The sequence below is a fragment of the Myodes glareolus genome, chromosome 27 (assembly GCF_982192425.1).
Source record: "Myodes glareolus chromosome 27, mMyoGla1.1, whole genome shotgun sequence".
Classification (NCBI taxonomy): domain Eukaryota; kingdom Metazoa; phylum Chordata; class Mammalia; order Rodentia; family Cricetidae; genus Myodes; species Myodes glareolus.
The window spans coordinates 17,799,375-17,943,553 of record NC_142052.1 but is presented as its reverse complement, the minus strand read 5'-3'; the positions used below and the strand labels follow the sequence as shown (position 1 = coordinate 17,943,553).

The 144,179-nt window shown below is 40.3% G+C and overlaps 2 protein-coding genes across 5 annotated transcripts; one reads left to right on the top strand and one right to left on the bottom strand.

The window, feature by feature from the left end:
* Positions 1 to 36,792: 36,792 nt before the first annotated feature.
* On the bottom strand, positions 36,793 to 80,921 carry LOC146889352 (kinetochore protein NDC80 homolog). 2 transcript variants are annotated; one of them, XM_087902374.1, is made up of 18 exons: positions 80,788 to 80,921; positions 80,071 to 80,118; positions 79,324 to 79,433; positions 78,261 to 78,338; positions 75,861 to 75,984; positions 75,594 to 75,766; positions 72,959 to 73,061; positions 68,521 to 68,610; positions 64,105 to 64,198; positions 62,670 to 62,776; positions 61,662 to 61,806; positions 57,720 to 57,925; positions 55,432 to 55,584; positions 51,853 to 51,942; positions 49,239 to 49,331; positions 47,978 to 48,108; positions 46,738 to 46,840; positions 36,793 to 37,063 (listed from the first exon to the last, which is right to left on the bottom strand). In XM_087902374.1, exons 3-18 carry the CDS (start codon positions 79,422 to 79,424, stop codon positions 36,926 to 36,928), a joined length of 1,929 nt encoding a protein of 642 aa, XP_087758500.1. In that variant the 5' UTR covers positions 79,425 to 79,433; positions 80,071 to 80,118; positions 80,788 to 80,921; the 3' UTR covers positions 36,793 to 36,925. The 2 variants fall into 2 exon arrangements, with proteins under 2 accessions (XP_087758500.1, XP_087758501.1); XM_087902375.1 differs by lacking the exon at positions 80,071 to 80,118 and having other exon boundaries at positions 80,788 to 80,915.
* Positions 80,922 to 80,942: 21 nt separating this feature from the next.
* Mettl4 (methyltransferase 4, N6-adenosine) lies at positions 80,943 to 113,565 on the top strand. Of its 3 annotated transcripts, none has more exons than XM_048433660.3 (9): positions 80,943 to 81,099; positions 82,710 to 83,087; positions 87,380 to 87,442; positions 90,029 to 90,398; positions 101,925 to 101,994; positions 107,085 to 107,259; positions 108,652 to 108,758; positions 109,128 to 109,219; positions 113,280 to 113,565. In XM_048433660.3, exons 2-9 carry the CDS (start codon positions 82,713 to 82,715, stop codon positions 113,423 to 113,425), a joined length of 1,398 nt encoding a protein of 465 aa, XP_048289617.1. In that variant the 5' UTR covers positions 80,943 to 81,099; positions 82,710 to 82,712; the 3' UTR covers positions 113,426 to 113,565. The 3 variants fall into 3 exon arrangements, with proteins under 3 accessions (XP_048289617.1, XP_048289618.1, XP_048289616.1); XM_048433661.3 differs by having other exon boundaries at positions 80,953 to 81,591; positions 109,131 to 109,219; XM_048433659.3 differs by having other exon boundaries at positions 80,953 to 81,591.
* Positions 113,566 to 144,179: the final 30,614 nt, after the last annotated feature.

Genomic DNA, 144,179 nt, shown 5'->3' with positions numbered 1-144,179 from the left:
CTTCAATTAAAGAAACACATTGCCTTGCCTGAGGTGTCAACTCACGAAAGGAAGTTGGGTCTGGCTTCCCCTGCAGAATATCAAAAAGTGGCTTTAGGACTCCAGTAGGAATTCCCAGACTGGGCCGGGCCCAATTGAGGTCTCCAAGTAATTTTTGAAAATCATTCAAAGTTTGTAATTTATCTAAGCGAAGAGTAACTTTCTGTGGTTTTACTCCTGTCTGCAATAACTGATGTCCCAAGTATTGATATGGAAACTGTTGTTGTACCTTTTCAGAAGCAATCATCAACCCAGCACGTGCTAGGCAAGTCAGCAAAAGCCTCAAGAACTATCTCTGGGTCCTGTCCTGCTAATAGAATGTCATCCATATAATGAATTATATACAGTTGAGAATATTTATACCTTATTGGGGCAAAAACCCATGCCACAAACATCTGACAAATGACAGAACTATTGGCCTGGGGCAATGTTGCCCACTGGTAGCACCAGTATGGTTCTTTGAAATTCATAGATGGTACACTGAAAGCAAATTTATCAGAGTCTTTTGGATGCAAGGGAATGATGAAAAAACAATCCTTAAGGTCAATAAATAAAAGATGGTATCCTGCAGGAATACCCACAGGTTTTGTAACCCAGGTTGAGTTGTCCCCATAATTTCCATACAATCATTTACTGCTCTAAGATTTTGCAGCAACCTCCATTTACCAGACTTTTTCTTAATAACAAAGACAGGAGTGTTCCAGGGAGAAGAGGATGGCACTATAAGTCCTGCCTCTTGTTGTTTCTCGACCAGAGTATGAGCAGTCTGTAATTTTTCCCTACTCAGGGACCATTGCTCTATCCATACAGGTTTTTCAGTTTTCCATTTAATGGGAATGCTTTCTGGCTGCTCTGCAATGGCCCCTAAGAAAAATTTCCTAACCATGCACGCTGTCCAGGTAATTGTTGGATTATTTTCTTGTCTGCTAAAATCTGCACATCTCCCTGCAGATTTTTGACCCAACCCAAACCGGGGACAAAGCCCTGGTTTGATAGCATGTGGTGCACAGTTTCAGTGGTCAGAACTGCTCCCATAGCTTGCAAAACATTTCTTTCCCACAAATTAAGAGGAAGGTGTTCCAGGACAAATGGTTTAAAAATGTCCTTATGGCCTTCTTCATCCTCCCAATCTAAATATTGAGTACTGCACTCTGGAGAACTGGCCTTTCCTACCCCCTGTAATGTAGTGGAGGCTGGCTGTAGAGGCCAGGCTGCAGGCCAGTGTTTTTTAGCAATCACAGAAGAATCAGCCCCTGTATCTGAAAGGCCTTGGAACATTTTCCCATAGATTATTAATGTAAGTGTGGGGAGGTTCTCTAAACTAGAGACCCAAAATGCTCCAGGGAATCCCGTGGAGCCAAACCCCTTGTCCCCTCGTTCTTGTTTAAAGAATGGATTAGTAGAGTGAAAACTGGGTAAAAGAACTAGTTGAGCTATTCTTGCCCCTTGAAGGATGAGAAGGACTCCCATACCAGCTTCAACCATAATTTTAATTTCTCCAGTATAATCACAGTCTATAATTCCTGGTAAAATTTTAATTCCTTTAAGCACAGAACTACTTCTACCCAAGACTATCCCTACTGAACCCTCTGGGATAGGTCCAAATACTCCCAGTCCCCAAGGCCTGCACACCCATTTGTGGGGTCAATACTGCCTGAGCGGAGGTACAGAGATCTAGTCCTGCACTTCCTGAGGTGCCTCGAACAAGGTCGTTGACAGTGAGGCGTTTCTTTGAGGAATGTATCTGATGGGAGCAGCTGGTCTGCTCATGGCCACATAGACTTGTGTTTTGGGGGCCTGGGGCAGGCCTCTCCTCCAGTTTTCTGACATGGGGATGAGATTTCCTTGACTGTCAGTCTTAGAGTGACAGTCATTAGCCCAATGTGCCCCCTTATGATATTTTGGGCAAACACCTGGATTTCTCCTGGACTGATTAACTGCATCTTTAGCAGAAGGGCAGTTCCTTTTGAAGTGTCCTAACCTTCCACAATGAAAACAATTCCTAGATCTAGCTCTGCCTTGACTTTCTCTAGGAGCAGGAGCAATTACCTGACCAACCACATGAATGTCATCAATGTCCCTGCATAATCGGATAAAGTCATTTAAGTCTCCATTTCTATGGGGGTGTAAAACCTCTTGACAAAATCTGTTAGTGTTTTTATAGGCTAATTGCCTTATGGCTGGCATAGCTGAGCTCACATCCCCAAAAATATGACTTCCCACCTGTAGCAGGTGGTCAATAAACTCAGAATAATGTTCTGAAGATCTTTAAAGGGTCTTAGAAAGCTGTTCTCCTGCTCCTTTGTTAGGTAAAGTTTTCCAAGCTTTAATGGCTGCAGCAGCTATCTGAGCCTAAATTGCAGGATCATATGCAATCTGTGCTGATAAACCAGCATACTGTCCTCCACCAGTTCACATGCCAAGGTTATGCTGAGGGAAACACATGATGGCATTATTCCATGCAGTCTTTTTGCAATTTTCCTGCATATCACCTCTCTATAACAAATAATCTCTCCCCAAGAGACAAGCCCTGCAAAACTGCATCCAGTCACTGGGTGTAAGGTTGAGCTCTGCAAAAGATTCTAATAAAGCCACAGTAAAAGGAGCATGTGCTCCATAGGCTACAACAGCTTCTTTTAACTGCTTAATATCCTTAAAGGCCAGGGGGTTATGCTGCCTGGTCCTCTGTTCTTGCAGACCAATAATTTCCCCAACAGGATAAATTTGCCTTTCCTTACTTAGATTATTTAATCTGTATTGAATCTCTTGGATTTCTGCCTCTAAGTCTATAGAGGTGGAAGCAGTAGTACAAGGATTAGAAGTGGCAAAGAACGTTTTTTTCGGTGGAGATCTCATCAAGAGATCTCTGTTTGCTTCCTCGCTTTCCTCTTTTTCTAACTTCTTTTTTAAAAGTGCAATCTCCTTTTCTAGAATTTCTTCTTCCTCATCTATATCCCCAACACTCCTAACTTTCTGCACCTCAAAATGCTTAATGGAACTCACAGATTCTGCTTTCTGAATCTCCTCAAGGGTTTTGTTCAAAATCTCTAATTGCACTTTTACTTTTATATCATTACTGAGAAGAGCATCTCTGACTAAGCACCATAGCAAAAATATTGCTATGGGGAAAACTTCTGGCCCTCGCTCTTTCAGTGCATTTTGAAGGTCAGCCTTTACTTGCTTCCAGTCAGTAACATTAAAACACCCTACATGTAGACACCAGGGACTAAACTCTAAAACCATCTTAACGATCACTTGTGTCGTATCAGCTTTAATACCGGTGCCTTGTTTCTCCAAAAGAACTAAAAATTGGCCTGTTTACCAGCCTCTTAACACTGGAACAGAAAAAGCTGCACCCATTAGCCAATACACCCTCACTACTTACCTGCTGGCCAGCCTTCTGAGGGTGACCTCTCAGGGATCCTTACTTCCGAATCTTGCAGATGGGTCTCCGCAGACAGGTCTCAGACTGTAGCTGCTGCTGATCCCAGTGGTGCCTCCAATTGTAACACTCGATTCTGTGTTACCCTCTCAGTACAGTTCATGTGCAACTGTACCTTATGCGAGTTGGGCAAAGGCCTGGAGACTGAAAGAAACACACAAGAGACCTGGGTCATTCGAAAGGAGATCAGCCGAATGCCATTTTTTTTTAAATTCAGCTTTTTGCAAAACTAATATACTTTGGCTGCTGCAAAAGGATTACCTCTGAGGCAGGGGGAATCTGGGTGCTGTAAGGATTTCCTCCTGGGCAGGTGGGAAATTACCATAGCAAAGATGAAACAATGCCCTACAGTTAATCACCAGGCTAGAGCAGAGGGAACACAGGAGTAAACAGGATGCTTAGCTGGCTGGCCAGAAGCCGTCCTAGAAATTCGCTCCAAGGAGCAAGGGTAGACCGGGCCCTACAGGTCCCCCTTTTATATAAATTATTTGACTAGGCCTGTTTTGGGTGGCATTGGACATCAAGCAATACTCCTTGCCCATCATGGGAAAGCATTCAGGTCAAAATACATTTCCTATCTTAGGTTGGGGCAGTCCCCCCAAAACCTTACCCGCCATTGGCTCACTAGTCATCCATCACCAAGTCCAGCCAGATTTGTGCTGAAAGATACTCCAGGGCAAATGGTAAGAGGACTTGCCACGTGGCAACATTGACCTGAGCTTGCCTTTGGTTCTGGCACCATGAAACCATGAAGACGATGCTCCAGCACATATAAGCACTTTTAAAGGAGGCTGTGCCTGCTCAATCCTAAATAAATCTGTCCCAATTGGAGCCCTTTAAGTAAGGTCTCAGCGCTGGTGAGAATAATAAATAATAGCCAATTTGTAAATCTTGTACTCCAGGGTCCATGAATAACAGCAAAAAGCCTTTTCTGTAACCTAGCAGAGGTCAAAACCCACAACCAATTGTAAAATTAACTGCAGTATTCAATTGCAAATTTAGCTCAATTTGAACGGCCAAGGCATTTGCAACCTGCCCTGAGAAGGTATTCATTGTACTGGCAGAGGCAACTAACTGATTAAAGGAAAATCCAGCAGCATTAGCTGTTCTGGCAGCCACAGCAATGGCTGCCAATAACATAGAAAGGGTATATAGGTAAAGGAACAATCCTTGGCACTCGGACCACCACAGCCAGGTCCTCAGGAACCCAGCAACTCTTCAGTTGGCAAGCCAATGTCTGCTGGATCTCTTGGTTCTGTCCTGTCTTCAGGCTTCTGGACAGGAAAATCCACAGCATGCACCAGACACTCAGGTACCCAAACTGGATTATCAGCATCCTACGGAAAAACACAAACAGCTTCCCTACCCCACATTAGTACAGGATCTGGACCATACCAGGTGCCATGTGCTACATTCTTCCATTTAACCTGAGGCATTCCAGAAGAATTTGGCCGCCAATGTCGCTCAGCAGCAGTCTGAGATTGAGTATCAACAGTCAAAAAATTTAAAATGTATAATATAAAAGACAAATGGTCTCTGCGGGTGGAACAATAATTCCCCTTTTTTGTTTTATGCAAATAAGATTTGAGCATACAATGAACTCATTCCACTATAGCTTGTCCTTGAGGATTATAGGGTATACCCGATTTTTGAGAAATAGAAGAAAACTCAGAGCAAAATTTAGCAAAGCCAGTGCTGGTGTAGGCTGGTCCATTATCAGTTTTCACAATTTTTGGAACTCCCATGTAGGCAAAAGCCTGGAGACAGTGACTTTTAACATCCTGTAATTTTTCTCCTGTATGATCTGAGGGAAAAATAAGATGAGAATATGTATCCACAATTATGTGAACATATTACATGCGCCCAAAAGAAGGAACATGGGTAACATCCATTTGCCACAAATGATTAGGAGCAAGCCCGTGAGGATTAACTCCCAAATGGGGAACAGTTAAAAGTTCTGTACACAAAGGGCATTTTTAACAATATCAGTGGCTTGCTCTTGAGATATCTTTAAATGAAATCTTAAAGACCCAGCATTGAGATGAAAACGATTATGAGCTTTATCTGCAGCTCCATAAGATTCTTGACTAACTGCATAAATTTGACAAATAAGCTGATCAGCCAAAGCATTCCCCTCGCTCAAGGGACCAGGCAGGTCTGTATGAGCCTGAAAATGCCCTATGTAAATGGGAACAGATTGGGCCCAAAGCAAAGTTTGAATAGCCAATAACTGCATCTGGACTCGAGATACAGAAGCAATATAAGCTGCAGTTTCCAAAGGTGCAAGAATTTTGCTTACCTACTGGCTGTCAGTAAAAAGGTTAAATGGAATATCAACTCTAATTTCTCTAAGGCCATTTGTACAGCGATCAATTCAGCCACCTGAGCAGATTTAGCATCAACAGGCTGAATATCAAAATCAGGAGGGGAGGCCACCACAGCTCTCCCGGTGGAAGAACCATCAGTAAATACATTCCTTGCCACTGCCAGAGGCTGCAAAGAAATAACTTTAGGGAAACATACCAGATGATTTTTGAAAAAGTTGACCAACTTATCGGAAGGATAATGATTATTAAACTTGCAAGGATTAGTGCATAAAAACAAGGTCTAATCCTCAGCAAAATTCTGCAGCCAAGTTATTTCTGCCTGGGTATATGGTGTAATGACCTTATCAGGTAACATTCCAAAGGTTTGTAAACTTGGGTTTATACCCTTTCTGAATAGCACGTAGCACAGCTGATGGGTACAAGATAACAATTTTTACAGGTGACACATGCTCATGTACCCATAGGATGGGTCCTTTCTGCCAAAAAACTCCAGTAAGACTATGGCTGAGAGGAAAAAACTTATCAATAACAGTGGCTGACTATAGTCAATATAATGAATATGAGCAGAGGCAAGTTTTTCTTCAATTAAAGAAACACATTGCCTTGCCTGAGGTGTCAACTCACGAAAGGAAGTTGGGTCTGGCTTCCCCTGCAGAATATCAAAAAGTGGCTTTAGGACTCCAGTAGGAATTCCCAGACTGGGCCGGGCCCAATTGAGGTCTCCAAGTAATTTTTGAAAATCATTCAAAGTTTGTAATTTATCTAAGCGAAGAGTAACTTTCTGTGGTTTTACTCCTGTCTGCAATAACTGATGTCCCAAGTATTGATATGGAAACTGTTGTTGTACCTTTTCAGAAGCAATCATCAACCCAGCACGTGCTAGGCAAGTCAGCAAAAGCCTCAAGAACTATCTCTGGGTCCTGTCCTGCTAATAGAATGTCATCCATATAATGAATTATATACAGTTGAGAATATTTATACCTTATTGGGGCAAAAACCCATGCCACAAACATCTGACAAATGACAGAACTATTGGCCTGGGGCAATGTTGCCCACTGGTAGCACCAGTATGGTTCTTTGAAATTCATAGATGGTACACTGAAAGCAAATTTATCAGAGTCTTTTGGATGCAAGGGAATGATGAAAAAACAATCCTTAAGGTCAATAAATAAAAGATGGTATCCTGCAGGAATACCCACAGGTTTTGTAACCCAGGTTGAGTTGTCCCCATAATTTCCATACAATCATTTACTGCTCTAAGATTTTGCAGCAACCTCCATTTACCAGACTTTTTCTTAATAACAAAGACAGGAGTGTTCCAGGGAGAAGAGGATGGCACTATAAGTCCTGCCTCTTGTTGTTTCTCGACCAGAGTATGAGCAGTCTGTAATTTTTCCCTACTCAGGGACCATTGCTCTATCCATACAGGTTTTTCAGTTTTCCATTTAATGGGAATGCTTTCTGGCTGCTCTGCAATGGCCCCTAAGAAAAATTTCCTAACCATGCACGCTGTCCAGGTAATTGTTGGATTATTTTCTTGTCTGCTAAAATCTGCACATCTCCCTGCAGATTTTTGACCCAACCCAAACCGGGGACAAAGCCCTGGTTTGATAGCATGTGGTGCACAGTTTCAGTGGTCAGAACTGCTCCCATAGCTTGCAAAACATTTCTTTCCCACAAATTAAGAGGAAGGTGTTCCAGGACAAATGGTTTAAAAATGTCCTTATGGCCTTCTTCATCCTCCCAATCTAAATATTGAGTACTGCACTCTGGAGAACTGGCCTTTCCTACCCCCTGTAATGTAGTGGAGGCTGGCTGTAGAGGCCAGGCTGCAGGCCAGTGTTTTTTAGCAATCACAGAAGAATCAGCCCCTGTATCTGAAAGGCCTTGGAACATTTTCCCATAGATTATTAATGTAAGTGTGGGGAGGTTCTCTAAACTAGAGACCCAAAATGCTCCAGGGAATCCCGTGGAGCCAAACCCCTTGTCCCCTCGTTCTTGTTTAAAGAATGGATTAGTAGAGTGAAAACTGGGTAAAAGAACTAGTTGAGCTATTCTTGCCCCTTGAAGGATGAGAAGGACTCCCATACCAGCTTCAACCATAATTTTAATTTCTCCAGTATAATCACAGTCTATAATTCCTGGTAAAATTTTAATTCCTTTAAGCACAGAACTACTTCTACCCAAGACTATCCCTACTGAACCCTCTGGGATAGGTCCAAATACTCCCAGTCCCCAAGGCCTGCACACCCATTTGTGGGGTCAATACTGCCTGAGCGGAGGTACAGAGATCTAGTCCTGCACTTCCTGAGGTGCCTCGAACAAGGTCGTTGACAGTGAGGCGTTTCTTTGAGGAATGTATCTGATGGGAGCAGCTGGTCTGCTCATGGCCACATAGACTTGTGTTTTGGGGGCCTGGGGCAGGCCTCTCCTCCAGTTTTCTGACATGGGGATGAGATTTCCTTGACTGTCAGTCTTAGAGTGACAGTCATTAGCCCAATGTGCCCCCTTATGATATTTTGGGCAAACACCTGGATTTCTCCTGGACTGATTAACTGCATCTTTAGCAGAAGGGCAGTTCCTTTTGAAGTGTCCTAACCTTCCACAATGAAAACAATTCCTAGATCTAGCTCTGCCTTGACTTTCTCTAGGAGCAGGAGCAATTACCTGACCAACCACATGAATGTCATCAATGTCCCTGCATAATCGGATAAAGTCATTTAAGTCTCCATTTCTATGGGGGTGTAAAACCTCTTGACAAAATCTGTTAGTGTTTTTATAGGCTAATTGCCTTATGGCTGGCATAGCTGAGCTCACATCCCCAAAAATATGACTTCCCACCTGTAGCAGGTGGTCAATAAACTCAGAATAATGTTCTGAAGATCTTTAAAGGGTCTTAGAAAGCTGTTCTCCTGCTCCTTTGTTAGGTAAAGTTTTCCAAGCTTTAATGGCTGCAGCAGCTATCTGAGCCTAAATTGCAGGATCATATGCAATCTGTGCTGATAAACCAGCATACTGTCCTCCACCAGTTCACATGCCAAGGTTATGCTGAGGGAAACACATGATGGCATTATTCCATGCAGTCTTTTTGCAATTTTCCTGCATATCACCTCTCTATAACAAATAATCTCTCCCCAAGAGACAAGCCCTGCAAAACTGCATCCAGTCACTGGGTGTAAGGTTGAGCTCTGCAAAAGATTCTAATAAAGCCACAGTAAAAGGAGCATGTGCTCCATAGGCTACAACAGCTTCTTTTAACTGCTTAATATCCTTAAAGGCCAGGGGGTTATGCTGCCTGGTCCTCTGTTCTTGCAGACCAATAATTTCCCCAACAGGATAAATTTGCCTTTCCTTACTTAGATTATTTAATCTGTATTGAATCTCTTGGATTTCTGCCTCTAAGTCTATAGAGGTGGAAGCAGTAGTACAAGGATTAGAAGTGGCAAAGAACGTTTTTTTCGGTGGAGATCTCATCAAGAGATCTCTGTTTGCTTCCTCGCTTTCCTCTTTTTCTAACTTCTTTTTTAAAAGTGCAATCTCCTTTTCTAGAATTTCTTCTTCCTCATCTATATCCCCAACACTCCTAACTTTCTGCACCTCAAAATGCTTAATGGAACTCACAGATTCTGCTTTCTGAATCTCCTCAAGGGTTTTGTTCAAAATCTCTAATTGCACTTTTACTTTTATATCATTACTGAGAAGAGCATCTCTGACTAAGCACCATAGCAAAAATATTGCTATGGGGAAAACTTCTGGCCCTCGCTCTTTCAGTGCATTTTGAAGGTCAGCCTTTACTTGCTTCCAGTCAGTAACATTAAAACACCCTACATGTAGACACCAGGGACTAAACTCTAAAACCATCTTAACGATCACTTGTGTCGTATCAGCTTTAATACCGGTGCCTTGTTTCTCCAAAAGAACTAAAAATTGGCCTGTTTACCAGCCTCTTAACACTGGAACAGAAAAAGCTGCACCCATTAGCCAATACACCCTCACTACTTACCTGCTGGCCAGCCTTCTGAGGGTGACCTCTCAGGGATCCTTACTTCCGAATCTTGCAGATGGGTCTCCGCAGACAGGTCTCAGACTGTAGCTGCTGCTGATCCCAGTGGTGCCTCCAATTGTAACACTCGATTCTGTGTTACCCTCTCAGTACAGTTCATGTGCAACTGTACCTTATGCGAGTTGGGCAAAGGCCTGGAGACTGAAAGAAACACACAAGAGACCTGGGTCATTCGAAAGGAGATCAGCCGAATGCCATTTTTTTTTAAATTCAGCTTTTTGCAAAACTAATATACTTTGGCTGCTGCAAAAGGATTACCTCTGAGGCAGGGGGAATCTGGGTGCTGTAAGGATTTCCTCCTGGGCAGGTGGGAAATTACCATAGCAAAGATGAAACAATGCCCTACAGTTAATCACCAGGCTAGAGCAGAGGGAACACAGGAGTAAACAGGATGCTTAGCTGGCTGGCCAGAAGCCGTCCTAGAAATTCGCTCCAAGGAGCAAGGGTAGACCGGGCCCTACAGGTCCCCCTTTTATATAAATTATTTGACTAGGCCTGTTTTGGGTGGCATTGGACATCAAGCAATACTCCTTGCCCATCATGGGAAAGCATTCAGGTCAAAATACATTTCCTATCTTAGGTTGGGGCAGTCCCCCCAAAACCTTACCCGCCATTGGCTCACTAGTCATCCATCACCAAGTCCAGCCAGATTTGTGCTGAAAGATACTCCAGGGCAAATGGTAAGAGGACTTGCCACGTGGCAACATTGACCTGAGCTTGCCTTTGGTTCTGGCACCATGAAACCATGAAGACGATGCTCCAGCACATATAAGCACTTTTAAAGGAGGCTGTGCCTGCTCAATCCTAAATAAATCTGTCCCAATTGGAGCCCTTTAAGTAAGGTCTCAGCGCTGGTGAGAATAATAAATAATAGCCAATTTGTAAATCTTGTACTCCAGGGTCCATGAATAACAGCAAAAAGCCTTTTCTGTAACCTAGCAGAGGTCAAAACCCACAACCAATTGTAAAATTAACTGCAGTATTCAATTGCAAATTTAGCTCAATTTGAACGGCCAAGGCATTTGCAACCTGCCCTGAGAAGGTATTCATTGTACTGGCAGAGGCAACTAACTGATTAAAGGAAAATCCAGCAGCATTAGCTGTTCTGGCAGCCACAGCAATGGCTGCCAATAACATAGAAAGGGTATATAGGTAAAGGAACAATCCTTGGCACTCGGACCACCACAGCCAGGTCCTCAGGAACCCAGCAACTCTTCAGTTGGCAAGCCAATGTCTGCTGGATCTCTTGGTTCTGTCCTGTCTTCAGGCTTCTGGACAGGAAAATCCACAGCATGCACCAGACACTCAGGTACCCAAACTGGATTATCAGCATCCTACGGAAAAACACAAACAGCTTCCCTACCCCACATTAGTACAGGATCTGGACCATACCAGGTGCCATGTGCTACATTCTTCCATTTAACCTGAGGCATTCCAGAAGAATTTGGCCGCCAATGTCGCTCAGCAGCAGTCTGAGATTGAGTATCAACAGTCAAAAAATTTAAAATGTATAATATAAAAGACAAATGGTCTCTGCGGGTGGAACAATAATTCCCCTTTTTTGTTTTATGCAAATAAGATTTGAGCATACAATGAACTCATTCCACTATAGCTTGTCCTTGAGGATTATAGGGTATACCCGATTTTTGAGAAATAGAAGAAAACTCAGAGCAAAATTTAGCAAAGCCAGTGCTGGTGTAGGCTGGTCCATTATCAGTTTTCACAATTTTTGGAACTCCCATGTAGGCAAAAGCCTGGAGACAGTGACTTTTAACATCCTGTAATTTTTCTCCTGTATGATCTGAGGGAAAAATAAGATGAGAATATGTATCCACAATTATGTGAACATATTACATGCGCCCAAAAGAAGGAACATGGGTAACATCCATTTGCCACAAATGATTAGGAGCAAGCCCGTGAGGATTAACTCCCAAATGGGGAACAGTTAAAAGTTCTGTACACAAAGGGCATTTTTAACAATATCAGTGGCTTGCTCTTGAGATATCTTTAAATGAAATCTTAAAGACCCAGCATTGAGATGAAAACGATTATGAGCTTTATCTGCAGCTCCATAAGATTCTTGACTAACTGCATAAATTTGACAAATAAGCTGATCAGCCAAAGCATTCCCCTCGCTCAAGGGACCAGGCAGGTCTGTATGAGCCTGAAAATGCCCTATGTAAATGGGAACAGATTGGGCCCAAAGCAAAGTTTGAATAGCCAATAACTGCATCTGGACTCGAGATACAGAAGCAATATAAGCTGCAGTTTCCAAAGGTGCAAGAATTTTGCTTACCTACTGGCTGTCAGTAAAAAGGTTAAATGGAATATCAACTCTAATTTCTCTAAGGCCATTTGTACAGCGATCAATTCAGCCACCTGAGCAGATTTAGCATCAACAGGCTGAATATCAAAATCAGGAGGGGAGGCCACCACAGCTCTCCCGGTGGAAGAACCATCAGTAAATACATTCCTTGCCACTGCCAGAGGCTGCAAAGAAATAACTTTAGGGAAACATACCAGATGATTTTTGAAAAAGTTGACCAACTTATCGGAAGGATAATGATTATTAAACTTGCAAGGATTAGTGCATAAAAACAAGGTCTAATCCTCAGCAAAATTCTGCAGCCAAGTTATTTCTGCCTGGGTATATGGTGTAATGACCTTATCAGGTAACATTCCAAAGGTTTGTAAACTTGGGTTTATACCCTTTCTGAATAGCACGTAGCACAGCTGATGGGTACAAGATAACAATTTTTACAGGTGACACATGCTCATGTACCCATAGGATGGGTCCTTTCTGCCAAAAAACTCCAGTAAGACTATGGCTGAGAGGAAAAAACTTATCAATAACAGTGGCTGACTATAGTCAATATAATGAATATGAGCAGAGGCAAGTTTTTCTTCAATTAAAGAAACACATTGCCTTGCCTGAGGTGTCAACTCACGAAAGGAAGTTGGGTCTGGCTTCCCCTGCAGAATATCAAAAAGTGGCTTTAGGACTCCAGTAGGAATTCCCAGACTGGGCCGGGCCCAATTGAGGTCTCCAAGTAATTTTTGAAAATCATTCAAAGTTTGTAATTTATCTAAGCGAAGAGTAACTTTCTGTGGTTTTACTCCTGTCTGCAATAACTGATGTCCCAAGTATTGATATGGAAACTGTTGTTGTACCTTTTCAGAAGCAATCATCAACCCAGCACGTGCTAGGCAAGTCAGCAAAAGCCTCAAGAACTATCTCTGGGTCCTGTCCTGCTAATAGAATGTCATCCATATAATGAATTATATACAGTTGAGAATATTTATACCTTATTGGGGCAAAAACCCATGCCACAAACATCTGACAAATGACAGAACTATTGGCCTGGGGCAATGTTGCCCACTGGTAGCACCAGTATGGTTCTTTGAAATTCATAGATGGTACACTGAAAGCAAATTTATCAGAGTCTTTTGGATGCAAGGGAATGATGAAAAAACAATCCTTAAGGTCAATAAATAAAAGATGGTATCCTGCAGGAATACCCACAGGTTTTGTAACCCAGGTTGAGTTGTCCCCATAATTTCCATACAATCATTTACTGCTCTAAGATTTTGCAGCAACCTCCATTTACCAGACTTTTTCTTAATAACAAAGACAGGAGTGTTCCAGGGAGAAGAGGATGGCACTATAAGTCCTGCCTCTTGTTGTTTCTCGACCAGAGTATGAGCAGTCTGTAATTTTTCCCTACTCAGGGACCATTGCTCTATCCATACAGGTTTTTCAGTTTTCCATTTAATGGGAATGCTTTCTGGCTGCTCTGCAATGGCCCCTAAGAAAAATTTCCTAACCATGCACGCTGTCCAGGTAATTGTTGGATTATTTTCTTGTCTGCTAAAATCTGCACATCTCCCTGCAGATTTTTGACCCAACCCAAACCGGGGACAAAGCCCTGGTTTGATAGCATGTGGTGCACAGTTTCAGTGGTCAGAACTGCTCCCATAGCTTGCAAAACATTTCTTTCCCACAAATTAAGAGGAAGGTGTTCCAGGACAAATGGTTTAAAAATGTCCTTATGGCCTTCTTCATCCTCCCAATCTAAATATTGAGTACTGCACTCTGGAGAACTGGCCTTTCCTACCCCCTGTAATGTAGTGGAGGCTGGCTGTAGAGGCCAGGCTGCAGGCCAGTGTTTTTTAGCAATCACAGAAGAATCAGCCCCTGTATCTGAAAGGCCTTGGAACATTTTCCCATAGATTATTAATGTAAGTGTGGGGAGGTTCTCTAAACTAGAGACCCAAAATGCTCCAGGGAATCCCGTGGAGCCAAACCCCTTGTCCCCTCGTTCTTGTTTAAAGAATGGATTAGTAGAGTGAAAACTGGGTAAAAGAACTAGTTGAGCTATTCTTGCCCCTTGAAGGATGAGAAGGACTCCCATACCAGCTTCAACCATAATTTTAATTTCTCCAGTATAATCACAGTCTATAATTCCTGGTAAAATTTTAATTCCTTTAAGCACAGAACTACTTCTACCCAAGACTATCCCTACTGAACCCTCTGGGATAGGTCCAAATACTCCCAGTCCCCAAGGCCTGCACACCCATTTGTGGGGTCAATACTGCCTGAGCGGAGGTACAGAGATCTAGTCCTGCACTTCCTGAGGTGCCTCGAACAAGGTCGTTGACAGTGAGGCGTTTCTTTGAGGAATGTATCTGATGGGAGCAGCTGGTCTGCTCATGGCCACATAGACTTGTGTTTTGGGGGCCTGGGGCAGGCCTCTCCTCCAGTTTTCTGACATGGGGATGAGATTTCCTTGACTGTCAGTCTTAGAGTGACAGTCATTAGCCCAATGTGCCCCCTTATGATATTTTGGGCAAACACCTGGATTTCTCCTGGACTGATTAACTGCATCTTTAGCAGAAGGGCAGTTCCTTTTGAAGTGTCCTAACCTTCCACAATGAAAACAATTCCTAGATCTAGCTCTGCCTTGACTTTCTCTAGGAGCAGGAGCAATTACCTGACCAACCACATGAATGTCATCAATGTCCCTGCATAATCGGATAAAGTCATTTAAGTCTCCATTTCTATGGGGGTGTAAAACCTCTTGACAAAATCTGTTAGTGTTTTTATAGGCTAATTGCCTTATGGCTGGCATAGCTGAGCTCACATCCCCAAAAATATGACTTCCCACCTGTAGCAGGTGGTCAATAAACTCAGAATAATGTTCTGAAGATCTTTAAAGGGTCTTAGAAAGCTGTTCTCCTGCTCCTTTGTTAGGTAAAGTTTTCCAAGCTTTAATGGCTGCAGCAGCTATCTGAGCCTAAATTGCAGGATCATATGCAATCTGTGCTGATAAACCAGCATACTGTCCTCCACCAGTTCACATGCCAAGGTTATGCTGAGGGAAACACATGATGGCATTATTCCATGCAGTCTTTTTGCAATTTTCCTGCATATCACCTCTCTATAACAAATAATCTCTCCCCAAGAGACAAGCCCTGCAAAACTGCATCCAGTCACTGGGTGTAAGGTTGAGCTCTGCAAAAGATTCTAATAAAGCCACAGTAAAAGGAGCATGTGCTCCATAGGCTACAACAGCTTCTTTTAACTGCTTAATATCCTTAAAGGCCAGGGGGTTATGCTGCCTGGTCCTCTGTTCTTGCAGACCAATAATTTCCCCAACAGGATAAATTTGCCTTTCCTTACTTAGATTATTTAATCTGTATTGAATCTCTTGGATTTCTGCCTCTAAGTCTATAGAGGTGGAAGCAGTAGTACAAGGATTAGAAGTGGCAAAGAACGTTTTTTTCGGTGGAGATCTCATCAAGAGATCTCTGTTTGCTTCCTCGCTTTCCTCTTTTTCTAACTTCTTTTTTAAAAGTGCAATCTCCTTTTCTAGAATTTCTTCTTCCTCATCTATATCCCCAACACTCCTAACTTTCTGCACCTCAAAATGCTTAATGGAACTCACAGATTCTGCTTTCTGAATCTCCTCAAGGGTTTTGTTCAAAATCTCTAATTGCACTTTTACTTTTATATCATTACTGAGAAGAGCATCTCTGACTAAGCACCATAGCAAAAATATTGCTATGGGGAAAACTTCTGGCCCTCGCTCTTTCAGTGCATTTTGAAGGTCAGCCTTTACTTGCTTCCAGTCAGTAACATTAAAACACCCTACATGTAGACACCAGGGACTAAACTCTAAAACCATCTTAACGATCACTTGTGTCGTATCAGCTTTAATACCGGTGCCTTGTTTCTCCAAAAGAACTAAAAATTGGCCTGTTTACCAGCCTCTTAACACTGGAACAGAAAAAGCTGCACCCATTAGCCAATACACCCTCACTACTTACCTGCTGGCCAGCCTTCTGAGGGTGACCTCTCAGGGATCCTTACTTCCGAATCTTGCAGATGGGTCTCCGCAGACAGGTCTCAGACTGTAGCTGCTGCTGATCCCAGTGGTGCCTCCAATTGTAACACTCGATTCTGTGTTACCCTCTCAGTACAGTTCATGTGCAACTGTACCTTATGCGAGTTGGGCAAAGGCCTGGAGACTGAAAGAAACACACAAGAGACCTGGGTCATTCGAAAGGAGATCAGCCGAATGCCATTTTTTTTTAAATTCAGCTTTTTGCAAAACTAATATACTTTGGCTGCTGCAAAAGGATTACCTCTGAGGCAGGGGGAATCTGGGTGCTGTAAGGATTTCCTCCTGGGCAGGTGGGAAATTACCATAGCAAAGATGAAACAATGCCCTACAGTTAATCACCAGGCTAGAGCAGAGGGAACACAGGAGTAAACAGGATGCTTAGCTGGCTGGCCAGAAGCCGTCCTAGAAATTCGCTCCAAGGAGCAAGGGTAGACCGGGCCCTACATGTTTCCTTCCATAGAGTTCAAAAGTAGTCTAACACTCTTACAGTCTCATTATACTCTAAAATAACTCTGAGCTTAATAAGAGTAGATTTTAATAAATGAAATAAGATATTCAAAGCACAGCACAAGTTTAATTATTTGGAAATTCATTTTAATTATAATCTAATTTTACTTTATGTGTGTGGATGTTTTGCCTGCATGCATGCCTGTGTATCTTGTGTTGCCTAGGTGCCCTCTGAGGCCAGAAGAGGGTGATAGAGCTCCTGGAACTGGATTGAGAGTTGATTGTGAGTGACTGCATGGGAGTTGGGAACTGAACCCATATTCTCTTTAAGAACAGCTAGTGCTCTTAATTGCTGAGCCATCTTTCCAGCCCCTGGAAAATAATTTTAAATCAGCATTATTTTAATGTACTTTAAACCATTGTTTTTCACAGATCAGAGAGCTGATTTTGGGTGGATCCTCGCAGTTTATCCAAGAAAATCTCAAAAGCAGTGTTCTCTACCCAGTTGTTGAAACACAGCATGGAAATAGTGGCTGCATCCCTTTACCACTTGATGCTTGCAACTTGTCAAAATTATGTGAGATGGCAAAGCACTTGCCTTCCCTCGATGACCTGCATCTTCAGACGCTCCATTGACTGAAGATGATATGTCTGTTATAGAGCTGGATTTACTGTCACCGGTCATTGAAAACAATTCTAGCTTTTCCAGAATGAGTAATTTAATGGGACAGAAATACCAACGGCAGCTTTCTCTTGTCTGACATTTCTTGTATGCAACCACTTCTGAACTGTAAGTAGTTTTATGTTTGTTTCAGAAAAAGATAATTTTTCTGTCATCTCAGAAGTCAAAAGTTTGAACTTTGAATGTAAGTTCAGTTTTAAAATGCTGACTTTGCTCTGCTGTTTATTTTTGAGATCATCTTGTTAAGTAGCCCAGACTGGCATTGAACTTGCTATGCAACCCAAGTGATGTGGGAGAATTGTCTGTATTCTGTCAATCATATTTTAATAAAACGCTGATTGGCCAGGCAGGCAGTATAGGCGGGAAAACCAGACAGGAAGTAGAGGTGATGCAATGAGAACAGGAGAATTCTGGGAAGCAGAGAGGTTCCTCCGCCACTCCTGCGCAGACCACCGAAGAGACAGCATGTAACTTGCCCAGCTGAGAAAGGTATGGAGCCAATGTGGCTAATGTAGATAAAGATAATGGGGTAACATAAGTTATAAGAGTTAACAAGAAGCCTGACCTAATGGGCCAATCAGTTTATAACCTTATGGAGTCCTGTGTGTGATTTTCTTTGTTGCTTGCTGGCTGTTGGGGTACTGGGAGGGACAGAAACCCCAACAAGCTGGCCCCTTGTGTTACATATGGCGCCAACGTGTGGACAACTGTATCCACATAAAGCCTGAGACAACTTGGGAAGTAATTCTAGAACAAAATAACAGCATTATGCATGTTTTCTTGGTAGCAGCAATTTCTCAGGTCTGCTCTGCTTGCAAGAGGCAAGCAAATGCTCTCATCTAAGAGAGGCTTCCTGACTCAGCTTTAGCTGCAAGACCTTGCAGCTCGTTTAAGAGGTCCTGCCGCGAAGCACTTAAACGGTGTTGATGAAAAGCTGAATGCATGCTTTTCGGGTTTTCAGCAGTAGCAGGAAAAAAAGCTGTGCTGTTTTAAAATGTCGGCTTTCTGAACTGTCCTGCCAGGGCAATTTCTGACTCTTTCAAGTAGGCAGTCCGACTGAGTGTGGTCTGTGAGCAGAATGCTGCAGCTTGCTGGCAAGGACCTTGAAACGCCATAGAGTTGTGGCAGTGAACACAGCTCTGGCTGGTACCTCAGCCATGAGGGTGGAAAGCTAAAGAATGGGCTAATTCCAGCCGTAAAAGCCACAGTTTTAGTCCTCTCCTTAAAGGCTCATGTGGTCAGAAAAAGAGAGATATACAGTAAAGAGAGATTCAAAGATGAAGAAAACCTCTAAATGGTTTACAGTGTGTTAAAAATATATGCAGGCTAAAAGGTTAAAGTCATTAAAAATAAAAAAGAAAGAAAGGGAGATATAGGGTATGGTGGTACACACCTTTAATCCCAGTGCTGGGGAGGCTGAGACAGTGGGATCTCTGAGTTTAAGGACAGCCTGGTCTACAGAGTTATTCCAGGACAAAGATATACAGAGAACCAGTCTCAAAAAGTAAAAGTAAAAATAAAAGAAATAGAGGTTAAAATAAAGCCACATAAAGATGGAAAATACACAGAGAATCTTGATACTATGTGTTATTATGCTCTCTTTGAATTGTTTGCATGCTGAGGAAAGAGCAACAGTTGCTAAAATACTTTTGTTTATAAATGCTGCTGAATTAATCCAATATAGATATTTTGAAAATACCTTGGCTTCAAAATTGAAGTCAAAAGGTATGCTACTTTGGAGAAGAGATTCTGCTTTTGTTTCCCCAGAAAACGAGAGGCTCTGGATTTATTCAGAGTTAAGAAAAATCACCTTTGACCAAGGGAGGCCACCTGAAAAATCTCCAACAGGAACAGATGGCCTGGATGTCTGAATTCTACATCCAGAACATATTCAAGACTGCTGCCTGAGATGATCAAGACTCACAGGATACTCCAGTCAGGACTTGATTATAACTCTAAATTTTCTTTAGGTCCCCATAAGATCATCAGTGCCCCCAACCAGCAGGAAGTAGCCTGAAATACTACGCCCACATTCCCAACAAATGGACTATGGGTATTTTTCTTTGTTTAAAAAAAAAAGAGGGAAATGATGTGGGAGAATTGTCTGTATTCTGTCAATCATATTTTAATAAAATGCTGATTGGCCAGGCAGGCAGTATAGGCGGGAAAACCAGAGAGGAAGTAGAGGTGATGCAATGAGAACAGGAGAATTCTGGGAAGCAGAGAGGTTCCTCCGCCACTCCTGTGCAGACCACCGAAGAGACAGCATGTAACTTGCCCAGCTGAGAAAGGTGGCTAGTCAATGTGGCTAATGTAGATAAAGATAATGGGGTAACATAAGTTATAAGAGTTAACAAGAAGCCTGACCTAATGGGCCAATCAGTTTATAACCTTATGGAGTCCTGTGTGTGATTTTCTTTGTTGCTTGCCGGCTGTTGGGGTACTGGGAGGGACAGAAACCCCAACAAGCTGGCCCCTTGTGTTACACCCAGGATAGCACTGATATCTCAATTGTGCTTGACTTTGCCTTAGTTTCCAGGATCCTAGGATTCTAGGTCTTCATCACCATACCTACCTTCTGGTTTTTAAAAATAAATGCATTTTTATGACAAGTAATAGGTTAAAGAACTGGTACTTGAGAAAATAAATATAATACTTAATATGCACAGGAATTCAGAACACACTTGTGTTTAACTGAGAATTTATCTATCAAAATGAAAATATTTTAGATGTTGAATATAATTCCCAGGTCCTTCCTGGCCTTTAAATTTTTTGTCACTTCTTATCTTTTATGTTACTTTTTAAGTTTTAATATCATTCTTTTATGAAAAAGAAATGTTAAGTACAAACGTTGTGCAAAAGTACATAGTTTCCTACTGGGAGATGAATGAACTCATCTGTTTTTGAGACAATTAAGTACTTTTGCAGCAGTGCCCAGTTGTTTTTCATAGAGTTTCTTATTGTTGTTTTGTTTTTTAAAATATCCTTGGGGCTGGAGAGATGGCTCAGTGGTCAAGAGCACTGCCTGCTCTTCCAAACAACTGGGTTAAATCCCCAGGACTCACAACTATAACTCTAATTCAAGAGGTCTGATGCCCTCTTCCAGCCTTGGTGTGCACCAGACATACATGTTGTACACAGATGTACATGTGGGCAAAATACTTGATACATAAAATAAAAACAATAAAGATCTTTTTTAAAAAATATAAACAAAAACTATTCCTATGCAGATTTATTATGACTAAAAGTGCTTAAAACTCTTTTCAACCACTGTGGACTTACACTCATCTTAGTTTCAAGATGCCTGAAGAAATATAAAATTTGTGGGGTGGTGGTTCTGCACTCCTCTAATCCCATTACTCAGGAGTCAGAGGCAGGGGGACCTCTGTGAGTTTGAGAATAGTCTACAGAAGAAATATAAATTCACCTTTGCTTAGAAATTTGAATTGGAAGTATTATCTCTGTTTGGCCAAGATCTCCTGTATTTTCTCACTATAAGGCCAATAGTAAGACTGTTATAATAGCTATTGCTTATACATTAACTATTCCTGGATTCTTTTTATAGAAGACTGAAATGAGAAAGGATTAATGATCTACAGGTGCTAAGAAACAAAACCCCAAAAAACCTAGTTTTCATATACTAGTCCTTCTAAAGTCATTCCTTATCAAAGAACTTCTTGAAACATTTCTTTGTAAAATGTTTAAGAAGTTGAAGTCTACAGGCACCAGGCTGGTAGTCATAGACACACAAAAACCTAAGAAGCTTGCTTTCTATGCCTACTTCTGAATGCCACTTAGGATTAAGTGAGATTATTGTATCTGGAATATTGATTAGTTGTTAATAAATTATAATTTATCCTATGGAATGTAGTAGGAAGAGGTGATAATGTAATCAAGTTGAATTTTATTTGTTGGATATTTTATAATGACATTTTAAATTATAAGCAACTGCAATATACTTTACTATTAAAAGGCTTTTAATTACTGGCAGGATACATTATGCCTATGTGGTTATCCAGTGACAGTATCTATGAAAAATTCTTCAGAGTAGGTAGAAGGGACCAGTTATATCTCTTTTTATCTTTTTTTTTCTGAGACAAGGTTCTCTATTTAATAGTCTTGGCTATGTCCCTTTTTTATCTTTTATATTAATACTTTAAAAAACTACTCTCTTATTTTATTTATTGTTTTATGTATAGTTGGAATTTTCTTTGGGCCACCAACCAACTCCCAAATAATTTATTATGAATGCTTATTATTAATTTTAAGCACTTAGTCTTAGCTAAGGCTCATCCTGCTAGCTCTTTTAACTTAATTTAACCAGTTTCTATTTATCTACATTTTTCCTTGGGGCTTTTTACCTTTCTTTCATTATGTATGTCCTGCATTCCTGCTTCCTCTGTGTGTGTCTGACTGGCCACCGGCTTCTCCCTGGTACCTCTTTTTCTTTCTTCCTTTGTAAGCCTAAATTCCTCCTCCTACTTAGTATCCCTGCCTGCAAGTCCTGACTATACCTCTTCCTCGTTATGGACTGTTTAGCTTTTTGTTAGACTAATCAGGTGCCTTAGGCAGACAAGGTAAAACAACAACACATTTTTACATATAATTAAACAAATTCAACACATCTTTACATAGTTAAACAAATATTTTGCAACAATTAAACATCATTTCTCCTTTTACTGTTTTTTTTCTTCAAATCCTCTCATATATGCCTTTTTGCTCCCTTCCCAACTTATGAGTTTTTCATTAATTTTGTTACATGCATATATGTATGTAATCTGCTCAATCTGTATGTTACTTGTCTGTTTGTTTTCAGGGTTATAATTAGGTTCATGGGAGTTAAATACACAGGGAGAAAGGAGAGCAAAATAATAGTATAGATATCTGAAAAAAGTCATAAGGGATCATACTGTTAACTACCTAAGAAACTATAACACATACACACTTTAACTTACTATAATGTTATTTGTCTGTATATTTCCAGGGCTAACCATTTGGTATTGGATAAACAATTGGTGTGCTCTTCCCTCAGTAAGACATTTACAGGGTCCCATCTTAGATCTACAGGGTCTCAATCCTTTCCATTTTGGAGAATGTTTTTGCCTTCCTGCAGGACTAAATCTTCTCAACCATGTTGCTTTATCAGAACAAAAATGTTGACATTAAATAGCATATAGTTTCAGCTTTGCAAGTCTAAAACCTAAACACTGCTTCCAACTCAAAGCCACATTCCTTCAGATTCCCTCTTCCAAAGCAACCACGCAAGGAAGAGACAATAGAGGCCTTAAATGTTTTAATTGTGCTGTTCTCTGCTCTGTTTCCCAAGCCTCTAAACCTGCTCCCAGGAGAGAACTATGATCCTATGGGAAACAGCCAGTGGAATGGGAGGAAAAATGTCCCCTAGATATTTAACAGCTTATGCTCTACCAAAATCAGAACTCCCATTGTCCTCTGTCCATCTAGGAGCCTTGGAGCTCCCTCCCTGCTAGGCTTTTCTGTAGCTCTTTAGCCAGCAAATTCACTTCTCCAATCAGCACCCTGTCCTCTAACCAGGACAGGAGTAACATTGATAATGGAGATAAATGACGTTTTTCTCTGGACGTGGAAAGATAATTCTACCCAAACATAATCAATGCTGTAATGCATTTGTAAAAACATGACTAGTAATTTCTTACTGGGCCAACCTTATGGTTAGGCCCTCTTCAGTTGATCCTATTGAGATATCCCTTGATCAGTTATCCACAAGTATGGTTTGGTATATGGAATTTCCTATTGGTACTGAGGTTTATTTAATTTCAGGTCATTTTGGTGTCTCTGTGTATGTGTGCACACATGCATGTGGGTGTCCATAGAGGCCAGAAGGGGGATCAGATGCAATGGAGCTGGAGATACAGGTGACTGTGAAGCCTCCTGATATACCCTTAACTGCTGAGAAATCTTTCCAACCAACTCTCTCTCTCTCTCTCTCTCTCTCTCTCTCTCTCTCTCCCTCTCTCGCTCTCTCTCATCTTTCTTTTGCTTGTTTGTTTGAGACAAGGGTTTTACTGTGTAGCCTTGGCTGTCCTGGAACTCACTCTGTAGACCAGGGTGGCTTTGAACTCACGGAGATTCCCCCTGCCCCTGTCTGCTGAGTGGTGGGATCAAAGTCATGGACCACCACTTCCCTGTTGTTTTTCATTAAATACAGTGGCTGCCTCTGAAACAACTGCTCTCTTAAACAGCAATTGCAACTCCAGCAGCTACCCGCAGCTGCATGGGCCACAGCCATGTGGGAATCCTGTGTCCCCAGGCACCGATTCTACCACAAACAATAAAGGAACTTTATCTAGATCTCCGTCCTTCTATAGAACTCAGGATTCAAAAACTGATGTGACATTAAGCTCACCCAGAGAGCTAAATAGCAAGTAGCTTACCTTCTCTCCTTGCTGGTGACTCCCCCAAAAGGGGGTGTTCTTCTGTGCAACCCCCACTTAAGAACCCTAGCTACACTTAGTTCCTCCCTACTACCACTTCCTGTCTGCTAGTTGCTGATTCAGTCACCTGACCCCAGGTTAATTTTATTTAATCAAACAAATGTAATAATCTATGCATTGTTAACAAAAGCAGCAAAAAAAGTAACACACATTTAAAATAATATTCCACAACAGCAATTGCTGCTTAGGACAGCAGTTGTTTAAGAGGCGGTCACTGTATTTAAAGAAAAACAATAAAACAAAAATACAGGGTGATAGTGGCCCATGCTTTTAATTCCAGCACTCAGTGAGGCAAAAGCCATCCAGGTTTACAGAGTGAGTTCCAGGAAGCTAAATGAAGTATTACTGGGTTGCTCTTACTGTTCTTCAGAATAACATTCTCTAGAATTTAAGCTCGAGATATCCTGTGCTTCCCAAGTTTGGACTACAGATGGGTTTGGCTGCAAAACTTTATTGTTTATTGGATGTCTTCTTAATTCTCTGAGACTCTCCCATAGAATTGAAGTCCCCTGACTCTTCCTCTTTTTTTCTCTTATTTGATTGAATCACCCCAGTTCCTCCTCTTCCTGCCTTTGTCTCATTTATTCCAGGTTGGCTTCAAATTCACCACGTAGCCCAGCATATCATTGAATTCATGCTCAGTGCTGAGATTATAGGTGGATACCACCATAACCAATATTTTAGTTACATTTCTATTGCTGTGAAAAGGCATTGCGGACAATGCAATTTATAGAAGAAAAATGTTTAATTTGGGGGCTTAAAGTTTCAGATGGTGAGTTCCATGACTATCACAGAAGGGAGTATGGCAGTAGGCAGGCAAGAATGGCACTGGAGAAGTAGCTGAGAACTCAGGTATTGAGACACAAGTGGAAATCATGTGGCCTTTTTAAATCTCAAAGCTCACATTCAGTAGTAATTCTCCATATTCTTCCCAAACTGTTCCACCAACTGGTGTGGGGGGGCAAACATTCAAATATATGAGTCTAGGAGGGCACATTCTCATTCATGCCAACACAGACAGTTTATGGGTTTCAAGCATGTTTTGCAAGTAATCTACCAACTGAGGGATATTCCTAGACCCCAGCTCCTTTCCTTTGCCATGGGATAGACAGACACTTTCTTATGAGCATCCCATCTGTAGCTATCAGTCTGTGTTTATCAGAAGATAACTCACCTCATGATTGCCAAGGAACAGAAGGAGTGCACTAGGTATAGCCTTCACAGCTACTTTGATGTAGGTGGGCCTTCTGTTATGTGTTATTTTCATTGGTTAATAAAGAGACTTCCTTGGCCCTCTGATAGGACAGAAAATTAGGTAGGTGGAGTAAACAGAACAGAATGCTGGAAGAGGGCAATGAGGCAGACATCTTGGAGCCAGCCACCAGGTCAGACATGCTGAATCTTTCACGGTAAGCCACCACCTTGTGGTGGTACACAAATTATTAGAAATGGGTTAATCAAGGTGTGAGAGTTAGCCAGTAACTAACTCTCTAGAGATAATGGGCCAGGCAGTATTTAAAAGAATACAGTTTCCATGTAATTATTTTGGGTAAAGCTAGCCAGGAGCCAGGTGGCGGGACACAACCTGCCGCTCCTGTTATACTACTCCCACAATAGTGACATACTTCCTCCAGCTAGGCATCACCTAAAGCTCCCACCACTTCCCTAAACAGTGCTACCAGCTAGGGACCAAGCATTCCATATATGAACCTGTAAGGGGGTATTTCACATTCAATATATATTTATTCCAAAGATGCAAACTAATCCAGGTCTGCTATGCCATGCCTGTGATCCCAGCAGTCTGGAGACTGAGGCAGGATGATGATGAGCTGAGGGACAGTAACTAATTTACTCCCTAATTTCTGAAAAGACGGCACTTTTCTTGTTATGATGTCGAAAGGTAAGCAAGGACAAGTTTTCTCATTAGTCCATCCTTCTCAGTTTGCATTTTTTATGTGTGCATGTGTGTGTTCATGCTCATATCTGTGCGTATACATGGAAGCCAGAGGTCTACTGTAGGTATCTTCCTTTATTTCCCTATACCTTATTTTTGAGACATGGCATCTACTGATTAGAAACTCACAAATTCCACTCTTCCTTTGCCCCCACCTCTATGTTCCCAATTTTGTCATGTGATCTTGTCTATTTTGACTTTTCAGGTGGATCTATATATGTGTTTCTTAGAGTGGACCTTGTTACTTAGTTTCTCCAGGATCATGAATTCAATATCCGTTTTTATGGCTAATAACCACATATGAGTAAGTACATACCATATTCCTCTTTTTGGATCTGGGTTACCTCACTCAGGATGGTGTTTTCTGGTTCCATCCCTTTGCACATAAATTTCAAGATGCCATTGTTTTATTTATTTCTGCTGAGTTGTACTCTAATGTATAAATGTGTCATGTTTTCTTGATCCATTCTTTGGTCAAGGGGCATCTAGGGTGTTTTGGTCTGGCTATATAAATAATGCTGCTATGAACATAGTTGAACAAATGTCTTTGTAGTATTATTGAGCCTTTTTTGGGTATATGCCCAAGAGTGGTGTTGTTGAGTCCTGAGGTAGATTGATTCCCAATTTTCTGATAAACCACCATACTGATTTCCAAAGTGGTTATACAAGTTTGCATTCCCACCACCAGCAATGGGTGAGTGTTCCCCTTACTCCACATCCTCTTCAGCAGAAGCTATCGTTGGTATTTTTGATATTAGCCATTCTTACAGGTGAAAGATGGTATCTTATAGATTGCTTTTATTTGCATTTTCCTGATAGCTAAGGATGTTGAAGCTTTCCTCAAATGTCTTTAGGCCATTTGCGATTCTTCTGTTGAGAATTCTCTGTCTAGTTCTGTACCCCCATTTTTAATTAGATTATTTGGAATTCTGATGCCTAATTTCTTGAGTTCTTCATGTATTTTGGAGATCAGTCTTCTGTCTGATGTGGGGTTGGTGAAAATCTTGTCTCATTTAGTAGACTACCTTTTTGTCTTATTGACTGTGTCCTTTGTTTTACAGAAGCTTCTCATTTCAGAAAGTCCCATTTAATTATTGTTGTTCTCAGTGTCTTAGTTACTTGGAGTTATATTTAGGAAGTGGTCTCATGTGCCCATGCATTGATGGCTACTTCCCACTTTCTCTTCTATCAGGTTCAGTGTGGCCGGATTTATATTGAGGTCTTCAATCCTTTTGAATTTGAATTTTGTGCATGGTGATAGATAAGAATCTGGTATTTACATTCTTCTACATGTTGACATCCAGTTATGCTAGCACTACATGTTGAAGATGCTTTCTTTTTTTCATTATATATTTTTAGCTACTTGGTATAAAATCAAGTGTTCATAGGTGTGTGGATTAATATCCAGCTCTCCAATTCAATTCCATTGCTCAACATCTCTGTTTTTATGCCAATGTCAAGTTGTTTTCATTACTGTAGCTCTGTAATAGAGCTTGATATCAGGGATGGTAGTGCCTCTCGAAGTTCCTTTATTGTACAGAATTGTTTTGGCTATTCTGGTTTTTTTTTTCTCATATGAAGTTTATTATTGTTCTTTCAAGATCTTTGAGGAATTATGTTGGGATTTTGATGGGGATTGCAATGAGTCTATAGATTGCTTTTGGTAAGATTGCCATCTTTGTTATGTTGATCTCACCTATTCAAGAACATGGGAGATCTTTCCATTTTCTGGTATCTTCTTCAATTTCTTTCTTCAGAATTAAAGTTCTTGTCAAACAGGTCTTTCACTTCTTTGGTTAGTGTTACCCTAATATATTTTATATCATTTATGGCTATTGTGATAGGTGATGTTTCTCTGACTTCTTTCTCAGCTTCTTTATCATTTGTATATAGAGGGCTTACCAACTCCAGCTGGACTGGGAAGGAACAAGCATGGGACCAAACTAGTCCCTCTGAATGTGGCTGACAGTTGCATGGCTGGAGCAGACTGCAGGGCCACTGGCAGTGGCATCAGGATTTATCCCTATTGCTTGTACTGGCTTTTTGGGAATCTATTCTCTTTGGATGGATACCTAGATATAGTATGGAGGGCTGTGAACCTTCACCAAAGCAATGCACCTTACCCTCTCTGAGGAGTGGATGGGGAGTGGTTGGGGAGTAATTGGAGGGAATGGGAGGAAAGGAGGGAGTAGGAGCTTGGATTGGTATGTATCATAAAAATAGATGTTATTTTTAATTTTTTCTTTGTTTTTTGAACCAGGGTTTCTTTGTAGCTTTGGAGCCTGTCCTGGAACTAGCTCTTGTAGACCAGGCTGGCCTTGAACTCACAGAGATATGCCCATCTCTGTCTCCCAAGTGCTGGGATTAAAGGTTTGCACCACTACCACCTGGCCTTGTTTTCTTTTAGAAAAACGGAAACCAAAACCAAAACCAAACCCAAAATAAACCAACTCACAGATTAGCTATTTGGGTTAGCCAATGAACTCCAGGATCCACTTTCCTGTCTGTCCCCACTCCTCCCTACCCTGGGGTTTCAGGGATGCACCACAAACCTTGACCATTTACAGAATGTGGGATGGGAACTCATTTTTTTCTGTTCACACAACAGGCTCCGTACTGACTGAGCCATCTCCTCAATCTTTGTATCTTTTTGATTTGCTGTTTTTCTTTTAGATTCAGGGTCTCACTATGTAGTCCAGGCAGGCCTGGAACTCATAGCTGTCCTCCTGCACCAGCCTTTGGATTGTTGGAATTACAGATATGCACAACTGGCTATATTCTTTAAAAACAGAAAGCCCCAAATTTCCCTAAGGTGGCCTCTTTTTTTAAAGATTTATTTTTGTGTGTGTGAATGTTTGGACTACATGCAGGTAAGTGCATCATGTGTGTGTGCAGTGCCCATGGAGGCCTGAAGCCAGTGTCACATGCCCTAGGACTGGAGTTACAGATGCCTGTGAGTCACCACATCTGTGCTGGGAACTAAACCTAGTCCTTTGCAAGAGAAGGCAATGCTCTAAATCACTGAGCCATCTCCATCTCCATGAGGTGGCCTGTTTTGCTCCTGAACAGCCTGAAGTCTTCTTCTTTCTCAGAAGAGCACACCTCACCCTCCTCCCCTCACTGAGATGTCACATGTTCCTTTCTCCATTTGTGTCTTAACCCTGCTAGGGTAGGTTAGATGAAGTGGCCTGCTTTAGAGCTGATCCCTCTCTTTCATCCAGAGACTGGAAAGCTTGTAAAGAATAAGCAGCTCCAGTACCATAGCCTTCCACAGAGTTGGTGTAGCCTTCTCACCAGCCACCCACTTACCCATGCACCCATTTTACCAGCCCAAGTTTAACCATATCTTCCTGACCTGCTACATCACACCCTTGGTTAGTGTACTGTTCCTTGGCAACACACAAGCCAGTTGAATAACATTTAGTTTCTTTTGCTTTGTTCATGTTACCATTTTGCTCTATTAGGTTTCTTGAACAACTGCTTGATTTCCTGGATACTTTGCAAAACTGCTTTGCTCCTTTTCCTTTTATGTGGATTCTGGGATTAAAACTCATGTGCCTTTGACCCAACTCACAGCACAAGTACCAACTTACAGACAGGCTGAGAAGCAAAAAAATTATACCAAATTATCTTGATATAAGGCAAATATCCTAAAAGAAAATGGTAGAATTCATAGTTTAATGTCTCTCAAGGCACTCTTTGCTTGATGTTTATCTATCTATCTACTATCTTTCTATCTATCTATCTATCTATCATCTATCTATCTATCTATCTATCTATCATCTATCTATCTATCTATCTATCTATCTATCTATCTATCTATCTATCTATCTATCTCGGCTGGCCTCAAACTTCAGATCTTTCTCCCTTACCCAAATGCTGAGATTACAGGCATGTAACACCACTCCAGATCCTTAATACTTTTGTATCATTCCATAGTTTAATATTTATTTTTACAATAAATTTGTAAAATTAGAACATATGGAGTATTGTGGTATATACTGTTAGTCCCAGCCACTTCAGAGACTGGAGGATTGATTTCACCAAAAGTTGAGACCATCTTGGACAGCATAAGGGTAGTAAACAAAAAGTTGGGCATGGAAGCTTAGAACCTATATCTTAGCTTAGAAGACTGAGACAGAAAGACTATCATGAGTTGCTAGACCATTCCTTAAAAATAAACAAAAAATAGGGCTAGAGAGATGACTTCAGAGAACCTGGATTTGATTACTAGCACCCACAAGCGTGGCTGGAAACCATCTGCAATTCTGGAGATCCAATATTCTCTGGCCTTTGTGGGCATAGGCATGTATTTAAGGTAGACACACACAGACAGGCAAAAACTCACACATTAAAAGTAAAACAAACAAAAAACCAAATGAAACAACCCAAATAGACAGACAAATGTTGAATCTAGTAGCACAAAACTCCCCATGACCAGGTGGGATTTATTCTAGAAATGTATAGATGTAGTTTATTTTCTGACAGCACTTTGAATTGAATTCAGAACTTCATTCATGTGCTAGGAAAGTACTTAATCATGGAGATCATGATTATGTTAGGAAAGTAATCATATGAATTATTTAGGAAAACAGTTTCAATCAAGGTCCTAGATGTCTGAAAGTCACTAGATAGATTTTTAACAATCAACAATGCAGTAAGAAAATAATGGGTTCTTTTAAAACTTGTAAAAAGTGAGTCATCACAATAGCTATTATTACTGGGAAAATGCAAAACATCTACCAGTCACCCCGCAACAAAGGCACATATAAAGGCCTGACTAGCTCCTTGCGGAGAAAGGTCATTTATCTCTGCCATGATGGTGGTTCCTCTATTCTCCTGTTGTTTCCTAAGCACAGAGTCCAAGGCATTCTAGCAGCAGTTGTAATGGGCAGGTCAAAGTACCCTTGCTCTATCTCTAGATGAGATAAGCCCACTCTGGATACAGAAACTTGAGGTTGGAGGTTTCTCTGTCCTGCTTCTAAATAATCACTTGGAGACTTCATATCAATTGTAAACTATTTGGCCTGTTGCTCAGGCTTATTACTAACAAGTTCCTACTCTCAAATTTCTTTTTATCTGTGCATTGTCATATAGTTCGTGGCTTTACCTGTGGTCTAGTACATCTTGATGCTTTGGCAGCTCGGTGGCAACTCATATACCCCATCCTTCTTCCGTGTATTTTCAGTTTGACTTTCCTGCATAAGATTATTCTTTCTTGCTATAGAACAAAGCAGCTTCTTTATTAACCAATGGGAATAAAACATACTCACAGCATACAGGAAGCTTGTCCCAAGGCACATGACCTCTAAGTAAATATGGGGGTAGAAAGCACTGTCACGCCCAACTCACCAGCAAGGAAGACACAGCACCGGACTCTTCTAACAGTGGTTTATTCAGGACCTTTGAACAATTTTCTCACCCTCTTGCCCAGGGCAGAGCCAGCCCACAGCTTAAATAACCTCTGGGTAGCCAACCCCAGCAAGTCACGTGGAAAACGCAGCTAGATTCAGAAATGCGGAATCAAGCCAGATCCTTAGCGTTAGCCATATATGGAGTTGTTCACACCTGAGAGCACTCACCGTTGGGAAGGTGGAAGGTGGAAATCAGTGCCACCTTTAAGGTGTGGCATCACACAGCTTTCTACAGTTCCCCCTTTTTGTTTTATATGTAACAGGCAAGAGTAGAGGCCTGATCTCTCAATATAGAAAGACATTGGGACCTTGTACTGATCCTCATTCAGGAGTCATCCACCCGAAGAGTGGATCAGGTATCAGACCAGTCCAATACCTTTCTTCATAGGTGGGATCTAGGGTATCAACCCACATGCAATCAGGCATGCTCTTCTCTGGGCCCAAAGTCGCTGACCCTGAGTGCAGTGCTTAGCCTTGAATCCTGAGAGTAACAATTCTATGGTTGTCAACCATGTGTGGGGGACTGTCCTGCCTCAATGGCTGTAAAGGCTTGAATAATCATGGCTGCATTGTGTTGTTGAGGACACCCGATCTTGCATATACACCACAGACAAACTAGGGAGACCAACACCAAGAGGCCTGCTAACATTCCCAAGTTCGCCCACTCTTTTACATGATTTATGGCAGCAGTAATCCATGGTGACAATCCTGTCATTAGTTCTGCAACCACTCGGGTAGAGTTCACTGTGACAAAGACCACCCTCTGCTGCTCCATCATGGTATCAAATTCTTCAGTCCCATTACCTAAAAGATAACTAGACAATTGCTTAGACAAATTTGCAGCATGGGTAACATTTTCAGATAGTATGCTAGCCATGGCAAAGTCCAGCATATTTCCATTGACAGCCTAGTTGAGCCATTTGCCAGAGGACATCGATTTCATTAGTCCTCCTTTCAATTGTGCATTGACCCCTTTCTGAACATCCAAAGTCAATGCAATGTTGGCCGAAAAGTTATTCAAAGTTTGCACAGTCTGCACAGCATGGCTCATAACAATTGTCACAATAGTCCTGTGGGCTGGTAATATGTAGGAAGAATGCACATCACAATATCCTGACCTTTTTGAAACCTCTGCAATAAGACATCTTGTAATCTTTCTTCTACCTTTTATAAAGCCTTTCTTGTCTCATTAGTCAATTGCCTCGGAGAATCTAAATCACTAGAATTTTTCCATATCTAATTCACTCATAGGATGTTGATTTTCCTGCAGTTCCCTCTGAGTAGAATTTTAAAGGTAAAATTGTAGGGAAGGGTAAGAGGGACAAATAAGTACATTCATCCATTATTGTTATCTTATCCTGACTTTCCCTATCTTATCTTAACTTATCATATCTTATTCTAACTTATTCTATCTTATCCTAACTTATCCCATCTTATCCTAACTTATTCTAACTTATCCTATCTTATCCTAACTTATCATATCTTATCTTACCTTATCTTAACTTATTCTATTTTATCTTATCCTAACTTATCTTACCTTATCTTAATTTACCTAAGATTACTTAATAATCCCTCCTAGCCTAAAATTCTTCAAGCAATTTAACTAACTCCACATAGGACTGGTCCAATATCAGTTTTCCTCGCCAGGAGTCATGCAGTATATATTCAAGGCTTTCACCTGTGCCACAGTAAAAGAAATTGTAATCCCATAAATTCTCACAGATTCAGCCAATGACCCAATCACCTTAAAATCCAGGGGCTCTTTGCATTCACCTCCCTGCGGATCCTGAAACATTGGGTAAACCAAGTGTATATTTTATTTTACCTCTAATTTCTTTGAATGCGGCAGCTCATTTAGAGCCAAGAAAATTGGGTGCAACTGAGTAGCGCCCATAATTTCTTTCAGTTCGTCAACTTGCAGCACAGCTCTTACTTCCGGTTTGACAGCTTATGGTGCTGCTTTTACTTTTGGTTTGACACTCTTGGCACTGCTGTGGTATCCGCCAGGCTAGGCACCGACTGGGCTGAGGCAATGTGCCTTTTACCACAGCCACCTAACAAAGCTCTGCTCCAGCTGCCTTCTAGCCCCAGCTGCATTCGTTTTGGGTCCAAACTGGTGCACGGAGTGGAGCGGAACTCAGGGAAGCAGGCTTGCTGCTCTGCAATCACTGAAAGGACCCCACTTAAACAATCTTTTAGGGAATTTGGGTGTTGTCAGTCTGTCTGTCTACTTCCTGCTGAGCAGGGATGCTGCATTCTTAGGGGTATTTACTACAACATTTCAGGAGGCCTCAGTGATTCAAACCACATGAATCTCGAATAAATCCTTTGGCTCTCATTTTCTGTGGAGACGAAAACAGAACCTCTTTTCTAAAACATCATATCCTTAGGTCCATATTTTAAATTCAAAATACCTTTCTCAGCAGTTCCTAAAATCAAATGTTTTTCTCCTGTCCAGAACACAAAAGACAACACATTCAACATAACATGCATCTGTACACATTTACATTAACCCCACTCTTGTTATGGTCATTAACCCCGCTTTTGTCGCGCTCTCCCACTTTACCTGGAAACTTCCCAGTGCACTACCCTGCCCGCATAAAGTTCTGAGTCCAGACGAGAGGTTGTGTCCCCGCCGCACGCCACTTGTTGTTCCCCGTACAGTACTTGTCATTCCCCATACGCCACTTGTCGTTCCCCGTACGGGCCACCAATTGGCGCATCCACTTCGCCAGCAAGGAAGACGCAACACCGGACTCTTCTAACAGCGTATTCAGGACCTTTGAACAATCTTCTCACCCTCTTGCCCAGGGCAGAGCCAGCCCACAGCTTAAATAACCTCTGGGTAGTCAACCCCAGCAAGTCACGTGGGAAACGCAGGTAGGTCCAGAAATGCGGAAGCAAGCCAGATCCTTAGCGTTAGCCATATATGAGTTGTTCGCACCTGAGAGCACTCACTGTTGGGAAGGTGGAAGGCGGAAACCAGTGCCATCTTTAAGGCGTGGCATCACGCAGCTCTCTACAAAGCACCAAATTCTTAGTTGCTGAAATCTATGCCAAACCAAGACTGGCTCTTGGTTCTACTCTTGGATTCCACTGACAGGCATCCTTTCACTCGGACACAGTGAAATAGAAAAATCTCTGATTTCACAAACGGGATGCATAGTACAGGATAGTGTTCTGTCCTTTCAGAGTTCTTGAGGCTGGCATTTTGGTTGCACCATTAGAATCTGTTTCAGCATTCCAGAAGGCTGGTACAGCCAGTAGATGTCATCGTCATGGGTTCATTTCTATTTCTTTAGCTGTGCATGTGGAACTTTGTGCTTGTATATCAAGCACTCCTTAAGTCCAGATAATTAGAGCTGACAGTTTATTGCCAAGGAAGGCTGCATCCATCTGATTGTCTCTCTGCCATGCTCCTTTACTTTTTAGTTTTGACAGGGTCTCATGATCCTCTTCTCTCAGTTCCTCAAAGGATGGATTACAGGTATGTACTACCATCCACCTTCTTTCTTTCCTAATTAAGTTTTGCTTTTCAGCAGTTGGTGATAATTTTTCTTGCCTAGCAAACAAGAGGAGTTGAGCTTCTTCTCCAAAGCGCATAATCCAGACAAGCAGACAAATTGTAATCTCATGCTTTGGAAGAAGACAGAGGGTCAGAAGTTCAAGGTCACCTTCAACTACACAGGGAGTTTGAGACCAGCCTGGGCTAGAAACTTTGCCTCAAAAATTACTTTTGTAATTAATAAATATTTTATTAATAAATTTTATTTTTTCTGGCTTTTTTTGAGACACAGTTTTAAAAGGCCAGCTTGGTCTTTACCTTGCTGTATCTGACCTCAAAATCCTGGTCTGACCACAAAATCCTTGCTCCTCAGCATTCTGAATGTGGGTGCAGGAGATTACATGTGTTGTGCATCATGCCTAGCTGAACTTGTAGTTCTGGGTTCTGGGATGAAATCCTAAGGCTATGACACGCTAGACATGCTCTCTAGCTAGCACTAGCCTACTGCACCACTACTAGCCAGTTACATTAGATCATCTAAAGAAAATGAATTCCAAAGCTATGGCTTTTCCTCTGGGATCCACTTTATTAACAACACAGTTTTAAGATTTTAACTGCCCATACTTTATGTCTAGAAATAGTTCAACAGCTCATGTTTTTCCAGACTATTTTCACTCTTTCCCTTTCTCACAGACAGGACAGCCTGTTAGTAACATGAAGGCCGACTTGATGGGTATTTGTCCCGCCCAGTACCCCATAGCCGGCAAGCCCCAAAGAAAATCACACACAGGACTCCATAAGATTAAAACTGATTGGCTCATTAGCTCTGGCTTCTTGTTAACTAATTCTTATATTTTACAGTAACCCATAATTCTTGTCAGTGTTAGCCATATGGCTTGGTACCTTTTTCAACTGTCAGCTCACATGTTGCTTCTTTGGTGGTCTGGGTAGGAATGGTGGAGGGAGCTCCCTGCTTCCCAGAATTCTCCTGTTCTCATTGCATCACCTCTACTTCCTGTCTGGTTTTCCCACCTATACTTCCTGCCTGGCCAATCCATATTTATTTAAAATATAATTGACAGATTACAGAGAATTCTCGAGCACCACCTGTGGAATATTCAAGTCCTGGCACCACAAGGCTGGAAGACATCTCATGGAGCCTGCTTGGTACCGAGTGCCCAGTTGATCTCGGTCAGTGCTGCTCTGCTGCTCAGGGAGCTCTCAGGAGCAGCAGTAACCCCACCACTCTCAGGGAGTAGTCCCCTCCACAGGGTTTGCATGGGACTTGTTTCTGACTCTAAAGGTCAGCGTGGTGCCCAATACATTGGAACTGCTTGACTTGAACAGGCAGAATTTTCCAATTCCCTGGCCTGTTATCCTGAGTGTTAAAACTACCTCTAGACTGTGTTCATTTAGTTCTATCTGAAGACAACTGTCTTTTAATTAACATTTCCTCACAGATGGAGTAGGGAGCTTAGGGACTCCTGCCCTGAGGATGAATAAGACGTACATAATTTACGTACATATAAGATGTACATAATTGACATAATAAGTGGGGGAACTTTGCGGTAGTGTAGCCTCCCTTAGACTGCCCACAGCTCTTCGGTGGTAAAGGTGTTTGTGAGTTGCCCATGCTGTCAGTGGGTGGCACTCTTCATGGTCTAAGTGCTGGTATGTTGTCCAGGAGGTTTCCTGGTGCTGTAGCTGCCTTGAGTTATTTGCCATCTTAAAAGTGACCCCAATGAACTCACTGATTCACTACCTGGATTGGGATGGAATCCTTTCTTTCGTTTGTTACCTTTTTCATGTGGGTGAAGGAAGGCTTCTTCCCACCCTCTGAGAAAAAAAGTCACAAGGACCTGAGAGTCAATATGTCTGGCTCTGCAGGCCAAGTGGTGTCTTCTTTAAATTGTTTAATGAGATCGCCATGGGCAAGTACTTGCAGAAAGGCAGTGAATGGGTCTAACTTAGTTCACACTGTAGTCTGCTAACTCCCGGTTTAGCCCATATCATGTACTTTCATCAGAAATGAGTCACAGAAATGGAGAAAAAAAACTCACACTTTATTAATGTACTTTATTAACTGTCTGTTACAGTTAAAAAGCTAATCTACTAAGTTACCACAATTTTAAGTTAATATATGCCAGATACAATAGAGCCACCATCAATTTATCTTCATTCACTCGGAGTCTTAAATAGAGCAGCACTACTCTTGTACTTCTTGGCAATCTCTTTGATATTTTCCAAAAGGTCTTCAGACATGCATCCTTCATAGTCTCCATCTGCTTTTGCAATCTGTTCTTCAAGGTGTTTCTAGAGGAAACAATTCACAACTCTTAATGCACAAACATGAATTTTGCTTCAAGTGTGACATTTACATATAAGAATGACATTTGTAAATTAAGAAAAGTATCAGGTGGATGCAATAGTAGATGACTGTAAACTCATCACAAGAGAGGCTGAGACAGGAGGATCACAGTTTAACATGTCTCAGCTGCCAAAAAAAGGCCACCTCAAAAGAAAAAAATATTCTTGTGTTCACATGCATTCTATTTTCTTTTTCTCTCAATTTTTTTTTTTTTTGGGGTTGAGACAAGGTTTCATTGTGTATGTCTAGGTGTCCTTGAACTCCCCTTATAGACCAGGCTCTCCTCAAATTCAAATGGATCCCACCTGCCTCTGGCTCCCGAATGCTGGGATTAAAGGCTTGTTCCATCACCGACCAGCACATTCTATTTTATTGAATGATATTCTCTACTTTCCCCAGAGATAACCTAAGTGATAAGTTTTTTATTATTTCTAATCCTCTCAGAGCTATGTGCATTTATGACATGCAGTCATTTGTGCAGATGTTTCTGTGAATAGACAGCACATACTAAGAACAGTCTCATGATAATACAATCTCTAACACAACCTGGTTTTGTATAAGAACATTATAATGTTTACAACCAACCCAGTTGCTGCCTTGCGACATATCTTCAAATGTAACCCCCTCATTATGCAACATATAACTATATTGGGACTTGGTTTTAAATTTTATTACATTATATGTAATGTATGAATTTTTTGCTGGCATTTTTTGTTTTTGTTATTTGAAGATAAGTCATCACTCTAACTCAAGGTGGCCTGGAATCATGGTAACCTTGCTTCCTCAGTCTCCAGTCTTCTTGCTTCCAGTTCTAGAGGGTTAGGATTACAGATATGTAAAACCATTATGCCCAGGGATTTCTTGGTATGCTACAGGTCATTCACATTGATGCATATAGCTATAGTTTTATTCATACATTGCTAGATTGTAGTCATAATCTTTTTTTCCCCCAGAGATCCACCTGCCTCTGCTTCCTGAGTGCTGGGATTTAAGGCATGCACCAACCCTGCTTGGCTGATCTTGTTGTTTTTTTTTTTTTTTTTTTTTTTTTTTTAGACAATGTCTCCCTCTGTAATTCAGGCTAGTGTCAAACCTGTGATCCTTCTGCTGGGGCCTATGTGGTACTGGGATTATAGTCATCTGCCATTCACTAGGTCTAGCCTTAAGATAAGGATCTTGACATTCCAAGTACAGGAATTACAGAATGTGTTACCATGATGGTTAAGAAGTCCTTAATTTTAAACCGGGCAGTGGTGACACACACCTTTAAACCCAGCACTAGGGAGGCAGAGGCAGGTGGATCTCTATGAGTTTGAGGCCAGCCTGGTCTATAAGAGCTAGTTCCAGGACAGGTTCCAAAGCTACAGAGAAACCCTGTCTTGAACCCTCCCACACACACACACACACAAAAAAAAAAAAAAAAGGAAAAGATTTTTTTTTTTTGTTCCGGGTAGTGGTTATGTGGTTGTGCAGGTCTCTAGTTTGAGGCCAGCCTGGTCTACAGAGAAAGTTCCAGGATAGTCAAGGCAACACTGAAAAACCCTGTCTCACAAAACTTCCTTTTTCTGTCTTATTTAATAGCACTTTATAAGCCCATGAGTTGTAAAGGTAGTCTTATAATCTAGCCCCACATTAGATTGATAGTCCATCTGGACCTGAGTTCTGTGGAAGGCAGGATCCAACACCATCAGACAGTAATTTGTTACCTTCGGTCTTCTACAGTGCTCCCTTCTCACATATCAATTTGGTTTCTGTGCTTATACATCTATTTTGGGACCTTTTTGATTTTTGAGAAAGGGGTTCTTTCTGTGTACCCTTGGGTCTGCTGGAATTCAGAAATTCCACCTGTCTTCCTCCTGAGTGCTGGGATTGAAAGCGTGTACCCTTCCTCCTGAGTGAGATTGAAGGCGCGGACCACCACTGTCCAGCTTACTTTTTGAATCTTAGACAAAGGCCAAGTATGAATAGCAATCATATTGCCTCAGCATTGCTTCGGAAATGCTGGTATTAGAGTCACGAACATTGTGCCTAACTTACTTCCACACAGCCCCTCCCAGCCGAGTGTGATGTATGTGTTTGTAGGTTATGCACATGAACAAAACACTACTTTATAAAATATAAAAATGGTTTCCAGGAGACAAGATTCTTTTAATAAATCACTAGTTTCTGTCAAAATAAAATTTGTCTCCATGACCACAAATGAACAGACTGCAACTGCACAGAGTGTACCAAGACGTGAGTGACCAGCTCCACAGCTGGATAGGTCCTTGGTATGGGGCAAACCCCAGAACCTCTCTACCTGCCTCAGCTTCACTAGCCAGCCAACAGGGAAGCCATCTGCAAGCAGGCTGCTCCAACATCCCCTGCATCGATCAGACCCTGCAACCTACAAGTTCCATTCTGCCCCTATGCCCAATCATCCCCGGAGAACTTAGCGGCTCTCTAAGAAACAGACAGCAACTGCACAGAGCAGACCAAGAGCGGCTCCCTAAGACATTGACAGTAACTGCAACAGTTGGTCTGAGAGAGGATCCCTGAGACACAGACACAGGATTGGACCAAGACGCAAAGACACTGCTGGCACCAATTGGAGAAGAAGAGATGGGTAGGCACCAATGCAAGAATTCATTCAACAATCTCAAAAGCAACATGGTAACACCAAAACTCAGTGGTCATACAACAGGAAGACCTGATCATCCTAACTCAGAAGCAGCAGAAAAAAAACCTTAAGTGTAACTTTATGAAGATTACACAGAACCTTAAAGAGGAAATGAAAAATTCCCTTAAAAAATAGAGTAAAATGTAGCAAAAGAAAGACAAACAGAAAATTGGAAGAAATTAATAAATCTCTTAAAGAAATCCAAGAAAACCAAGAAAAATTAAACAGGTGAAGCAAACAGTTCAAGACTTAAAAAATTAAATAGAGACAATAAAGAAAATACAAACCATGGGAATTCTGGAAATGGAAAATCTGGGTAAATGAACAGAAGCTATAGATGTTAGCATAGCCAACAAAATGCAAGAAATGGAAAAGAAAATCTCAGGCGTTGAAGATACAATAGAAGAAAAATAAAATGTTAAATCCAACAAATTCTTAACACAAAATATCCAGGAAATCTGGACACCATGAAAAGATCAAATCTAAGAAGAATAGGGATATCCCAAATAAGAAAATCGCACAAGTTAACATCACCAATGATGAAAACTAAATTAACAGGAGATAGCAAACAGTGGTTATTAATATTCATTAATGTAAATGAACTCAACTCACCTATAAAAAGGCACAGGCTAACAGATTGGATATGAAAAAAAAATCAATCCTTTTTACGCATACAAGAAACAAATCTCAATCTCATAGACAGACATCATCTCAGAGTAAAAGGTTGGGAGAAAATATACCAATCAAATGAACCTAAGAAACTAACGGGTGTAGCTATCCTAATATCTAACAAAATAGACTTCAAGCTAAAATCAAACAAAATAAACAAAGAAGGTTTATTAGTCACACAGTCATATTAGTCACAGGAAAAATCCATCAAGAGGAAATCTCTATACTGAACATCTATGCCCCAAATACAAGGGCACCCTCATAAGTCAAAGAAAAACTTCTAAAGCTTGAATCATACATTAAATTCTACACACTAATAGTTCGAGCTTCAACACTCCCTCTCACCACTGGACAGGTCATTTCGACAAAGAATGAACAGGGAAATAAGAGAACTAACAGATGTTATGACTCAAATGGACGTAACAGACATCTATAGAATATTCCATCCAAGAAATAAAGATTATACTTTTTTCACAGCACCTCATCGAACCTCCTCAATAATTGACCACATACTCAGTAACAAGACAAACATCCACAAATACAAGAAAATTGGAATAACCCAATGTACCTTATCAGATCACCATGGCATAAAACTAGAAAACAATAGCAACACTAATTTCAGAAAACCCAACAACACATGGAAATTAAACAATGCTCACCTGAATCATAAATGGGTCAAGGAAGAAATTAAGGGAGAAATTAAAGACTTCCTAAAATTCAATGAAAATGACCACACAACATACCCAAATTTATAAGACACAATGAAAGCAATGTTAAGAGGCAAGTTCATAGCACTAAACACCCAGCTAAAGAAGCTGGAAAAATCTGACACTATTGAATTTACAGAACATTTGAAAACTTTAGAACAAAAAGAAGCAAACCCACCTAAGAGAACTAGTCCACAAGAAATAATGAAAGTTCCAGTTGAAATCATAAAAAGAAACAAAGAAAACAATACAAAGAATCAATGAGACAATGAGCTGGTTCTTCGAGAAAAATCAACAAAATAGACAAACCTTTATCCAAACTAAACAAAAGGCAGAGAGAGAATATACAAATTAGCAAAATCAGAAATGAAAAGGGGGACATAACAACAGACACAGAGAATCATCAGGCCATATTTCAAAAACCTGTACTCCACAATATTGGAAAACTTAAAGGAAATGGACAATTTTCTGGTTAATATCACTTACCATAATTAAATCAAGACCAGATAAGCAAATTAAAAAGACCCATAACTGCTAAAGAAATAGAAACTGCCATCAAAAGTCTCCCAACTGAAAAAAGCCAAGGAAGGACCAGACGGTTTCAGCTCAGAATTCTACAAAACTTTCAAAGAACTACTGCCAATACTCCTCAAATTATTCCACACAATAGAAACAGAAGGAACATTGCCAAACTCTTTTATGAGCTTACAAATAACCTGACACCCAAACCACAGAAAGACATTACGAAGAAAGAGAATTACAGACCAATCTCACTCATGAACATTGATGCAAAAATACTAAATTACTGGCAAATCGAACCCAAGAACACATTAGAACCATCATCCACCATGATCAAATCAGCATCATACCACAGATGCAGGGATGATTCAACATTAGAAAATCTGTCAACGTAATCTACCATATAAACTAGCTGAAATAAAAACCACACGATCATTTCATTAGATGCTGAAAAAGCTTTTGAAAAAATACAACATCCCTTCATGATAAAGGTCTTGGAGAGACCAGGGATACAAGGAACATATCTAAACATAATTAAGACAATATACTGCAAGCCAACAACCAACATCAAACTAAATGCAGAGAAACTCCCAGTGATTCCACTGAAATCAGGAACAAGACAAGGTTCTCCACTCTCTCCATACCTATTCAATATAGTTCTTGAGGTCCTAGCTAGAGTAACAAGACACCAAAAGGAGATCAAGGGGATACAAAATGGAAAAGAAGAAGTCCAACCCTCCCTGTTTTCTGATGATATGATAGTTTACATAAGTGATCCCAAGAATTCTACCAAGGAACTTCTATAACTTATAAACACTTTCAGCAATGTAGCAGGATACAAGATTAACTCAAAAAAATCAGTAGCTCTCCTGTACACAGACGATAAAAGGGCAGGGGAAGAAATCAGAGAATCAACACCCTTCACAATAACCACAAATAGCAAGTAGATCCCCAGGCATGGGACACCCAGAATCCCTCTAGAGTCAAACATCACCCCTGTCATCATCCAACTATAAAGTCCAATTCAACATATCATGGGGGCCCAATATCCATTCTCTCTCCAAAGTCTCAGGGCTCTCTGATCTCTTAAGTCAAAACATCAGTGGAGCCTACCACTTGGTTCAGGACCTCTGACTTTTAACTCAGCAGTAGTTCCCCTTCATCCAGTGCTACCCAATCCTTATACTCTCCTCTCCACTATCCCTTCAAAAACCTCCCATTTTTCTGTCTCTGACCTCAAAGATGCCTTCTTTTCTATTCCTCTAGACCACCAGTCACAAAATATCATTGCCTTTCCTTGGACTGACCCAGACACCCATGTCTCTACCCAGCTCACTTGAACCATCCTGGAAACTCCAGGGATTCCAGGAGAGCCCACATTTATTTGGCTGAACTCTAGCCTCTGACTCACTCTCTTGTCACTCCCTAAATCTAAACTCATACAGTACGCAGATATCTTCTCCTTTGTAGTCCATCCCTGCACATTAGCCAAGCAGATGCCTTGGCCCTATTGAACTTTCTGTCCAGCCTCTCTAAGGTCCAGTTATCCACTTCTCTGGTTACTCATTTGGGATTAGCCATCACTCCAACTCATAAGGCCATTACCCTAGATAGAAAGCACTTAATCTAGTCACTCACAGTTCCTAACACAAAGGATGAAATCCTATCTTTCCTAAGTATGCCAGGCTTCCTTCACTCCTGGATTCCTTCTTTCTCTCTTCTTGCCCATCCCCTATATAAAGGAGCCCTTGGCCCCTCACATGAACCTCTTCTAGCCCATTACTAAGTCATTTTGTAAGCTTCAACCTGCACTTCTTCAGGCTCCAGCACTAAACCTTCCAGATTTAACTCGCCCTTTCTCTCTCTGTGTTACTGAAAAGGGGTCTTGGGTCACCATCTGAATCCATCCTTTGTACCTGTTGCATACTTGTCAAAAAAACTAGACCAGACTATGCAAGGCTGGGTACGTAGCTGCGAGCTCTGGCTGAAGCTGAACTGCTTATAAGCAAATCAAAGAAGTTAACCTTTGGGTCACCTATTACTGCTCTTTCTCCTCACCACCAGTCACATCTAATATACAAGGGACATCAAAACACTACCTCTCTCCCGAGTTCTCTCCCTTCAGATAGCATTGGTACAAGATACAATACTAACTTTTTAATCATGTCCACTTTCTAACATTTCAAATCTCCTCCAACCAATCTTGAAATACTCCCTACTGCAATCGTACAGTGAGATCCTAGAAGAGTTACGACCTTATCCCATACATATAGAGAAAGGAGCACTACTCAGGCTATCCGTGGTATACCAATGGCAGCTCCCTCCTATATGAAGGAGGATGTAAAGCAGGATATGCTGTTGTTTCAACCAGAGTGGTTGAAGAGCGGGCCCATCCAGACCACAACACAGATCAGCAGGCTGAATTAATGGCTCTAACCCGTGTCTGTCAATTTCCAATCCCTAAATCTATATATATATACAGACTCTAATAATACTTTCATATTCTCTTGTCACATGTAGCTATCTGGAGAGAACGGGGCTTTTAACAACAAATGAAGTACCATAACTCATTCAGACCAAATTATAGCCCTATTAGAGGCCTCCCATCTTCCACAGCTGTAGGAATTGCCCACTGTTGATCACATCAAACAATTCCATTATTTCCATGGGAACTAACTGAGCTGATGAGGCAGCTAGAGCTGCAGCTCTTGGAAATCTGGATCCTTCTCACACACTACAAGACACTCTCCTCTTACAATCAATCTTTTTTCCCCAGGTACTCAACAAATCTTGTCCTGTTTACACCAGATCTTTCATGCCAATAGCCAGGCTTTGCCTCACTATCAAAACTCATTTACAGCTCACCTCTGAGGATCTGTCCTAAAGACTATCACAGTTTCATGTAAAATTTGCCAAACCTCTATTCAGAGCTCTAAGCAGCAGAGTCCCCCTTTGCCCAATCAGCAGGCAGGGGATTCCTCCCTGGATCATACTGGTAGCTCAAATTTCACACACATGCCCACAGTTAGACCTTTCAGATACCTTCTAGTTCCAGTAGACACACTCTCAGGATGGGTAGAAGTCTTCCCTACCATAATAAAGGATCACACACAGTTTCTAGTCTCCGTTTCGGGAATCATTCCCCATTTTATAATCCCCACATTCCTTCATTCATATAACAACCCTGAATTCACTTCAGAAGCCTCAAAGCCAAGGCCCTTAATAGCCCATGCTGTTTTCACATCCCCTACCATCCCCAAACTTCAGAAAAAGTTGAACAATCCAATCATTTCCTCAAACACATTGTTATCAAACTCTCTCAAGAGCTAAATACTGATTGGATGAAACACCTAGCATTAGCTCTCCTGCAATTAAGAGTCTTTCCAAAGAAACCCCTTTTTATCTCCCCTTTTGAACTCATGTATGGAGGGCCGATTATGCCTCCTGGTCTTACATCCAAGCCATTACCCCTTCCCGAACACCCCTTACCCCTTTGCTCCACTATCTTCATACTCTTATTTGGAATTTCACCAATCATCATAGGCCTCAACCCCTCCCAGATCCCCTTCCCTCTCCAATTAACAATGGGGATTTAGTTCTCTCTCCGCCAGGACAAAATTTCCATCCTCTTGCTCCAAAATGGACAGGCGTCTTCAGGGTAATCCCTACTACTCCAACTGCTGCTGAATTTAAGGATTTCCCTCACTGGATTAATCTTTCCCATTTCAAACCGTTTACACCATCAGCTCAAAACAACCTTTTGACACCCAGCAAGACTTTGCCCTCTTAAGCTTCAGAAGATACCAAAACTGAACAGCCTCCCTCCGGTCTTAGAAAAATGAGACCTCACACATCCAAATGTGTCAAGACTCAAGCCCACCCCTATTGGGTTATGCCCCACCTCTTCTCATTCTATATCATACACTCCCTATCTCAACGTGTGGAATTTGAGGTTCAGCAAACATACTCAATCTGGTGTAGTGAAGGATAAGACCCAACAGTTCCAAATGGATCTTCAAAACCTAGCCAGTGGATCATTAAAAGTCAGATATGGAACTGGATGCTACCCTCCTTAACCCCTCTTTCCTTAACTCTTAGTTTTACTAATTATGCCCTGTCTCATAAACCTCTTGTCTAAATTTCTTCAACAACAAATCCAAAGGATTTCTAACCAGACTTTGAACAAGTTACTATTGCAGGATTACCAGCCTATAGCTACAGAACCAGAGGCCTGTGCATCCAGTTATATCCTGGGGATGAAGATCAAGATTGTCCCAAGAACTTCAATTCCCCAATTCAGCAGGAAGTAGTCTCATGAAAAAAAAAAATCATCCCCTTTCTAATCCCTCTGTTATTTATTAAAAAATAAAAAAGGGAATGTAGGTTAAAAGGGAAAATTGGAATAGGAAACTAACCAATCACCGAGCACCCTGACTCTGAACCCAAAGCCAGTGAGGGAAACACACCTGACTTTGGATTGGATACCTGAACCAGGGAAAGAAACATCTTTATTCCTGAACCCAAGACTAAAGTTACATGCTCTGACTCTGAAGCTAGTGTCAAAGAAACAGAAACTGCCCCTAGAATTAGAGCCAGACAAAGAAATATGCCCTGGTCCTAAGATAAGAGACACCAGTCTAACAGCATGGGGAGCTGGCCCACTGAATATGGGTGGCAATTGAATGACTGGGGCAGACTGTGGGGCAACTGGCAGTGAGAGCAAAATTCATCTCTACTGCTTTGACTGACTTTTTGGAACCCATTCTCCTTGTAGGGATACTTTGCTCAGCCTAGGTAGTGGGGAGAGCAGTGGTCCTGCCTCAAAGCAATGTGCTAGATTTTGTTGACTTCTCATGGGAAGCCTTACATTTTGTGGAGTGGATGGGGGATGGTGTGGGAGGATGTTGGAGGGAGCAGGAGGAGGGGAGGCAGTGGGAACTGGGATTGCTATGTAAAATATTAAAGGATAGTTTTTTTCAAATAAATAAAGAAAAAAAGGAAAATTTGTTATTCAGTTCCTATAGAAACAAAGCATCTGGAATTCAGCGAAAAGCTTCATACTTACTTCCAAAGACCCAACATGTGTAGCAACCATCTCTAAAAGATGCTGTAAGTTACTTCCCACTTTTCTCCTTTCTTCAGCTGTGCTTTGAAGAACCAGTTGGTATCTACAGAATTAAAATAGAAAAAAACACTTGTTTAATATCTAGTAAATAAATGAATAAATTAGTACAGTGTAGTAACCTGAGCAAAATGCAAATTTTGCATTTATATATCTTACTATTTTCCCTGAGAAATATTTGGTGAATATAGAAAACCATGCCTGGCCATAAGTGGTGGTACACGCCTTTAATCCCAGCTATCAGGAGGCAGAGATGGGCGGATATCTGTGGGTTTGACCAGCCTGGTCTACAGAGTTGAGTTCCAGGACAGGCTTCAAAGTTACAGAGAAACCCTGTCCACCCCCACTTCCAAGAAAACCATGCCTTGTAGAATCCATCCAAATGCCATTATGTAAGCACACTGCTCAGATCTCTACCAGCTGCTTCCGTTCACTAGATGTGTGGTCAGCTACCCTGATGCTATGACTCTCCATTCCATTTCAGACGAATGTTCCACCTGTTCACCCAAGCGCTAGGCTACAGTGCCTGCCTGGCCTTGAAGGTCTTAAGTTGAAGAGTTCCATGTTTATTGCATTATATACGCATTTCTGAATTATTTAAGATGTCTACAGCCAGGTGTGGTGGAGCATGCCTTTAGTCCCAGCAAAGTCAGGCAGTCTGAACTACATAATGTGTTCCAGAATAGCAGGGGCTATATATAATAAAATATTCTATCTCAAAAACAAAACAATAGCTGCTTGGTGGTGGCTCACATCTTTAATACCAGAACTTGGGAGGCAAAGACAATCATATCTCTGTGAGTCACGGCCAGCTTGGTCTACAGATCAGGACAGTCTCCAAGCTACACAAAGAAACCCTGTCTCGAAAAACCAAAAACCAAAAAGAACAAAAAACCCATAAAAACAAAAAAGCCAAAAACCAAAAACAAGCAGAAAAATAACAAAAAAACCAAACCAACCAACCAAACAAAAAAATGGATTCATTTCCAGGCATTAAAAGCTATTTAATAATCTAGCTGAGCAATTACTCTAATAGTGGCATAAAGTATCTTAATTTTTTGGCTTAAATCCTTAAAATATCATTTTTTGCACCCCAAATAGTTTCATACTAGGAATTAAAGATAAAAAACAGGAAGCAGCTTTACAAAGTATAAAGAATCAGATCTTGGCGAGGTGAACTTACTCCCGCTGGACAGCCTCTAGCTCATCCATGGCTTCACTGAGGCCCTCGTTCACAGCACTCTCCAGTAGGTGCTTGTGTTTCTCCAGGGATTCCAGCTCCCTGGCACACTTCTCATCTTGTTCCTCAGCCTCCTAAAGGAGAAAAATCATTTTTTTAATTCATATTCCATTTGCTAAAGGCAGAGCTAAGTAAAGTAGGTTAAGCATAAAAAAAACCCAGAACATTGCATTATTTATGTTTCCAAGTTGTTGACTGCCTTCTTTAACTGTTCCAGTGGGGACTCCATATGATAAGCACAATTGTGCCCCTTTCAGGAGGATTCTGTGTAGCACTCTATTTAACAATGTTTCAAGTCTAACATAAGGAAACTTGGTACTTTGATTAATATTTCACACACATATTAACTATGTTTAGCAAAATTAGTTCCAATCACTCTCAGATTCCTAGGTTTGTGATGCTGAAGTATGGACTTATAAAGTCTTTCACTTGAGTGCTTTCAAGAATAATCTTAACTTTTCATTCAAGGAATATGATAAAAGTAAAAATAATAGGTACATATTTCACATGTCATGTGCAGATCAGATTTTGATTTACAATTTCCAAAAATTCTACATTTCACAAAAAGCATCCTGTATATAATATAGAGCAATACAAACGTTTCTATTTGTGATACTTTGCTGGTATAAATAATAATGGCACTGTTGCAAAACTTAATTGTATGATGGCCCATGAATGAGGTCTCAATACCTGTCTGGGAAAATTCAGGGTTGGATAGAACACTGAAAGTCAGTTTTACACCTTAACTACCATCTGGAGCTCTTATGAATAGACTGAAATTTAGTTGGGAAAGTAAGTTTGCAATGATTTTTTTTTCAAGACTTATTTATTATGTACATAGTGTTCTGCCTGCATCACAGAAGAAGGTATGAGGTCTCATTATAGATGGTTGTGAGCCACTATGTGGATGTTTGAACCACAATGGGACTCAGGACCACTGGGAGAGCAGCCAGAGCTCTTAACCTTTGAGCCATCTCTCCAGCCTTTGAAATGATTCTTAATGGACAATTACTTATGCCCAGGTGGGTCTCAAATCTGTGCCAATCCTCCCATGGGGTCTTCTAAATGTTGGGACTACAGGTATGATGACACCACACCTGGCTCTTTTGCTGAGTTTTGAGGCCTCCTCTCAGCTTTTGTATACCGCCACATCCAGCTAAGATTTCAGACTCGAGTCAGATGAACACACGGGTCAAGCTCCTACCTTAACTTTTTGTTGATAAAGGTCGTCCAGCTTTTGCACCTCTTCCTTCAGCATCCTCACATTTCTCCTGCTCTCTGTCTTCATGGTGTTCAGCTTGACAGACATCAAAATTAACATTTAACATTATGAAACTGTTGTATTTGCTTTTATGCATATTTATTTATTGTGTATGTGAGCACTTTGCGAGCATGGGTATGCCTGGTGCCCAAGAAGGTAAGAGGGAGTCAGATTCTTTGAGACTGGTGTCAACAGATGGTTGTAAGCTGCCATGTGGATGTTGAGAATCAAACCTGGGCTCTTTTCGAGAGCAACAAGTACTGTTAACCGATGAGCAACTCCCCCGTCCTTGTTTGTCTTTAAAGAAGTACTAAATTTGTTAAGATTCGATTTTATGTATTGGAGTCTTTTGCATTTACGTATGTATGTATACTATGTGCATACCAGGTGCCTATGGAGTCCAGAAGAGGACATCAAATACCTGGAATTACAGCTACAAGGGGATGTGAGCTGCCATATGGGTGCTGGTAACTGAACCTGTGTCCTCTGCAAGAGTGGCAAGTGCTCTTAATCATGGAGTCATCTTTCCAGCCCTAGCACCTACTTCATTTTTCTTTTCATTGAACATAGATGTCAAAAACATACATTAGGAAAGAGCCTCTTTAACAGATGGTGCTGAGAAAACTGGGTATGTACCTCTAGGAAAATGAAATCAGGTCTCGAGTCTCACACTACATGAAACATTGAAAATAGATCAAAGACTTCATGTGAAGACAGGGCATGCTGAAACTGCAGGGAAGACACATCAACTATGTCCTGTGTCAACAATCATCCTACGCAGAGGCAGGAACTTCTGAATGGACTGTGACAGCAGAGAACACAATCCAAGGACTGACACATGGGATTATAGCAAATTAAAATCCTGCCTAACAATGGAAGCAACCTCACAACTGAAGAGACAGCTTAGAGGTTTGAGAAATCATTGCCAACTCTGTATCTGATAGGGTCTATTATGTAAAAACAGCCAAAATTAAACCAAGTCTAATCCACACATGAGGTAATAAAGTGAGCAGACAGTTCTCAAGGGAAGAAATAGAAATGGCCAATGATATTTGATGAAGGGTTCAACATCCTAAGCCATCAGGGAAAGGTGAATTCAAAATGATTTATAATGCCACCTTATTAGCTCAGAATGACTTTCAAAAAGAAAACAGTTGACAACAAATGCCAGAAGGAATCTGGGGAAAGAGGAACCTTTACTCACTGCTAGTGAGAATATAAATTGCAGCTACTGTGGAAATCAGTAAGTAGATTTGTGAAAATTGAGAAAGTGGTGGTTGAGATGGCTAAGTGAAGAGCACTGGCTGCTCTTACAGAGGACCTGGGTTTGGTTCACAGCATCCACTTGGTAGCTCACAACCGTCTATAACTCCAGTTCAAGGGAATCCTCTTCTGGCCTCCACAGGCACCAGGGATGTACACGTGTATGCAGGAAACATACTCACACACATAAAAATAAAGATAAACAACCTAAGCTATCACATGATCTGGCTACATGCCTCAGTGATTAAGAGCACTTCTTGTTCTTCCAGAGGACCAGCATAAGATTCCCAACACTCACACTGGACTATTCACAACCACCTATAACACCAGCCCTAGGAGGGTCTGACATCGCTCATCTCTGTGGGCACATGCACACACATGCATATATACACATATTGAAAATAATAAAAATGACATTTGCAGGAAAATGGGTCAAATTGCAATTTAGAATGTTAACTTAAATAAACTGTTTTCAGATATGTACTATGTTTTCTCTCATATGTGGAGACTTAATTTAAGTTTCTATGTGTGAGTGGGTTGGTGTACATGTGTGGATGAAACTAGAGAAACTAGAGAAAAAAACTAGAGAGAGAAAAAGAGACCTGAAGGGTTTGGGTACAGGGGCCCTGAATGTGATAATGCAACATTGTATTGGGAAAGCAGAAAGTAGGTTGTTGTAGGCAATGGAAAAACAGCAAGAAAGGGACACAGGGGAGGGGAAGGCAAAGGCCAGAAGGCAAGGTGTGGAAGAAGAAAGCATGTAAAAAAATGCCATTATGAAATCTACTACTTTGTAGCTAACTTAATAATCTTATAATAAAAAATACTTGTTTTTATAGCCATCGTCCCACTTGAAATGGAGTCCAGGGGGTAGGTGTTGTGCTATATTAGTACAGAGACATCTATTACAGTACCAGGCACATGGTCATGCAGAAAGCATTTGCTGAGCCAGTTGTTGCCATGCATGCATCTAATTCCAGCATTTAGAGGACTAAGTAAGGCCCGAAGATTGTGGGCTAGAGACTCACCTATACTGAGCAAGACCTTGTTTTATATAAGAAAAACATATTTGCCAAATACATTTGATGCAATTATTGAGCTTTGCATTTTCTGTCTGTCAGAGGCAGAAAGATCTCTATGAGTTCAAGGCCAGTGTGGTCTACAGAGTGAATTCCACCAACAGCCAGAGCTACTCAGAGATATCCTGTCTCAGACAAACCAGAATTTAAACCACGTTGCTTAGCAATCACAAGTCACACTTGATGCTAGGCTGCATTACATGCACCACACTTACTTGCTCTAAAGTGTCCTCCAGAGCAATCTTTTTATTTAAAGCTTTGCTAATTTCTTCCTCGCTTTCATTCAAGAGTTCTTTGAGAGGTACCTAGAAAATATATGAAATATGGGAGTCAAGATATATTATAAAATTCCCACGAGGTATGATTATATTATGATCTAACACAGTTTCAGAGAAAAAAAACAAAGCCATGACATTTTAAATATAATATATCATTGGTAAGAAAACATCTTCTTTTTTTGAAGCCAAGGTTTAGGAAAGAAAAACAGCTGGTCTTAACCTTCTTCCAAGTGCTAGGATTACGGGTATCCATCACAGTGCCTGACAGTCCATTTCTTTCTGTTTGTAGGTCTGGATGTGTGAGTACAGGTCCTTGCAGAGGCCAGAGTTGGGTCTCCCTGGAGCTGGAGCTACAAGAGGCTATGAGGTGACTGATGTGGGTGATGGGAATGGAATCTGGGCCTCCTCCAAGAGCAGTAAACAATCTTAACTATGAGCCATCTCTCCAGCCCCCATTTCTCTTTATACCTTGCAAAAGATTCTAGTTGTACTTCTATTTATCTTCTAACCTGCTGATTTTATTTCAACACTATACTGCATTGAGAAAACTGAGGTAATACCCACTTTAAAATGATTAAATAGAAATAGTTATGTTAAATTTAACCTGAAACTAAACTTTCTATACAACTAGTATATACAAACAGTATACAATTCAGTGGATGTAGTATACTTACATTGTTATCTAAATGCCATTTGTACTTTAAACATATTTCATTACTCCAAAAAGAAAATGCCATATGTCATTATGTATTAATTCTTTTTGTTTCTGTTTTTAGGAGACAGGGATTCTCTATGTATTTCTGGCTGTCCTAGAACTCACTATGTAGATCAGGCTGGCCTCAAAGTTAGAGATCCACATGTACCTGCCTCCTGCGTACTGGGATTATAGCCTTGTGTAATCACACCTGGCTCTCAAGTAAGTCTTTTAAAGCTATTATTGACTTCTAGTTTTAATCAGGTCCTTTTTTATGCTGTCCATCCCAGAAATTCTACAACAAACATGGGCTCTACCACTGAATATAAACCCAACTTCTTGTAATGGGTGTGGTTGCACATGCCTGTAACCACAGCAATCTGAGGCCACTCTGGACTATGAGTTACAGTTTCAACAAAACCAAAACAGGATGTGAAAGATGGCTCAGTGGGTAAAGAGCTTGCTAATCAAGCCTGGAGACCTGAGTTGGATCCTCAGAAACCACCTAAGGTGGAGGAGAGAACTAACCTCCACATGTGTGTCATGGAATGCACTCTCCCACATGTCTTTTCACACTCTAATAAAGAGCAAAACAAATGAATATTCTTGCCAAACCCCAAACAGCACAACACGACAAAACAAAAATCACCCCACGCCTGTTGTTTGAGACTCAATGCCTTTTTACAACTGTCTTCCAATTGGCTGGGATGACAGATGCTCTCCTTCATTCCTATTTCTGCTCTATCCCTTATGTACTTATTTATATTAATTTTGTGGATACATGTGCATGTGGAATGTAGATGCCCATAGAGGCCGGAGACAAGGGATTCTCCTGGAACTGGAGTAAAATCAGGTGTGAATTAGTTGCAGTAGGCACTGGACATCGAATCTGGGATGTCTCTACAGGCAATGCATGTTCTTAACCACTGAGCTTTCTCTCCAGCATCCTACGTCTACGCCCACTGCTCATTACTGTATAAAATATTTCTAGAGTTTAAGTAAATTTTATGAACATATTCTTTGTGCATAAATACCTTTTACAAGATTATTTAAATCAGGTAATTATTTTCTTGCAGCAGTAATATGAAACCATTCAAAGTAGTAATGTGCCAAATCAGCCAGCTACCTGGCTACTGACAGAAATCAATGTATTAGCCTGGTGGTGGTGGTGCACACCTTCAATCTCAGCACTTGAGAGGCAGAGGCAGAGGCAGAGGCAGACGCAGGCAGATCTCTGTTAGTTCGAGGCCAGCCTGGTCTACAGAGCGAGTTCCAGGACAGACAGGACTACACAGAGAAACTCTGTCTTGAAAAACAACAACAACAAAAAACAACCAAAAGAAGTCAATATGCGTAGTTTGACAACTAATGGCTTGCAAAACCAGTAAGAAATGATTTACTGTGTGTACTTTCTTTTCTTAATTGACAGTAAATCTAAACTGAGTGTAGTGTTGTACCCTTTTAATTCCAGTACCTGGAAGAGACTGAGGCCAGTCTGGTCTAACAGGCAGTTCCAGGAGAGCAGGAAGTACACAGTAACATCCTGGAGTAGATGTAGAAGTGGAGCTGCTGTGGCACACATCCGAAGTCCCAGCACTTAGGAGGCTGAGATAGTAGCACTGTCTTGAGTTGAGATCCAGCCAGGCTACATGGGAAGTTGTAGACCACAGTAAGATCTTGTCTAAACGCTACTGAAAAGTGGGTATGTGTAATTAAAGCTGGCTTGATTTAAGCAATGTCTGCTCATTAGTAAACCACTATCTCTGAGAAGATAAGGTTCCCCTTGGATATTTTATCTCCAGCACACAGCTGGGCTGGAATACACTCCGTACACAGTATACACATGGTATGGTAGGTGATCCCTGACCCTGCTTAGCTTTTGATTAGATAAGGCAGGTTCAAGGGGATGGACATGGTCTGGATGAACAATTCTCTAGGGAAAAATGCATAGCATTTGACTCAACATATTTGAATTCCAAAGGTAAGTATTTTGCTTTTTTTTTTTAATTTTTATTTATTTATTTATTTGTTTTTTTTTTTGTTTTTTGAGACAGGGTTTCTCGGTAGCTTTAGAGCCTGGCCTGGAACTAGCTCTTGAAGACCAGGCTGGCCTCGAACTCACAGATATCCGCCTGCCTCTGCCTCCCGAGTGCTGGGATTAAAGGCATGTGCCACCACCGCCTGGCAGTCAAAGGTAAGTATTTTAAAGGTGGTATTTTAGTATCAGCAATAAATCTGTGACACTTGTGAATAAATCTAAAATTTTAACATAGCCATAAGAATGTTTTCTCAAAATTATCTCCTTGATCGTTTCAAAATTAGGAACAGTTTTTTTGTTGTTGATTACTGACTTTTTTCCTTTTTCTGCCTTGAAAAATAATTCATTATACTTTATACCTTCCTGTGTGTGCTTGTACTAGAACTATTCCCACAAGCGTACCACAGAGACTTCATCTTTCAAGATTTCCCTGAAGGGCTACCACTCTCCAGTCTGGCTTGAAGAACTGATCTGGTAACTAACCTTGTAAGTTTTACCATGAGTAAAGTAGGCACCTGACATTTGCTAATGATGATCTTCCAGGAGGGACTGAAGGTAACTAGAAAACAGAGCTTACCTCAGATTGTTGACATAGTCCTGATAAGTTTTACTTGTAACCAATATTTTAACGGATAGTTGGATGAAGTAAAGGAGGCAGAGAGGAAAAGACTTTTAAAGTCAAAAATCAGGTGTGAAATAAGACGTCTATCACTCAGAAGAAAGTGCTTCTTCTCAGTCCAGTCCTACGGCACTATGGTAAAGTGAGGTTTGGACACAGACTTACATAAACTTGAGCCCTGTATTTGACAAGGCATTTGGCACCAGCTTCAGGATTAAACTTAATTTCAAAGTCATAACCTTTGGAATTCTCAGCACCTTTGGGAATAAGCTTTAACTTTCTAGCCAATTTGTGGTAGTCTGCTAATTGTGCTTCGATCTGGAAGAGAACACAAAACGAAATGTTAAAAATAAAGCAGTCCTAGACTGTGTGGTTTTCAATTGTCATTTCTATAACTCTACACAAGCTGTTATGCCAGTTTTTAGTAGTTTGATAATTAAAGGATAGTAATCTTAAAATATAGAAATGAAAAGTTTGGACAATAACTCTAAGGCTGTAATTAATGAGCAGTATACCATTGTTCATTTACTCCATATAAATTAGAGTAAATCCATGTTTTGTTACAAACTAAAACTTACATTCTCAAACCTAGATAAAAATATGAAATGAGACCAAAGTTTAGAGCTGGGCACACCTTTAATCCCAACATTTGGCAGGCACAGGCAGGTAGATTTTTGTGAGTTTGAGGTCAGACTGGTCTACAGAGAGAGTTCCAAGACAACCAGAGTTACATACAGAGAACACTCGGTCTGGAAACACACACACACACACAGAAAACCAAAAACAAAACAAAAAACCCAAAGTGTGTGAGGGGAACCCAAAACTTACATTTGACACTATTAACACATTTTAATTACCCCAAATAAAAGAAATAGATAATTCACACTTCAAAGTATTATCTTAACTATATTGAAAAATTTTTAGTAGTTCACATTTCTCTGTCCTTCAAGGGTACATCTGTTACCAGGATGGTGTTCTTTCCCTCTAATGGAGTCCCTAGTTTTTCCAAACTCTTTATTTACTTTAGAATGTGACCTATCTGTTCACTCTTACTAGCTGAATGTAAGCTCTATAGAATCTGATATATATCTTTGTGTGTGTGTGTGTGTGTGTGTGTGTGTGTGTGTCTGTGTGTATCTCCTCCTCTGGCCCTAGAACACAGCCTGGCAGTTTCTGTTCTCTTCTGTTGCTCTGTAGGCCCAATCAGTGGTCTGTTCTACGGCTTCTGGCTCCTCTTTTCAGTCTAATGAAAAAGCTTTCAGGAGTTCACTGCTTATGTTTCTAGTTCTTTCTCCCATTATTAGTTCCCACAGTCAACACTTCTGATGATCTAGATGGCAGTTGCAACTGTTAAATTTCACAAGAGTTCTAGATGGTTATACTACCAGACTTAACAAGTAGGGCAAAAATTTAGTACAGAAAAAAAGGTTACAGATGCATTGTTTAGGTGAGTTTTTGTAACATAAACAGACCTTTGATACACTCAGCTCTCGGGTACCGAGCCCACGAAGTTCTTTACTCATGGCCGGAATTGGACCCCTCCCTAGGCCACTACTTACCTACCTGCTAGATGATTTTCTTCCTTCAGAGTGCTCAACCAAAAAATAATGCTATTCCTTTTAGTGGCATAAACCCAATGTTTACTTATTCCAGAGATTTATAACCTCTCCCTTCTTACACAGCCTCTGAGAGATAAGGTACTCTGAAGTAACTCACTTCAGATTAACTGATGTGGTCGAATTAAACTTCATTTTCTTTTCTTTCTTTTTTTTTTTTCAAGACAGGGTTTCTCTGTAGCTTTAGACTGTCCTGGAACTTGCTCTGTAGACTAGGCTGGCCTTGAACTCACAGGCCTCTCTCTGCCACTTAATTTTTCTAAAGAAGCAAGTGGAGGCTATAAAAGGTTATGTGATGCAGACTATGCATGCTGTTAATAAGAAATTACAGACTAAAGCTAACTCAAGTTTGACCAAATTCTAGGCTCAAAGACTGAATGCCACATCCTTTTCATTAGTATTATGTATTGAACTTGATACCATGAGCATGCTAAGCGTATGTTCCCTAATGACGCTAGCTCTTATAAATGTGCATACAGATGTATACCTATTTCCTTTATACCCAGGGATGGAGCTTACATATCAGGATTAGGAGATAAGGGAAGATAAATGACTACTTACACTGAACTGCTTGTTCACTCTATGTCAGAATCACATACATACATTTATTTATTTGCTGAGATCTTAGTTCATCACCAGAAAACCAAGTTTATCTTAAATATGACTGATAAATAATAGAGGTGCTGATGAGCTGGCATAGGATATGAGTGTTTTAGCTGTGCTAAATGTCAGTGTTAGAAAAATTTATCCCTCTACCTACTGAATTCCCCTTGGTTACACAGGCCTTTCCTAAGGTCTTCTGTGATGAGTGGTCACTCAGAATACAGTATGACTTACCGCCTCTTTGCCTCTGGCATATTTTAATTCCTCATTCCACATTAGTTGCTGTTCAGTCTCTAGGTCTTTGGTTAATTTATTAATGGTCTGCTGCAATTCATTTTTTTCATGATTTATTCTCTCGATGTCTGCAACTGAGTATTTTTGGTTATCAACTATATTCTGTAGCCGAGCATTCTCCTGTCTCATTGCTTCACATTCTAATTCTGCAAGAGAAGAAACAAAAGCTTTCAAAAAAATTAAAAAAAAAAACTCTACAGAGAAACCGATGGCACCATTTAAGATTATTTGTCAACTTTATACATATACATCCTCTCTTATGGATAAGTGATCCTACCCCATTAATGACATAAGCCATACAACTAGAGCTTTAGGTTGATATCTTCCATGGTTGCCTTACTACAGTTTCAGAAAGAAGGGTCTGACATATTGTGGCTCCATCCAAAGTTACATTTAAAACTTGTAAACTGGCATAGTTCAACTTTCTTAATGTTATTTTAAATGCTTCTAATACTCTTTTATAAATCTGAACTATTCAGAAATGTGGTTTTTACACAATCGTTGGTAAACTCTACCTCTGAGCTGGCTTAAGTAACTTTATGCCTCTATTATGTCTCTGCACAAAAGCAAGATAGATCTACAGAATCTAAGTATGTCCTACTCATTTGTAGTCATGAATGGCTTTAAGTAATCAAGGAAGTTAACCTAGTCAGAGAATTAAAACAAATGACAGATGATATTACTCTCTCATCTACTCAGTCGGCAATTTTTGGATGTAATATTCTCCTAAGAATAAGGAGATCCTGAAGAGGTGTGGTTGGTAAAGAGTTTGTGGTGCGAGAAAAAGAGGGCCTGAGTTTAGACCCAGCACCCACATAAAAGATGGTCATGGGGTACGCATCTGTGACCCTCATGTTATGGGTGGACGGCGGACAGAAACAGATCCCTAGAGGTCAGTGGCAGCCAGCCTAGCTGAACAGATAAGCACCCAATTTAGAGAGATGCCATGGTTCAAAGTAAGGTGCAGAGTGATCAAGGAAGACGTAGGTGTTAATCTCCATTTTCCACATGTATGCACGTACCGCACATGTACATAAACACACACATAGACATACATACACTCACAAAAAGAAGATATTTACTAATTCTTTTGATTATGTGTAAAGAAAAGTATAATATTAGTATTGGTTTAATTACATTGGGACTAAGAGAATAGTCTATGATATGGAATAGCAAAGGACATTGATAGGGGCTAAGAAAACAGTAAGTGTTCATTTATGCAAACACAATATGTACAATTGTAGTATTTTGTATAAACTTGATTTTAGTATATACTATGTGACAATTATAAGCCTTGGTTTTGTAGATGATCAGAACTACATAGACTAAGGGTTAAATCCAAATCTCTAAGGACCATTTAAACGATCTACATATGATAGACATAAACTGGGAAATCCTGAAGGAAGAAACTGCAGAATTCTAGGAAATCTGCAGCTCTCCTTATATTTATTTTTAAACTCTAGTTTAATGGTTCTGTGACTGAAGTCAACATCTGCTCTGTTTCTGGCATCACAGAAGTTAACAAGGTCTATGTGCCATAGTATTTTCCAAAGCTTAACTACAGTTGGCATGTGCTCCTGAATCCAATGTTAGGAAGACACAGGACACTCAGGGGCACCCTTTGCTGTGCTGTTGCATGTAGAGGATGGGGCACGTGCAGCTTTCTACTTTGTTTTTAATCCACTTCAGCAGCGGACTTGTTTACATGGCACTGCTAGAGGATACAACAGTTACAGGCAACAGAAGGAGGCAGAGATCAAGAGTCTAGTTGGTTAGGGCCACTGAGATGCTCAGCAGGAAGAGTCCTTGCTGAGCAAGCCTGCCAAACTGAGTGAGATTGGCACCCAGAACTATGTAAAGCTGCAAGGAGAGAATGGACTGCAAGAGTTGTCCTTTTACCTCCACTTGTATCCTGTGGCATGTCCTCACACATATAACATACACATACTAAATAAAATATAAAAAGGGATCTGGCTTATAATGTAAAACAATATATTTATATAGAATATATTAGAATGAACCATAAATATATAAAATTATAGTTTTTATTATACATAATATATAGTTATAAATTTATATATAATGTATTATTAAATTAAAAACACATACAGGTTCATATTCAGAGGACGTCTGTTCTTAGAAAAGGTTGTCTATTGGCTCCAAAAAGCCCTGTGCTTAAGCCAGACAGAAACAGCAGTGCACACCTATAATCCTAGTATCTACGCTGAGGTAGGTGGACAGTCAAGAGTGGAGGCCAACCGGGCTTGCTCAGTAAGACTGTTCAAAACCAAAAAAGTCATGTACTGAGAACGCTGGAAGTTACAGTGGGCTAGGAAGGGCTACATATGTCTCGAACATGTAAATATCACCTTCTCTGGAAAATGGTCTTCACACAAGTGATTGGGAATGCTGACATGAGAGAACCCCGGAGTATGCAGGTGTGCCTTAAATATCACCATAGGTATCACTGTAAGACAGAGGCAAATGAAGAGTTCATGTAGATAGGAAGATGGAGACACAGGGACCAGAGAGATGGTCAGCAGTTGAAGCACTTAGTGTTCTTCCAGAAGGCCCAGGTTTAGTTGCCAGGGCCTACATGGGTAGCTTACAACCATCTGTGACTCCAGTCCCAGAAGATCTGACACCCTCTTCTGACCTGAGGGTATCAGGTAGACATGTGGTACACATAAACTTAACGTACACATAAAAATTTAAAAAAACTATCTCAGCAGTGATGGCACACACCTTTAATCCCAGTACTAGGGAGGTGGATCTCTGTGAGTTCAAGGCCAGCCTGGTCTACAAAGAGAGTTCCAAGACAGCTAGGACTACACAGGGAAACCCTATGTCGGAAGTAAAAACCAAACAAACCAAATAAAAAAAAATGAGAGAGAGAGACAAGAAAAGACAAAGACAGAGGACAGAGGGAGAAGGGTGTGGTGGCAATTAATAATTCTAATTTTGGAGGCAAGGTTTTGGGTTTGAGGCTAGCTTGGGCTATGTATTATTACGGCTCCCTGAAGGCTAGGACCAGAGGCTGGGGCCAATACAAAACCAGCATGGGATACAAATAGTCTTAAAAATGGAAGAAAAGAGGATGCAGGGAAAAGACAGTAAGAAGATGGAGGTACAGATTAGAGTTATGTGGACAAAAACCCAGGTATGCTGTCAATCATAGACGCTTAAAACCAGATTCTTCCTGAGTCCTTTGGTAAGCACATATAATTATTATTTGGTGCGAGACAATTGTCAATATTCTGTCAATTATGTTTTAAATAAATGCTGATTGGCCAGTAGCCAGGCAGGAAGTAGAGGTGTGTCAAGGAGAACAGAAGAATTCTGGAAAGGAGGAAGCCCATTCCTCCCCAGTCCTGTCCCAGTCATAGAAGGAAGATATGATTGCGCCGCTGAAAAAAGTACTGAGCCATGTGGCTATCTTAGATAAGAACAATGGGTTAATATAAGGTATAAGAGTTAATAAGAAGCCTGAGCTAATGGGCCAATCAGTTTATCATTACTATAGACCTCAGAGGGATTTCTTTGGGGATAAACAGCTGTGGGACCTGGTGGGAAGACAGAAACCAGGCAGGACAAAAACCTGGACAACAATTATTATTTTGGTTTTTTGAGACAGGGTCTCACGATACAGCTCTGGCTGTCCTGTCACTCATTTTGTAGACCCGGCTGGCTTCAAACTCACAGAGATCCACCTGCCTCTGCTTCCCATGTGCTAGGATTAAAGGTGTGTGCTACTGCGCCTGGATGAATGAGCTATACTGAAAACTTGATAACTGCTGCAGAAAGTTATCAAAGAAGGAAAGGATCACATAGCTGTTTACGAGGCCCAAAGGACAATCTACATGATCCTTTAGCTCTGCTTACGTAGTCTCCCAATTTCTTCATCAAGACCACTAAGTTTCTGGTCTAGGACAGATGAATGTGACTCCAAACTGCTCATGTATGCTTTATACTTTTGAACATCTGCTTGCAAGGAAGTTTTCAGTTTCTTCAATGATACTAGACGATTCTAGAAGAAAAAAAAATATATTAAGTTAGTTATTTTTACCAAGAAGCATTCTGTATTTTAAAGAAAGCAATATTATTTACACTTACCTTAGAGGAAGTCAAAAGAACTAAAAAAAAACTTCAGTATTACTACTGAAATGTAATAATTTAATGAAAGACTTCAGTTTAGGATAGGGAAAGACCAATGATAATGTAGAAACACAAATACTTAATATCTGATAACTTCAGAACAATCTGCGTGCTCCACCAATAAAACCAAGATAATGATTCTGCTACCAGGGTTGGAAAGTTGGCTCAGGGGTACGAGTCCTGCCTGTTTTCACAGGACCTGGATTCAGTTTAACAACTCTCTGTATCTTGAGTTCAGATTTGACATCTTCTTCTGTTCTCCACAGGCACTGTGAGCATGTGGTACACAGATATGCATGTAGGCAAAATACCCATACATATTAAAATGAACACCCACATTATCATCTTGCTTTTATAAAAACATGCCTGCTACAGTATACTCTATAAGCCAGTTTTTTACCACAGTGTTTACACTACCTAAACTCAGGGCCTCTTGAGGCTCCTTACAAGTAAATACCCAAGGGACCCTGTTCAAAGGGTAGTTTGGGCCTTATGTAAACAGGCAGGAAGCTTTCATCATATTCCCAGCGCCATTAGTTCATGACTCATAGACCACAAGGGAAAACAAAGCACCGCAGATACCACACATGGCTTCACTGAAAGTCTATACTATCTTACCTTTAAGAAGCTTATTTGTTAACCCATATTTAAAAACACCTTCCATAAGAGGGTCTTCTCAAACAGGCTCAAGAGTCTAAAGAGCTGTCAAGTGAGTTCAAAACCATGGTTACTAACCGGTTCTTTTTCTCTTTCTTGCTCCAATCTTGCAATCTGTTCATTGAGTGCTTTGTTTTCTTCTGCTAATGAATCCAGCTTGGACACATCTACCTTATATAAATCCTCTGGAAAAAAAGCCCAAACACTTCATCAGAATCAACCTACAGCATCCTTCAAGTTTTCAGTACCTTATTCCCCGTTTTCCCCCAATGCAGTAGATACTACCTTCTATAACAGCAAGTGTTATTTTTACTCCATGGAATAGTCTATTGCCCTCAACCTGCTTAAGCTTTCTTTCATAGCACCTGTTGTTATTGTCCTTATGGTTCCTCATTTAATTATCATTACTTTCTTTCCAACAGAATAAAGTCAAGATTTTCTGTTCTTCATTACTGCATTTTTGGTGCCTGGCACACAGTAGGTATGTAAAAATATTTGAGTAGATTAGTATATGTTTAATTATATATAGAAACATTAAATACCTCACTAAATGGTTTCCATATTAGGTCACAATGAATTTTCCCTTGTGTGTGTTATGCATGTTTATGTGGTCATGAGTATGCATGTGTGCATACAGAAGTCAGAGGTTACACTGTGAGCCTTACTCAGCTGTTTTCATCTAGTGTCTTAGATACGATCTCTCCCCAGTCTGGTCAGTTTCGCTGGCTGACAAGCTCTAGGGAGCTCAAGTCTCTAACTTTCCACCTGCTACACTCAACATTTTTATGGGTGTCAGAATTAGACACAGGTCCTCATGCTTATTGAGGATATACATTATGGACTGAACCATTTCCCTTGCCCTCACGTTTTGCCTTTTTAAATCTATCTGCTCCCTGGACAGATAGAAGATAGTTACAACAGTTGGAGTGTCCTCCTCTACTCATACATTCCTAGTGCATCCTGAGGAATGTTGGTTTTCCCTCTGACCTTTTATGCCATAGGTGTCAAAGTGATATTCCCCCATCACTAGGTAATACTGAGAGAAAAATAACGTATATGGAAATATATGGCTTGTTAACTTTCTCAAACTTCTTTTTCTTCCTCTCTCTCTCTCTCTCTCTCTCTCTCTTCCCCCTGAAACAAGATTTCTCTGTGAAACCTTGACTCTCCTGGAACTTACTTTGTAGACCAGGATGGCCTCGAACTCTGCCACTCAGGTGCTGGGATTAAAGGTGTGCACCACCATAACCTGGCTCATTTGGTATTTTATTACATTGTTTTCCAGTTCACTAAGTTTCAAAGAGGTCAAACATGTCTTGAATTCACATAGCCAGAAATGAGTATGACTCAGGGCTGACTATTTTTTGCTTAAGTATTACTTGTCCCCATTAAAGAACCATCAAAGACCAACTCATAGGTACCCACCTCATAAAGTAGGTAATGAAAACACCAGGCATGACAAAACAAGCAGGCACCCAGAGTTAAGTGGCAGCACAGCAGGGAGGGCACTTACTCAGCTTGGACTGCAGCTCTGCATTCATCTCTTCAAAGTTGTCAGCACCGGTCATGAAACTCTCATAGCATTTGATGGTGTATTCCAGAAACAACTGATTGTGATAAGTAGATTTTAAAAACAAAGACATGACTCTCTATTCAGTTTGTTTCATTTTTTTCTAATTGGAAATTTAAATTTGAATAAAAACGGAGTAGGCATTTATATAAATTCCTTAGAATAAGAGATTGAAAACCTGCCATTAACTGTGCTTAACTGTGTACATCTTTATGATGTACACAATCTATTACTTCTAAACATGAATAGGGATGAAAATACACAATTTGGGTAGATATTTTGAAGTCAAGCCAGGAAGCTTACTACAAAATATAATTCGACATAAAATGCACAAACTTAGTCTTCTTTAAGAAGAATGCTGTGGCTGGCGAGGCTCAGTGGTCCTCCTGCACAGGACCTGGTTTGTTCCCATCACCAACACGGCACCACACAACTATTCGCAGCCCCAGTCCCAAAGGATCTGATGCCATCTCTGACTTCCTGGGGCAATAGGCACATATGTGGTTCATACATGTATGCAGGCAAAGTATGTCTGAACATAAAAAACAAACAATACATAACAATAATAATGATGATGATGATGATGATAAAGCTGTGGCTACAGAGATAGCTCAGTGCCCGAGAGTAATTGCTGCTAATGTAGAGGAGCAGGTTTGGTTCTCTGCACCCACATGGTGGCTCACAACTCTTTGTAATGCTAGTCCAGAGGATCTGACACTCTCTTTTAGCCTCCAGGGGCACTGCACACATATGGTACACAGACTTACATGCAGGCAAATCATCCACACACATAAAATAATAGTATTATTTTAAACAAAGACTCAGACAAACAAGCCAGAACAAAAGCTGAGTCACTACTATGCATCTATAAGACTGGCAGAAAAAAAAGGATTTGCACCTTATGAAAAATTGAAGTGGATTATGATTATCTAATTCCAATTAGACAGCCAGGGACTAATTATGAAAGTCAGAATCTTCAGGTGAATAATGCCGTGGAAGGTGGAGCCCTAAGAGGAGACTATTAGAGCTGTGACCCAAGAGAAAGTTCTGTTTTCAAACATGAAGCATTTTGACCAGTGTAGTTCAGCCTGCCTTGGAACTCACTATGTAGCCCAGTGTGGCCTCTGACTGGTGATTCTTTTTCCTCAGTCTCCATAAATGTTGGAATCATACTGTCTCACAACACGTGACTCTGAGAACGGCTAATCAGAGTATTCCACAGCCTAGATAAAGTACGTATTTCCCAAGACAGACACACACCCTTTCATCAATACTGTGCTTACTAAGAAACCCTCTCATGATCCTGTTGATAAGGAAGAGATAGCCTAGATAGGCAGTAAACATTCCGGTAAGCAGAAAGGGAGCCCACTGGTGGCTAATGACGATACCTTCATGCTACTTCAGTCGGCTCTTGTGAATCACTCTCCTTAGGTGTGGTAAGTTTGAACCTTAGGTACTTTGTTGATAGGGGAGTTCAACCAATCACATTCTGTTCATGGGGCGTGTTGCCCTATGGCAAAAGTTTACCTATAAACCTGGCAGGTGCAATTTCCCCGCTCTCTCTCCCTCTAGCTCTGGCCTGACGGGTGGGATTCTGTGTAAGTTTTTCCTTCTGTTTTATTAAAGCTGTATCTTTTGTAAGATAGTCTGGGGACCTTTCATTACCGATCGCATTGCGTCATCACTTTGTAGTCTCACAAAACTGACGACCAGAAGCTGAGTTATCCTGTGATAAACTGTGCTAGAAGTGGAATCTGCTGTACATGCCCTGCCATGTGGGCTCTTCCCTAGGAGCTTGGCTGTTACTGCTGAGGGGCTGACAGAGCCCAGGGCTCTGGATGCTTCAGGCAAGCGCTCTGGAAAAGCTCTGTCTCCAGCCTGAGAATTCTCAAGAGGAAAGGATAAAAGGTTCTCCAGCAGCCTCTGCAGCCTGGATCACTGCTTAATGTGGCACGTTCATTCTTGTTTAAAACAAAGGGGTGGGTTGGTTGGACTGCTGAGTGGGTGAAAGTTTCTCCTCTGCAAGTCTGCCCACATGAGTTTGAGACTCAGGGTCTATAGTGGGAGAAGGAGTCAACTCCTTAAAGTTGTCTCTGATCTCACCTGTGCATGTGACACACATGAATGTACACATATACACTCTGAGGAAAAAAAGGTCATTGATTCTATGCTAGTCAGTTAATATAACTTTAAACTATTTCTCAGGCATTCATAAAAGATGAGACTAGAATGATTACCACTTTTATTTTGTGAGACAGGCTTTAACAAGACACAGTTAAAACTGGTGCACAATGCAATTTTTATTCAGAGATGCCTATGGTTCTTAATATATGTAAGGCAACATGCATAATTTAAAGTTTATTCTCCAGCTAATGTTTATATTTTAGAATACAGTGGGGTTTGCCATGCATTTTATGCTCTAATAAAGCACATGGAACCAACTTATACTTATTTTTTTTTTAAATAATTGGTCCAGGACAATTGTCTATATTTTGTTAATTATGTTTTACATAAACAATGATTGGCCAGTAGGCAGGCAGGAAGTATAGGTGGGACAAGCAGACAGGAAGTAGAGGTAGGTCAATGAGAACAGGAGAATACTGGGAAGAGGGAAGCTCCCTCTGCAGTCCTGTCCAGACACAGAAGCAAGATTTGATTACGCCACTGAAAAAAGGTACTGAGCCACGTGGCTAACACAGATAAGTTATAAGTTATAAGAGTTAATAAGAAGCCTGAGCTAATGGACCAATCAGTTTAAAACTAATGCAGACCTCTGTGTGATTTCTTTGGGACTCAATGATTGCGGGAACCAGGCAGGACAGAAATCTTGCCAACAAATAATTACTTATCTCTTTGGCATTTATGATCTCCCATTTTTTAGCCTTCTGTGTGCTGAGGTTATGGGAGTGTACCATCATACCCAACAGTTTATTACATTTAGCACAACTACTTTTGGAAGTGGTAACTGAGCTAAGTAACAATATGCCTAACTACAGCAGCCAAAACAAAATAAACCAGAACCTAGATGCAGTATTTTAAGAGTCAATATGTGCCAATCCTGTAATCTTAGCTACTTGTGGAGCCAAAGCAGAAGGTTTGTGAGTTCAAGGCTTTCCTTGAGTACAGAGTAGTTTAAGGCCAGTCTGAACAATTTATGAGGACTTTTTGGCATGAGGTGCCTGGAATTCAAGCTCCAGCAATTCCCTAACCCCTCTGCTCATCATATAGTTATAGTTATGTTTTGTCTTGACATTAAAGTAAGAAGTAGGAGGAAAAGGAAGTTGATCTATAACACATATATTAGTTCCAATACATTTCTCTCTCCTTCCTTCCTTCCTTCCTTCCTTCCTTCCTTCCTTCCTTCCTTCCTTCCTTCCTTCCTTTCTTTCTGTTCTTCTTTTTGAGACAGGTCTTACTATGTAGCCCTGGCTAGTCTGGGATTTACTATACAGACCAGGCTGGCCATGAACGCACAGAATTCTGTCTGCTTCTGCCTCGTGAGTGCTGGCATTAAAGGGGTGCACATGGTTAAATTTCCATTTTTCAGTTAAAATATTTACGTTTTTGTGATTAGTAATTTTAGGAAGTTACAATGTCATTTCAATAGCAGGCATTTTTTTTAAAGATCAATTTTTAAAAAGATTTATTTACTTATTATGTATACAATGTTCTTTCTGCTTGTACACCTTCATGCCAGAAGAGTGCACCAGATCTCATTACAGACCGCTGTGAGCCACAATGTGGTTGCTGAGAACTGAACTCAGGACCTTTGGAAGAACAGTCAATGCTCTTAACCTCTGAGCCATTTCTCCAGTCCCAGAACCATTTTATTTTACTAAAAATATTTTCCTTTAGATTGATCTATTTTATAAGCATTTTGCTTGGGAATGGCTTTCCATATTGTCAATCTCAGTATTTTGGAAGTGAAGCAGGGACATCTCTTTGAGTCAGGAGAAGCCTGGTCTACATAGAAAGTTCTAGGACAGTCAGGAATATGTAGTAAGAATTTGGGCAACCTTGCCAAGGCCACTTTTGAGGCCATCTCCACGACATACAGTTACCCGACCCCTAACATCCGGCAAAAGACTATCTTCATCAAGTCTTCTTATCGGGAATTCCTTGACCATCTGTGAAAACTCACAACAGAGTCTCTGCTCAGAGGACATAGGCTTCAGCTCTGGCCACCACATGAGGGATTTTACACAGGAAAAATTCATGAATTAAATCTGGTTTTAAAAATAATCAAGCTCAGAAATTTCCTAGAAAGCAAAAGACAAGTTCTATATATATAAAAAATACCTTTTACTGAAGAATATAAAAGCATGCTCTTTATATATTGTTAATGGTAATATACAGTACCTTATTATGTATGATTCCATCTTCAGTTTCTTCTCCCCAAAGCTGCCCATCATCAAATAGAGGTGCACTTTCTTTCATGGCACGATAAATCTAATTAGTACACAAACAACACATTAGATTAGTGGAGTTATAGTCTGTAAAATTCATTCTTTTTTAAAGATTTGTTATTATATATACTGTGTTCTGCGAGGTCAGAAGAGGGCACTGGACTCCCTGTAGCTGGAGTTACAGGTAATTGAGAGCTACCTGGAGTGGGTGCTGGGACTCTGGTTCTCTGGAAGGGTAGGTAGGAAGTTCTCTTAACCAAGTCATCTCTCAAGCCCCTTGCTAACATTGTTTTGAGACAGGGTCTTCATCTAAAGCTATAGAATGGACCCCCACCAGGTGAAGGTGGTATCCTCTAAGAAAATATTATTTCTGAGCATTGTTCAGGGCACAGGAGATCCAAGCCAGGTCCTACCCAAAACTGATTATGGAGTTCATGCAACATTGTCATTTAGTCTCTAAAAGAGATGGGGCCATGGTCAAACTGCTGCTATGCAGACAGACTGTGTGCTAAGTGAGCAAAGAGGCACAGTGAAGAATGAGAGAAACTATCAAGCCACTTATAACATATTATGAAGCAATTTGGGATCAGAGCAAAATAACAAATGATGGGCAAACAGTGGCCATCAATCATATACTATCAATGGAGGTGAAGAGAATGATTATATTTTCAGAACTGGAGAGAGGGCTCAAATTATTAAGAGTACTTGGTGCTTTTCTTGAGGACTCAAGTTCGTTTCCCAGCACTCATGTTGCATGGCTCACAAATGCCTGTGACATTGTTCTAGTGGGCCCAATGCTCTCTTCCGGCCTCACACAGAGATTCATATACATAAATAAGTAAAAATAATATTTTAAAGGAATATTTTCAATTGTTCCTACAACCATTATGTCAGGATCTTGTACTTGCTTAAAAAAGCTCCCTATCACTCTGTTCTATCACCAGCCAGCAGCAACTTCATGAGGGAGGGGTTGATTTAACAGTCTTATATATGCTAGACGAGTAACCTATCACTAAGTTATTCTTAAGTTCTCTTTTCCATTTTGTCTTGACACAGGATCTAAGTTCCACAGGCTGGCCTAAACCTCTCTTTGTAGAAGCACCTGTAAGTAAAGGAACCTGTGATTCTTCTGCCTTAGCTTCCTAATTCGATGAGATTACAGGCCAGAATCACTAAGCCTGGCTTCAAAAGCTATTTTTGAGATAATAGCAGGTCTACTTCTGTAGGGAAAACACTACCTTTTATCTGAATATATCATGACTAAATAACAAAAACCCCTTTCTTTGAAAACAGTGGTAGTAATAGAAAATAATTTAGAATGGGGAAAGATAGTTCATTAAGAGTAGTGAGACAAGAAAGTCTTGAAATATCACTATAAGTCTCAGCATCAATAACTTAGAATTATAGTTAAGAAAACATCAAAACAAAAGGAACTTAAAAATATGGTACTTAATATTAAGAAAGCTATATCTTACGGAAGAAACAGAGATGAATAAATGAGAAAATTAATACTTCTCCAAATGATAATGTTAAATATTTTCAAGATGGGAATTTTTCCCTAATGTTTAGGAATGCAATTTAAAACCAATGGGGGAGGGGTAAACAAAACACAGAATTTTAAATAATATAGATAGGCTGGAAAAATGTTCTGTGGATAAAATACTTACTATACAAGCATGAGGACTTGAGTTTGGAGGCCCAATAACTGTAGTGATATTTTGTTTATGTTTTAACAAAAAAGCTTGCCTGAACATCAGAGTGCAGAGTAAACCACTAGAAGCCATGGAGTGGTGGCACCCACCTTTAATCCCAGCACTCAGGAGACAGAGACAGAGGGATCTGTTAGTTCAAGACCACCCTGGGTTACATGAGTCTGAATGTCTAAAAGAGAAACAGAGCTCCCACAAAGATGATCCCACACTAGCACTAGAGAGGAGGAGACAGGAGTGATAGGGCTGGATGGAGAGAGGAATATAAGACGGGAGGAGACAAGAGCTCAGTGCATTCTGAGGATTGCCCCTTCAGTCTGAGGAGAGAGTTGGAGGAGGGAGCCTGAGGAGAGGATTTCCCCTTCAGTCTAAGCATTAGTAGAGGTTAAAGGTCTCTCTAGTGCCTGGCCATTCTGCTTCTCGGATCGCTCAGCTTACCCTGATAGCTGACTTCAGGTTTTTACCTGAATTCATGCTACAGGTAACCATGTAAAAACTGAATGTAGAGATGAACATTGGCAGTTCCAGTGCTAGGAAGTAGAAACAAGTTTTTGTAAATTGATATGAAAAAAGGGCTAACGAGAAGGAGGTAAAAGCATATAGTTTTAGCAACCTGGGCTTCATTCCACATATATGTTGTAGCAAGCATCCATGTGCACATGCACACGCAAATACACAGTAATAATAAAAATGATGCAAAAGGAAAAAAAGGAAATGATAGGCAATTACTCTTTTTTTAATAAAGATTTATTTGCTACGTATACAGTGTTCTGTCTGCAAGTGAGAAGAGTGCATCAGATCTCATTATAGATGGTTGTGAGCCACCATGAGGTTGCTGGGAATTGAACTCAGGACTTTTGAAAAAGCAGTCAATGCTCTTAACCTCTGTGCCATCTCTCCAGCCTAGGCAATTACTCTTGCGTGAGACTTTTAAGTTCAACTTTAAAAACAAAAATAAAAATATAAAAAAATTAGCAATATTCTTTTTGTCGTGTTGTCAGTTATTAAAACATGAACAACAGACCTGGCTTAGTAACTAAGTCTAAAAAATTATGCTATGACTTTTACATGTATACCACGGCATAAGCATGTCTACACATAGCTCTCACACACAGGAATAACAAGTTAAAGCCTTCAAAGGCATCATCAAACCTGGGAAGTGCGGTTCAGCTGAAGAGTGCTTACACAGAATAAGAGAGGCTCAAACACTAACATGGGGGAACATAAACCTAGAAAATGTGAAGTCAAGTCCAAGAAAACAAAACAAACCTGGATATAATGCCAAGGACTGGTGGTCAGAGTCAAGACTACCAGTGAAATAGTTTCTATTTCAAAATGGTGAACCAAAACCACTCAGCATATCCCAGCCATTCCTTTCTCAAAGGCAAAGCAACCTGACAACAAAACCAAACCAAACCCAACAATACCCCTTCCCAAATCATTGGCTCAGTTTGAGACAGAAGGGACTTGATACAAAAAGCTTCAAATTAAATGCTGGATTAAAAGCTGGATGCAGTGGCACATACCTGTAGTTCCTGCTATTTACCAGATTGCAGTGGGAAGATTATTTGACCCCAGGGCACAGACTAGGCAACATGGTGAGATTCACTCTCAGAAAAACCAACCAACCAACCAACCAACCAACCAACCAAAGAAGAAAAGTTTCAAATTAATAGCAAAAGCATATAGCGAGATATAAAACTAAGAAAACAAACAGCTTTAAAGTTTCCACATAGGAAGAGTTTGAAACAGTAATGCGTCTTCATAGGCATGCAATGCTTACACATGGTTGTGTAGGGACAGGGTTCCTCTGCGTAGACCAAGCTGTCTCTGAATTTAAGAGATCTGCCTACCTCTGTCCCATGTACTAAGCTAAAGGGGTGTGCTATCACATCTGGAGGCGGAGTATTTTTATTTGCTGTAGGTTTCCTTGAAGGAAAATTTGTTAGTATGTAGAAAAAAGAAGCTACTACAGATTAACATGGCACTGTTTTACAGTGGCAACATTAAGTCATGTGCTATACTTTTCTATGGCTGCAGCACAGGTTTATATCAGCATCACCAGAGATGAGCAATTTTGCAATGGCTCCATCACTAAGTGACAGAAATTAGTTCATACTGTGATAATCTTATGGGACCACCATACCATCCATCAATGACTGAACATGTGCATTTGACACATGACTGTACACATTTTTAGAGTAAACAGGACTTTGAAACCTATATCCAGGGCTGAAGTGCACCACAATGGTAGAGCCACCCATGGTTCAACTCCTAATACCACAAAACCAAATAAAAGTATATCCAAAGAAAATGACTTAAAAGTTATCTGTAAGTTTGGAGAATGTGCATTCTATATTTCCCTATTTTTGTGATTAATACTGATTTCATTTTTTAAGAAAGGACAAAATAAATTTCGCACACAAAAACGATGGGTTAATTTTTTTCTAAACTGTAACACCCCAGGAAAACAATCTGTCAAGAAGAGCTTCTCCCTGCTCACCACTGTGACACTAACAGTTTGAAGAACTTCAAATCAAACGTGCTCTGAAAGCAGAAGCAGGTTTGGAGACAAGTTGCAAAAGTCAGATTGGGAGAGAAATAGAAAACCATTGTGAGGAAAAACAAAACAAAACGAAAACTAAACGTTTAAAGGTAAGATTTAAACTATCAATCAAATACCTTGATGCAGTCTATCAGCCATACCAAGGCTGCCACAATGTGAGGCCAGGTATGAGGGGCTCCCACTGCATACATGGAGCTCTTGGACAGTGCAAAGGGATACCTATGAGAAACAGGAAGATAAGGAGCAACCATGTTAGCAAGCATAAAGGCTACAGTAAAGGTGTATTTTAAAGCTGCACATACACCTGCTGAGAAGATATTTGAGTCTACTCTGAAGATATTATCCATCAATGATTTTTGTGTATTTATTCACATTCCAGAGATTACTTTGAACAGTGTTTAACAGCTGAGTATAGAAGGATTCTCCTAAAAAACCTTTTCATTTTCCTACATTCAGTGTACTTCTCTTACACATTAGTGATTATCTGTCACTAAATCTACTTTCGTCCCTGTGTCTCCAAACAGCTTTCCTTCCTCAGTTTTCCCAAGTGTTGGGATCACAGGTGTGCAGCACCACGTCTGATCTGTGCTTGTCTTTATTTATAATGCTTTTAAACTTTATCTCTCTGCTGGTTAACTTTGTCAACATGACACAAATTAGTGTCATCTGGAAAGATTGAACCTCAATAAAGGAATTGTCTCCATTAGGCTGGCCCGTGGGCATATCCACGGGGCACTTCCTTAACTCATGACTGATGGGAGAGGGCTAGTCCACTGTGGGCAGTGCCACCCGAGTAGGTAGTAATGGACTGTAGGAGAAAGCAAGCTGAGCAAGCTATGGAGAAGTAGTCAGTAAACAGCTTGGCTTCATAGTTCCCACCTCTGTTCCTGCTTGAGTTTCTGCCCTTACTTCCCATGATGATTAATGTAATAAACTCTTCCCTCCGCTAGCTTTTTTTTTTTTTTTAAGATTTGCTTTGTGCTGCTGGCATGTATGCCCACACACCAGAAGAGGGCGCCAGATCTCATTAGAGATGATTGTGAGCCACCATGTGGTTGTTGGGAATTGAACTCAAGTCCTGTGGAAGAGCAGGCAGTGCTCTTAACCTCTGAGCCATCTCTCCGGCCCCCTCTGTTAGTTTTATTCTGTGTTTCATTCAAATATCAGGAAATTAAAATAAGACAATCTCATTGTTTTCATCAGACCTTACTGCTATGGTTTTGCCGCCATAAACTGTGGTGATAAGGCTGTGCTTTATGTTTTCTTGTAACCGGGACTAACCGAGTAGCTTTGGCTAGCTTGGTATTCACCACATAGACCAGGGTAGTCCTGAATTCAGAGGATCTGTTTGCCTCAGCCTTTGGAGTTTTGAGATTAAAGGCCACCACCATTCTAGGCTGTACTTTATATTCCTCATTGTTTGAGCTTTATGTTCTATCACCTAAACTTCTGTTATAATGGACTACAGTTTGAATGTTTATTCTGCAGAATTCATGTCGGGAACTTAGTCCCCAGAGTCAGATACTAATGATAAAAAGACATGAGACTTCTGGCAGGTGAGAGCCCTATGAATGAATCTATTCCAATACAAATAAATGAGTGTTTGAAGGTATGGCCTTGTTATAAAGGTAATCCTTTTCTGACACACATGTTCCTCCTTGCCATATGATACCTTCTGTTAAGTCATTACCCACCAAAAAGGCCCTTCCTTTTTAGAGGCTGAGTACATGCCGATGCCATGTTTTTGGGCTTTTCCATCCTTTATAACCATGAGTTAAGTCAGTCATGAACATGTGTGTGCACACGTGTGTGTGTTGTGGGAGTAACTTCCGCTGCCTCAACCAATAGTCGCTGAAATACGAGCCCACAGGGCAGCGGGGAGCGACTTCCGCTCCGTCAGCCAATAGCTGCTGAAATACCAGCCCACTGGGGCGTGGTATATTTCTCTTTTAAAAAGAGAAGCATATCCGGATCAGGCCCTCTTGGTTCCGGTGCTTGCTCCTGGCTCCTGCTCCCGGCTCCTGCGACTAGGCTCCCTTCCTGACGGTTTATGGTGTATGTAAGTTTTACCCCCCAAAATAAATAACCCCTTAAAACATAACTGGTGTGGGATTGATTCGCCGATGTGTGTGTGTGTGTGTGTGTGTGTGTTTAAATATATTATGTTTTAAGCCCATAGATCTTCTCTAGTGTGTGTGTTTTTGTGTATAAATATAAGGTGTGTTTATATGCCCATAGATCTTCTGTGCCAAGTAGTCTACAACACACACACACACACACACACACACACACACACACACATATATCTCACATAAATATATATGTATTATATATTTAAAATTTATGTAAATGGAATTTTTGCCTAAATATATGCATAACATGTGTGTGCCTGGTGACCGTGGAGGTCAAAAGGGAATTATTGTATATAACTGTGAGCCACCATGTGGGTGCTGGGAACCTAACCTGAGTCCCCTGGAAGAGCAACCAGTACTCTTAACCACTGAGCCATCTTTTTAGCTCCCTAGCTCCTATATTTACGAATTACCAAGCATCAGTGCTTTGTTACAGGAACAAAAAAAGTTGAATATGCTACAGTCTATCAATTTTCCTTCCTCTTCAGTTCATCCTACACATACTATTCACAGTGCTCATCCTAAAACTGAACCTACTAATTCAAAGTATTCACAAACTTACAATAATGTGTTTCTTCTGTGTTCTGATAAGATCTTAGACTAAAAGAATATTACATACCCAAGGTCTTTAAAAATTCTTGGAACCTCTTCTTCAAATTTTGTGTCAGGAAGTTCATATGATGGGCATAGGAAGCCATAAAGAAAGGCAAAGATCTTTAGGAAATCTTTAGTTGATGGGGCTTGTAGAGACTTCATGGATACACTATATACATAACCATTTTCTGTAAGAAACTACAATCATTTTTATTAAGCACCGAAAGTTTTGGATTAGAAAAAATGTTGGTAGCAAAAACACGCAATTCAAACAATTTAAAGTATAGAATACCTCATAGAGCTGTCGAATACATTGCTGAATGAACGCTTTATCATTAAGTGGTCTTGGATCCTTGATTTTTTCAGAACTAGAAAATATACCAAGTTGACTATTCCTGGATGAATGCCCACTAGCCCTAGAAGAAAATTTTAAGAAGGCTATCAAAAACATTTCCTTCTGAGTTCAAGTCTGCATTATTTCAAGGCTATCACACACACACACACACACACACACACACACACACACACACACACTCACACACACACAAATTTTAACAACAGCATCAAACATTAGCCTCTAAGTTTTAAATAACTAAACACAATTTATTCCTTAAAGCAGAGGGAGAGCATACCACGAGGTTACAGCAGTTTTAGGCATAAAATGCGGGGGGAATAAAATGTACTTCTGGGACCAGGGATACATTTCAGTGTTTTGTTCAGCTTGTGAAATCCTCTGTGCTCAATCTTCAGCACCACAAAAAACAAACCAAATTCCTTGTCCATGACATTATCAATACACACATTATCCTAAAAGGTATGTTTCAGGCCCAAAATTTTCATTACCAAGTAGTCTACAAGCCTGTTCAATAACCTAAACGCTTTCATCTCTATTTATGCCCCTATAACTGTTCCATTGCTTGTACTCCCTTGTTTGCTATTATGCCTTAAGGGAAAATTGTCTCTGAGTATCAAGAGTTAATATGCATGAAGAACTTAAGAACAGTTGACCTATATGAACACTCAATAAATATTCAGAACTACTCGTAAAGGAGAGTCTGCCATTATCTCCATTAAGAAAGTGAAAAGATCTATTTTTATTTATATACATTGTGTCTGTATATGCATAACCACACGCGCACGTGAGTGCTTATGGAGGTCACAAGAGGGGAATCACATTCTCCTGGAGCTGGAGTTTCAGGTGGTTGTGACCTGCCCAATGTGGGTAACTGGGTACTGAATTTGGGTTCTCTGGTAGAATAGGAACGACTTTAGACCACTGAACCAACTCCCATTATCTCCACTTTTTCTTTCTTTCTTTTATTTTTTGGAAAACAGGTTTTTCTGTGTGGCTCTGTTGTCTTGGAACTTGTCTGTAGACCAGGCTGGCCTCAAACCCAGAGATTAGACTGCCTCTGCCTAATTAAAGGCATGCACCACCACTCAACCTATCTCCATTCTTATACGCAAGGGATTCAAAGTACAAAAAAGTCATACAAATTACAGACTGCTTCCTGTCAATCTGTATCAAACTTCCACAACTGCAATCCAGACAACTGCTGATCTAGTCTAGAAAAAGGTCTCCAAGGTGTATCTAGGTATCACTACAACAAAACTAAGATGCTGTTTGTTCTCATTTTCATCCTTTCATGCATACACTGCTTCCTAGAGACTGGCTGCTACGACAGTCTGAATGCAGCAGCAGACATAGATTCTAACCGTCTTTCATTAGTCGGATATTAAAGGGATCTGACTTTAAAAGTGGGAGACCAAGTTTTGCTGCCCAATGAAATTGTTTTGCATTGGAAATGTTTTAGTTTTATTACGTTTACTTATTTGTGTGTGTGTGTGTGTCAGAGAGAGAGAGAGAGAGCGAGAGAGCGAGAGAGCAGCAGCTGTTGGTCAGAGGACAACCTGAAGTAGTAGGTTCTCTTCTCCCATGTGGGTCTGGGGATTAAAAGCAGGTCTTGGTGATGAGTACCTTCACCTACTGAGTCATCTTGCTCATCCAGAATTTTTTTTTTTTAAATTAAAAGCATTGTAGGCAGTGGTGGCACACACCTTTAATCTGAGCACTTGGGAGGCACAGACAAGTAGATCTCAAAGTTTGATGCTAGCCTGGTCTACAGAGTGAGTTCCAGGAAAGCTAGGGCTACATAGAGAAATCCTGTCTCCAAAAACCAAACCTAACAAACAAACAAGCAAATAAATAAGTAAAACCATTTTATTGTTGAAACCACATAATTAGATTGTTATTTTAAATTGAGTTTATATTGACATTTTCTTAGTTTAATTTCTAATATAATTAATACTGACAAACTTAGACAGTAAAACCAAAGCTCTTTGAAGTCATTATTAACCTTTGGAGAGTAAAAGACTCAAATGCTGAACTAGAGATGGCTCAACATTCACCCTCTGATTCTACAGTTTCTGAGAACTAGGTACAGAACACAGCACAGACTTGAGCATCGCCTTAGAACAATGTAACTGTGGTCTGAATCTGTTCTTCTCTAGCCTCATACAATGCAGAATTACACACATATCGTATCACCTGGAATCTTAACTACTAAAACAGGAAAATTGGGTCCTAACTTTTGTATTGAAAGCACCTTTACAATATAATTTTTTCGTCTTTAAGGAATCAATGCACAGTTTTAAGAATCTATTCATTTAATAAAATTAAAAATTTTGTTACCTTTTACCAAATATCGAGACTTTTCTTTCAGATGCAGGTTTGTTTGTGCTTGGCTTTCCAAAGGTTGCTCTCCCTTTGCTTCAAAGGAAAACAGAAAAAACTTTTTAAAGCAAAAATAAATAAATAAATAAACAAACAAACAAAAAAACCCCCACCCACGCCAGTTGAAGTAATTTTGGAAACATGTTAACCTCTTTCCCTTACCAATAACAAATTTTCAAGATCACAGAACGGTTTGGTAGTTGTTTTCATTGGAATAAGGAAAAAGACATAAAACTTTTAAAATGTTAAAAGTTTTATGTGTTTTTAATTTTAAAATTTCTTCATATATGGATAAGAATTGTAAGGAAAATATAAAAAGTGATTATAGGTTGACAGCTATGCTTGAAATCTTCAGAATGGCTGATTAAGTAGCTGATATGTAGACGTTATGCTAATATGGGTACACAGTAGGTTAGAAATAGCCTTCCGGTAACTGGAAGAGCAACACTCTGAGTGAAAAACTAATGTTTATGATAACAATTTCTTTGGTTGATCGCTTTGTGAACTATGTCTTGCTCACACTGGTCTTGAACTCTCATCCAGCCTTCTTCTTCCTGGAGTCTTTGGAAGACCAGGATTACAGGTGTGTGTGAACACACTCAGCTATAAGAGCAAGTTCATTTGTACACCCTAGTCCATCCAAACTTGAAATAATTTTCTAGCTTACCATCAAAACAAATAATATTGCTTTGATTTCATTACTCCCTTTAGTAGTTGGAAATATCTTAGTAAATTAAGTTATACTACACTGCCTGCTTAAATAATTAATTATAAAGTAAGAGGAAAACAAGCAGTATTGGAAGGGTGTCAACAATCCTTTTATAGCAAGCCTAGTAAACAATGGGAAGAACCAAACCACCTAGCATCATGTCCACTTTTAGATTTCAATGAACCCAATCAGGCACTGCTGGCAAGAGACAAGATTAAGACATCACTTAAACTTTTGTACTAACCGTTTCTTACAACTGCCTCACCCTAGACATTAAGTATGCAGCTGAGACCCAGAGTTGGAGGAACTTACGTTTGAGGGGTATAAAGGCCTGGTTTATCGAGGTCCTGGGATCTTAATTCCTGTAAGGAGAGGCGGCCAGCACCACCGGTAGAAACGGAACTGCGCTTCATGCTTAGAACCTAGTTCATGATTTCAATATCAGAAAAATGTTCCAGATGCAAGTGGTTCATTAAGCAACAATTCTCACTTTTATTCTGAAGTAGAAGAGTAACCAAGTCTGTTCCTTTACAATAGTATTTTCCCCGTGTGCTTTATTTCTTTTTCATGTATACTTAAGTCCTCACTACAGATAACACCTTTGCATCTTCAAGTATTCAATACACTCAAACAAGGCAATGCAAAAACAAACATATGATTCCCACATCACAAGGCAGTCCATGATTGCAAAATTTCTATGCGTTATCTCTGAATACATCACTGCTATCTCTTATGTCTATTTCAATGGTAACTCACAGGCTGCTTGACAGGAAATCTCAGGCTCCTTAACTCTCCTCAAAATGTTTCCTTTGGCTTCAAAAACGGGAATCATTCTGTTTTCCTAATGTCTACTTTTCTTGCTTTATGTTTAACCCTATGTTTCTCAGTTAATACCCACTATTGTCTTTCTGGTTCTAATCTCCCTTTCAGTAAAGATAAGCAATCCAGTTCACAACATAATGTAGAGGCTGCTTCCATTCTCAAAACATTTTAATATCATAAGCAAGCCTCTGTCGGATCCTGTCTTCCTCTCTGCAGGGCTAGACACTAGCTACTCACCCTTTTCAGGTCTTGTCCTGGCTTCCTTCGAGGGTGAGACAGAACTCACTGTAATAATAATAATAATAATATAATAGCAGCGAAGAGAAGTCACGCCATGCAATAAGGCTCACATAGGAGGTTTATTGGAAGACTAGAGAGAAGGGGCAGAGGAGGCCGAGAGGGGGGCAGAGACTAGTCCCTGGGGATGAGAGTGGCGGGAGAGAGAGGAAGGTGGAGACTGGGAGAAGTGGGGGTAGGTGGGCAGGCCCACCTTTTACAAGGAAATGTAGCAAATGTGCGCAAAAGTGAGGTGAGGACGTATCCCGTCTGCACCCTAAGGGCAGGCCAAGGCAGAAGCCCAAATGCTAACACCCACTTTACTGTTTGTTTGAGCCTTTAGCACTTGTGCACTGAGCCACATCATTCCTTGTTCGGCTGCTTACATTCCACTTAAGATTTTATTCTCAAGCCTTCAGTTTTCCAGACTTTTTCTCCTTACACGGCTTTTCAGCTGCTGCATTACCACGCGAACGCAGCGTTCCATCCTGTTCCTCCCTTGCAGTCCCCGTCGCCCTGCACCTAGGTCGGCAATCAGCATCCTCTTTTCCCTCTACAGGCGCTGCTCGCACAAACTTACTGATCCTGGAACGCAGAGCCTGGGGGACCCCACCCCAGGTCTCTGACGCCGCAGAGCCTCTTAGCACGAACAGAGTTAACCCCCATGTCAGTAGTTACCTTTCTCGCTGCTTCTTGACAAGACCCAGCGCCCGACTTCCAGTAAAAAGCACAACTGCACACGAAAACACAGCCAATGCCAACCAAGAGCCGTTTGGATTTTTTAAAAAAATCTCCGCCCGCGTGACGTCAGAACGCCTGCGGCGAGTACGCTTGCGTGTTTCCTCCGCGCCAGTCGCAGTTGCCGGAAATGTGTCTGTAGGTCCCTCGGCGGCGCACCAGGATCCCTGGCTTTTAATAGCCAGTGTCTTCGTCCGGAGAGGAGTCTGGCCCTATCTTCGAAACAGGCGCTTAGGACGAAAAGCGACGTCGGTATGGAGCGGCCCGATCTCTCCTGGAGTCTCTTTCCGTACAGCAACATGGCTGCGCTCATGGACTAGGGAAACGAGGGTTTTCTTTGACTTTGTAAGGATGTCTGTCAGGACCAGGTTTAGATGAGTACTGTTTCCTAGGCGAGAGTCTGGGAGGTAGCGTGTCCCTTTCTGACGGTAGACGATGTTGTTGAATATGATGGAGCTCTACTGACCCTCTGATAGATCAGGAAGAGTCGGAAGGATAAGTAGCTGCAGGGTGCTGCAAGGGCTGTGGATTCTCCTCTCCCAGAGTGGAACTACAAGCAGGCATTGCCAGTTCCCAGACAGTGGTGGAAGTCCTAGGGCTTAGATTTCTGAATCTCGGAGCTGTTGTGCCTCTAGCTAGAATTGTAGTTTTGTCCCTAGCAGTCCTTTTGAGGTTCAATCTTTCCTGGCCATCACTGTGTCTCCTCAGCTCACGTCACGGCGGACGGGGAAACCAAAATCACAGGTATCACCTGAATCCCCATCACGAGTGTCAACAGATGTGTTGTTATGTTTCAGAGACTATCAGCAGCAGTTCATGCGGATTATCTCATTTAGTTCTCCAAACTAATGACAATAGGACATAAAAATGACTGTGATTGGGCATTGTAGCGAACGCCTTTAATTCCAGCACTGGGAAGCAGAGGCAGGGGGAATCTCTGATTTCCAGGCCAGCCTGGTTTACATAGTGAGTTCCGGGACGGCCAGAGCAACATAGTAAGACACTATCTCAAAAGAACCCAGCCAAAAAAAAAAAAAAAAAGATAACTTTTGAAGCTCAATGAAGTCAAGTAACAACCTGAAGTGGTTCATGCTGGTGGCAGAGAGGGGCAGATCCCTGTGCCTCTCTTGAAAATAAGGCCAGCCTGTTCTACATGGTAAATCCCAGCCCAACCAGGGATCCACCATGTAAGACCCCGTCTTTAAAAACTGACAAGCAAAAACTAGTTCACGGTCAATTTCATAAGAAATTTGATTATAAACTCTATTATTATTAGCTGTGCCATTCACTTATTTCTTCTTCAGTATTCTCTTAAAGTTTCCACTACAATATAATTAAATAAGCTATATCCAGAAATGCAAAACGTGTTTTAAATGAAGATAAAGTAGTTCTGAAGAACCTAGTCACTGAAGTGTGGCTCAAACAGACTGTAGTTATCCACCTTTAATCCTGAAGTTCTGACCTAACAAGCTAGTTAGTTTTGCTCTAGACTTAATTGTGAAGTTCTGTCTTAGCAGACTAGTTAGGTGTGCCCTTCCAACGTACTGTTCATATTGCACTTTGTTCTGCTGGAGCAGTCTTTTAGAGGTAATTACCATTCTTTGACTCGATTGGACACTCATCTTTTCAGGATTTAATGTCTTGAATACTTGGATGATGTGAACTAATGCCTCAATCCAAGGACCAAAACAGGGCCATGGAAGGCAACAGAAGAAAGGAATCTGATTTTAAAAGTTTTTTCTTTGTTTTTGTTGTTATAGCACTGGCTATCAAACCCAGCAGCCCCACAGTGAACTTCACTTCCAGACCTAGTTCTGATTCTTAGTTCTGTTTTTTTTTTTTTTTTTTTTTTTTTTTTTTAGAGAATGTCTGTGCTGCACCGTTTGCCACCTGGGTGGCTACTGGATCATCTTTCTTTCATTAACAAGGTCAACTATCAAATTCAGCAGCATCAAGAGCCTTCCTGCAGTAGGAACAAGCCCACTTCTTCTGTCAACCTGGATTCTCTTCAGATGGATGACACATCTCCTTCTGGAGCTCCTAGTACATGCTCTGCTCCCGACTCTACTGCTGTGCCAGCCAATGAAATGATCACCCAAAACTATGCTTTCCGACCTGAGCTATTTAATGTCACCAAACCTTACATAACTTCAGCTGTTCACAAAGAATGCCTGCAAAGTGGCCAGAATGAGGATTTAGTGACTGGTGCTAAGCAAGACGTCTCCATTTCTATTGGGAAGGTAGGAAGTGTTAAGCTTTTTTTTTTTTTTAATGAAACAAAATTTTAGTTCCAGTATCTCAAATATCTTCTCATTTTCTAAGTATAAAGACTAAGTTGAGAAGGCGTTAGCATATCCAAGAGCAATATATATATTTATTTATTTATTGTTGAGTCAGGGCCTTGTGGGCTGCCCTCCAACTCACTTTGGCTGAGGATGACAAACTTCTTATCTTCTTCCTCCATTTGCCAAGAGCTGGGGTTATAGGCATTTGCATCACCTACCTTTAATTTTATTTTCTGCCATTCTGCCATTCTAGAACAATACATTGCATGTTTCAAAAAGTAAGTCAAGGCCTGGAGTGATGTAGCTCAACAGGGAGAGGTGCTTGCTGCAGGGCCTCATGATCTGAGTTTGGTCAGCAGGGCCCACTTGGGAGAAGGAGAGCATTGACTCTCACAGATCGTCCTCTAACTTTCACACGGATGTCATGGCTTTGCACCCTTTCTCCAATGCGAAATGAGTGAAAACATAAATAAATGTACAAACAATGTAAACATTGGCCTCAGACGTAAATTGTCTATAAAAGAAACAAAACTCTTTTTGCAGTATTGTGTTGGAACATGGCCCAAGGATGGAGTGAAGTGAGAATTCTGAGTGCTTGTGAGAAAACACCCACAGAACAAAACATGAGTCTTGTTACTGCAGTTTATTATAAAACATGGAATTATCCTTGGACTGTATTTTGGGGCCTCTCTCAGCTGTAGCAGATAGGAGTAAGTTTACTTCAGAGCATTATTAAAACTGACTATTGTTATTTGTTTGTGTGTCTCTATGCCAGGGCTTGTCTGCCTCGTATGACTTGTCCTTATGATTATCTACTTTACTCAGGTGACTCTTTGTAACCCTAGGGTATCAACTGTCTGATGCTCGGTTATTGCATGAGACTTTAGTCTGTCTCATTCATCGGCTTTATTCTCCAATGTCCCTCTGCCAACAAGAGTAGTAAACAGTGTTGAATATTTTTTTAAGATTTGTTTATTTATTGAGTATACAATGGTTTGCCTGCCTGTATGCCTACAGGCCAGAAGAGGGCACCAGATCTCATTTCAGGTGGTTGTGAACCACCATGTGGTTGCTGGGAATTGAACTCAGGACCTTTGGAAGAGCAGGCAGTGCTCTTAACCACTGAGCCATCTCTCCAGCCCAGTATTGAATGATTTTACACCTGTTTTAGCTTTAACAATTTTTATGCAAAATTCCCAAGCAGTCAGTGCATTTTGAGGGAATTTGAAAGGTCCATCTTTCCGGAATAGGCTCATGTAATAGAAGCTTGAGAGAAGAGTGGTATTTTTGGAAAGTTTTCTAGGGATGGAAGTAGGGAACTGCTGTGGAGAATGCATATTTATAAGGTCCTTGTGTTTGAGAGCATACACTTTGGGGCAGTTTTCCAAAAGTTTGAGTCTGGTGCAGTGGTGGTACACAGCTGTAATTTCAGCACTTGGGAGGTGGAGGCAGGAGGATCAGGAATACAAGGCCATCTTTGGCTGCATAGTGAATTCTTGGTTAATTCGGCTGTATCTTCTCCCAAAAAGCAAAACAAAAAACTCTAAAACAACGTCCACTCCACCAAGAAAAAAAAAAAAAGGTGTTTGAGAATTAAATGGTGGGAGTAAGATTTGTCCTTCTACCATGTGGACCTGTGGCCCTGGGGATTGAACTAAGGTCGTCAGGTGGTGAGGGAGAATTGTCTGTATTCTGTCAATCATGTTTTAAATAAACGCTGATTGGCCAGACAGGAGGTGTAGGTGGGAAAACCAGACAGGAAGTGGAAATGATGCAAGGAGAGCAGGAGAATTCTGGGGAGGAGGAAGTTGATTCCTCACACTCCTGCCCAGATTACTGAAGCAGCAGGATGTGAGCTGCCCCACTGAAAAAGGTACTGAACCACATGTCTAAAATAGATCAGAAAAATGGGTTAATCAAGATATGAGAGTTAGCCAATGGGAAGCCTGACCTAATGGGTCAATCAGCATTATAACTTATAGAGATCTCTTGTGTGGTTGATTTTCTCTGGGACCTGCCGGCTGTGGGGTACCAGGCGGGGACAGAAAACACAAACAAGCAGGCCCAACATGTTACAGTCAGGTTCAGCAGCAAGTGCCTTCAGTGTATGCTTTAATCTTGGCTGTGTTTCTTGAGTCCAGAGGAAACTGTACAACCTCTACCTAGATATTGTCTTGTTAGTGATAGGAATGAGTGTCATTCATTTAGCCAATGCACGAGTTCTTTCCATGTATGTTTGTGCATAGTAATTAAGTTTGTGCACAGTACCTGTGCCCATTGTACCTTATAATTGGTTAAGAAATTAGGGAAACATGCTAAGAATTTGAGTAAGGAAGTTAGTAGTGGTAACCTCTTCCACTTGTTGGGATACCTGAAATGCAGTTTTTAATATTCTTGTGATTTCTTTTTCTTGAACATGGTTTTCCTTTTTAACAAGTATGCACTAATTCATCTACACTTGAAGTATAAGAGAAGAAAATCTCAGCTATATTACTCTTACTAATTCAGACAACCAAGCTTTTGATTTTAGCATGGATAAAAGGTTTTTGTTTTTATTTCTTGTTTTTCTTTTCTTTTTTTTTCCCCATAAAGACAAGTCTTTCTGTAGTTCAGGTTGACTTGAAACCCACTGTGTAGACCAGGCTCTGCGTCTGGAGTGCTGTGATGATAGGCACTTTCCACCATTGCTGTTGTCTTAGGTTTCTGACCTGCCCTGTTCCCACATTCATTAAGTTTCCCAAAAAATCACACAGAGGTCTACATTAGTTATAAACTGATTGGCCCATTAGCTCAGGCTTCTTATTAACTCTTATAACTTATGTTAGTCCATTATTCTAGTGTATGTTAGCCACATGGCTTGGTACCTTTTTCATCAGGGCAGGTCGTATCTTCCTTCTTCTGTCTGGGCAGGACTGCAGAGGAATGGGCTTCCTCCTTCCCAGAATTCTCCAGTTCTCATTGACCTGCCTCTACTTCCTGTCTGGTTGTCCCACCTATATTTCCTGCCTGGCTACTGACCAATCAGCATTTATTTAAAATATAATTGACAGAATATAGATAATTGTCCCACACCACATTGCTTGACAAATTTCTCATTTTATTTTAAATTTCATTTTATCTTCCAACCACAGTATTCCCTCTTATCTCTCCTCCTCTCTGTTTCACCTTCCCCCAGCCTACCCCCCATTCACTTCTTCCAAAGAGTAAGGCCTCCCATGGGGAGTCTACAAATCTTGCACATTAAGTTGAGCCAGGACCAAGCCCCTCTCTCCTGTTAAGGCTGAGCATAATGTCCTACCATCGGGAATAGGCTCCAAAAATCAAGTTCATGCACCAAAGATAGATCCTGATTTGATCCCACTGCCAGGGCCCCTCAGGTAGACCAAACTACACAACTGTCTCCCACATGCAGAGGGTCTAGTTCGGTCCACTGGAGGCTCTACAACTGTTGGTGTAGAGTTCATGAGTTCCTACAAGCTTGGTTCACCTGTCTGTAGATTTTCCCTTCATGATCTTGACCTCCCATGCTCATATATTCTCTTCTCTCTCTCTTCGACTGAGTTCCAGTAGCTTGGCCTAGTGCTTGGTTGTGGATGTCTGCACCTGGTTCCATCATTACTGGATGAAAGCTCTGTGATGTCTGTTAAGTCCATCTGGGTCATAACATCCATTAGTTCCCTTATTTCTCTGTTAATTTGCTGTCTATCAGACCTGTTCAGTGAGAGTGGAGTATTGCAGTCCTGAGATGCCATCCATGCCTTTGAATTTTTTAAATTACTGATTTAATGTGTTGGAGGGTTTTGTCTGTAAATATTTCTGTACACCATGTGTATATCTGCTGAGACCAGGAGAGGACATCAAATCCACTGCAGCTGGAGATATAGATGTTTTTGAACCACCCTGTGGGTGCTGGGAACCAATCCTGGACATTTTGTAAGAGCAACCAGTGCTCTTGACCACTGGTCCTTCACTTCAGCCTCAGATTTTCTTTGATAGCCTATAGATGGTTCATGTTCAGAAATGAAAAAAGTTGAGAGTAATTCAACCTTATGCATATTAACTGAGAATCACAGTTCCTTCATATCCCATGGGTGCTTGTACTCTTTACACTGATTTTGATCTCTTACCTTTAAAAAATAGATACAATATTTAAAAATGTAGTACAAAAAAATAAAATCTAACAGGTTACAAAATGTCCGATCTGCTATAGAGTGCAACATTATGTTTTATTGTCACCTTCTCTTTAGAAGCGTAGAAGAAGTATGGCTTTCAATCAAGGTGAACTGGATGCCATGGAACATCATACAAAGGTCGGTATAAAATATTTATTGATAGGTTGGGAAGTGGTGGTGCACACCTTTAATCCCAGTACTCGGGAGGCAGAGGCAGATGGATCTCTGTGAGTTCGAGGCCAACCTAGTCGTCCAGAGCTAGTTCCAGGACAACTAGGGCTGTTACACAGAAAAACTCTGTCTCAGAAAACAAAATCAAACAAACAACATATGTGGGAAAATTGGTGTGAAGTAGCATAAAAATGAACAAAAATATCTTAGAATGAAAGCAATTGTCTTGGTGAGAATTTGAATTTAAATGGTTTATTTTTTCTCAGTAATGAACAATTTAAGCCATTTTTTAAAAGATTTATTTATTTATTAAGTATACAATGGTCTGTCTGCATATATTCCTGCAGGCCAGAAGAGGGCACCATATCTCATTACAGATGATTGTGAGCCACCATGTGGTTGATAGGTATTGAACTCAGGACCTTTAGAAGTGCAGCCAGTGCTCTTAGCCTCTGACCCAGTATGAAATCAGTATGATAATGTACTTTTGCAGGGTCAAAATTGCCAAAAATGCATAGAATGAATTAGAACCTTTAAAAAGTCTGTACAGTTTGTATTTTCAGTATTGGAAATGATGTAAAGATGAAATATATAACACAGAGAATTATGAAAAGAATGCTGACAATTATTAGAGGGAAAAAACCCTCTAAACCTCTGAAATCAGCAAGAAACCTCCCCACAGATTGAACATGAGAATAAGTAGACTACAGCACTAGCTAATGACTGCTGCATGGAGGTGGTCTCCAGAGGGCCAGCTCCTATGATCATAGTTAGATGTCTCATATTATGATGAATTGATGATTTTTTTGACTTAATTGTTTTAGTTAGCCTAGAAAATGATGAGGTTCATCATGACATTTTCATACATATGTATCATTGTACTTTGCTCATATTCCACCCCCTCATTACTTTTCTCCCTCTTTTTAACCCTTCTTGGTAGTCCCTCCCTCCCTCCAAGTAGTCCCCTTCTTCCTTCATGATGCATACATACACACAGGCTTAAATAATGATATATATGCATAGATCATCAAGTCTATATTCTGCATGAGAGAAAACATGCTTATTTTTTTGTTCTCCTTCCCCTTAATTATCTTGGTTTGAACATTTGGGAGATATTATTATAGCAGTACTGTTGAAGTCATGGAGTAGTTAGATGAAAAATTGAATTGTTATTCCCCCAGAAACTGCCATCCTGTTTTTCATAGCCACTGCACAATTTTTGTATTTCCACCAACAGTGCATTCCAGTTTTTCTGCTTTTTCATCAAAACATTCTGTTTCGTTTTGTAATTGCCATCCTAATGGGTGTCAAATGGAATCTCATTGAGTCTAGGTATCTTGATATTTTATCTTTTCACTTCCATTGTGAAAAAACATTTTCTAATCTCTCTTGTAATTTCATCTTTGACCTGCATGAATTATTTAGAAGAGAACTATTTCATTTGCATTTGATTGATTTTACTATCATTTTATTTTTGATTTTTAACTTAAATCCTTTGGGGTAGAAAAATATATTCTGGTTCCTTTAAGTGTGTAGAGCTTTGTTTCATTGCCGAGCATATACATTATCTTTGAGATTTTAATGTGGGGCTGAACATTATGTTCTGTAACTGTTAGATATAGTGCTCCTAGGTGAAACATTGAGAACTTCACTGTCTGCAGAATTTGTGTTACTTGTTTTACCCTTTCTGTTGGGTCTTCAAAGATGGGTTTAGAACAGTGTCTAAGGTCAGTATTTGTCCTGTACAGAAGATGTGATTACCCTACACTGCGTGAGGACAGTGAAGACTGAGTGTTCAAGTTAGCCTACCATGAAGTTTCACAAATGCTGCAGGAGGTGTGGAATGTGTGGACCAGGACAAAGGACTCTGGTTCCTGCCACAAGGAAAAACATGTGTTTTATGTTGATAGGTGCCCTTTGTCTCCATGTCCTACATGAATGTTGTGAGGTTTGTCTGTGCAGAGCCTCAGTGAGCATAAGCACTGGTTATTTTTCTCATCACCACAGCCAGATATCTAAGAGAAACAACCTAAGCGAGGAAAAGTTAGTTTTGGCTCGAAGCTTCAGCATTTTGTATTCATATATTGTCACATTACTTAATAGGAGGTTTATGAGCTGTTTCCTTCTGTAGAGTTCAAAAGTAGTCTCTTAACACTCTTATAGTCTCATTATACTCTAAAATAACTCTGAGCTTAATAAGAGTAGATTTTAATAAATGAAATAAGATTTTCAAAGCACAGCACAAGTTTAATTATTTGGAAATTAATTTTAACTGTAAACTAATTTTACTTTATGTGTGTGGATGTTTTGCCTGCATGCATGTCTGTGTATCATGTGTTGCCTGGGTGCCCTCTGAGGCCAGAAGAGGGTGATAGAGCTCCTGGAACTGAATTGAGAGCTGATTGTGAGCGACTGCGCGGGAGTTGGGAACTGAACCCAGATTCTCTTTAAGAACAGCTAGTGCTCTTAATTGCTGAGCCATCTTTCCAGCCCCTGGAAAATAATTTTAAACCAGCATTATTTTAATGTACTTTAAACCATTGTTTTTCACAGATCAGAGAGCTGATTTTGGGTGGATCCTTGCAGTTAATTCAAGAAGGTCTCAAAAGTGGTGTTCTCTACCCAGTTGTTGAAACACAGCATGGAAATAGTGGCCGCACCCCTTTACCACTCGATGCCTGCAACTTGTCAGAATTATGTGAGATGGCAAAGCACTTGCCTTCCCTCGATGACATGCATCTTCAGACACTCCCATTGATGGAAGAAGATATGTCTGTTATAGAGCTGGATTTATCGTCACAAATCATTGAAAACAACTCTAGCTTTTCCAGAATGATTAATTTAATGGGACAGAAGTACCTGCTACCACCGAACAGCAGCTTTCTCTTGTCTGACATTTCTTGTATGCAGCCACTTCTGAACTGTAAGTAGTTTTATGTTTGTTTCAGAAAAAGATAATTTTTCTGTCATCTCAGAAGCTAAGAGTTTGAACTTGGAATGTAAGTTCAGTTTTAAAATACTGACTTTGCTCTGTTGTTTATTTTTGAGATAGTCTTGTTAAGTGGCATTGAACTTGATATGCAACCCAGGATGGCCCTGAAATCTCAATTATGCTTGACTTTGCCTTAGTTTCCTGGATGCTTAGATTCTAGGTCTACATCACCATACCTACCTCCTGGTTTTTAAAAATAAATGCATTTTTATGACAAGTAAAGGGTTAAAGAACTGGTACTTGAGAAAACAAATATAATAATTATGTCAGGAATTTAGAACACACTTGTGTTTAACTGAGAATTTATTTATCAAAATGAAAATATTTTAGTAGTAAATATTAATTCCCAAGTCCTTCTGAGCCTTTAATTTATTTTCACTTCTTGCTTTCTGTATTACTTTTTAAGTTTTAATATCATTCTTTTAAGAAAAAGAAATGTTAAGTACAAACATCATGCGAAAGTACATGGTTTCCTACTGGGAGATGGATTAACTCATGTGTGTTCAATACAACCAAACAGCACTGCCCAGTTGTTTTTTCTAGAGTTTGTTGTTGTTGTTTTGTTTTTTAAAATATCCTTTGGGCTGGAGAGATGACACAGTGGTTAAGAGCACTGCCTGCTCTTCCAAACAACTGTGTTAAATCCCCAGGACCTACAACTATAACTCCAATTTCAGGAGGTCTGATGCCCTCTTCTGGCCTTGGTGGGCACCAGACATACATGTGGTATACATGTAGGCAAAACACTTTACACATAAAAAAAAATATTTTTTTCAAAAGACAAACAAAAACTATTTCTATGCAGTTTTGTCATGACTAAAAGTGCTTAAAACTCTTTTCAACCACTGTGAACTTACACCCATTTTAGTTTCTAGATACCTTAAGAAAGATAAGATTTGCCAGGTGGTGGTGGTGCACTCCTTTAATCCCAGGACTCAGGAGGTAGAAGCAGGGGGATCTCTGTGAGTTTGAGAAAAGTCTACAGAAGAAATACAAAATCACCTTAGCTAAGAAATTTGAACTGGAAGTATTATCTCTGATTGGCCAAGATCTCCTGTATTTTGTCATTATAAGGTCAATCAGTAAGACTATTATAATAGCTATTGCTTATGCATTAACTATTCCTGGATTCTTTTTTATAGAAGACTGAAGTGAGAAAGGGTCAGTGTTCTACAGGTGCTATACTGGATTTTGGGGATCCAGTCTGTTTGGACACTCACCTTCCTGGACCTGGAGGGAGGGGGGAGGAACTTGAACTTCCCACAGGGCAGGAAACCCTGACTGCCCTAAGGGACGAAGAGGGAGGAGGAGAGGGAGTGGGGGGAGTGGGAGGGTGTTGGGAAGAGGGGCGGAAATGGAAACTTTTATAATTTAATAAAATTTACTTTAAAAAAAAAACAAAAAACACAAAAACAAACAAACCAGGTTTTCAGTTACTAGTCCTTCTAATGTCATTCTTATCAAAGAACTTATTCAAACATTTTTTGTACAAAGATTAAAAAGTTGAAGTCTACAGTCACCAGGCTGGTAGTCGTAGACACACAAAAACCTAACAAGCTTGCTTTCTATGCCTACTTCTATGCCACTGAGGATTAAGTGAGATAATTGTATCAGGATTTTAGCTTAGTGATACATGTTGTTAATAAATTATAATTTATCCAAAGGAATGTATTAGGAAGAGGTGATAATGTAATCAAGTTGAATTTAATTTGTTGGATATTTTATAATGACATTTTAAGTTATAAGCAACTGCAACATACTTTACTATTGAAAAGCTTTTAATTACCGGCAGGCTACCTTATGCCCATGTGGTTATCCAGTGATAGGATCTGTCAAAAATTCTTCAGAGTAGGTAACAGGGAAAATTTACTGAGAATGTCATTGTTTTCATATCTTCTTATCTTTTTTTTTTTTTTGGTGTTCTGAGACAAGGTTCTCTATTTAACAGTTTTTGCTGTGTCCCTTTTTTATCTTTTATGTTAATGCTTTAAAAACAACTACTTCTGTATTTTATTTATTGTACTATGTTTAGTTGGAATTTTCCTTAGGTCACCAACTAACTCCCAAATAATTTATTATGTATGCTTATTATTAATTATGAGTGCTCAGTCTTGTCCTGCTAGTTCTTTTAACTTAATTTAACCTGTTTCTATTCATTTACATTTTTTTCCTTGGGGCTTTTTACCTTTCTTTCATTCTGTGTGTCCTGCTTTCCTGCTTCCTCCATGTGTGTCTGGCTGGCCTATGGTTTCTCCCTGGTATCTCTTTTTCTTTCTTTCTTTCTTTCTTTCTAAGCCTACTCCTACTTAGTCTCCCTGCCTGCAAGTCCTGTCTATACCTCTTCCTCGCTATGGGACATTTAACTTTTTGTCAGACTAATCAGGTGCCTTAGGCATGCAGGGTAAAACAGCAACACATTTTTACATATGATTAAACAAATGCAACACATCTTTACATAGTTAAACAAATATTTTGCGACAATTAAACATCATTTCTCCTTTTACTGTTTTTTCTTCAAACCCTCTCATATATGCCTCCTTATTCCCTTTCAAATTCATGGATTTTTCATTAATTTTGTTACATGCCTATATGTATGTAACCTGCTCAGTCTGTGTGTTACTTGTCTGTATACTATCAGGGTTATAATTAGGTTCAAGGGAGATAAATACACAGGGAGAAAGGAGAGCAAAATAATAATATGGATATCTGATAAAAATCATAAGGAATCATACTGTCAACTACCTAAGAAACTGTAACACACACATACTTTAACTTAGTATAATGTTATTTGTATGTATATTTTCAGGGATCATTGTTTGTTATTGGATAAGCAGTTGGTGTTCTCTTCCCTCAGTAAGACTAAAACTGTTTCTCCCACTTCCAGCATTTGTGAGTTCCCTATAGTTCTTTGTGTAGGGCTGATTGGCCCCTTGTCCCCTATAGCATGCCTGTTGTCCATATTCAGCTCATATTTAAGTAGTCATGTTAATGAGATTTTATGGGTGTATATGGGTGTATACAATTTCACAGCAAACTTCCTGATCCTCTGACTCTTAAAATCTATGTGTCCCCTCCTTTACAATGTTTCCTGAGCCTTACATGTAGTGATATTTCATTTGTATTTTAATAAAGATAGCTTGCTGAAGATCAGAGAGTAAGTGGTGGCACACACTTTTAATCTCAGTAGCCACATTAGTTTGCCATAGAAACCAGGTGGTGCACGCCTTTAATCCCAGTGGTGCACATCTTTAATCCCAACCTAAAGAGAAGAGTGCAAGTCGTAAGGAGAAAGCTCTCAGACACAGTCTCATCACCCTGTTATCTGACTTTTCAATTAGATTGCCTTCACATATGTATTTATTTCAGGAAGCATCTATTGTAATATTACCCGCGCTACTGCTCGCTAGTTCAGTGGTCTCAGTTTTAGTTGTTTTTCCCTGTTTTCACTCCCTCGTCCCCCTCTTTTCCCTCCTTGTACATCCCCTCACCAGTCTGCAATTTTCTATTCTATTTTCTCTTCCCAGATGAGATGCTTCCTAGTCCATTCCTCTATGTTTAACCTCAGTGATTCTGTATATCCACATGTAAGCTAATACATATCACATTTGGCTTTCTGTGTCTGGGTACCTCACTCAGGGTGATTTTGCCCCCTAGTTTTATCCATTTGCTGTGAATTTAATTCTTTTTTAGTGGCTGAGTAATATTCATTTGTGTAAATGTACCACATTTTCATTATTCACTTATGTCTTGAATATGTTATCCAATTTCTGGGTATTATTAATACAGCTGCAATAACATGGTTGAGCAAGTGTCTTTGTTGTAGGATGAAGTGTCCTTTGGGTAAATGCCCAAGAGTGATATAGCTGGATCGTGAGGTAGATCAGTTCCCATCTTTCTGAGGAACCCCCACATTCATTTCCATAGTGGCTGTGAGTCTGCACTCCCACCAGCAGTGGATGAATGTCCCCCTTATTCTATATCCTTGCCAGCAGGAACTATCACTTGTGTTATTAATCCTAGAGATTCTGACAGGTGTGAAATGGACTCTCAAAGCAGACTTGGTTTGCATTTCACTAATGACTGAGAATGTTGAATATGTAAGTGTTTCTCAGCCACTTATGATTCCCCTATTGAAAATTCTCTTTTCACAGCTATACCCCATTTTTTAATTGAGCCATTTTTTTGATATCTAGTCTTTTGAGTTCTTTATACATTTTGTTTGAGTATTTTTTATATAATTTTGGATATTTGTAACATGATAAGGCGGGCCTGCTTGTTTGTGTTTCTGTCCCCACATGGTACCCCACAACCAGCAGACCCCAGAGAAAATCAACCACACAGATCTCTGTAAGTTATAAAACTGATTGGCCCTTTAGGTCAGGCTTCTTATTAGCTAACTCTCACATCTTGATTAACCCCTTGTTCTGATCTATGTTAGCCATGTGGCTCAGTACCTTTTTCAGTGGGGCAGCTCACATCCTGCTGCTTCGGTGGTCTGGGCAGGAGTGGGAAGAATCAACTTCCTCCTCCCCAGAATTCTCCTGCTCTCCTTGCATCATTTCCACTTTCTATCTAGTTTTCCTGCCTACACCTCCTTCCTGGCCAATCAGCATTTATTTAAAACATGATTGACAGAATACAGACAATTCTCCCACAACAGATATTCGCCCTCTATTAGATGTGCAGTTGGTAAAAATTATTTTACCATTCTGTAAGCTGCCGCTTTGTCTGAATGATGGGATCTTTTGCCATGCAGAAGCTTTTCAGTTTCATGAGATCCCATTTATTAATTGTTGATATTAGTGTCTGTGTTAATAGTGTTCTGTTCAGAAAGTCCTTTCCTGTGTTGAGTTCAAGATTGTTCTCTACTTTTCTTCTGTTAGGTTCAAGATATCTGTTTTTAGGTTGAAGTCTGTGTGGAAATTCCTTTCCACTAAAATTCTTTTTTTGGGTGAGGATTCTCAGCTTTAGGGTGACTTCTGTGTCCCAACATGATCTCTTGTAAGGGAGAGGAACGGTCTCTCTTACTCTCTTGTATGGTGGTTGGAGATCTGGTTGCAGCTTCCATTGCTTCCAGGGCAGAGGACAGTGATGACTCTTCACCTTATTGTTTTCATGAGTGTTCCCCAATAAATATTTGATATTCTTTTATTTTGGGCTCTCATGGACTCAGTTACCCTCGCCTACTCCTGGGGCCCAGTGTGGGACATAAACTCACATCTCTGAATGTAAGAGTGTCATGCTCTACTTGACTGAGCTCTTTGATCAATTTGGAGTTGAGTTTTGTGCAGGGTGATAAGTATGGATCTACTTGGAATCCTCTACATACAATCATCCAGTTTAACCACCACTTTTTGATGAAGATCCTGTCTTTCCCCCCATGTATTTCTGGTTTCTTTATCAAAGATCAGGTGTCCGTAGGTATGTAAATTTATGTCTGGATCCTCAATTTAATTCTGTATATCAACATGTTTGTGCTTATTTCAGTTCCTTGCTGTTTTATTGCTATAGCTCTGTAGTGCAATTTTAAATAAGGGAATGTGATGCATCCAGTAGTTTTACCATTCAGGATTACTTTAACTAACCTATTTTTTGTATGTGTATTTTGTATGTGTTTTCATATGAAGCTGAAAATTGTCCTTTCAAGATCCATGAAGAAATGTGTTGAAATTTTGCTGGGGAGTACATTGCAACTGTGGATTGCTCATGACAGGATGGGCATTTTTACCATGTTATTCTTACTGATCCATGAGCATGGCAGATCTTTCCATCTTCTGATACATTCATTCACCATTTTATTTCTTTAGTGTCTTAAAGGTTTTGTTTGGGTTTGGTTTTTCGAGACAGGGTTTCTCAGTCACTATGGAGCCAGTCCTGGAACTCTCTCTGTGCCTCGAACTCACATAGATCCGCCTGCCTCTGCCTCCCAAGCACTGGGATTAAAGGTGTGTGCCATCTCCACCTGACAGTGCCTTAAAATTTTTATCGTACAAGTCTTTCACTTGCTTAGTTAGTTATGCCAAGATATTTTATGTTATTTGAGGCTATTAAGGAAGGTGTTGCTTCCCTGATTTCTTTCTCAGTCCATTTGTCATTTGTATACAGAAAGGCTATTGATTTTTGTTAGTTAATTTCGTATCTGGCTACTTTGCTGAAAGTGTTTATTAGCTGTAGGAGTTTCCCAGAAAAAAATTTAGGGCCAGTTATGTGTACTATTATATCATCTGTAAATAAAGATACTTTGACTTCTTCCTTTCCAATTTTATCCCCTTGTTAGTTGTCTTACTGCTCTAGGTAGAACTTTTTACTATATTGAATGGTTATAGAGTGGACAACCTTGTCTTTTTACTGAGTTTAGTGGAATTGTTTTGAGTTTCTCTTCATTTAAGTTGATATTGGTTATGGGCTTTCTGTAAACTACCCTTTTTAGGTTGAGGTATATATCCTTAATCTCTCCAGAACTTTTTTCATGAAGAGTGTTGGGTTTTGTCAAAGGTCTTTTCTGTATCTAATGAGACGATCATGTAGTTTTGACTTTCAAGTTTGTTTATTTGATAGATACATTTGCTGATTTTTTGTTTTATTTTGTTTTGTTTTTTTGAGGCAGGGTTTCTCTGTAGCTTTGGAGTCTGCCCTAGAGCTAGCTCTTGTAGACCAGGCTGGCCTCAAACTCACAGAGACCTGCCTGCCTCTGCCTTCCAAGTGCTGGGACTAAAGGCATTCAGCACCACCACGTGGCTCATTTACTGGTTTTTATATGTTGAACCATCCTGCATCTCTGGGATGAAGCCTACTTTTAAATTTGTGTTTGGATTCAGTTTACAAGCATTTTTATTGAGAATTTTTACACCTACATTCATAAGGAAAATTGGTCTGTAATCCTCTTTCTTGTTGTGTCTTTGTGTGGTTTAGGGATGGGGGTAACTGTGTCCTCATAAAACAAATTGGGCGATTTCCTTATGTTTTTATTTTGTGGAGTAATTTGAAGAATATTGACATTAACTTTTCTTTGAAAGTTTGGTAGATTTTTGTGTTAAAATAACAAAAGAATAAAGACCCTGGGCTTTCTTTTTGATTGCTAGACTTTTAATGACTGCTTCTATTCAGTAGGGGTTATAGGTCTAATTAAATTGTTTATCTGATTTTGATTTAACTTTGGTAAGTGGTATAGAGAAAATTACCCATTTCTTTTAGATTTTCCAGTTTAATGGAGTACAGGTTTCTAAAGCATGTCCTTATGATTCTCTGGATTCTCTCCGTGTCTGCTTTTATGTCCCTCTTTTCATTTCTAATTTTGTTAATTTTGATATTCTCTTTCCACCTTTTAGTTAATTTAGATAAGGTTTGTCAATCTTATTGATTTTCTCAAAAACACAAATTTTTGTCTCATTGATTTTTGTAGTTTTATTTTATTTTATTGATTTAATCCTTGAGTTTGATTATTTCTTGCTATCCATTTTGGGTGTGATTTCTCCTTTTTGTTCTGGACCTTCAGGTATGCTATTAAATTACTAGAATAAGACATCTTCAATTTTTTTTTAATGTAAGCCCTTGGTATTACATACTTGCCTCTTAGAACTAACTACTTTTGTTGTGTCCCATAGTTTGGCTATGTTGTGTTTCATTTTCTTTCAATTCCAAAAAGTTTTTAATTTCTTATTTCTATCTTGAGCCATTTTTTTCACTCATTAGTGAGTTCAGTTTCCATGAGTTTGTAAACTTTGTGTTGTTTCTGTCATTGATTTAAGCCAGGCAGTGGTGGTGCATACCTTTAATCCCAGTACTTTGGGAGGTAGGAACATGTAGATCTCAGTGAGTTTGAGGCCAACCTGATCTACAAAGTCAGTTCCAGGACAGCCAGGACTGCTACACAGAGAAACTCTGACTTGAAAAACCAAACCAAACTAAACCCAAACCAACCAACCAACCAACCAAACAAGCAAAAATGATACCTAGTTTTAATCCAGGGTGGTCAGGTAGGATGCATGGTATTGTTTTGGTTTTCTTGTATCTGTTGAGACTGGCTTTGTGCCTGGGTATGTGGTCATTTTTGGAGAATGTTCCATGAAGTGCTGAGATGAAGGTATTATTCTTTGGTGTTTGGGTGAAATATTCTGTAAATATCAGGTAAGTCCATTTTGTTTATGACACCAGTTAGCTTGAACCGTTCTATCTTTAGTTTTTGTCTGTGTGACCTGTCTATTGGTGAGAGTGGAGTATTGAAGTTACCCACAAAAATGTGTGAGGGCCAATATGTGATTCTATATAGTATAGAAGCTATAGTAGTGTTTCTTTTATGAAGTTGGGTGCCATGGTATATGGTGTATTAATCTTCTTTAGAACTGCAATGTCCTGTTGGTGAATTTTTCCTTTAAATATGTAATGTCCTCGATCTCTTCTGATTAGTTTTAGTTTGGAGGCTATTTTGTCAAATATTAAAATGGCTTACTTTTTTGGGTCCTTTCCATTTTTAATTTTACTTGAGGTGATGTCTATTCTTGATGTTAAGCTGTGTTTCTTGGATGCAGCAGAAGTATGGATCCTGCTTTTGCATCCATTCTTTTAGTCTGTGTCTTGTTAGTGGAAATCGAGACCACCGATGTTGAGGGATATCAGTGAGCAGCGCCTGTTGATTCCTGTTATTTTGTTGTGGTGGGGTGTACGTTTGCGTTTTCTCTGTTTTGATTTGCTGCTTTGGGATTATTTATTTCTTGTCTTTTCTTTGGTATGGTAGACCTCTTTAGGCTGAATTTTTCCTTCTAGTGCCTTCTGTAGGGCTAGATTTGTAGATAGATATTGCTTAAATTTGGTTTTATAGTAGATGTCTTACTTTGTCCATCTAATGTTATTGAGAATTTTTCTGTGTATAGTAGTGTGTGGCTGGCATGTGTGATCTCTTAGAGTCTGTATAACATCTGTGCAGTCCCTACTGGCTTTTAGAGTCTCCATGAGAATTTGGGTATAATTCTAATAGGTCTGTATTTATATGTTACTAGGTCTTATTTTCTTGAAGTTTTTATTTAACACTCTTTCTTTATTCTATACATTTAGTGTTTTGACTAGTTTGTGGCTATGGGATTTTCTTAGTGTTAGGTCTTGAATGGTTTTATTCATTTCCGTCCACTGTTTGTGATTTCATAGAACTGTTTAAGAGATTTTTTTTGTTTTTCTTTAAGGACCTCTATCATTTCATTATGGCTGTTTTAATGTCTTTTACATGTACTTCATCAATGTCAGAAGATTGAGAGCCTTCTGTGCTAGGGTTGCTGGGCTCTCTAGACATACTGTCCTGGCTGTTATTGATTGTGTTTTTACACTGGTGTCTGGCATCAGGGGTTGGGAACATTCTAATTCTACGTGCTAATATTTGGTCTTGTTTTTGTTGGGTGGGTATATTGTTCCTTGGTTTCTGTCCCCCGCCCCCTCTTTTTAAGAGAATATGGTACCTGTGTGTTGCCTGGCAGGGAATTCTTCTCAGATTGGACCCTCGAATTGGTATGGGCAGGATTCCAATATTGGAAGCTGACACTTGGAAATCGGGGTGGACTTGGAGCGTCCTGACGAGGTCCACAGGAGGGAGGAAAGTGTGGTATTTCCCCAGGTTCTGCTTAGTTCCCTGAGAATGGGAACTAAGAGTGGGGAGAGGCCATAATAGGTAGTCTGCTGCAGAGCTGGAATGAGACTGGGGGATTGGATTTGGAGGAGAGGAGGAAGACAGAAGAGTTGAAGCTCATCCACTTGCTCTGGTGGCCGATCTGACTTTCTGGCCTGCTTGGTCCATTAGTCTCAGGAAATGCCTGCTGGAATTAGGGGCTGGGATAAAGCAGTGAGTGGGACGAGGAGAGTTGAAGATCTGTGTGATCCATTGAAGATGAGGGCCGTGAGGGAGGGGAGTCTGCAGCAGGTGGTCTGTTCCAGAGCTGGGGATGAGACTGGGGGACAGGTGAAGACCAGCTGTCAGCCTACCTGCTTCCCTATATCCTTATTTTAATTTGTGTCCTTTACATTACCTATGAGTTTGCACATTTATCAAATATATCAATGGGGAAGGAATAACTCCTCCTTAGAATAAATTCTAATTGACTAATATGAATGGAATATTGGATCCAGAAAATTTCCATTTTACAAACCACTGAGTGGCAAAGTAGTGGTTGAGACGGGGAGAGAGTGTCCTCATGCTTTTAAAGTATCTTGTCACAGCTAATTGTTTAAGAGCAAAATAAGCTGTCCAGACCCAGCAGCTAGCACTTTAGCAGAGTGATACTGTGCCCCAGTGTGATATCCTAAGTCACCTGCTTCTCTGGTATAGTGCCGTAGACTTTCTTTGGTAATAGCCTTGCCAGAAATCTACGATCTAAATTTAGTGATGAGGAAATACCAAACCCAATTTGGAACATTTGAAATAATCTGAAATAGGAGATGTGGTAACTAAAAGCAATATGTGATTCTGATTTTGGTCTGGATAAGAAAGAAAAAGTCTTAAGAATTTTTTGATAACTGGAGAAGTTTTCTTATGGTTACCATATCAGCTATAAAACTGAAATTTCAAAATAAAAACGTTTAAAAAAGAGAAAGTTAAAAAGTAATGAACAGAGGACCATTAATGAGGCTGCCCGATTTGTAAGGGGATTTTCATGTTCTTAGGACCTAGCTTAGTGGGCTGTAACCTTCCGTGGATGACTCTGCACAAGTCAGTGTGCACACAATTGCAATTGCTGTTGTCTCAAAGAGCCAGAATTACAGTATCTGAATAAAAGCCATAAATGCTTTTGTTGTATTCCATTGTGTTTGTGTCTATAATGAAAGACCCTCCTTGGACTGGAGCTATAGCTCAGTTACACAGCTTGCTGAACATGCCCAACATCCTCGATTCAAAAATCAGTACTTTGGGAGCTGGAGAGATGACTCAGAGGTTAAGAGCACTGACTGCTCTTCCAGAGGTCCTGAGTTCAATTCCCAGCAACCACATGGTGGCTCACAGCCATCTATAGTGAGATCTGGCACCCTCTTCTGGCATGTAAGCATACATGGAAGGAATGTTGTATACATGATAAATAAATAAATCTTTAAAAAAAACCAGTACATTTACTTTAGAAATGTATTAATTTCTTATGACTATTATGTATGTCTGTGTTGTGTGTGGAGGTCAGAAGACAGTTCTGGGGACTCTTCTCCTCTTCTACCCTTGTGTGGGTTTGAGAACCAGCTCAGATCAGCAGAGCATCTGCTGGACCCTCTTTAATTTTTTTGTCTTAATTTTATTTTTAGTCATTAGTGTGTGTATGCATGTTTGTGCACGTGCACTTTATTTTTTCAGCTTTTATCTCTTAAGGGTCTGGGGATTTAGCTCAGAGCTTGATTATGAGAGTGTGGGCTCTATGGCATCTCCTCAAACCTAGTGTTTAGCTCTGAAACTCAAACAGAGGATGTTTTTTGAAAATATGTCTTTGATTTCAGGTAATAAGAGGTTTGATGTCATTGTAATTGATCCACCATGGCAGAACAAATCGGCTAAAAGAAGTAACAGGTAAGTGGGGACAACGTGTTTGTTAGGTTGCTTTCTGGAAGCCTCAGTACTTTGTGCATTCTAGTTTAGTATACTGTAAACATGATAGCTGTTATCTGAAGCTACTAACGATACTTTCATAAAAAAATTGCTTTCCTTAATTCTAGATACTTGAACTGAAACTTCTAAATCTGTGGAGCAGTGTCTGCTGCTTTAACCGAGGCCTGAACCATTCACGGTTCCCTCAGCAGCACTGAACGTCATCCTTTTGCCTTCTTCCCTGTCATGTTCGGAAACTCAGACATGTGCCGAACTTGTAGTTTATAGGAATGTGCTAGGAGTGAATCATCTAGGTCATGTATTTGATCATATTTTAGTTTATGTCATCTCATTAGATAAGCGCAGTTAGTTACTGAGATGGTGTTTACTTTTACTAACCGCTTTATGACTTGAACTTGTACTTCTGATGCATGCTTTCTCTTCTTCTCACCCTTAGCTTTCCAGATCTAACAGTTCCTGTTTTGTTATAAACTTAGACTGAAGGTCTTCCTCTCATCAATTATCTTTAACTTACTTTTGATTTTTGTCTACAAGGTGTGTGATAATTTTCCTTTTAAGTTGTATGAGTTGTGCAGAGAGTTCATCTATCTGTTCTTGAGTGTATAGATATCTATGTTTGTAAGTGTATCTGTGTCTATATATTTTTGAAACTATTTGAGAAAGAAATAAAAGACAGTTATTCTTAAAATTTGAAGTATATTTGTGAAAAAAGCAGAGGTGCTGTTATATGACCATAATGCAGTTATCGAGTAGACAGCTAACGTTAATATAAAACTTCTATGGACACATTAGATATCGAGTAGACAGCTAACATTAAGATAAAACTCCTATGGACACATTAGATATCGAGTAGATAGCTAACATTAATATAAAATTTTTATAGACACATTAAATATTGAGTAGATAGCTAACGTTAATATAAAACTCCTATGGACACATTAGATATTGAGTAGATAGCTAACGTTAATATAAAACTCCTATGGACACATTAGTGTCATGCATTCATTTATTCCGATTCACCAGTTGTCCCAGATGGCCTCTGTAGCACACTAACTGTAGATCTTGTCTGTACTGAGATGTGTGGCTCCCCAGAACCGACTGTAAGAACATGAGTAAGTTTGTGAAATTCTCTGACAGATTGTTGAGTCTGAGGTGATTGTAGAGAATTATGGTTGGTTTTAAAAGTGGGATTAGTTGCGAAGACTGTGCCTTCAAACTCTGCAGTTTGACTAGTTCTGGGAATACATTTCCGTGCTCTTGGACACTTACCTGGGTCTAACGCTGCTAGTGCCTTGTGATGAGTCCATCTTTAAAACTTTGAGGCCCCACCAAACAATTTTGCATAGTAGCTACATTTCTACCAAGAATGTGTGTGGCATCTCCTAACGTCTTTACCAATGCTTGTTATTTGTAATTCAAATTATAATTATGTTGCTATGAAGCTGTATCTTATGGTTTTGATCTGTGTTTCTCTAAAGACCAACAATACTTGATAGTTTCACATTCTTATCAGTTCTTCTATGATCTGTAGAAAAGCTTCTACATATATTTTAGGGTGACATCTTTAAAATTGTTGGTTTGTAAGAGTTCTTTATATAATTTGGATACTAGATTCTTATCTAGTATTCTTACATGATTAGCAAATATTTTCTTCTACCTTTTTGTTTGCTTTCTTCAGCATTATGTAAAGCATGAAGTTTGATTTGTTTTTTGTTTGTTTGTTTTGTTTTTGGAGACAGGGAGACAGGGTTTCTCTGAGTAGCTCTGGCTGTCCTGAACTCATTCTATAGACTAGGCTGGTCTCGTATTCACAGAAATCCTCCTGCTTCTGCCTCCCGGTGCTGGGATTAAAGGTGTATACCACCACTGCCCAGGAGTTTGTTAGTTTTTAAATGTTGCTTATACTTTTAGTGTCGTATTTAGAAAGTCTTTTGTCAGGCTAGGCATGGTGGTGCATATTTTTAATCCTAGCACTTAGGAGGCAGAATTGGACTGATATCTATGACTTTGAGGCCAGACTAGTCAAAGAGCAAGTTCCATGCTAGCCAAGGCTACACAATGAGATCCTGCCTTAGAAAAGCCAAGCATTTTTTTCTTTTGACATGGAACAAAGTCATAAGACACTTCAAGGGAGGTGGGTGGGGAAGGTAATAGAACATATATGATATGGAAGTTGACCTTTAAGGGTGTTCAAAAGGTAACGTTAGGGTGGAGGATATGAGTAGGGGCAAGGAGATGAGGGAGAAGAGTACAGAAGGAGAGTCAAGTAAAACTTAGCATGTGTGAAAGTTGTGTAAGAAAGACTGTATTCTCATTAAAAAGATGTATGAGAAGTAGGTGCTTTGAATAGCATTGTAAGGCATAGGATGCATCATTTAGAATTTGCTCAGTGATTTCTGTGAGTTTCGAGGTACCAGAAGGAGTGTGACTGTTTCCTTACCTCCAAACACTCCAGGCTAGTTAAGACAGTCGGGAATCCGCAGCTATTGAAAACTTGTCACTGCAGGGTTTTGACCTAGTACATTTTCTACCATGACAAATAGTCTCTGAAAAGCATCCCCATGAGAATGGGAAACCTTGTGTTCTGGGAATGGGATGGTCTGGATGCAAGCGCCCAGGTTGCTTGCCATGTGAGTTCTGTTACTTTTTTATCTTCAGTTCCTTCACCAAGTTTATCTGCCTAAGGAAAGTTTGCCAGCATTCCTGACCCCTCTAATGCTATGTTGCTTTCCATCAGAACCAGATGCCTGTGCCTGCCCCTTGGGAGACTCCTTAGTTTTGTCTGCGTGAGTAGATTGTAGAAGTGTCTTTGGCATGGACAGAGGAATGAAGCAAAGGAGAGGATGTAGAGAGACTTAAGTCCATGGCATCCCTAGCTTAGTTAGTGATGAGAGGAAGCTGACATTATCCCCATCAGGAGCAACTTAAGGAAGGAAATGGTTTTTGGCTCATGCTTTTAGAAATCTCGGTCCATCACATTAGGAAAGGCATGACCCCAGTCAGATGCAGGAGCACATAGCAACAGACAGGAAGTAGAGAGCACTAGATGGCAACCAGCACTGGGCATGACCTTCAAAGATCCCCACCTCTCCTAGGGATCTACTTCAGCCAGCACAGCACAATAATCCAGATTGAACACTCACCGCATGAGCCTATGGAGACATTCCAGGCTAAAATAATACTTGGGCCTTCAAGGTGGCTCACTGGGAAAATGCACTCGCTGCCAAGCCTGATGACCTGAGTTTAGTCCCTGGAATTCACATGATGGTAGAAAGAACTGACCCCTCAAGTTGTTCTTTGACCCCCCCACCCTAAAACAGACACATGCCAATAAACAAGCAAACAAATACATAATAAATGTTACTAAAGCCTCATATGTCCTCCCTTTTTCCTTCTCTCTCCATCTCTTTCATTTCTTCTCTTCATTCTTTCCTTTTCTTTTCAAATAGCATAATCCAAGTATGATGATGAACTACCAGAGAGGATGAAAATGCAGAAGCAAGGGAATAATAATTGATATTGCAGGATGTTAGAATGTATGACTGAAAAGACAGAGTTGAAAGGATAAACTTCATAGATGCTGTCATACATTTCCCCAAAGAGAAGGTGTGTGGAAGTAGATAAATAAAGTATATAAAGGAGGGAGGAGATAGTGTGGTAGCTGAAGAGGCTTGGTGGCTTATTTTAACTGAAGTATGGGATAACTTCATATGCCAAGGGAAATAATGGACAAGGTTACCAAGGTGTGGTAACCATGGGTAAATGAAAGAATCCACGACTGGTTTGAGAACCTGAGAATAGACTGAGCCCTTCAGTGGTCTAATTCTTTTGTTCCATGTTTTTCTTCACCTCATTTATGTGTATGGAGAAGTTGAATGCGTTGTGGCATTGGCTGTGTGTGTGTGCGGTCATGCTTTAGTGATGGAGTGTGTGCTTTGCATGCACAGGGCCCTAGGTCCAGTCCCTCTTGTGTGCATGTATATGTGCATGCATACATCCACATGTGTGCACAATGACAAGGCCCAGTTATGTCATTGGAATGGGTTGCTGGAGGGTGAGTGCATATATTATTTGAATAGATGAATTAACAGTTGTGTACACATTACATGGTTTGTGCTTGGAAGTTGCCCAGGATAGTGTTAAGATGTCCTTGTTGAGATAGAGGGATCTCAGAGCTTTAGCACATTGAATATTGAGAGTGAGGACAAAATGTGTTCATTGAGGAAAGTTTGGGGCTAGTGTGACTGGGTAATGCTTAAAGAGAAGGGAGGTTTTGTAAAAGTTGATGGAGTCTAGAATACCAACATATTATCTCCAGTTGTATGTGGAATGCTGGAGAAAGACTTGTATTTATTTGGATATTTGTAAAACAATTAATTTTCTGGCAAAACAAGTTGACTTTGTATTGTTCATGGTCAGGAGGTATAAGACAGTGGGCCTTTAAAATGAGTGCGTGCGGAGGGAGAGAAAATGGGAAGACAAGGCAGGGTGGTCGGCAGGCTTGAAGCTGCAATGGGAGGATGAGGTCGGGCAAGGTGGTAGGAGATCTAAAGGGTCAGCAGTGTGTGCGAGACTGAGGCTTACTGTGGGGTACGGCCCCTCACTGAAGTCAACTGGCTTCTGTATCACTGGGCTCATAACCAGTGCTTCTTTGTACCAAGAGATGTCACCATTTGGGTCACTAGTTGCAAGACTCGCTCTGATGGGGCTCCTGTGAAACACACCATGATGGAATCTGGACAATATTTGTGTAAGTCTGAATGGGAGGAAAAGCATAGTACATGTGAGAAAATCACTAAAATATAAGTCATTTGATAGTAATTTAAAAAACAAAAACAAACAGTCTGGCAATTTAAAACTAGTAAAATAAAAAAATCAGTGCACGTGTGCATGCCAGTGGGTCCACCAGGTGTCAGTGTGACTCCATAGTTGCCACACACGAGCAGCTCCTGGAACTTTGTATTAGTGGGGTTGGTGCCCTACAGCGCTTTTCTCTGCTTTTATTTCTTTCTTGAAGTTAATTTTCTCATGTTTTTCCTGCTCTTTTTTAGGTACAGTTGTTTATCACCGCAGCAGATAAAGCGCATGCCTATTCCTAAGCTGGCTGCTGCTGACTGTCTTGTTGTTACTTGGGTGACCAACAGACAGAAGCACCTGTGTTTTGTGAAGGAGGAACTTTATCCTTTGTGGTCTGTGGAAGTCATTGCAGAATGGTACTGGGTAAAAGTGAGTTCAGAAATTAGCTCATTTGTTAGCACAACATCACATACTGCTCACGGGAAGACACTGAATGTCCTCACTGCATCCGCATCACTGGTGCCTTCATCAGGCTCTGATGAGAGCTTTTTATGCTTTGTGCCCGGACGAATCTTCCTATTCTCAAGATGTTTGTTTCTTTAGCCTGTGTCTTTGAAGTAGGGCCCCAAACGGCTGGTTTTGGAAATCAAGGAGAGATCAGAATAAAGTTATAAAAAGCTCTAGTTTGTTAAAAAAAAAAATTGGTGAGCATTGAATGCATGTGTGTGCATGCACGCATGTATGTGTGCACCCATGTGATATCTCTAGTTAATGAATTAGCAAGAATTCGGGGACTGTCTTACCTCCACTGTCTTCTCCATTCATCAACAGCTCCATTGCCCTTTGCATGCCTCATCTCTTCCCTCTGTGTGTGGGGCTGACAGCAGAGAACAAGACTACTGGAGAGTTATGAGAAGATTCTGGAATCTTTTGTTCTCCTGGGTTTTGTTTGTTTGTTTTCCCGTTGAGACAGGGTTTCCTGTAATCTCTACAGCCTTGAATTTGCTATGTAGCTGAGGATGGCGTTGGACTACCTTCTTTGCTATCAGTCTATTTTATTTTATTTTGGAGATAGTAAGTTGCTATCCTGGAATTTATAATGCCAAGAGCCAGTCTCAGCACCAGGTTTTTTCTTCATCATCGCCTGCCCCACTTTCTTCCCTACTAAACTGTGCCTCTGACGTTCTGCCATCTTGAGTATAGAAGGCTTTATTTTAACTACTTGGTCATGTGTAGTAATCAATGAATGTTATTTGAATGAATTAATGACATTGGCCTTGTTTCCAGGAACAAGTGATCATAAAAAGTAGAGACTGTTTATGTGAGATGATAGTACAATATATTTAAAATTCCCATGGTATGTGAGCTTTTAAAAATTTCTTATAGCTACATTGTCCACTGTGGTATGGACACTACATGTGTCCAGTGTGGTAGCCACTGTGCCATGCAGCTCTCTAGCGCTTGACTTGTGCCCTGCAAGTGGAGAGGTACTATTGAGTGGTAAATGTCTGTTGGCATGAAAGATCCACAGTAGAGGAAAAAATGTCATATCTTATGATACCTTTACAATTGGTCGCGTGTGGAAATACTGTTTCAGACATGCTAGATTGAATGCAATTAAAATTAATTACCTTGCATTCTTTTTTTACTTCTTTCCGATGTTAATACTAGAGAATTTAAAATTATATATATGACTCACACTCGTGGCTCATACTGTATTTTTTATTGGACTACACAGGAAGTTTAATAACTTCTCCTTTTTGTTGGAAACTGTATAATGACAGTAAAAAAAATTGGCGTTCCTTGGTTCCTTCCTTTCAGATCACCCATTCAGGGGAATTTGTGTTCCCATTGGATTCTCCACACAAAAAACCTTATGAGTGTCTTGTACTGGGGAGATTTCGAGAAAAAACTGCTTTAGTGTTAAGGTAAGCCAAGTGATTTTTTCAAAATTATATAAATACAGACTTTTAAAGTTAATACAGTGATCAGTGATTTTCTTAATTTTTATACTTTTGAAATCTTAAAAATGGCCTAGAGATGAAAAACATAAGTTATATAATAATTACAAATTTCTATTAACTTTTGTTTTATCCAAAATATAGTAGTTAATATGAAAAATGACCTTCTAAACATGTTTGAATCTTTAAATTGATTTTCCTCATTGATTCCATCTTTAAATTCCTGTATTATTAGAATTAATTACTATTTAAAAGAGGAAAAATGATGCAACTGTAGCATATAATTAAAAATGATCCTTTAAGTAATAGCTTGTTATCTTGTTCTGTTTCATTGAGGAGCCCGGATGTGAAAGTGCCCCCGGTTCCAGATCAGAAACTTATTGTCAGTGTGCCCTGCCTTCTTCACTCACACAAGCCGCCTCTTGCTGGTACGTGTCTGTGAAATCCGGCTGTGAGGACTTGGAAAATATTCCCAGGGGGATTGAATTTCGTATTTGAATGGTCTGTAGGTTTGTGAGTTGGATGTTTAATATTCTGAAGCGTGTAGAAAACTTCTTGTAGAACGTATGAAATAGAGCACATGTTAGTGTGTCCCTCAGCTGTCCCTCAGCATCATCTCTCAGGTGTTCTTACTGTCCTTGTCCCTCCAGTAGTAGCCTGGGCCGATGAAGGCTGTTGGGGTTCAGAGGATGTAGTTCAGTGAGTGGCCTTGTTTGCCCTCAGGGTTAGGGTTCAGACCCAGCCTAATAGAAGAGATGTCTAAGATCCCCTGAACATGGTAGTTTTATATCTCCTGAAGGGAGGCTACCATTGCAACAGGGGAAGGAAGCTGCTGAGGCTTCTGTTCCCTCAAGCTGGAGTGCTGAGCGTGGTGCTCCTCGTTCAGTGTTAGCCATGGGCATTGGCTCACGTGCATGTGAGTCCTGGCTCTGCTGCTCTGGCAGGTTACTTCAGTCTTTTCCTTGCCACCCTCATTCCCAGAGTGAGTAATGATGTCTTATACCGCATAAGTAGTGATTACATTGTTTACGGTGTATTTAAAAGGCAATAAATACTCGTTGTTTTTTCAAGTGAAAGTTTAAAGACTTGCTCATGGAAGTTCTTGAGAGCCTAACTTTGATATTCCAAGTTTATTTTTTGAAAATTTCTTCAGGAAGATATTTTACTATTTTGATCATTACTACTTAAAATCTATGGGCTGATTATCAGTTTTACTTTTGCACAATATGAGCTAGGAAATAAAGACATAAGAAAGTAAACTTAGGGAAGCTGGGGAGATGGCACAGTGGGTAAGAGTGCTTGCTCGTCAAGAATGAGTTAAAGTCCTCAGCATTCGTGTAAAAAACTGGGCATGGCTGTGTTTGTGTGCCTAAAGCACACGTGTGCCTAAAGCACACTGGGACAGAGACAGGCACTTCACAGAGAGCTCACTGGCCAGCCAGTCTAGCCAGAGGTTGTGCTTCAAGTTCAATGAGAACCTGCCCCAAGGAGTAAGGCAGGGAGCCATGAAGGAGCACATCTACTCTGACCTTGGCAAGTGCACTCTGGAACTCAGTCTTATACCACACCTGAAAATACAGATACACACACAGACATACAACCAACATAAGATAGTGAACTCAGGATTTCTGTTACCTTGAATAACTTTGCAAAGGAGTCCTTACTATACCTTTAATTTGAGAAATACGCCGATGTGTTTGACTGTTCTTTGGCTTAGAAGGATACCCTGAAATCTCATACCTGAGACTCTATAAATGCTAATGCGTTAGTTTGTGACCTAGATGAAAGTGAACTCTATTGTTTCTTGAAAAAATGATTTAATACCAGTTGTACTTTAATGGAATCTAATTTGTATACTTGAATTTTGTTTATCATTTGGTATGTACCAAAGCTTAATTTATAAGTCTTTTGTTTTAGGGTTTATAGTTTGTTATTAAAAAATTACAAAAAAATCTAATATTCCAAGCCTTTCATTCTGATATAATTTTAATTTATTTGCCATTTCCTATCAATAGAATACAAATACATGTAAAGATTATTCTGAAGAGAAAATATTTAAAGACTGTGGCTTAAAATTAGTCTTGCCCTGAATAGTCTATAAAGTGCAGTTCTGCGTACTGCCAGTAGAGAGCAGCACAAACACATTTAAAATTGAAAACATTTCAACTCAAAGTTGTATTGTGGGGAAAATCTGAATGACTTAATAGAGTTAACTTCCAAGCTTTTTACCTAGTCATATACATGAAGTATATATGGTGCCTTGGTTTTGAGTTCATATTAGGTTAGTACATGCGTTTTAGCTATAGAGAGGTACAAATAAATACCTTGAAAGTAACATAAGGATTCCTGTTGTTAGTTTTACAGTGAAATCCTAACTCTGGGGGTTGGCACGATATGTGGTGTCTACATACACTGAGAACGTTTCCTGTGAATCTTATTAAACTGCTTTATGGATACTCAAAACATGAACTGTTCTCTCTTGCTCCAAAACCTCAAGATATATCTTTTAAATTAAAAAATTATTTTACATGTATATGTGTTTGGTTTACATGTTTGTCTCTACACCATATGCATCCCAGATGCCTGCAGATGCCAGAAAAGAACACTGAATCCCCTGTAACTAGAGTTACAGATGCTTCTGAACCACCATGTGGGTGCTGGGAATCAAATCCTGCTCCTCTGTTAAGAGCAGCAAGTGTTTTCCCCCCTTTTATTGAAAGTAGATTCCCTTCTCATACAATACAGTTCAATCATAATTTCCCCTCCCTCAACTCCTTCCAGTTCCTCATTTCCTCCTTTCCCCTCCAGATCCACTCCTTCTCAATATTCCCATTAGAAAATAATAGACCTCTTGCAGATAACAACAAAACATGACAAAATAAATACAACAATGCAAAGCAAAAATTCTTGCATTGAAATTGGACATAAAACCCAGCAGGAGGAAAAGAGTCTCAGGAACAGGCAAGAGAGAGAGACTCACTCATTCTCACAGTTGCAGCAAGGGCTGTTAATGGCTGAGCTGTCTCTCTGGCCCTATCATCAAGAGAACATCTTTCCCGAAAGACTGCAGAACCTAAGTAAAACCACTATACCTTAGCTTATGTTAACTTCTAGAAAACAGATGGGGAGTTACGGTTTTCTCGGTTAGGTCTCAAGAAAAGTTTTCTCTTTTGAGTTGCCCTGTGTTTAGCTCCATATTTTTGAAATGAATAGAGTCTTTTATGTCAACATCTAGAAACTTACCAAAGCCTAAGTTTGAGTTAGTCAATTGCAGGCGATAACAGCTTTTAATTTCTCTTTGATTTTTGGTAAGTAAGAATATTACTCTTGGACAAAGAACAATCTGAAACTCAAAATGTTTTTAATTTTTTTTGAGAGTTTCTTATATTTTGACCATTTTTACTTCCTCTCCCACAGATCCCCCCAGATCCACCCTGCTGTATTGTGTTTCTAACTTTACAATGGTTATCTCTTAAACCTTCAGTTGTTCCCAAGGAAATCTGAGAATGGAGGTGTAGCTCAGAAATGGAGTCCCTGCCTAGCATGTACAGGCCCTGGGCTGGATCCTTATTTCCAAGGAAAAACGAAAAATCCTGAAGAAGTCTTGTTTGTCATTCTTCTAAGGCCAATCTAATATAGCAACTGTGAACTGCATTCTGCTTGCTAAAGTTCTTCCTTCTTGGAACTGCTTTTATACCCATTCCTGTTATGTGGTTAGCAGAGCAGCCAGAACCTGGTCAGGGTTAGGATGATTCTTTTGTCCTCGAAGGGAGTGAGTGCTTTTTAAAACATATTGCTGTGGCTTTCCTTTCTCTCAGGCACTGCAGACCGCAGTTACTTAACTAATCTAAATGAAGTGTTTTCTCTCCAACAAAAGGTGATTTTCCATGTTGTAGTTATGACTATATAAATAAGGACTCCTTAACTAGAAATAGCGTGGTGAAATTTAGGCAAAGAACTATAGTGTTGGAGTAATCTTAGAACATGCAAATTCCAGACATGGGATGTAGTTATGATGGTTAAATACGTCTGTCTGTATACAACTCTTTGCTTAATTATTTCACTAAAGGATGTACTAAAACTAGACTTATAGTTCATCTTCAGTTTCAAGCAGGTTGTCTTTATATTGTTTCTACAGTTTTTTGAATTTATAGATTGTATTTATTAAGCAATAAAGTAAATTAGTTCTCAGGAGAGGTGTGAGCATTATTGGAAAACTGGAAAGAAACGTGAACGCCTCCTTTCTCATCTGTAAATGCAGAGCAGTGAATCAGAACTAGTGTGGTCGCAGTGGTGCTGCTTCCAAGCCTGCAGGTGCTTTCTCCTTCACATTTCTGACACGAATGGCAGAGCTGACCATGGCATGCTTGACTCTAATTTGCTGTCTGTCTTAAAAGCTGAAATATCTGCCTCTTCTATTCTTCTCTGCTTTTAAAAAGTAACCTGATTTCTTCCTTACTGCTGATTTTTTCTTTTCTTTTTGTACAGAAGTACTGAAAGACTACATCAAGCCAGGTGGGCAGTGTTTGGAACTGTTTGCTCGAAATTTACAGCCAGGCTGGATGAGTTGGGGCAACGAAGTCCTCAAGTTTCAGCACGTGGATTATTTCATTGCTCTGGAGTCTGGACACTGACTGTAAAAGTTGTGCTGCCTCTACCCCAGCTTCTTCAGACTCATCTCTCCTTGGACCAGTCAGTACGCTCAGACATATCAACTTTTATACCAATCAGTGTGCTTAGAAATGCGCTTTCCAACAAGTGGCCATCCTTTCTGTAATTTTGAGATGAATTCTAATTCAGTTGCACTGATATCCCACACCATTCTAGATTCTCTACAATTAAAGAGGTAAGCAATTAGTAGAAAGACCTGCCTCTGCTGCTGAACAAATTCAGAAAGCATGTACTGTGGACTCCAGGTCATGGGCTCACCTGTGGAGATTGTTTATTTGGTGGTATTAGAAAATAAATGGAAGCCTTATTCTAGAAAGAATCAGAAAATATTACCTGAGTCCAGATGTCTGCATGTGTTTAAACATCAGAGTCTCCAGCTCCCTTGGAGCCAGTGTCTTTGGGTGGCATCAGTTAGCAGTACCCAATGGTGGCAGTTTAATTGGGAAGGGCCATGTGCTCTTCAGTCTCCCAGTGTGCAACTTCTGCCATGCTGCTTCTTTGTGTTATCTCTGTGGCTCCTGTTTGGCCTGAATTTGCAGCCTCTGCTATCTCAGAAAAAGTGCTGGCTAGGTAGTTGGTGTGTGTATGTGCTGAACAATTTGGGAATCTTTCCATTGCATTTAGGGTCACTGTTTAAGCTCTTCTTTATTTTGCCTTTTTCTAGAAGACAACTTAAAGATGTCTCTTATAGGAGTCAAGAGGTAAACACTGCTTATAGCTGTGAAAAGCTGTTTACACAAATAAATATTTTTCTACCAAGGTGTTTTCCTTTTTCTCTTTTTTCTCTTTCTCTCTCCCTCCCCCCTTTTCTCTCCCTCTCTTTTGCTTCCTTCCTTCCTTCTTTCCTTCCTTCCTTCCTTCCTTCCTTCCTTCCTTCCTTCCTTCCTTCCTTCCTTCCTTCCTTCCTTTCTTTCTTTCTTTCTTTCTTTCTTTCTTTCTTTCTTTCTTCTTTTTTCCTTTAGTGCTAAGGACTAAATCCAGGACTGAATCCAGGGATTCACTCACAATAGGCAGGTGATGTGCCATTGAGCTAAACCTCTAGACTAAAATGTCTTTTACCTATCTCTCTTTCTATCTGTCTGTCTGTCTGTCTGTCTGTGTTTATCTATTTATCTTGTGTTTTCAAGATAGGGTTTCTCTGTATAACAGCTCTGACTGTTCTGCATCTCTGCAGACTGTTCTGTAGATCAGGCTGGCCTTAAACTTACAGAGATCCATCTGCTCTGCCTCTCAAGTTCTGAGATTAAAGGTGTGCACCACCACTGCCTGGCTTCAAAAATGTTTTAATTGAAAGGATTCTTTGAAAAGCTTGTTGAAAATAGGTACTCAAAATTTATGCATTTTTATAATTAAAAAGTTTCATTTAATCTATTCTAATCATGGTTTCCCCTCTCCAACTCCTCTCAGATCCTCCCCACCTCCCCAGCCCCCCCTTTTTTTCTTTTTAGAAAATGAACAATAGAACTCACCAGATTCCATTGCACAGTGAGTTGTCCATGCCATGGCCTTTGCAGTGAGTCCCTCTTTCGTTGCCAATGCACATCATGGCCTTTGCAGTGAGTGCCTCCTCCATCCCTGATCCACATCATGGCCTTTACAGTGAGTCCCTTCTCCAATTCCCGATCCCTGGCAAACAGGAATTTGTTTTCTCACATCAGTTTTCTTTTTTAGGAATTCATAGCCGTGGAATCATTGTGGAGTCACTGTTGTGTTTGGATCACAAACACATGCCACTCTGCCCAGCATTTTTAATGTGAGTTTGGGGTATAGAGCTCATGCCTTCATGCCTATAAGGCAAGCATTTTACTTGCTTGGTTGTTTTGTTTTTTTGAGGCTGGATCTTACTCTGTAGTCCAGGTTAGTTTCCAATTTCTGACAAGCTTCTGGCTCTGCCTCCTGAGTGCTAAGATATCGCAAGTGTGCACCCCCATGGCCAGCTTCGATCCTCTTTAACATGATCTCTTATTTCACTCATTTTTACCTTCTTTCCCCTCCCTTTGTCTCTATCTCCACTAAGTTGTTAAGATTATCTTGGGCACTGTCGTCAGTTGCGCTTTGTACATAAAAGTCTTTCCAGCAAGCACATCAGCTCTGTCTGAGGACAGCCTGACTAGATGTGAATACCAGTTGGCATTTAACCACAGCAAGTTAGGCCTAGGTCTCCCCATCCATAGACATGAACAACAGTGTTACCTCAGAGCAGCTCTAAGGTTGAGTAAGAGATGGAAAAGGCCCTTGCGATAGTGCTTGGAGCATTGTTGAGTGCTCTGCAGTGAGCACCCCTTACGTGTTTCTCTTCATTAAGCCTAAAGGGCTATTATGATCTCGACTGAAACTCAGGAGGAACTTGATGGAGGTTGAAGGTTTGTTCTTTCTATGGAGTTTTCCTGTCCAAATCCTTCGTTGTTTGTTTGTTCCTGTGCACTTGATAGTCTGCATCGTACCTGACTTCCTACAGAGGACTCTTTGAAATCCATTTCCACTATGGCTCTGCCTTAAAAACAAAACAAAGGCCACACTTGGCTTGTTGTTGCCCTTGCTCCACCCTCACTGCTGGCTTTATCTGCTTGGCCCCTAGGCTCCCAAATCTTCTCAAGCTTTCCACTTGAGACAGTTTATCTTTTGAGACAGACTCTGTTCTGTTTGTTCTTCTTACTGAAGGTACTTTGTGTTATACATTTGCTAATGAACCTGGATGCCTATTCATCTCCAGTTTCAGTTTTTAAAATTTTTGTTTGAGTGTCTTGCTTGCATATATGTATGTATGTATGTATGTATGTGCACCACATGTGTGCTTGGTGCCAGGAAAGGCCAGCAGAGGATGTTGGGTCCCCTGGAACTGGAGTTACAAGTGGTTGTGAGCTGTCCCCTGGGTACTCGAAGTTGAACAGCAAGTGCTCTTCACTGCGGAGCCTTCTCTTTATCCCTGAACCAGAGGTGGGTTTTTTTTTTGCATTTTTTAAATTATTTAATTGAAAATTTACATACCTATTTCAGTTCCCACTGCCTCCCCTCCTCTAGCTCCTTCCACCTGTGCTCTCCCACTTGACACCCACCCATCCACTCCCCAAAAACTGACCCATCGTGTACAGTGTTTCCCAGTTTGCACACAGCTGTTCACTGTTGTGAGCAGAAACTGGCAGAAGTGAATGCCGGGAAAGTGCCTCCATCCACTGCCATCTTGGTCTGTTCTGGTGTGGCAGAAGGGATGTGAGTGCATCAGCACTGCAACCAGTCCTGCAATCTGAACATCACGATGCCTTTTCATTTTAGGGCATATTCCATGGCTGTGTGTGAACCAGGGTAGGTAGGTACCTTTGGAGGTCAAAAGAGGCCTGAGAGCCCCTGGAGCTGTAATTACAGACTTGTGAATTTCTCTATGTGAGTGCTGGGTCCTCTGCAAGAGCAGCACATGTGTTTAATTGCAGAGGCTGTCTCACCAGCCCTTGGATGCTTATTTTTGATGATATACTTCATTGGACTGAGAGCTTCTTAAGAGAGTAGTAAACCACACATCTGGCATGCCTGAGAATGTTTCCAGGGAGCATTAACCTAGTGAGGAAACTCTCCCTGCATGTGGGTGGCTCCATCTGACATGTTAGGGGCTCAGGTGAAATAGCAGGGGAAAGAGGAAAAAGCCAGTTAGCTCTTCGGCTGTCTTGATGCAAACTGTACAGCTTTGCCCTGCCGTTCCCACCCCACCATAATGGACTAAACTTCTGAAAACTGAGCAAATCCAAACGTTCCTCCCCTTCAGTTGTTTATGTCAGACATGCTGTCACAGCTATGAGAAAGTGACAATGATTTCCTAGTACCTTCAGGGGCTGGGAGCTGGTGCTCTAAGTTGTCATTTGTGACTGTGACAGTAGCATCAACAGACCACTTCACAGGTGCGCTTTTCCTGCTGCGGAGAAAGAGCCGCATCAGGAAAAGCTGTCCGCATCAGGAAAGGCTGTTTCTCCGTTTTAGCATCCTGTCCTTGCCTTTCCCAGTACCAGTTTACTTTGATGTTCCTGGCATTGCCTTGCTTCTGCCCGGTCTTTGCACTCATTTTTGAGTCTGTTTATCTGCATTTGGTGAATTGCTGTTTTCCTTGGTCATCACCGCTCACATCTGATAGGGTACTGGCAGGTCTCAGTTGGGCCGCTTTTGGAATTTTCAAGGGTGGCTCAAACTAGGCCATCTTTCTCTCCCCAGTATGCGTGAGGTAGGGCCACTTTTCAGTAACCTCTCATCCCGATGCCTGACAGCCCAGTCTGCCATGCCAAAGTATGCTTTGGATTGGAGTTATTTTTAAGCCGGAGGCTGAGAGGCAGAAATATAAAAAGCTCCTTGCCTTGACTTCATTTGTCAAAAAGCAGGACACGAGTTCTCAAAGAGAGTAGTCCCTTCTCTCCAGGAAAAGAGTGAGGATTGGAGTTCATCACCAACCCGAGGGTTCTCTCTATCCGAATCAGCCTGCGAACACCAGACGAACCACAAAACAAAACTGGAATCTACCTTTCTACCCTCAGCTCTGGCTTCTCATGTCCTGGGGTTGATGACTTGGGTTCTTTTCCTTTGTTTTAGCTTTTCTCTGGTTTATTTTTCTCTGGAAGATATTGTTCTAACCCAGATTACTAAGCCACTGTGGGAATTCCTTATTCCCTGGTAACTCTCATATGCATTTGAAATACACATGTTAATAAGTTTCTGCTTGTTTGTCTCTTGTTAAACTGTCTTTTTATTCCCCCAGAGGCCCCAGCTAAGATTTTATACAGATAGAGGGATCATTTTTTTCCTCCCTCATACCACATTGAAACTGCCAATATATAATGACTGAACGAGCAGACCTTTGGCCTTACCATATCCTTAAACTTAACTGAATAGGCGTGACTCATGCAAGAAATTAGAATATCTCACTGTTTTGAAATATTTGTTTAGCTATATAAAGATGTGCTGTGGGATAACCCTTTTGCATATTGTGAATATATGTTGTTCTCATTGGTTAATAAAGAAGCTGCTTTGGCCTATAGCAAGGCAGAATATAGCTAGGTGGGGAAGCCAAACTGAATATAGGAAGAAAGAAGGGCAGAGTCGGGAGAGACTCAAGCCAACTGCCCAAGAAACAAGATGCCAGCAGACTGGTAAAACCCATAGCCATGTGACAATGCACAGATTAGTAGAAATGGGTTAATTTAAATGTAGGAGCTAGTTAGTAATAAGCCTGAACTATAGGCCAAGAAGTTTTGTAATTAATATTAAGACTCTGAGTGATTATTATTTAGAAAAGGCTGCTGGACAGGGTGGGAGAAAGAAACCTTCTGTTTACAAGATGTGTTGCATTTGTTTAATTATGTAAAGATGTATTGCTGTTTTACCTCATCTGCCTAAGCAACTGATTGGTCTAATAAAAAGCTGAATGGCCAATAGTGAGGCAAGAGATATAGGCGGGACTTCTGGGCAGAGAGTAAATAGGAGGAAGAATTTAGGCTTGAGGGAGAAAGAAAAGGAAATAATAGGTAGATGTCAGGGGCCAGACAGACAGACAGACACAGGGGAAGCAGAAAAGTAGGGCATACAGAATGAAAGAAAGGTAAAAAGCCTTCAGGCAAAATGTAGGTCAACAGAAATAGATTAAATTAAGTTAAAAGAGCTAGTGGGACAAGCCCAAACTAAGGCCAAGCATTCATACTTAACAATGTCTCCATGTCTTTATTTGTGAGCTGGTTGGTGGCCCAAAGAAAATTTCAAGTACATCTCACACCACAGGATAGTCAAACTCAGAGTTGTGGAACAAAGTTTAGAGATCACTACATAAGATGGGAAGGGGGGGTCATGGCTTCACCTTGATTAAATTTCTGTTTATTTTCCAGCTCATGCTAGTGGTTGTACTGTTACTAAGGACAATAGATAGCTAGAATGTGCTGGTTCAGAGAGTTACAAAGTCATACCATCCTCTCGATTGCAAACTTTAAAACACTTAGATGTGGATGCACATGATTTTATCAATTTAATAAAATGATATTAAATTTACTGGTGAATTAAAGTCTCATTTTTCAAGATTATTCATTTAAAACAAATTGCAGTATTTAAAATATTGTTTTTTTGATTTTTAATTTATGTGTTTATGAAGTCACCGTTTCATAAAAGATAATAAACAACTTAATTCAGTTCTATAGTGCTCATTACAACCTGAATTTTCTAATGGACCTTTATAAGCCATCTTTCCCAAACCACTCCCATTCCATCCTCAGACCTGGCATATGTTTCTTTTCCTTGTATACCTTTTAAGAACTTTGCAGAGATGAAGTCATATATCCCATACATCTTTTTTGATCTTTAATCACTCAGTGTAATTGTTTTGAGATTTTTTTTTTCATTGTGTGGTTTGGTGAACAGTATTTGATTATATGGGTAAACCAGATTTTATTTATTTATTGGTAGTTTTCTGTTGCTGCTATAATAACCACAACCACAATGACTCAAACAAGCCCCCATTGTTCAATTTTCTTAGGTCAACGTCAAACAATCAGAACTGGTTTATTGTTTCTGGTCGTACCTGGGCTGGGCTTTACCCGAAGACTGTAGGGAGGAATGCCAGTTACAAACCTCACTCTGGTGAAACAGAATTCAGCACTGTTCCATGCTGCCTGTCGACTTGGCAGTTGCCTGAAAGTCTCTCATTGTACCTAAAAGTTACTGTCTAGTCTGCACTTGGTCATCAGCTTCAAAGCCGCAATAGCACACAGTCTTTTTTGTTTTTCTTTAAAAGCTGGAGACTGAGCTTGTTAGGCAAACACTCCACCACTGAACCACATCCACTCCTTAAAAGAAAGGAAAACAAAATTGAGAGAGTTTCACTGAGATGCTCAGGTAGGCCTTGATTTTGCAATCCTCCTGCCTCAACCTCCTGAGTAGCTGAAATTAAAGGTCTGCATTAGCAGGCTTGCTCCTTTTTTCTTTATTTTTTTTGAAAGTAATTTTATTAAATTATAAAAGTTTCCGCCCCTCCTCCCACCACTCTCCCACTCCCCCCACTCCCTCTCCTCCTCCCTCTCCATCCCTAAGAGCAGTCAGGGTTTCCTGCCCTGTGGGAAGTTCAAGTTCCTCCCCCCTCCCTCCAGGTCCAGGAAGGTGAGTGTCCGGACAGACTGGATCCGCAAAATCCAGTATATGCAGAGGAAACAAGTCCCAGTGTCATTGTCAATGGCTTTTCAGAAAGACTCCGGGCCAGCCACATTCAGAGAATCCAGCCACATTCAGAGAATGGTTGGATCGCGTCCTCGTTCAGTCCCAGTCCAACTGGCCTTGGTAAACTCTCATTAGATCCGTCCCCTTGTATCAGTGGGTGATCGCATCCCTCGCAGTCCTTATTTCCTTTTTCATTTTCTTCATCCTTCTGCTTCTCATTTGGACCTTGAGGGGCTCAGTCCGGTGCTCCAATGTGGGTCTCCGTCTGTATCGCCATCCATTGTCGGATGAAGGTTCTCTCTGGTCTTGCCTTCTTTGCTCACGTTCTCTTTCCTTCTGCTTCTCGTTTGGACCTAGGGAGTTAAGTCCAGTGTTCCGATGTGGGTCTCTATCTCCATCCATCGCCAGATGAAGGTTCTGGGACTCTTGTCTATTTCCAATCTCCAGGCGGATAGCTACATGATTTTTATCAGGTTCACCTTCTTATTTAGCTTCTCTAGGATCACGAATAATAAGCTCAAAGACCTTTAATTATGGTTAGAATCCACATATGAGTGAATACATACCATATTCCTCTTTTTGGGTCTGGCTTACCTCACTCAGTAAAGCGTTTTCTATTTCCATCCATTTGCATGCAAAATTCAAGATGTCATTGTTTTTTACCACTTAGTAAAACTCTAATGTGTATATGTTCCACACCTTTTTTAACCATTCTTCTATTGAGGGGCACCTAGGTTGTTTCCAGGTTCTGGCTATTACAAATAGTGCAGCTATGAACATAGTTGAATAAATGCTTTTGTAGTATGTTAGGGCATCTCTTGGGTATATTCCCAAGAGTGGAATTTCTGGGTCCTGAGGGAGGTTGACTCCCAGTTTCCTGAGAAACCGCCACACTGATTTCCCCAGTGGCTGCACAAGTTTGCATTCCCACCAACAATGGATGAGTGTTCCCCTCATTCCACATCCTCTCCAGCATAAGCTATCATTGGTGTTTTTGAGTTTGGCTATTCTGACAGGTGTAAGATGATATCTCAAAGTTGTTTTGATTTGCATTTCCCTGATCGCTAAGGAGGTTGAGCATGACCTTAAGTGCCTTTTGGCCATTCGAAGTTCATCTGTTGTGAATTCTCTGTTCAGTTCAGTACCCCATTTTTTAATTGGGTTAATTAGAGTTTTAGTGTCTAGTTTCTTGAGTTCTTTGTATATTTGGAGATCAGACCTTTGTCTGATGAGGGGTTTGTGAAGATCTTCTCCCAGTCCGAAGGTAGCCTTTTTGTCTTACTGACAGTGTCCTTTGCTTTGCAGAAGCTTCTCAGTTTCAGGACGTCCCATTTATTCATTGTTTCTCTTATTGTCTGCGCTCCTGGGGTTCTGCTTAGGAAGTGGTCTCCTGTGTCTATATCTTGTAGACTACTTCCCACTTTCTCTTCTATCAGGTTCAAAGTGGTCGGATTAATGTTGATGCCTTTAATCCATTTGGACCTGAGTTTTGTGCATGGTGATAGATATGGATCTATTTTCATTCTTCTACAGGTTGACACGCCAGCCATCCTTTTTTCTTTAAATCTGGTATTTCTTTAGGACACCTTAAAAAAAAATCACCACTTTTTCGTGTGGCTGTGATTACATTTGAGCCACCCAAATAATCTCTTTTTAAGTATATCTTAGATTTTTATTTGGTAATATTTTATTTTAAAATTTTTTTGAGAATGTCACGCATGTAGGTAATGAAATATGATCATTTGTAGTTCTCATACTCCCCAACCCCTAATCCCCCTTGGTCCCTCCATCTCAACTTCATCTCTTTTTTTGATAATCTACTAAGTCCAGTTAGTGCTGCCCATGTGTTCATGAGTGTGGGGCCATCCACTGGAACATGGGAAATCTACCAGTAGGAATATCCCTAAAAAAAAAAAAAGATAATTTGTCTTCCAGCCAGTGGCTACTCAGTAAGGGGTAGGCCTAGAGCTCTACTTAAGCTATCCTAAGAATTTGACTGGTTTGAGCTTGTGATAGTCTTGTGCAGGTAAACACGGCTGCTGTGAATTCCTGAGTGCAAGGGCCACGTGTTCAGAAGACAGCATTTCCTGATATTTCCTCCCATCCACCTGTTCTCGCGTTCTTACCGCCACTTCTGTGATATTTCCAAGTGTTGGGAGCGGGAAGCTTAATTTACACTTCTCAGTTAGGGCCAAGTGCTCAGTATCTCACTCTCAGCACATTGACCAGTTTCACATTGCTCCACTGAGGGCTGCCTACTGCACAGCTGCTCTGACCAAGGCTGGGAGCAGCCCTGGTCTATGACTGTGAACACAAATACTTAGATGGCAGTTTGACAGCATAACCACGCGGGTTGGCTAATCCTGCTTTCCAACCTGGCACATCAGGGAAGAGGGAGCCCGAATTGAATTGCCTCTATGAGATTGGCCTGTGGCATGGTTGTGGGACATTGTCTTGACTAAAATTAATGTGGAATGGCACTACTGACCCTTGTCATCCCTGGGCAAGCACTCTATTTTGTGTAAGATAGCTTACTAAGCAAGCCAGGGGGAGATAAACCAGTAATTAGTGTTCCTCTGCTGTAGTGATATTTCATTTGTATTTTAATACATAAAGCTTGTCTGAAGATCAGAGAGTAAAACAGCCCCACTGGTCAGCCTTACAGACCAGGCAGTGGTGGCACACACCTTTAATCCCAGTAGCCACAATAGTTCATCATAGAAACCAGGCGACAGTGGTGCACGCCTTTAATCCCAGCACTAGAGAGGAGACAGCTCTCAGACACAGTCTCATTCTGAGATTCCTAGAGGCAGAATTGCTGTTTTGGATTGAGGTAGAGGTAAAAGAGCCAGGGGCTGACTGTTTTGGTTTTCTGACCTTCAGGTTGAACCCCAATATCTGTGTCTGGGTTTTTATTAATCATGCTTAATGTGGTCACTGCTTCAATTTCTGCCTCCTGGTGATTGCTTTCAGATTCCTGCCTTGGCTTCACTTGATGGTGGACTGTAATCTATAAGACAAATAAAGCAACACTTCTTCCCCATGTTGCTTTTGGTCATGGTGTGTATCACAGGAACTCGAAAGCAATCGAGAACACCATTTAACATAACAGCAGTAGGCTCTATTCCTATGACCTCCCCACCCCGGAGCTTTCAACCACAGTTACAGTACCAGGCATGGAGTTTCCTCTTGTGCAGTAGACCTCAAATCTGACCAGAATGAGGTTGGTTATTCCATAACGCTTTGAACCAGGGGGCTTGCCAAGTCAGTTTTGCAACATGAATAGTAACCTCCATAATGCCTTTCAGCACTCTGGAAGTGAGCTAACAGACAGCTTGAGATTGATCACTTTATGTCCTGCAGCAGAGTGTAACGGGTCTTTTGGCATAGTTACAGTGGCTAACTAAGGGTGATAGCAATAGCCTGTGTTGCTTTGGGGACCTCTGGGACCTCTCTGACCAATAACTCATAAGGCAGCCTATGTCTTGTACTGCAATTTCCCCTCAATAACCCATATATTCTAGGAATTCCACTTAAGCTTTACTTTGTCTAAAGTTGGACATTGAAATTACCTTACTCGCTAGTGAACTCCCATAAGGCTTCTTTGTGCATCCTCGGTTTTGGTGAACTCACATCCTACCACTTCCTCTTTCCAGTCGCGCCCACCCCATCTCTGCCTGCTGAATCCTTAACTCCCCAGCATTCCCTCATCTTTTCATTGCACACTTGTTCTACTGGACCCCAATTTTTTTTTTAATTTACACTGTGAAACAGCAGGCTTCCGTGTGGCTTTTACAGCTCCTTACTTTGTCTCAACTCTTCTTTTCATCACCTGATATTCTCCATATTCCCATGTCCCTCTTTGCAGAAGCCTTTCCACTGCCAGTGGTCTGCCACTCTACTGTGGCTGTTCCCCGCCTTTAGCAATGTTCCCCCCACTAGGGCTGGAGAGATGGCTCATCCATTAAAGGCTAGACTTACAACCAAAGATATAACGATTTCCCCCCTTAAAAGGCCCATTTTTAGTTTCCTGGGTTCCCTTGTGCTCCACATTAAACACAAAAGACACAAAAGAAAAGATTTAGAGCTGGGATCCACATATGAGAGACAACATAAAGTGTCAGTATTTCTGGGCCTGGGTTGTCTCAGTATAATTTTGTCCAGTTCTATCCATTTACCTGCAAATTTTGTGATTTAATTTTTATTTACAGCTGAGGGATATTCCATTGTGTTTATTTACCACATTTTTCTTGTCCATTCATCTGTTGATGGGTTTCATATTGTTTTCATTTATAAATTCCTATGAATAGAGCAGCAATGAACACGTATGTGTAAGCATCTCTGTAGTAGTGTGCTGACTGGTTTTATGTCAACTTGACATAAGCTAGAGTTGTCTGAGAGACAGGAACCTCAGTTAAAAACATGTCTGCATAAATTCAGGCTGTAGTCAAGCCTGTAGGGCATTATCTTAATTAACAATTGATAAGGAGGCCCAGTTCACTGTGGGTGGGGCCATCCCTAGGCTGGTGGTCCTGCGTTCTATAAGAAATCAGGCTGAGCATGGGAAAGCTAGTTCCTGCATGGCCTCTGTATCAGCTCCTGTCTCCAGGTTCCCACCCTGCTTGAGTTCAAGCCCTCACTGCTTTGATGGTGAACTGTGAGGGAAACACACCCATTCCTCTCCGAGCTGCTTTTGGTCAGGGTGTTCCCTCACAGCAACCAGAGCTCTAACTAAGACAAGCAGGATATAAAATCGATTTGCTCTATGCCCAGCAGTGGTATAGTTGGGCCGTACAGAATTGCTTTTCTTTTCTTTTCTTTTCTTTTCTTTTCTTTTCTTTTCTTTTCTTTTTTTCTTTAATGTGTAGCCCAGGCTGGCCTTGAACTTTGACTCTCCTGCCTCCTTCAGCAAATTACAGGCATGCGCTTCCACAACTGGTCTATATGGCATTTCTATTTCTAATTTTGGAAACATCTCCACCCTTATTTCCAAAGTAGCTAAATACTACTTTGGAAATAAGTAAAACTAAAACTGTGCCAGTTTATATTTCATCTATCAACAGTATATAAGAGTTTCCTCTTGGTTAAAGATTTTAATATTTGTTTGTTTACTTATGTATGTAGTGTGTGGATATGCCAGAACAGGCATGTAGAGGTCAGAGGACAACTTGTCTCCTCCCACCATGTGGGTCCTGGGGATAAAATTCAGGTCATCAGGCTTGTCAGCAATCACCTTTACATATCTAGCCATCCCCTGGTTGAGACACATGAGCCTCTGGTTCTCTCTGGACTGCCTGTACATTTTTTTTGTTGTTGTTTTTTGGTTCCAGGGTAATACTGCCTCAAGCCCCGAGTGCAGAAATGTTCCTTTCTGTTCAGGTTTCTTGAGGACCTCATGTGAAGTTGATGTCTATTGAGTCTTCAAGTATTTGGTGGAATTTGTTAGGGCAATCTGTGCTTGGACCATGAACTTTTTGAAAGTTCTTCAATGACAAATTCAATTTAGTAGTTAAGGGGTTCTTTTAGTTTTCTGTTTTGGAACATTTTGATAACTTGTGGTTTAGAAGAACAGACCTCCCCCACTGCCATGCTAGGCAAGCACACTCTACTAGACATAATTCATTTCTTTTAACTCGTAGAGTATTTTTTTTAAAGAGAAAAGCTTTAAAATGTTGAAGTCTAGGGTTTCTTTTTCTGCTGTAGTTTGTGATTTTTATATCTTCAAAAAAATCTACAGTAGATTTGTTTTAGAATAGAGTGCTTGCTTGGCATGCAGCAGGCCCTGAGTTCCATCCTAGGTACTGAAAGAGAGAAAAGGAGAGAGAGGGAAGAAGGGAGGGAGTTCTGTTCTTCTAAACCACAAATTATCAAAGTGTTCCAGAATAAAACAGAAAACTCAAAGAATGACCTGACTACTAAATTGAATCTGTCATTTAAGAGCTTCCATAAAGTTCCATGTTCATGTACAGATGATAATAAACTTCAGGTAAATATAATTTTTCCTTATTCTCAAGTTTTGGTAGCTTGACTCTGAAGTATCGTTTGTTATCCATTTTAACCATTTGTTTGTATATGGTGTAATGGAAAGATCAATGTTCATTTTTTTCAAGTCCTAAACAGTTGATAATAGCACTGAAAATTGATAAATTTTATTTTTTTGTGATATTGAGCCGCTTTGTTAAAGAAGCTACTGACAGAGGTACACAAGTCTACTTGTGGGTGCTCAGTTGTTTTCTACTGAATTGACCTTATTCATTTGTGCCATTTTCATAGTCTTGGTTATTGTAATTTTATAGATCTTGAAATCATATAATATCATAATATCAGTCTGCAAATTTATTCTTTTTAAAAAATTATTTATTTAATGTGTGTGTGTGTGTGTGTGTGTGCCACAGTGGGCATCTGGAGGTCAGAGACCAACTTGCAGGAGTTTGTTCTCTTTCTATTATGTGAGTTCCAGGTGCCGAACTGAGGTTGGCAGGTTTGGTGGTAAATGTCCTGGACACTCAAGTATGTTGATAGCTTGCCTAGCGGAGTTCTCACTTATATGGCACACCCTGAGTGGCAGTAGCATGCTGAGATGACTCACATGTCTCTTTGTCACCCTACCTGCCTGCTGTAAATCCCTCTACCTTAGAAAGAGGGCAGAAAGGAAAACAGCAGGAAAACAGGATAAAAAGGGGATACGGGGAGAAAAAGAGGCTGACATTTCTGAAGTCGTGTAAAGAAAATGCAGAAGCCCGGCATGATGGCACACACCTGTAATCCTATCACTTGGGAAAGTGTGGTCAAAGAGTTTCAAGTTCCGGGGTCAACCTGGACTCAATAGGGAGACTGTGGAACCCATGCTAAACAAGGAGATGGCCAACTCTGCACATCAGTGGAGGTAGATGATTGCTACCTCCACTATCAGATTTGGCAAAGGATAACTTACGGCTCAATATGCTGGCTGGTATAAAAGCCTAACAGCAGTGAGCTAAAGATTTGATGAAGGGGAAGAAGGTGAAGAGGGTAACCAGATAGTGTTTTAGTGGAATATTTTGTAAAGAACAGCAGAGAAGCGAGGCCAGAAGCAAAGAGCTAATGAGTGAAGGGGTCAGCTGCTAAGTCACAAACACATCTTTAACATGCTTTATTATGGAACTGCAATAGCCATTACTCCTGTGTAACAGTAAGCCACCTCAGTATATCTGACTTAGACTAACAAGATTTATTTCTTACTTTACATGTTTGCAGCTGTGACTTCGTAGTTATGGTTCTGGTTCAGATTGTATGTCAAATTCAGTCACCATGTGGGCCATTTGATTCTGTGACTCTGGCTGAAGAAATAGCCACCAATGAGATGTGCCCATCTTGTGGCACAAGGTCATGGCAGAAAGAGACTTGACTGGATCAAACAAATTCATTATTTTCACTTAGATATGAGCTAGGCTGTATTTTTACATATACCGTTGGCTAAGTAAGCAACATAGCGAAGTTCAATGCCAGTGCGGTTGGAAGAACATCCTGCATGACAAGGAAAATCCTATGGGACCCTCTTGTAAAGAGGGAAGAAAGTTTGTGAGCAGTATTAAAATGAACTATAGAATCTATCCATTCTGTTTTGTTCAAGTGTGGTCATATTTCTTATCTAGAAGCCCTTTCTCCACGCGTCACTGTTCCTGGCATGCATCCTAGCTCTGGCTTGGAATCAACTCCTGAAATATAATGACAAATGAAGAATGACTATACATAATTCATATTATTGATTAAAAAACTAATTTATCAGTTCCTAATGTCACTGAAAATACAAAGCTTAATTCAGGATATCTTAGAAATTTATTTTAGAATGGAGAGGAACATGGGAACCATTTAGTTCAACTGTAGTTCAACCATTTAGTTCAACCATTTAGTCAACTATAGTTGACTTAGGGGTTGAAGGCATAGTTCTAAATATGGCACTGTTTAGGGGTTGGGCCCCTGGGAAGTTGTTGTAGGGAGAGGGCCTGCTTGTTGTCCTGGCTCCCCAGCTAGCTTATACCCAAAATAACCACACAGAAACTGTATTAATTTAATTAATGCTTGGCCCATTATCTCTAGCCTCTTATTGGCTAACTCTCACATCTTGATTTAACCCATTTCTATTAATCTGCATATCCCCATGTGGCAGTGGCTTACCGGGAAAGATTAAGCATCTCTGTCTCTGGTGCCTCCATGGCATCTCTTTTCTCTGTCTTTCTTCCAGCATTCAGTTCTGTCTTCCCTGCCTACCTAAGTTCTGTCCTATCAACTAGGCCAAGGCAGTTTCTTTATTCATTTACCAATGAAAGCAACACATGGACAGAAGGATCACCTACACCATGAAGTGATTGATTTATGAGGGTTCTTGACCTTATAAGAATTGTTGATAGGCTCATCATTTCTCCCTTTCCTCTCTTCCGTCTGCCATGATCTGAGCACCTATGATTAACTATTTGCTTTTCACCATGATGTTTGGCCTCAGGAGCAAAGTGATAGGACCAAGGGAATTACATACTGACATCTCTGAAGCCATGAGACAAAATTCTTCCTCATTTCAGCTGATTTTATCAGTTGTTTTATTTTCATAGCAATGGAAAGCTGACAAACAATCCAGCTTCCTTTATTTATCCAATAAGGAAACATGAGGCCAAACGAGGCAGCTTGAACACGGCAGCTTGTTCAATTCTCATTTGGGTAGGAGGATTAGACTATATGACTCAGGGAACTTTTGTCTCTCCTTCTCTTCTTCCAGAGAAAAAGGAACTCAGTCTACATGGTAGTCCTTGGGGACACATAACTAAATCACAAGGCTAAAGCAGGCATGAAGGGGAAAGTTTCAGAGGGCTGTAAAGAGATTAGAAGTGGTCACTTCACATGGCGGTTTCTGAGGTGGGGTCTATATTGGATGGCTCCCTCTCCTGCTCTGCTTCTTTCCCTTTTCTTTCTATTCTCCTCTTTCTCCAACATGACTAGGAAAAAAGGACCAGCTCTATTTACTCTTTCACTTGGGCAGGGGATATTTGGTAAACCCAGCAGAAAATATTGGGAATCCAGAGGAAACACAGAGTTTAACCCCAGTCTAGGCAAAAAAGCTTTGTTCTACACACTCACCACTGTAGGGAAATCTTAGTACTTTAGGGTGCATACCAGGCTCTTGTGGGTAGGAATGGAGCTGTGTAATTAAGAGAAGAACTAGGGTCTTGAAACTCTGTCAACTTTTCCCTTTATAACTAAACAATACAATTTGCTTAATTTGTTATTATATACGATATAACTTTAAATGTACTGATAAGCAGGAAGAGCTTTTGTCTCTGAGGACAGTGTTCTATGGCCATTTCAGTAATGGAGAACATGTTTACCCTCTTGGTATTCATGAGATTTAGTAAGTAAAAGAATACAAAGAGAAAAGGGGAAGGAAAAATCTCAGATGATAAGAATGCCATACATTACTGTGCACAACATATCTCAAGGTTGTTCTATTCTGTTGTGTTCAATAGGACAGCTGAGCTCATGCAGTTCCAGCTCCTTCTCTCCAGGTTCTTTAGCTCCTAGCACAGTGCTTCACACATAATAGGAACTCAGGAAGCCTGTGCTGTTAGACTGGAAACATCTGATTAAAAGTTGAAGGTTAATGTGGGAAAGGGGGTCTGTGATGGAGTCAATGGAGACTTTAGTCACCAAGGGTAACGCTTTAGTGCTGATGAAGCTCCGTGGCTTATGGCTCTTGGCTGTGTGCAGCGTCGATCATTTCCTCACCGTTCTCAGAGCAGAGAAACTCTCAGTCCTTTCACTCCAGATCTACGGAGGTGAGGAGATTTGTCTGCTGTTTTAGCTGTAGTGGCAGTCAGGTCTCAAATCCAGTGCTTTTTCCCAAATGCAAAAAGAGTTTTCTATAAGGAGTATTCAGAGATGCTGAAAGATTGAAAAAGACAGAAGATAAATTCACTGTTTTCATTAGAATGAACATGAATAATGTAAGAGAAAAGCTGGAAGACAGGGACAGATGGACAGGGCCCAGAGCCAATGGGTACTCATACTTTCTTTCTTATTTAAATTAAATTAATTAAAAAATAGCATACAAGGTATGAGGTATATATTTGTAGGGGTTTTCTAGGCAAATAGAGCTGATTGTGTGTGTGTGTGTGTGTGCGTGTAGAGGGAATTTGTACAATACTGTGTGGATATTCTAATAATGGTTGTTTACACAGATTGAGAATCCGGATTTACTCAGTCCATGAGACTGGATGTCTTGACAATTCTAATCTCTGTTTGCCCTCCTCCCTTCCTCACTATCTCTTTTACCTCTTTTGATCTCCTTTCTAGTGTTTTTTAAGGATTTACCTATGTTTACACCCTTTTATACACACGTATATACACATTACAAGCTAGAATCTAAATATGAGAGAGAACACGTTTTTTTTCTCTTTTTAAAATTTGGGTCACCTTCTGTCTTACTTTTCTATTTTTCTGATAAGACACCATGACCAAAGCAATGTATAGAAGAAAGTGTTTATTTGTTGTCATACTGTATCAGAGGGATATGGCCATGGCCATCATGGTGGGGATCATGACAGCAGGCAGGAAGGCATGGTACTGATATAGTAGCTGGGAGCTCACATATTGATCCATAAGCAGAGAGAGAGCTAACCTGGAATGGTGTAGGCTATTGAAACCTTTATGTCCACACCTCATCCAACAAGGCTATATCTCCTAATTCTTCTCAAACAGTGTCATCAAATTGGGACCAAGTTTTCAAGTGCATGAGCCTCTGTGGCCCTTTCTCATCCAAAACATCACACCTCCTTTATTATGATACTTTCAAGAGCCATATACATTTCCCTGAATATTTTATAATACTGTTTTCCTTTAGTCATGTTAAAAACATCCATTATGCTGCAGGTAGGGATCCTGACCCAGGAACTCATTAGTTGGAAAGCCTCACCAAACTTTGATCACTAGGTGGGATAAGTGACCCCAGAAATCCTTTCAGGGAACTCCTAAAGCTGGTAAATACCTTCAGTAATGTGCCAGGATATAAGATCAACTCAAAAAAAGTCAGTAGCCCTCCTATATACAAATGACAAAGAAGCTGAGAAAGAAATCACAGAAACATCACTCTTCACAATAGTCACAAATCACATAAAATTTCTTGGGGTACCACTAACCAAAGAAGTGAAAGACCTGTTTGACATTAACTTAAAGTCTTTGAAGAAAGAAATGAAGAAGATACTAGAAAATGGAACAATCTCCCATTCTCTTGGATAGGTAGGATCAACATAATAAAAATGAAAATCCTATTAAAAGCAATCTATAGATTCAACGCAATTCCCATCAAAATCCCAACGCAGTTCTTCACAGATCTTGAAAGAACAATACTCAACTTCATATGGAAAAAGAAAAAACCCAGGATAGCCAAAACAATCCTATACAATAAAGGAACTTCCAGAGGCATTACCATTCCTGACATTAAGCTCTATTTTAGAGCTACAGTAATGAAAACAGCTTGGTATTGGCATAAAAACAGACAATTTGACCAATGGAATAACATTGAAGACGCAGATATTAATCCACACACCTATGAACACCTGATTTTTGACAAAGGAGCTAAAAATATATAATTGAAAAAAAAGAAAGCATCTTCAACAAATGGTGCTGGCATAACTGGATGTCAACATGTAGAAGAATGAAAATAGATCCATATCTATCACCATGCACAAAACTCAAGTCCAAGTGAATTAAAGACCTCAATATAAATCCAACCACAATGAACCTGCTAGAAGAGAAAGTGGGAAGCAACCATTAATGCAAGGACACAGAAGAATACTTCCTAATGATAACCCCAGTAGCACAAACAATAAGAGCAACAATAAATAAATGGGACCTTCTAAAACTGAGACGCTTCTATAAAGCAAAGGACACAGTCAATAAGACAAAAAGGCAACTACTAAATGAGACAAGATCTTCACCAACCCCAAACCAGACATAGGACTGATATTCAAAATATATAAAGAACTCAAGAAATTGGAAATCAAAATTCCAAATAACCCAACAAAAATGGGGTACAGAACTAAATAAAATTTTCAACAGAAGAATCTCAAATGGACGAAAGACACTTAAGGAAAGGTCCAACATCCTTAGCCACCAGGGAAATGCAAATCAAAACAACCTTGAGATACCATCTTACAACAATCAGAATGGCTAAGATTAAAACCACCAATGATAGCTTATGCTGGACAGGATGTGGAGTAAGGGGAACACTCCTCCATTGCTAGTGGGAATGCAAACTTGTAAAAATTAGTATGACTTTGGAAATTAGTATGACGGTTTCTCTGAAAATTGTGAATCAATCTACCTCAGGACCCAGCAATACCACTTGTGGGCAAATACCCAAAAGATGTTCAATCATACTACAAGGACATTTGTTTAACTATGTTCATAGCACCATTATTTGTAATAGCCAGAAACAACCTAGATGCCCCTCAACCAAAGAATGGATAAAGAAAATGTGGTGCATTTACACATTCAAGTACTACTTGGGGGTAGAAAGCAATAATACCTTGAAATTTGCATGCAAATGGATGGAACTAGAAAAAAATCATCCTGAGTGAGGTAACCCAGACCCAGAAAGAAGAATATGGTAGGCACTCACTCATAAGTGGGCACTAGCTGTAAAACAAAGGATATTGAGACTATAGTTTATGATCCTAGGGAAGCTAAGTAACAAGGTGAACCCTAAGAAAAACATACATAGATTCACCTGGAAAGGGGAAATAAACAAGATCGGGATCATGAGGGTGGTGGGAGTAGGGAGGGCAGAATGGAGAGATGAGGGCCTAAGGGGAAGTGGGGGAGAGCTTGAGCGAATGGGATAGTTGAGATGGAGAAAGGACAGACATGAGGGCAAAAGAAGAGATATTTTGATTGAGGGAGCCATTATGGGGCTAGCAAGAAACCTGGCACTAGAGAAATTCCCAGGAATCCACAAGGATGACCCCAGCTAAGCAAGAGGAGAGGGTGCCTGAACTGGCCTTGCCCTATAGTCAGACTGATGAATATATCTTAAATACCACCATAGAACCTTCATCCAGCAACTGATGGAAACAGAGGCAGAGACCTGCATCAGAGCACTGGACTGAGTTCCCAATGTCCAGTTGAAGAGTGGGAGGAGTGAGAATATGATGGGTATACCCACTGAAACAGTTTGCCTGAGCTAATGGGAGCTCACCAACTCCATTTGGACAGGGAATGAACGAGCATAGGACCAAACTAGTCCCTCTGAATGTTGGTGACAGTTGTATGGCTGGGGCAGAATGTGGGCCACTGGCAGTGTTTATCCCTACTGCTTGTACTAGCTTTTTTGGAACTTATACTCTTTGAATGAGTATCTTGCCAAGTCTAGATATAGTATGGAGGACCTTGGACCTTCCCCAATGCAATGTGCCTTACCCTCTCTGAAGAGTGGATGGGAGGTGGGGGAGTAGGTGGAAGGGATGGGAGGAGGGGAGAGAGGGGCAATTGGAATTGGTATGTAAAATTTAAAAAGATAGTTTGTTTTCTTTTTTTAAAAAAAAGGTTACTGTTTGAATTGCTGACTTGAGTTTCATTAAGAAAAATTACTAAATGGAATTAGGACAGAATTTCCAACAAATTCTGAAGTTTTCCTAGATATATTTTGTAATTTTATAACATATTTTTACATAAAGGAGCCTTCTTGATAGTAACAATTATAAAATCAGATTATTTATCAACCCTGAAAAATATTGAAGATATTCTGGGTACTATGGTATCGAATAGTCACCCAAGATTTAATTCTTTGTTAAAAAATTATATTATTGTACAAATTTTCTTTAATCTTAATTATATAATGAATATATATTTAGCAAAGAATTGTTTTAAAATAATTTTATTTATTATTTATTATCAGTAGATGTTTTATTTGTGTGCCTATTTCAAATACGTACACATATAGTTTCACAAAGACTTCTGAGGGGCTAAGGGACAGCAAGTGGTAGCAGTTTAAGAAGTCTTTCTTTGCTGAACTTTCTTCTATTTTGCTTCTCTACGATCCCGATCCCTTTTCCACTGTAGCAGTTTCTAGTGCAGGTGAGAGGAGGCTTTCCCTTAGCAGGACAACGGAAGCCAAAGAAGAAACACTTCCCTTTCCTAAATCTTGCAAGGAGGACATGCTAACAGCTTAAAACCAGGATGTCCATGCTATCCAGTTATCCTTCCCCCCCCCGCCTCCCCCCCCCCCCCCCCCCCCCGGTCACAGACCCAAAGGATTCCATCTTCCACCACACAGATACCTGCTCATCCATGTTTGTTGCTCTATTCACAACAGCAGAGAAATGGAACCAGACTGGATGTCTATCAACAGAGGAATGGAAAATGAAATCATGGTCATATGTATCCACTATTTCCCAAACTCTCACGTTGAGTTAGGAGTTTAAGAAGTTGGGCAGTAGAACAATAGGACACCCTGATTGATACCTTGAAGCTCCAAGGCCCCCTCTCCATGTGTCCTCAACAACTGACTAGAGCACTTCTCCAGGGCCCTTAGGTAGATCTGGGAAGGGGTGAGTTTAGCACCCATTTTGTCTTAACACCTCGTGAAAGCCTTTATTCTCCCTCATGCTAGACTTCTAGGGGCTCATGCCAGATGGGCAAAACACCCTTTACACTGTCCTACTGGAAACTATTTGTGAATGGGCCATTTCTTATTTACTTGAAATGGTTTGTTCCCCTTTCACTCTCCTACTTGTATTTTGTCTTCAGTTCTGACCCTTTATGTAATAGCTGTTCAATGCCATGACTTCAGAGTTAGGTTGGTCTTAACTTTGCAGTGTGAATGAACCGGTCTCCTTTTTTATTACAAAGATGACTATAATATGTTGGACTGAATTTATAACCTACTCTTTCCAAGCTTGCTTCTAGTTCCACATTCTCTTAGTTAATAATGTCACTTATTTACTCTTAGCTTCCAAGTCAGGAAACAGTGAGTCATCCTGAATCATCTCCCATTTGGGACACTCCATACCCAATTCAGTCATTGTACAACACACTCTTCAATTCCCTTCAGTGCATTCTGAGTTTCTTTTCTTGCTTTATCACAGGTTTAGATATAGAGAACTCCTATCTCCTTCTTAATTGTTTCTAATTTTAAAACTCATTCTCTTCAGTATATCTCCGCTCACCAAAATAATCTTTCTAAAACAAATGTGACAATCACTGTGGGTAGTCACCAGAGAAGATTGGCTGGACATGGGTTTAAGCCAATTGCAAGTCTTTATTATCTTACTAGTGATTATACTGGGTATTCAGGATCCCAGTGTAGTCCCAAGTGATATCTGGTAGTGATATCTTACGCACGACAAACCATATTTTGGGTTGACATACTTCAGTTAACAAGAACAATTAGCCAGGATTAGAACTACAGAAGCCAAAAAGCAAGCTCAATACATTTAGAGACTATGAAAAAGTCCCAGAACTATGGACTTTGATGGATAAGATATTTATTTTAGTTTTGACTGGTGGTGCTGTGTAGGTGATGATTTTTTTTTTTTTTTGCAGCCTAAATGGTACTTTCATTATGGAGTCAGTTGTGCTAAGGACTAGGCCTACCAAGGTTGAGATCCCTGTTAGGAGCATATCTTCTTTCCTTTGCTGATGTCATTCTGAGGTCCTTTTAGCTTTCAAAATGCAGCACAAAAGTCTTCTATTGATGTCGTCTTTGTCTAATTCAACCATTGCCTCTCTGATTAGGAGATACATAGAATTATCTCAGTTGGTAATCTCTCTGCTTCTTCAAGTGTTCGCTCATAGCAACCTTTGAGAACTAGGCTTGACTTTCTGGTGTTATATTTATGGGTAGATGCTACCTTCAGTTGTTTCTAAGGACTTGCTTGTGATCTAATCAGTGTCTTTAAGGCCATTGTCTGGGCTCTTTATCCTGAAAGGTATGAAAATCCCCTGTTGCCTTTCAGGTCAAAAGCTGTGAGGATGTGAAACTGGAGTTTCTACCACTTAGGATGCGTGCTGGTAGAGAAAGTGTCATCAGCATCAGAAGAAAGTAAGAATAAAGAGTGCAGCAAGGGGACCCACAGGAGGGGCAAACAAGTCTTGGTGACACTGGGTCCTGACTTATGCTTGATATTGAATCTTTTCTGCTCATTTTCAATTATCAGCTGATTCAATACACTACCTTCACTTCTTCATTTCTGTGGTGCTGAGGATAAAACCCAGAGTATCTCAAAAGCTAGGTAAGTGCTGTAGCCCTGGGCCACATAACAGCTTCTCCTGATTTTTTCTCCCCAGTAAATTAGATTGATTTAGCTCTTTTCACATTAGGTCTTAACAGTCCAAGAAGATGCACTAGTTTCAAAAATCTAGTGTTATTGACATGATGCTTATGGTTTGGGCTCTGATGACACAGTATAAAATTGACAGATTGATTTCATTGGGACTTTACAGACTTGTGCACTGTAGTTGTTAACATTTAAGTTTACATAAAGAATGGCATAGTTATGAGCAGTTCAAATGTCTTAATTAGCACTGGAACACACACAGTGAAATGTAAGCATGTTCTTTGAAAGCTTATTTGTAATTTTATAACATTTAGCCAAACGGTTCTTAACTCTGGTGCTGTAGGAGGTTCTTCTGTTCGTGTGTTGCTTTCATTGGTTAATGAATAAAGAAACTGCTTTGGGCCTGATAGGGCAGAACTTTGGTAGGTGGTGAAGACAGAACTGAATGCTGGGAAGAAGGGCAGAATAAGAGATGCCATGAATCTTCTGCCTGAAATGGATGCTGGTTAGAATCTTGCCGGTAAGACACAGTCGTGTGGCGATACATGGAATAATAAAAAATGGGTTAAATTAAGATGTAAGAATTAGCCAATAAGAAACTAGAGCTAATGGTTTCTAATAATAATAATAATAGTAATAATAATAGTAGGTATATATAATGTTTTAATGAATACAGTTTCTGTGTGATTATTTCAGGGCTAAGCTATCTGGGTGGCTGGAAAGAACAAGCAGGCCTTCCCCTTGCAACACTATGGATACACAATGAAGTCATCTAGAGAACTTATAGAATGACTGTTGCCTAGGAACATTCCAGACAAAGCGAACCAGAATCTTTCTGGGCGGGGAGGAGGGAGTGAGGACCTGACTTCGCAAATGCCATTTTAAAGAAGGGGCTTCATCTTAAGCCATATAATGGGTGGGGGCTGATCTCAGCTCCAGAAATGTGCTGCAATAGCAGAATTTGAATGGATACCCTGAAGATAGCCAGTTAAGGAGCAAGAGAGCAGGGTCATAAAATTTAATGAGGTTCAGGTATTCCTAGGGGTCATCCTGTCCTTAAAGACACTTTGTCAGTTATTAATGGCTCTCTGTTAGGTTTTCTTATCCCCAAACTGACCAAGGGTTTCAGGAACTACCTTACCCTATGCACTCCTTACCCAATCCCAAGACATGACCCTTCCCTGATTATTGCATTTCCCTTTTAAAAGTTCTACCCTCCCAGGGCTCGCTGCCACACTTTCCACACTCACCATGCTGGGGTGCTGGAAAGGTATTGGTCCAAACTTGAGTTTGCACATTAAAAACCCTCATGTAGTTTGCATCAGAATCTGGCTCTGTGATTTCATTTGGGGACCAGAAACTTGGACATAACAGTCTTAAGTGACAAGTGTTGGTAGTGTTCAAAGTGTCCCCAATGTCTACTTTTAGCATGTGTGAGATTGTCAACTTCAAAGATCTAGAATCACCTAGGAAATGAACCTCTGAGCAGGTCTTTAGTTTTAATAATAATAATAATAAGTTTGTGTGTTTGATGTGTAATAATAATAGTAGGTATATATAATGTGTATGTGTGAGTCCATGTGCATGCCCTGGTGCATGTATGGAAGTCAGACGAAAACTTTTGGGAGGTGTTTTCTTCTTCCACCGTGTTTTAAGGTGAGATCTCTCTTGATATTTTTTTTACACTGCATGCTTCAGCTAGCTGGTCCCTTAGCTTCAAGGCAATTCTCCTTTCTCTGCAACCCATCTCACCATAGGAGTGCTGGGACTACAGATGGATACCTCCATATCTGACTTTTTATGTACACTCCAGGGAGCAAACTCAATTAGTCAGGCTTGCCTGTCAAGTACTCTTACCAAGTGAACCATCTAATCAGTTTGGGCATGTTTTTGAGGGAGATTCAAGATTGGGTTAATAAAGGTAAGAAAACTTACTCTAATTGTGGGTGGCACTTCCCCTGCTTTCAGACTATCTATAGGAGAAAGGACATTGAGTATCAATATTTATCTCTCTTGACTTCTTGATTACAGATACAATATAACTGGCTTCATCACCCTCCCTATCATGAAGGACTGACTGTACCCTGAAACTGTGAGCACAAGCAAACCCTTCTTCATAAAGGTCTTTTTCGTCAGACATTCTGTCACAGCAAAAGGAAAAATAACTAGTATAGCAAAGACTGAGAAGCACTGGTCCATCCTATATGCACTTTGAGGAATTCAGGTTACCCACACATGACATTTTGCTGACCTCTCCCTGAACCTAATTCCCTGCAGCTAGCTCAACACTAGCCACCAAGCTGCTGTTTGTTTTCATGCTATTTATTGTCTGGATTGGCATTAATTTTTGTGAAACTGGCCAGAAATATGATCAGAAATAAGCTCTGTATTCCTTGATTATTATTATTATCATTATTGTTGTTATTATTATTTTAGACAGGGTCTCATTATGCAACACTGGCTGTCCTAAAACTTGCTGTGTAGACTAGGTTACCCTTGAACTCACAGAGATCTGCCTGCTTCTGCCTCTGAGTGCTGTGATTAAAGATGTTTGCCACAACTCTTGACTTTCCCTTGATTCTTAAAATAGTAATGTCAATTTTCATGTTAATTCATAATTTTTCTTGGGTATATAGATATTTTCTCAGATTTATCTTGATAAGATTTTTCCTGAAAGAAGTGACACTACAAGTAAGAAGATAATTTCTGCTAAAATATGACATTTTATTAATTGGAACATTTCATACATTATGTTCACCCCTGACTCTTCCCCTAACTCTTCCAGATCCACTCTTACCTCCTCTCAACTTTGCATACTCTTTTTGTTGTTGTTGTTGTTGTTATTGTTGTTTTAGTTGACTCAGCAGGGGCTGTACACTTAAAAAAAAAAACCCTGATTCTCCCCACCCTACACCATTAGCTGTCAATTGCTCCTCAGCTAGGGGTGGGATCTAGTAAACTAAACTATTGACTGCCTCGATTTGGTCCAGGTAACCACTGCTCTGTGAGTTCCCAAGTGTAGCAGTCCTGTTATATGCAGAAGACATGGTTCAGCCCAGTCCTCCCTGACTTGTGGATCTTATAATCATTCTGCATCCTTTTCCGTGAAGGCCCATCCCTGAGTCCTGTGTGCGTGCGTGTGCGTGCGTGTGTGTGTGTGTGTGCACGCGCGCACGTTTGTGTGTAGTAGGGATGCCCCATCGTGGCTGAGCTATCCATTGACACTCATCTTTGCCCTTTCATCATTCCCCACTGCCCATTGCACAGAGACTTCTCTGATGAGGTCTGAGATGAGCTGCATTGATCGATGTGTGGGAGTAGAGATTTAATCTTAGAGGGCAGCTTGGGCCTAAGAGATAATTTCAATAGTAAAGCTGATGGAAAAGAAAGCACTTAGAATGATACATCAAAACAAACACTCTTAGTATTTTATTCTGATTTTGAAGTTGTCTTATGTATTTTCCTGTTGCTGTGATAAAAGCAACACTAATTTAATGAAAAGGAGGTTTAATTTAGCTCACAATGCTACATATAGTCCACCCTGGCTGAGAGGTCAAGGTATCAGGAGCCTGAAATAGCTGCTTATACTACATCCACATTCAAAAGAGAGCAGTGAATGCATGCTGGTGCTCAGCTTGCTTTCTTCATGCAGAACAGTCAAGGATTCCCTGCTTATGGAATGGTGCCACCTATGCTGCTGGGTCTTCCCCCTGGAGACAGACTTTTCACCCCACCTTATTTAATGTGTCAATATGAAAAACAGACATATTCAGAGGCGATCTCCCAAGTGACTTGGTCAAGGACAACCTTAATCATCACAGTCCTCATTTCCCTCCCCTTCGTCAGTTCCCCTCCTGTACTCAGGGACTGAACCTAGTGTCTTGTCTATGCATTTGCTAGGTCAATACCCTACCACTCTCCTATACCCCTAACTCCAGGAGTTTAACTGTGAAACAAAAGGTTGCTTTACAGTCAAATGTGTGCTTTGGTCTGTTTTTGTTAAACCAATATTTCTATAGTAAAAACAGTTTCGAGTCAAGATCAAAAACTTGTATAGATTTTGATGATATACCCAATTAGAGACAGACATATTTTTCTTTAAATATATTATTTTGTTAAATTTCTATGCATGTAGGGTTTGTGCATATGAGTGTAGGTTCCTATGGAAGACAGAAGAAGGTGTTGGGTCTTCTCGAGCTAAAGTTGTAGGCTGTTGTGAGCCACTGATGGAGCAGTCTGCACTGTAAACTTCTGAGCTCTCTTTCCAATCCTGGACATATTTATCTTCATACACAGTTTGAGACCTATCATTTCACTTTAGCTTTTTATATGCATAAATGTAGCTATTTCACTTTGATTATAATAAAATTAAAGTAACGTAGGGAAGGATAGCAGGAAGCATGGATAAATATAGAAATTAATTTGTTTAATTATTTAATCATACAAGTATTTAGCAGATCACCTTCTTTGTGCCTCAAGGCAGAGGAGGATTCAATAACTGATCACCAGAAGTTTATTATCCACTTGGGAGATAGGACATAAAAAAAAATCAATCTGTATCAAGACATAGAAAAGTAAAGTAAGTAGCAAGTTTGTGGCTAAATGCCCCTCCGAGTGGTAATAACCCCTCAACCCAGACAAGAGGCACATAGAAAAAGCAGGTAAAAGACATGCAATGAGAAAGACTATTTGGCCTATGTCTGCTTTAAGACACTCTGTTAGGATTTTAGTTTTAGAGTTTTGATAAGACTCTGTCAAAAGCAGCTTTTTCCTTTTTTGCAAGATTATTTAGAAAGTTATTTATTGGGGAGTTGTAGTTGGAGGTTGCTTTTTTCTTCCCGGCTACCTAGACCACGAAATAATCACACAGAAACTGTATTAATTAAATCACTGCTTGGCCTATTAGCTCTAGTTTCTTATTGGTTAGTCCTTACATCCTAAACTAACCCATCTCCCTTAATCTGTGTATCGCCACGTGACTGTGGCTTACTGGCAAGGTTCAATCATGTCTGTACCTTGTGGTGGCTATATGGCTTCTTGCTCACTCCACCTACTCTCTCTCTCTCTCTCTCTCTCTCTCTATATATATATATATATATATATATATATATATAGATCTTCCATCCTGACTATATTCTGTTAAGCCATTGACTGAAAGCAGCTTCTTTATTAACCAATAAAAGCAACAATACAGAAGGACTTTCCACACCAGGGAGTGGCCTGATATTACTTAAAATGTCTAAAATTTAAAATATACAGGTTATATCTTTAAAGAACTGGATTGGTAATAGAAGGCTGTGTATGCTCAGTAGAGGAATCTTGGCTTCACACCATCAGAGACTGCTGGTGGCTGTGTCTGAGGAGTAACAGGTGGTCATTGACTTCAGGGGATCGGCCCACCAGGAAGCAAAGCTCCTATGGGTGAATCTCAGATAGGCAAGCCCCCTGAAAGCCTTGGCCTCAGAATTTCTCTTGGTACTGCTGTGTCTTTGCCTCTGCCATTTTTCTCTGGTTTCTGGCATGATGTGAATGGGTGTGGGAAGATCCCCACTGCCCTTAATGCAGTGTGATTATCTCTTGGAAATATCCCATTCTACTGGGCACTTTTACCTGTAGATTATTATGAAGATGATTTCCTTCTAAACTACACTGTTTAAACAAAGCAGCTTTTATTCAATAATAGTGTTAGTTTATGTAGGATTTTGATGATTAAGGGTCTTTAATAAATATAGTAAAGGATTATGATAGAGGTTAGTTTAGTAGGAAAACTAATATAGGTAAATGGTATAGGAGGTCCTTCTGTATTTGTGTTGCTTTCATTGGTTTAATAAAGAAACTGCCTTGGCCTTTTGATAGGGCAGCACTTAGGTATGCAGAGCAGAATGCTGGGAAGAAGGGCAGACAGAGAGCCACCATGAAGCCAACAGGTCAGACATGCTGAATCTTTCCTGGTAAGCCATGACCTCGTGGTGAACACAGATTATTAGAAATGGGTTAAATCAAGATGTGAGTTAGCCAGTAAGAGGCTAGAAATAATGGACCAGGCAGTGATTTAAGTGAATGCAGTTTCTGTGTGATTATTTTGGGTGTAAACTAGCTGGGCAGCAGGAACTAAAAGCAGGACCTCTCTCCTTGCAACAGGTAAAAGCTAGATATGGTATTGCCCTCAGCCCTGATAAAGCAGGGGCTGTAGAGGATAGAAAATAGAACAAGGAAATATTACATAGCTAGGAACTATATAGGATGTGGCTTAGGTTAATAATTGAGAAGAAATGATTGAGTCCCAGAAGCTAACTTAGCTCAAGTTCTTTTAATCTTAATGTTGGAAGCTCTGTTTATAGTTTTTGGTGCATCCCAGCTGAAACAAAGCTTTAAATCTGACTTAAGGTTAGCTTAAGAGGTTTTTATTGATAACTTTGAGGATAAAAAACAAAACAAAACTTGGGAAACAATCTAAAGTTTAGAAAGGTCAAGAAACAAGAACAAAGCAGTCCAATTATTATTACCTAACATGTCTTTCCTGCTGGGATGGGTTGGTGATCAAAGATGATGGTTAATTCCTTATGCCAGTTTCTGCCCTCAGCTTCCTGATACAAAAACCTGCAGATGAATGGGTGTGCACCCTAAGGATTTAAAGTAGAGATGACTGGTTGTTTTTCATATATAAAGGTTCAGATTTGTGATTCTTTTAAGATTCCTTATAAGATTACCTTTTATTAGATAAGTAATAAACACCTTGCTTGCTTATATTCTGTTAATCTATAACAAGTTGCTTGGACATGAATGCATGCAGATTCTTGGGAATAATTTGTTTGTCATATGCAATACATAAAATGTTTCATCATGAAGGGATATGGAAACATGCTGTTTTTTACATGTATTCATTGTAATCATCCACTTGAAAAGTGGGATGCAGCCACATTATAGTTTTTTAAAGGTTTATTTATTATATATACAGTATTGTGCCTGCATGTATGCCTGCACACCAGAAGACGGCACCAGATCTCTTTACAGATGGTTGTGAGTCACCATGTGGGTGCTGGGGATTGAATTCAGGACCTCTGGAAGAGCAGCCAGTGCCCTTAACCTCTGAGCCAACTCTCCATCCTCACATTGTAATTTTTATATTGCTTGAAACACTTTGCTGGGATATATAAGCTGTAAGAAAAAAATAAAATTCAAGTGAGAATGAAGGCATCAAGAGACATAGAAAGGATATATCTGGGAAGAGGTAAGAAAG

What these genes read in the sequence shown, in the direction of transcription:
- LOC146889352 (XM_087902374.1), bottom strand. Translation starts at nt 79,424, where the DNA reads ATGAAGCGCAGTTCCGTTTCTACCGGTGGTGCTGGCCGCCTCTCCTTA. An exon ending in GTATTCGACAGCTCTATGAG is followed by an intron (nt 75,767 to 75,860) that starts GTATTCTATACT and finishes AAATGATTGTAG; the next exon opens with TTTCTTACAGAAAATGGTTA. An exon ending in ATGGAATCATACATAATAAG is followed by an intron (nt 64,199 to 68,520) that starts GTACTGTATATT and finishes TATCACAATCAG; the next exon opens with TTGTTTCTGGAATACACCAT.
- Mettl4 (XM_048433660.3), top strand. Translation starts at nt 82,713, where the DNA reads ATGTCTGTGCTGCACCGTTTGCCACCTGGGTGGCTACTGGATCATCTT. An exon ending in TATGCAGCCACTTCTGAACT is followed by an intron (nt 90,399 to 101,924) that starts GTAAGTAGTTTT and finishes CTTTGATTTCAG; the next exon opens with GTAATAAGAGGTTTGATGTC. An exon ending in CAGAATGGTACTGGGTAAAA is followed by an intron (nt 107,260 to 108,651) that starts GTGAGTTCAGAA and finishes CCTTCCTTTCAG; the next exon opens with ATCACCCATTCAGGGGAATT.